Source organism: Oryctolagus cuniculus, chromosome 13 (genome assembly GCF_051225735.1).
Source record: "Oryctolagus cuniculus isolate XC-2025 breed Fujian yellow rabbit chromosome 13, ASM5122573v1, whole genome shotgun sequence".
Classification (NCBI taxonomy): Eukaryota; Metazoa; Chordata; class Mammalia; order Lagomorpha; family Leporidae; genus Oryctolagus; species Oryctolagus cuniculus.
In genome coordinates, this window is record NC_142879.1 from 78,050,828 (window position 1) to 78,186,663 (window position 135,836).

At 45.0% G+C, this 135,836-nt stretch overlaps 2 protein-coding genes across 4 annotated transcripts; one reads left to right on the forward strand and one right to left on the reverse strand.

The window, feature by feature from the left end:
- Positions 1-234: 234 nt before the first annotated feature.
- LOC127487073 (interleukin-2 receptor subunit alpha) lies at positions 235-46,689 on the reverse strand. The gene is made up of 8 exons (XM_070055803.2): positions 46,414-46,689; positions 13,284-13,472; positions 10,796-10,903; positions 8,447-8,662; positions 6,551-6,622; positions 6,091-6,162; positions 4,881-4,947; positions 235-2,094 (listed from the first exon to the last, which is right to left on the reverse strand). The coding sequence occupies exons 1-8, from the start codon at positions 46,475-46,477 to the stop codon at positions 2,070-2,072; spliced, it is 813 nt and encodes a 270-aa protein (XP_069911904.2). The 5' UTR covers positions 46,478-46,689; the 3' UTR covers positions 235-2,069.
- Positions 46,690-71,446: 24,757 nt separating this feature from the next.
- On the forward strand, positions 71,447-108,585 carry LOC103347327 (splicing factor 45). Of its 3 annotated transcripts, none has more exons than XM_070055804.2 (12): positions 71,447-71,589; positions 74,774-79,908; positions 93,313-93,429; positions 94,632-94,798; positions 95,589-95,686; positions 100,516-100,572; positions 101,557-101,698; positions 103,837-104,000; positions 105,398-105,471; positions 105,960-106,058; positions 107,797-107,869; positions 108,014-108,585. In XM_070055804.2, exons 2-12 carry the CDS (start codon positions 79,786-79,788, stop codon positions 108,115-108,117), a joined length of 1,218 nt encoding a protein of 405 aa, XP_069911905.1. In that variant the 5' UTR covers positions 71,447-71,589; positions 74,774-79,785; the 3' UTR covers positions 108,118-108,585. The 3 variants fall into 3 exon arrangements, with proteins under 3 accessions (XP_069911905.1, XP_051690714.1, XP_089168509.1); XM_051834754.3 differs by having other exon boundaries at positions 79,771-79,908; XM_089312383.1 differs by having other exon boundaries at positions 71,447-71,522; positions 79,771-79,908.
- Positions 108,586-135,836: the final 27,251 nt, after the last annotated feature.

Consider the following 135,836-nt stretch of genomic DNA (forward strand, 5'->3'; position numbering starts at 1 on the left):
TTTACACCAATAGGATATTAACTATGCGGTTCCTTCTCTCAGAGACAGCTCAGTGGATACCCCATGGCGTCTCATTGTGCTTTTGATTTGCATCTCTGAAACAGCCAGGGATGTCGATGTGCTTGCTGGCGATTTGTCAGGCTCTTTGTACCTGATTAAAAACCATGAAAACTACTGAGTGCTTTTGTTTATGAAATTTTATATCTAGAAATACAGTACTGAGAAATCAAAATAAGAAATTTTAGAAATATTATTTATTAATTTTTTATAAACAACAGTAATAAACCCATTATATGTCACTGTCAGAAGGTGACATTATCACATATCATGTAGCTTCTGGAAAATTCCACCATATACTTGTTGGAGAAGGAGAATAAAACAAATCAATAGCATCGTAGTATTATCACAAAAACAATTTTTGACATCATGGGTCTCCCTCCCACAAAATGAATAATAATTCAATTCAGTTTTGCTCCAGCCAGATTTGACAACTTTTTTTCTGGTCTGAAATTCCTCTCAACCTAAGTTTACCCAGGAAAGCATATATTTGGGGGAGGGTGGAGTATGGACAAGAAAGGCTGGGTTGTACTTGCTTGGCTGCAGACAGGACAGAAAATGGCCTCTGATCTGTGTCTAAAGCTGCTGAAACCTGCCTATCGTAACACTCTTCTGCCCTTTCAGAAATGAAAATGGTTGATCGTTTAAACGTTGCATTAATCTCCTTAATCACGTGGCATGTTGGACATCTAAGTCAAGTGGTATGAGAGGAGAGCTCTTACTCAAAAGGGCTTTCACTGACGTCTCCGCACCTGGAATTTTCAGTAGTTGAGGGTGGGTGGGTGCACAGAGGCCTAACCTAGTGGTTCTCAAACAGTGGTCCTGGGGCCAGCATCATCAGCATCACCTGGGGGCTTGTAAGAACTGCAAAGTCTTTGGCTCCACCCCAGACCAACTTACTAAGAAGCACCGCCTGTAGGCCCAGCAACCTGTGTTTCAACATTGCCTTCAGTTGACTCTGACTTGCTGAACTGTTTGGTAACCTTTGAGGACCACTGGTGCGTCCTTTTCCAGAGCTGAATTCTGTCAGGATGACTCCCCCTTTTCCTCCCTCTCTATCCCCTTCTTTCCTTCCTTCCTCCCATTAACATTTAATACACTGATCTCTCTTCAATGTTTTTATGACACTTAGTGGGAAACATATACATCTGCACATCGCGTGTCTATCTGTAAACATCAAATTAGTGCAGGCCAAATTCAGAGTACCACTTGTAGAATTCCCAAAAAACTAACCCTTAACGGGATCTATTAGTAATGTACATGTAAAGCATTTTGCTAAGTGTAATTCGTTACCTGCAACCTAGCTTATCCTTCTGCTCCCAACATGAACTCCAGTAAAATTCTTTCAAATATTGAAGCTCTACAATTCCAAGGGCTTGGTTGTCCTTATTTGGTGTTGCCCAAAGATTATTCTGCCATGGTTTCTGTTTTTCAGAAATTCAATAGAAGGTGTTAGCTCAGGATACTGAGCTAAGGACAAAATGATTCTTCTAACCAGTCCAGAGTTCTTTAAAAATGTTCCTTAAGCGATGTGATCTGGAGAATGGGCTAGTCAACCAGAGGCAGGAAAAGAATCTACGTGGAGGATGTCTGATTACGTAGGGTAAAGGGTGTGTGTGTGTGTGTGTTATTTATATTAGTCATTAGTGCTTAGGTTTTACCTAGGATTTCTAAATTGGGAAGTTGGATGAAATTGGCATAAAGCTACTTTTCTTTACATTGTATGTGGCATGGAGAGTTCCATACCATTCAAGCTCTGATAAACACATATTCATGAAAATAAGACAGAGCATTCTGGTTGTTCCTCCTTCTCCTTCAAAGACCTTAGAATTGCTGCTTAGAAGTAGTAGAGCTCACTCTTCGATAGCAGTTGCCCTGTGTCCTTTATGACCTCAGAGCTTTCCAAAATTCAAGGAATCACAGAGATGCCTGTTGGGTGAGTGTTTAACATCTTGGCTTTTGCTTGTGCTTCATAACTTCTTTGACTGTTCTTGTCTTCTTGCCACTCTTTTCTAGATTGTTCTTCTACTCTTCTTCCTGTAGTGATATAATTAAGTCATAGGTGTAATACTGGACCAAGAAAAATGTGGCCTCCACCCTAATCCGATGTTTTTAGGTCATTCAACATAAGTCCCAATTGACCTGCTAACTTTAGATTCTACCCCACATGATAAAGTGTGACCTCAGGCCTCTCTGCCCCTCTGAAGGCCCAGACTGGTGCCCCCTCCTCACCTCTGCTTTATGGTCTTACAGCATGATGATCTCATTCATTGCTCAGTCAGTGGGTATGAAAAAAAGCCCAAGAAAAGCTTCCCAGTTCCCTGTCTACTCCAGGGCTGACTGGTTATGCATGTGGAGACTGAGTGGGTCTGAGGGGACAAACTACAGGGTGGGCTCAGCTTTGTGGCTAATGTCCAAGAAATACATTACTTGGGAGCCTCACTTGAAATTCCATTGCACAGAGTCTCACAATAACACACATTAAACCTGGGCGGGGGAGGGGGCACCTCTAACTCATCCCTCTTCCTTCACCCTCACTTTCACTCAACAACACGTCCTGATAATCTGCCCTCTTTTGTGTTATATTTTGATCCTTTTCCTCCTTTTTAAACTTCTGTCCACTGACCTAGTTCAAGCTGTCATCATCTCCTGTGAGAATCCATCCCATGGTAATGTGATCAGATTGCCACCTGGACTGCCCACCAAAAATCCACTGTAGTCAGACCACTGGTCTCAAGCAAGGCATTCTGTGGTCCTCTGTCGCCTTCAGGATACAGGCCAAGCTCCCTCATCTAGCCATATCCTCCATAAGCTGGTCTCTGTCCATCCCTACCTGTGCTGTTCTGAACTGCTGGCTTCTCCCAAACATATTATCATGCGATTTCACACTTCTTTACTTCTCCTTCTGCCTCTGCTGCGAAGCTCTTTCCTGCCAGCGTTTGCTCAGCCTTGGGCAATTCAGGCACCATCAACCCTGAAAGCCTGTTTGAACTCCCACGTGGGGGCTAAGTGTCTGTTCTCTTTGCCCCTAAGGGAAGCCCTCAACCTTGAGCTTCCACAATTTCTATTTCAAGTCAGTTGTTCTTTTTCTTTCCCCATTTCCACTAATCTGTAAGCTCCTAAGAGCATGTTGCGTTCATCTTTGGGCCCAGTTGCAATGCTTGGCACTTAGCAGGTGTTCTGTAAGCTTCTTCTAACTCTACGAAGGACTAGAGCTGCCGAATGGGAATAGTAACGGCAATGGATGGTGTTGAGTGATTTGCCTGAGCTGAAGACTCCTACTGTCCTGTAGAACTTTGTGGGATCGTGGAAATTTGTGTTGTCTGCTAAGGCAGCCACGGGTAGCTTGTGAACATTTGAAATCTGATTAGTGCACCCATGGAACTAAATTTCTAATGGCATTTAATTTATTTAAGTTTAAGCTTAAGTGTTATCTGTGGCTAGTGTTGCTGTGTTGGCCAGTGTGGCCTTAGAGTCTTCCCAATCCTTTCTTAGCTCACAGAAACATCTGGATACTTCCTACCTTGCTCAGAGCTCCCGTAGAGCCAGGCTCCAAGCAGAGGCGTGCTGGTAATGTTTAGCAGCCAGCTCTCTGCAATCAGCTGCCTATTTTCACTTTATAAATTTATAACAATTTCACTTTATAGATTTATAAATTCTCTACCCATTCCCAGTTTCCAGCTACCAATTTGTAGCTGGACCAGCACAGACTATTTCCATAATATGTGAACACATATCACAGATGTACATAATCCTGAGAACAAAGGTTATAGTAAAATGTGGTGAAATAATTAGGAAGTGATTAGTATTGTGTATCTTTGCCTGTGTTTTAATATAACTTATTTAATTGTAAGTTCATATACTTTTATTGATAACCGTGCTTTAAAACTGGTTAATAATGTTCTTGAAAATTTAGCTGCTATAGCACATCCCTGGCTCCTAGTAACTGCTCAAAATTACAAACAAACAAAAGCAAATTTAAAAAAACCCCAAATCTCTGACTAAGAAATGAACTTTTAGTGATTCAAATGCAGGATTTCTGTTTGGCCAAAAGAGGGCGCAATCAGATGATTCAAAGAGACAAGATTCTAGACAAGCTCCTTGTCGTTTTGAGACTTAAGTTTGAGTGTTCTTGAAGACTGGAATTCTGGAAGACCTTGTGGAACTCCTATACCTTCGGAGAGGTCTTTATTTCCAACATAGATTCTGAGCTATCACCCCTCCAGAAAGCCTTGCTCTCTGTGTCTCACGACAACTGGTCTTTGAGCTACCAAATTAAGGCCCGTCAGCTGTTCAACTTGAACAAAAGAGAAGCTCTAAGAACTTTTGTGTGCCTGTGATAGTATGTTGGGCACTCACAGACTTCATCTCAGGTAATCCTGAAACCACACTTTACATAAGTGGCTGAACTGCCAGCGTTAGGGGTAATCCCTAACACGAAATCCCTGGGGGGGCTCAGGATTTGCATTGCAAGAATTTGTACTTTTCCATTCACATAAGGAAAATCAGGAGTACATTGTGGCCTGATGACCAGAGTCAAGTTGGAAGACATCTCATTTTTCTTCCTCTTTGGCTAGGTAGACTAAAGGAGAAGGGCTTCGGTTTTATGGGGCTGGATCCCTGTCTTCTCAGCATCTGACTGTGGAGGTTAATCCAACCTGGCAGGGATAGGAGATTCCCTGGAGTTAAGAGAGTGATGTAGTGAGTTTCACAATCTACTCTTAAAGGGAGGCAGGAACTGGCCTTTCTCAACAAGAACCTGCCTCTGCTATGAAATGGTTCTACTCTTCCTCCCAGGGCTTCCCTGATCACGTCCGACTCACCATTTCCGCCGCCAGCTGAGCGCGCTCAGAAGGAGGACACTGATGAGCAGGAATACACAGCCGGCCACTGTCGACAGAGAGGGAGTTCAGCAAAGGGGTGCCTGGGCATGGCGGCCACCTGGCGCTGGTCCACAGAGCAGGCGGGGCAAGCCCCCTAGGTGAGCGAGGGCTTCCTGCTGAGGGAGACACTGCAGGCTCTGCAGAGGAGCTATTTGGGAGGCTCAACGAAGCAGGACAGGGCTGAGGGATGTGTGCAAGGCTGGCCTTTGACTAAAGAGAAGAGATATGGGGCTGGTGCCATGGCACAGTAGGCTAATCCTCCGCCTGCGGTGCTGGCATCCTATATGGGCGCTGGTTCTAGTCCCGGCTGCTCCTCTTCCCATCCAGTTCTCTGCTATGGCCTGGGAAATCAGTAGAAGATGGCCCAAGTCCTTGGGCCCCTGCACCTGCATGGGAGACCAGGAAGAAGCACCTGGCTCCTGGTTTTGGATCGGCACAGTTCCAGCCATTGCAGCCATTTGGGGAGTGAACCAACGGAAGGAAGACCTTTCTCTCTGTCTCTCCCTCTCACTGTAACTCTATCTCTCAAATAAATAAATAAAAATCTTTAAAAAAAAAAAAGAGAGAAGAGATAGTGCCTCTCCTCAAGAGGTACTGTTCTTTCTGGGGGAGCAGACTGAGACCAGGAATGCAGGAAGGTGTAGAAGCTAGGGCTCTCCTTGGGGAGGCCTGTGTCTGGTAAAGACATGTGGAAGTATGAAGATGATGCTAAATGCATTCACATCCCTAAATACATTCTTGGTTTCTAAATACTGCCTTGCTGGGGTCCTGGAGTCACTTACTTATTGATTCAGGCAGATGTAGCCTCAAAGCCTGATTCTCCCTCCCCCCAAGGAAACACACAGTGCTGGTGGAGCATGTTTTCTCGCTGGCGGGTTCTACTGCCTCTCCTCTCCACTCCTCCTCCTGCCCGGCCTCACTCCCCTCTCTCAGCCGTAGAATGCTGTCCTTGAAGGTCAGCTCATGGAGGATGGGCTGGGGCTGGTTTGAGACTCAGCTCGCAGCACCCTAGAAGTGATTCATGGCATTTTGATAACGTTGTTCTCTGGATTCATCTTTGCCCCTTCGATAGTATGAGCATTAAGAAGGCAGTCACTGAAGCCCACCTGGCACTTGTCAGTTTGTCCACAAGGCAAGCGAGCCCACTCACCTGCTATCTGATACTCCTCTGTGAATAGGAACGTCTCCACGGTGGTGGCCACTTCTGTATGTTTCTGAAAATCTGTGGCAAAGAGAAGGGCGAGAAATACTCTCAATGTATGCCAAATATGGGACCAGAGGAGGCTGGAGAGAGTGATGCCTTCTCAGCGGATGGGAAACTTGGGGACAGGTGGAAGAGATGTGAGAGGAGAGGGGAACAGGGCCAGTGTTACATTGCTGTGTCAGCAGCGGCCGGTCTTGGCCCTGTGTTTTGTCCTTCGGACTCTGGCTTTGGGGCATGTGGGTTGATGAGTGCCAAGCCCCTGCTCTGGAGGAGAGGGGATGCTGGTGGAGTTGGCTCATCCGCCCTGTACCGCCCATCTGCTGCAGAGGCCTGCAGCCAGACGTGTGCCCTTTCCCGAGGAGGCTTGAATGGCTGCGTGTCTGTCTCCATGGAAACTCTCATGCACCTGTGGTGGTGACAGGGCAGGAAGTCTTGCTCTCAGGAGGGGCATCCATGCTTGCTTGAGGCTCTTCTTCACCTACAAGAGAGTAAGTGATGCTTATGGAGCCAAATGGGGAGACGGGAGTCTCCCTTCTTCCCCAGCCTGTCCTCCACAGACGGCTCCAGGTACACCTGCTGAAGCATCAACCCTAGTTTGGGTATATCTTTGGGAGACCACACCACACATTCTACCTCAGGACCAGTAGGAAGTGGTTGAGTAGCCTCAGCAGAGCAGGTGAGAGGGAATTCTAACCCTGGCCCTGGCTGTTCGTGACACCGAGCAACTCTTTCTTACCCTAGGCATCCTGAACTCAGTCCTGGATCCCATCTGCGACTTGAAAATGGGTCATGATAATGCAAACACTGTGGCTCAGCAGGGTAAGCTGCTGCTTGGGACAGCTGCATCCCATAAGAGTGCGGGCATTGAGTTCTGGCACCTCTGCTTCTGATCCAGTTTCCTACGAATGCCCTTGGGAAGCAGCAGATAATGGCTCAAGTATATGGGTCCCTGCCACCCCTGGGGGAGATGCGGATGGAATACCTAGCACTTGGCTTCAGTCTGGCCCAGCCCTGGCTATTGCAAGTATTTGGGGAGTGAACCAGCAGACAATAGATATCTCTTTCTCACGCTGCATTTTGAGTACATGAAAATAAAGCAAACGATAGCTTTGAACCACCAAATGAAGTAGAAACACACAGAGGGATAGCCTTTTCTGTCTGTGCGGTTCTCCATGCCTCCTGGCTGTGGTTAGTGACCTCAGGGCCCTGCCTTTTCAGCCTCTGACAAACGAAGGGATTGGCACACCTGGACAATCCATGTGGCTCATGGTGGGCCAGCTCTGGGGAAGGAACTACAGCCCAGAGAACCCAAGAGGAACTCACAGGGCATGGGAAATGGAGGGGAGGGCAAGGAAAAAGGGACTTAGGGCTCAGGGTGAGCAACTCTGATTGTAGAAATAAGATTTCAGAATGCTGATAGCAGAAGATAGCCTGGGTGGGTTGCATGGGTGCAAGAGCATGATTGTGTACACATACTTGAGTAGGCTCCTTCCCTGCACATTTTTATGAGTGTACAGGTAGGGAATCATACAAGGGGAAGGAGCATGATAGCCACAGAGCACCATAAAAATGATAGATTTACAACACACACTGGTAGACGGAAGACACAAGTGGGTGGGTGGCTAGACTTCCTCTTTTGGTAGCTTAAGGAAGTAGTGAAATTTCAGGATCAGCAAGGAAAGGGGTAGCGCATTGGTGCTTTGAGGCAGCATCCAGGGTGCTCTGGAGCACTCAAGAGGTCTTTCTTCCTCTTCTGTCTCCTACTGTCCCCCTTGGGTACAGGGGTCCTTAAGTGAAGGGACCTTAGGGTTTATCCACCTTTTTTTGCCTTGCTTTGGTTTTTAGATTTTTTTAAAAAATTTATTTGAAAAGTTGAGTTACAGAGAGAGAGAGAGAGAGAGGAATCTTCCATCTGCTGGTTCATTCCCCACATGGTCGCAGTGGCCGGAGCTGGACCAATCTGAAGCCAGGAGACTAGAGATTTTTCTGGATCTGATGTGGGTGCAGGGGCCCAAGGACTTAGGCCATCTCCCGCTGCTTTCCCAGGCACATTAGCAGGGCCTTGGGTCAGAATTGGAGCAGCTGGTTCTCCATATGGGAGGTCGGTGTCACAGGAAGTGGCTTAAAGCAACTATGCCACAACACTGGTCCCCCATCTGTTTGCTTGTAACAGGAACAAAACTGAGGTCCAGGAGGTCAAGTGGCTTGCCCAAGGTCACATAGCAGGTAGAGTCAGCGAGCCTATCCTGGTCAGCTCCATGGAGAACAACAACATAGTGGACCCAAGAAGGAGCCCACCTACCTGGAAATTGATGGTGCTGGCTTTCCTCTGCACAGGTGAGCAGGGGCAGGGTCCAGCTTGTTTTTTCACAGGCCATTTTGCAGACACTCACAGCAGGATGCCTCTGGAGGGCCCTGAATCCTTGGACGCACTGGTAGTGAACTGTCTGCCCCACGACAAAATGATAAATTCTCTTCTTAGCTTCATGTTCCCAAGGTGGAGGCTCCTTGCAGTGACCTGGGAGGCGGGAAGAGAATTCGGAAGGCCTTGTGAGTGAACCAAGGCAGCTTCTTGCTAGGAATGGTGCATGGTCCATGAGTAAGCTGGGTCCCCAGGAGCCCTGTCAAAACCTCCGAAAATCCCCCATGCCCAGTAATGTTCCACTCCTCCTGACTACAACCCAGGCCCTGACTGATCTTGACCTCAGAGATCATGTTCTGTTCCGACTTACTCTCAATATTCTCTAACCTCTGGCCCTGTCTGCACCTGTGGAACTGCATGTACCCTCCAGGCTCAGGCTGTGAAACTGATTGTGAAATTGTACTTCCAGACTCTCTGCCGCCCTGGGCACCCAGCATGATCTCTACCAGTAACCTGCACGAGCAGGAAGCTGGAGTGCACACGCCGAGCTGTCTTCTGCCATGCAGCACCTTGAGAGAATGAGTGCTCTTGTGTTTTCATCTCACAGTAAAAAGTGTTGTTTTATAGTCACCATCTGTGACTGCCTGAACTGTGTTTGAACTGGATTTGCTTCTTTCACATGAAAGCGTCCAAACTAAGGCAATTGGCGAAATATCCCTCGGCCAGAACTAGCTTTTGATCTCTTGAGTAAGGACAACAAGCTGAGCTCTTCAAAAACCTTTTGGTAATTGTGGGTGGGTTAGCTGGAGGAGACAGCAACACAAACACCATTCCAGGACAACGTTGGAGGGGAAAGCGATAAAAACATGATGATGCAACAATGCCCCTAAATTTTTTTAAATAAAAGAAATTGTAAATGAATGCAAACTATATCAAAATAAGTAATATGTAGAAATATCCCTCATCTAATTCAAGAGGACTGAAGTCTTACTCCAGTCCTATTATGTGTTAGTTTATTTATAGATTTATTTATTAATTTACTTAATTTCCAGGTTTGGGGAGGGGTGATTGAACCAGGACTGAAACCTAGGCACTCAAATATGGGACATGGGCATCCCAAGTGGTGTCTTTTTTTATTTTATTTTTTTTTTTTGACAGGCAGAGTGGACAGTGAGAGAGAGAGACAGAGAGAAAGGTCTTCCTTTGCCGTTGGTTCACCCTCCAATGGCCGCCGAGGCCGGCGCACTGCAGCCGGCGCACTGCGCTGATCCAATGGCAGGAGCCAGGTGCTTCTCCTGGTCTCCCATGGGGTGCAGGGCCCAAGTACTTCGGCCATCCTCCACTGCACTCCCGGGCCACAGCAGAGAGCTGGCCTGGAAGAGGGGCAACCGGGACAGAATCCGGTGCCCCGACCGGGACTAGAACCTGGTGTGCCGGCGCCGCAAGGTGGAGGATTAGCCTAGTGAGCCGCAGCACCGGCCCCAAGTGGTGTCTTAATTGCTAGGCTAAACACCCATCCCCTATTACATGAGTCTTTAAACTTCTCTGTGTCTTGGTTGCTTTAGTGACTTGAACTAATCCTCCCTTCTCCTGACTCATTGGGTTGTGAGGTTCAAATGAAATTATATATGAAATGATAACGCTACTCATAAGATTCTAAAATTAGCAAGGACTATGGGGTTCTTCTAAGGTCATCTGGTTCCTCCAAAAGGTCAGGCTTTCCTAGCAGGCTCTGATACTTCCTAACGTTGTGACTTAACTGTAGCATCTTTCATTTGGACAAGCTGTGGGCAATCATGTACACTCTGTTAACGAGGAGGTGCTTGTCTGGAGTTTGAAGAACCACCAGCCCATTTTACAGCCCCATCCTGTTAAAAAAAAATACTTTATCATACATTGTTTTATTTGTAACTTGTCATCATACTTAGGATGAAAATAGCAAGGATTTCCTTGAGGTTGGGGATGGCTGTCCTGTACATGCTTGCATTTTGGTTGGCAGTGCCTGGCACATAATCCCAACACATGCTTTTGAATTAAATTGAATAGTTGAGTACTATTTAGACAGTTCCCAAAGCAGAGCCCAGGTTGGGTGCTTTAACTGTGGTTTGAGTTTCTGAGCAAACAGCAGTAGTTCTTGTCCACAAGATCTCTGAGAAGAGAAGGAAACGCACATGGCTGTGCATGCGGGGCACAGACTTTTCTCCTTGGGGAGCACCATCATGCAGGTGCAAGGGAAGGGTTGGCTCCCAGGAGTCAGTCAGAGGACAGCTGTTGCAAGTCACCTCTTACCTGGAAGGTCCACGTGGTCCTCAGGCTCCATTTGACTTTGCATTTCTGTGGTTTTTCCTTTTGTCTGTTCTTCAGGTTGAGTTGTAACGTTTTCTGGGTTCCTAAGAGCTGTGTGGGATGAAATAGCTTCACAAACGCTTCAAATAGAAGACACCATTCATTTACTCAGCAAGAAAACCCTTCTAGTGCCTGCCATGTGCCCGGCAATGCCCGGGTGCTAGGGTACAAAGGTAAACTGTGGGTGAGCCCTCCCCTTGGGTGATGCCTACCAGACCTGGCCGGGCAGCCCTGGCCTCTCTGCTTTCATGTGCTCGATGACATGGTCTACTACACATTTCTGAAAGAAATGAACCCATTTTCTGGTGGGAGATCTTTTCTATGTGTGTCTCATCTAAAGGGACTTCTTTCTTGCCCTCAGTTCTGTCAATGTTGTGTGTGCATGTGTGACGGTAGTTAGGAGTTCTGAATCCTGTGCTCTCCTAAAGCAGTTCAGAACTCTCGAAGATAGAAAGAAGCAATCTTAAAGAGAACTTCTGTAACACCTGCCTCTATGGTGGAGTAGATGGATGGCCTGCGTGTGAGCACCCCTGGGGGGTGGGCTCAGAATCCCAGCTTAGAATAAAGGAAGGGCTCCCTGGGGGTGGGGAACAACAGTGAGGTGCTTTAACAGAGCCATGGGGTTCAAACTTTAGTCTCCAGACATAGATTGGGGGAACACATGACACTGAGACATGCCAGCTGACACCATCCGTAGAGTTAAGGGATAAGAAGATGAATGAGGGGGCCGGCCCCATGGCTCACTTGGTTAATCCTCCGCCTGCAGCACCGGCATCCCATATGGGCACCGGGTTCTAGTCCCGGCTGCTCCTCTTCCAGTCCAGCTCTCTGCTGTGGCCCGGGAAGGCAGTGAAGGATGGCCCAAGTGCTTGGGCCCCTGCACCTGCGTGGGAGACCAGGAAGAGGCACCTGGCTCCTGGCTTTGGATCGGCGCAGTGTCGGCCATAGCGTCCATTTTGGGAATGAACTGACGGAGGGAGGAGCTTTCTTTCTGTCTCTCTCTCACTGTCTATAATTCTGTCAAATTAAAAAAAAAAAAAAGATGAATGAGCCCAACACTGTTTGCATTCTAAAATCACAGAGTGGATGGGAAAAGAGCTGTGTAAGGCAGGCTTTGGAGCTAGAGGAACCATGTTCAACAGCAGAAGTCACGTGACCAGATCAACTTAGGCTTAGGGAGCATTCTGCGGGACTTTGACTTCAACTTGCACTTCAGGGAGGCCAGGCTCCAGCAAACGCTCCAGCAATGGCTCTGCCATCTCAGCTTTCTTCACCAGTACCGATGTAGTTTGGGGGACTTAGTCCATATGTGATTTGGGGAGCCACCAGACTCTCTCTCTCTCTCTCTTTTTTTTTTTTTTTTTTTTTTTTTTGACAGGCAGAGTGGACAGTCAGAGAGAGAGAGACAGAGAGAAAGGTCTTCTCTTGCCATTGGTTCACCCTCAGCACTCCGCGCTTATCCAAAGCCAGGAGCCAGGTGCTTCTCCTGGTCTCCCATGCGGGTGTAGGGCCCAAACACGTGGGCCATCCTCCACTGCACTCCCGGGCCACAGCAGACAGCTGGCCTGGAAGAGGGGCAATGGGGACAGAATCTGGCACCCGACCGGGACTAGAACCTGGTGTGCTGGAGCCGCAAGGCGGAGGATTAGCCTATTGAGCCACAGTGCCAGCCAACCACCAGACTCTCAAGCTATGTTTTGATGTCCAGAAATGAAAAGATTCAATGAGAATAACCTTCTCTTTCTCCCTGAGGCTGATTTGTAGTATTACCCAATAACAGTCTGATCTACCTGTGGGCTCCTCATTCTCCTCATCCCTCCACACCCAGTATCCCAGTCTCTTGGGGGACATTCCTGGTGCTCTGGACGCTGGTTCCTGACACTGGACTGGCAATACTTTCCTTGACAATGTTGCCTTCCCTCAACCCAAAATGATGTGTGAGCTTTAGGAATCAGGAAACAAATAAGCCTACAAGAGAGTATGTTCAGCTTTATGGGAAGTGAAGATTCTTCCATGAAGAATATTTCTCATGAAATATTTTTATATAATATGTATAACAAAAAATTTACCATATTAAGTGTACAACTCCATGACATTAAATACATTCATAATATTGTGAGCTAGAGTTGTTTTTAACTGTTCAGTGCAATGTCCATCACCCCCACCCCCAACTATACCCCAAAGGAAATTTAAATTCACTGAGGGCGTGGCTGATTATATCCCCAGTGCCTAGAACCATTGTTAGAACTGGTAGACACTCATTAAATATTTGTTTGATGGGTGAATATTCTAGAAACCACTGAAACCACGTACTCTGTAGACTGAACAGGCTACTATTTGCCTGTAGGACGGAGTGAATGAAAGCTGGACTCTGCCTCCGTCTTCACAGCAGGTTCCCTTTCCTCAGGCCATGACAAAAGGAATGACTTACAATTGCTTGTGCATTGACATTTGTTGTCCCAGAAAGAGTGGCTGGAGTTTCCTGTACAAAGCATGTAGGATGACCCGTATTTAACTCGGCGGAAGCCAGCCTCGCAGTCACAGGTTAGCATGGTGCCGATCTTGTAGGCGAGGGCCCTGAAGGTGGCTTTGCTGAGCTGTGGCGGATCGTCACAGAAGTCTGCGAAGGAAAGAGAGGCATGTCGAGAGTTTGGGAAGTCCCAGTCACACAGGTACGGGTCTCGTCGCGGAGCAACATAATCGCATATGTCTTCATTTCTAAAGTGAATTTGTATACGCGCTACTTTTCCTAGAAAAGAACTGAGTCTGCTAATGGTCTTTCTTTGGAAACCTTTGTGTCAGAGGTGGCTCAAAAGTTTAGTTCAAACCAAGTTCCTCTACCACGTACAGAACAGCTCAAATCAAATGTGTGCACAAAGCAGTGAGCTTTTCTTCTGCGTGTGCTTCCTGTCGCACAAGCATAGGGAGAGATGAGCACCAGGAATCTGAGGGACGCTGTGGAAATTCATGTGAGGGAAGAAAAGTGTGTGTGTAAAATGCTTTTCAGAAATAAGGATTGCCAGGCATTCGCTAACGAATGATTCTGTACCACATTTGAGAAATGTACATAAAGTGCTTTTGCTCAATATCTGAAAGTAGCAAATGTGTGTTTCCCACCCACCTGCTGGCCTCTGAGTCCACCAGCTGCCTTGTCATACCAGGATGACCACAGACGTCAGCTTTTCCCTACTCTAGTGAAATACTCGGGGCAGGCTAACTTGACAAAGGAAAACATTTATTTAGGCACATTATTCTAAGGGTATAAAATCTGGCACCTCATCTGGTGGTGGTCTTCTAGCTGGCAGAGTCCGGGGGGGGGGGCAGTACCTTACCCAGCAAGGGGCTGAGCACATGCATGTCTGTCTATAAATGTCTCTCCCTCCTAATCACATGGATGGGGGAGGCAGGGCAGGAAAAGCTGGGAGAACACAAGCCGCCAGCAGTGAGCATGCCATCCATGGGAACATCTTTTTGTCGGAGGGAAGCTTCTCTGTGCCCTTTGACCCGCCCAGCAGCTTCTCAGCCATGGAGACAACCCATATCGAGCAGCTCAGCACTCTCCTGATTTCCCGCCAAGAACCGAAGGTGGGTAGGACTTGGACAGCTTGGCCCGCTCTAACCAAGAAGGGGCCGAACAAAAGCAATTTGAATGAGTCCAGGGGGCCAGCAATTACAGTAGAACAGGTAACAGGAAGATTCAGTAAATTCTGATAATCATTATAAGGCAGGAAAGGCAGAATGGTGACGAGGGGAGGAAAGATGGGTTTCTAGATTCTTGCTTTATCAGCTTACTAGCTACGAAGCCTTATTGTTTTCACTCCTCCTGGGGGCAGTTTCCTTTTCTGTAAAACGGGTGTAATTATCATAATTTTACAGATTTGATGGTGAGATAGCATACTAGGGTAAGTTGCAGAGTGCCTGGCAAATATAGGTATATAGTAACTGCTGGTTTTTCTGCCTTCATTATTTTTCATTGTCGGAAAAAGAAAATGGAAATTCAGAGAGAGACTAGGCTCAAGTTTACCTTAACATTTAACTCTTGGAAAAGGTCATCATTCTCTCTCTCTCTCTCTCTCTGCCTGCTGCCTGCATTATCAGTACAATTTGCTGCTACTTATATTAACACCAACAAATGTTTTAAGTGCCAGAAGGTTAATCTGTTGCTAAACCAAGATTTGGATAATAATAATAATGAGAAAAACCAATGAGGACTTTTGCTTCTAGCCATGACAGAGTAACTGGGCACAAACTTGTCTGTCTGCTGGAAACACCTCTACCAGACAAAATGTGTGCAGCTATGGAACAACAGGTCAACAAGAGCTACGTCTGGGAGGAGAGAAAGCATGACATGAGCTCACAGTGGTCACGGCTTTCTTCCTAGGGAATTTCCCTCCCGTGCAGCACTGAAGTAAATCCCAAGCAAACTGGTGGTCTACTGACCGGCAAGGACTGACATTTGCAGCGAGGAGCTCTGGAAAGGGGAACATAGCACAAAGCAGGCCCCATAGAGAGCATGGAAGACCAACTCAGGTTCTGTGGCAAGAGCGGGGCTGAACACAAACAGGGCAGGACTCAGTGAGACTGAGCACGGATGGCCCATGGTAGGGGTTGACAGAAAAATAGTCACACCAAACTTCAATTACAGAATGCGCACATGACCTGGGGCACTACAGATTTTCTCATCCCGCTCCAGTGGAAAAGACATTCTTAAGATGAATTTCAGATCCAGAGCAGATCTGCCTGTAGAAAAACAAAACCAAGCCAGACAGACAAAATGATGCACCAGGCATTTAAGTGCCTCCTAAAACAAAATTAAGCCCCTCGAGGGCTGGTGCTGTGGCATAGTGGCTAAAGCTTCCGCCTGCAGTGCCGGCATCCCATACAGGCGCCGGTTTAAGTCCTGGCTACTCCTCTATGGATCCAGCTCTCTGCTAGACACCAGGAATGAAAACTAGAATAACTGACGAAGTGTGGAAATTTATAGATGAGGGATTTACCAACCTTTCCTAGAAGACAAAGAAGTGACTACATTAAGAGCTTGGGGGCCAGTGCTGTAGCGTAGCGGGTAAAGCCCTCACCTGCAGTGCGGGCATCCCATGTGGGCGCCATTTGAGTCCCGGCTGCTCCACTTCTGATCTAGCCCTCTGCTGTGGCCTGGGAAAGCAGTAAAGACGGCCCAAGTGCTTGGGCCCCTGCACTCATGTGGGAAGACCCAGAAGAAGCTCCTGGCTCCTGGCTTTAGATCGGCACCACTCCGGCCATTGCTGCCAACTGGGAAGTGAACCAGCAGATGGAAAACCTTTCTCTCTCTCTCTCTTCCTCTCTCTCTCTCTCTATCTGCCTCTCCTCTCTCTGTGTAAGTCTGACTTTCAAATAAATAAAGAAATCTTTTAAAAACAAAAACAAAGCCCTTGACTCTCAAAGGACACCACAATCCAAATTCTCTGTGACACTCTCTAATGTATAATTCATAATACTGAGCAAGTTATAAAAAATTTCTAGACACATGAAGAAACAGAAAAATACTTCCTACCTAAAAACACAGTCAATATTAACAGACCCAAAAATCCTCCAGGATTCAGAATTACCAAGAAAGGAGTTTAAAGTCGTTGTGCTCAATGATGTAAAACAAGGGGCAGCAAACCAGAGCCTGCAGAGAGGCTGACATTTATTTATATGTTTTTTAAAAATTTTTCATTTGTTTGAAAAGCAGAATTAAAAACTGAGGAAGAGAAAGGACTTCCATCCACTGTTGCACTCCCCAAATGGCCGCAAGGGTGAGGGTTGGGCCAGGCCAAAGCCAGGAGCCTGGAGCTCCAGCTGGGTCTCTCCTCGCACTTGGGTGGCAGGGACTAAGGCACTGGGTCCACCTTCCACTGCTTTCCCAGACACATTAGCAGGGAGATGGATTGGAAGTAGAGCAGCCAGAACTTGAACTGACGCTCATATATAGGATGTTGGCTTCACAGGCGGTAGCTTCATCCACTGCACCACGACTCCAGCCCCAAGCTGCCATTTATTTATTTTTATTTTTATTTTTTTTGGACAGGCAGAGTGACAGTGAGAGAGAGACAGAGAGAAAGGTCTTCCTTTGCCGTTGGTTCACCCTCCAATGGCCACCGCGGCCGGCGCACTGCGGCCGGCGCATCGCGCTGATCTGAAGCCAGGAGCCAGGTGCTTTTCCTCGTTTCCCATGCGGTACAGGGCCCAAGGACTTGGGCCATCCTCCACTGCACTCCCGGGCCATAGCAGAGAGCTGGACTGGAAGAGGGGCAACCGGGACAGAATCCGGTGCCCCGACCAGGACTAGAACCCGGCGTGCTGGCACCGCAAGGTGGAGGATTAGCCTATTGAGCCACGGCGCCGGCCGCCATTTATTCTTTTTTTTTTTTAATATATATATATATTTTTTGACAGGCAGAGTGGACAGTGAGAGAGAGACAGAGAGAGAAAGGTCTTCCTTTGCCGTTGGTTCACCCTCCAATGGCTGCCGCGGCCGGCGCACCGCGCTGATCTGATGGCAGGAGCCAGGTGCTTCTCCTGGTCTCCCGTGGGGTGCAGGGCCCAAGTGCTTGGGCCATCCTCCACTGCACTCCCTGGCCACAGCAGAGAGCTGGCCTGGAAGAGGGGCAACCGGGACAGAACCTGGCGCCCCGACCGGGACTAGAACCCGGAGTGCTGGCACCGAAAAGCGGAGGATTAACCTAGTGAGCCGCAGCGCCGGCCTGCCATTCATTCTTATAAACAAAGTCATGACCATTCGTAGACATTTCTGCTATAATGGCAGAGCTGAGTAGTTGCCACAGAGAATACAGAGCTTCCTCATCTAAAATATTTACTCTGGCCCTTTTAGAAAAAAATGGCTAACAGCTAATCTACAGGGAAAACGGTCATAATGAGTGAACCAATAAGCTCCATAGAGAATTGAAGACTATTAAAATAACCAAATGAAAATTCTAGAACAAAATGTATAGTGTTTAAAAATGAGCTTTAATCCTCCGCCTTTCAGCGCCGGCACACCGGGTTCTAGTCTCGGTCGGGGCGCCGGATTCTGTCCTGGTTGCCCCTCTTCCAGGCCAGCTCTCTGCTGTGGCCAGGGAGTGCAGTGGAGGATGGCCCAAGTCCTTGGGCCCTGCACCCCATGGGAGACCAGGATAAGTACCTGGCTCCTGCCATTGGATCAGCGCGGTGCGCCCGCCGCAGCGCGCCTGCCACCGTGGCCATTGGAGGGTGAACCAACGGCAAAGGAAGACCTTTCTCTCTGTCTCTCTCTCTTTCTCTGTCCACTCTGCCTGTCCAAAAAAAAAAAAAAAATTAGCTTGACTATAGCTTGATGACAAATCTCAGTCGAGCTTATCCAAGCTGATGAATACAGGGAAAAGGTTTTTTTAAAAAGTTGAAAAGATCCTTAGTGGCCCATGGGATAATGTCACATAATAGTCTAATATAAATTTAATAGAAATTCCAAAGGGAGAGGAGAGATATCATGAGAAGAAAAAAACATTTGAAAGAACAAGGCCCCAAATTTCCAAATTCTTAGGACAAACATTGATTTACAGACCCACGATGCTCTGCAAGATAAGTGTAAAGAAAACCACTCCTAGACACCGCATAGCCAAGATTCTGAAAACCAGATCAGAGAGGAAAGTGACACGTGCAAGGGACTATGATGAGTTACAGCCGGCTTCTCAACAGAAGCAAGAGAAACCAGAAAATAATGATACATCATATTCAGAAGGAAAAAGACTTGTGAACCTAGAATCTACACAGAGAAAATATTGTTCAAAAGTGAGAGTGAAAATAATGATTTCAGATAAACGAAATCTGAAAGAATCTGTCACCAGTGAATCTGCGTTTTGTATAGATTAAAAGAAACTCTTAAAGGAAATTCTCCAGGCTAGAGGGAAACCATACAAGCTAGAAACACAGACCTATAGGAAAGGATGAAGAATATTTTTACATATTTACAAAAATGAAAAGACCATATTTTCCTGGAGATCCTGGTTTGAAAGATGATGGTTTAAAATAAATAATATTGTATAATGAGTTATTGCATATGTAAATGTAAAATATATATAACAACTGTTACTCAAGACAGTAAAGTTATATATACTGGAGTGAATGGAATTTTACTGTCTTGAGTTTTTATATCATGAAATGGTACAATTTGACTATAAAGAATATATTCTGAATAGCCTAGAGAAACCACCAAATAGTATTGCAAAATACAGCTAAAAGGGCAATAGAAATAGAGTATTAAGTGAGCATTAAAATAGAGCATTAACTTTTTTTTTTGGTTACTTGAAAGAAAGTAACAAAAATGCAAATGAGAAGAGTAGGAAACAGATAGCAAGATGGTAGAAGGCAACTATACCAGTAGTTACAACTAAACACTAATGGACAAAAAATATAAAGTGAAAGAAACTTCAGATTGGATAAAACAGCAGGCCTCAACTACATTGCTGTCTACAAGAAAGCACACTACAGCCAGCGCCGCAGCTCACTAGGCTAATCCTAGTGCGGCGCTGGCACACCGGGTTCTAATCCCGGTCAGGGCACCAGATTCTGTCCCGGTTGCCCCTCTTCCAGGCCCCTCTTCCAGGCCAGCTCTCTGCTGTGGCCAGGGAGTACAGTGGAGGATGGCACAAGTGCTTGGGCCCTGCACCCCATGGGAGACCAGGGTAAGTACCTGGCTCCTGCCATTGGATCAGCGCGGTGCGCGGGCCGCAGTGCGCTGGCCTCGGCGGCCATTGGAGGGTGAACCAACGGCAAAGGAAGACCTTTCTCTCTGTCTCTCTCTCTCTCACTGTCAACTCTGCCTGTCAAAAAATAAAATAAAATAAAAAAGAAAGCACACTACAAATGCAAAGACAATGATAGGTTAGCAGTAAGAGGATAGAAAAAGATATGTTATGCAAAGATAATCAGTAAAAACTATTGTGAATTACTAATGTCAGAAAGTATCTTTCAAGATAAGGAACATTGTTCAAAGATGGCTGTTTTATATAAAATTACTTCTACAAAATGGCTACTAAAACTTAGTAAGTTTAGTAAGCTCAATCTACAGAAATCACACATAGTTAATTCTGTATACTGGAAGCAGTTACTTAAGCTAGGTCTGGAATCAGGCACTCCAACATGGGGTGCAGGTATCTCAGGTGGTAGCTGAACCTGCTGTCCACAGAGCCTGTCCCTGCTTCTCATTTCTTTGTGAGTGATTGGAGGGAGGCAGGAAGGTGATGACAACATTGCTTAAGTAGGTACACATGTTTACCAAAGTTCATCAGATCCATATATTTCAGTTCCATACATTTTTATAAGTAATTTTTCATCTAGAAAAATCAATGAGAAGTATAATTAACAATTCTCTGGTCACTGGTTATTGGCACAAATAGTCAAGCTTTGACCTCAGATGCATTTGGAAATTGGTCTCTCAACTACTAACCAAGAAAGTTTCTAAGCATACACATTTGAAAAGGGGCAGTTGGGGACAGATGTGGCCCAGTAGATGAAGACATGTCTGCATCCCATATTTGAATGCCTGGGATGGATCAGCTTCTTGCTAGTGTACCTGGGGAAGCAGCAGATGATAGCCTAAGTGCTTGGGGCTAGGGAGGCCTGGATGGAGATCCTGGTTCCTCGCTTTGACCTGGCCCAGCCCTGGCTGTTGCGGGCATTTGGGGCATGAACTACGGGATGGAAAAATCCTGTCTGTCTGTCTGTCTCTCTCTGTCACTCTGCTTTTCAAATAAACAGATAAATCTTTCAAATAATAAAAAGGCAGATGAATTGTCCTTGAGACAAATTTGTGTCCTTAGAAACTCTTCCAGTATATGATGGTGTGTTTCTCTAAATAAGGCCATGGAAATGTACAGAGTCATAAATTATCCTGAGTGTCTGAGGTCATCTGGGGACAAGGGGAAATTTCAGAAAGTTCTACTCCTACAGACTTCCCATGTATAAAAGAATCTTTCCTGAAATCTAGAAACATTGATGCTTCCGGGTCTGGAGCTGAGTAACCTGTAAAGAACTGGCTATACTCCTTTTCCCTGAGAGGCCTCGCCAAGAGTGTTCCAGAGATCGAAAGTGGAAGAATGTGTGGGAAAGGAGGCCCTGCAGCTGTTTCTCTTCAGTCTGATTGGGAGAAAGCTGGGATGTCTTTCAGCCCTTCTCAGCGTAGTGTCATGACATCAACAGCTGTACAAAATCTCCAACCAAAAACATCTTATAAAATCCTCCGTATTTTGCCTTTAAAAAATCTCTTCTTGAGGCCAACACTGTGGCATAGTGGGTTGAGCCACTATCTGCCTTGCCAGCATCCCATATGGGCACCAGTTCGAGTCCTGGCTGCTCCACCTCCCATCCAGATCCCTGCTAATGCATTTGGGAAAGTAGCAGAAGATGGTCCAAGTGCTTGGACCCCCGTGCCCATGTGGGAGACCTGGATGAAGTTCCTGGCTCCTGGCTTCGGCCTGGCTCACCCCTGGCCTTTATGGCCATTTGAGGAGTGAACTAACAATGGAAGATCTCTCTCTCTCTTTCTCTCTCTCTCTGTAATTCAGCCTTCCAAATAAATAAATCTTTTTAAAAAAATTTCCTCTTGCACCGGCGCCGCGGCTCACTAGGCTAGTCCTCCACCTAGCGGCGCCGGCACACCGGGTTCTAGTGCCGGTCGGGGCGCCGGATTCTGTCCCGGTTGCCCCTCTTCCAGGCCAGCCCTCTGCTGTGGCCAGGGAGTGCAGTGGAGGATGGCCCAAGTGCTTGGGCCCTGCACCCCATGGGAGACCAGGATAAGTACCTGGCTCCTGCCATCGGATCAGCGCGATGCACCGGCCACAGCGCGCTGGCTGCGGTGGCCATTGGGGGGTGAACCAATGGCAAAGGAAGACCTTTCTCTCTGTCTCTCTCTCTCACTGTCCACTCTGCCTGTCAAAAAAAAATTTCCTCTTGCCTCCTCCTCCTTGAATATTCTCATAGTTCATGATGCGTAAATATTCCTGTTGCAGTGTTCTTCTATTCACTGTTTAGCTATCATTACTCTTCAGAAAATCTCTGATTGCTTTGTCATTTCCTTTTTTGAGAGTATTGAAGTGTCTGGTGCCTACGGGCTGCAGGAAAGCTTGGCATAACTGACTTGGAGATGAGAGATAGCAGGGTAAATGCTCAGAGCTTCAGTGGTGGGGCCCCCAGCAGGAGAGTCCTACCACAGACAGGCCATTGATGTGGCCTTGCCTTATAGCTTGTGCACCTTTTATGTGGGCAGAGGGAAAAACAGTCAGTCAGCAGTTATTATTAACCCTGAACATGCCAAGGGCCTCTCTGCCTGGGGCTTGCACTAGGAGAGAATTAAACCAAGCTCTTGTCTCACATCTCATGTCCGAGTTTGCCTGTGGTCAGTTGAAAGCCACAGGCAGGATCCCCCGTGTTCCTATCCTTCGCACCCCCCACCTCCATCTCTGTCCCTGAATTGTCATCACAGGTGCCTCTTCCCTTTGGTGAATTTGTAGATTGGTTGCCTCCCAGGAGTTCCCGGTACAGATGAAGGCAAAGCCAATTGGAGCCCAGGTTTAGAGGAGAAAAGGTTAAGACAGAATGAAGCCCTGGTGGCTCATCATCCTCTTTCTGTGTCTGTCCCCTTCTTAAGGACCTGAGAGCACTTTAGTGCATGGGGAACTGGGGCCCTCAGTTACTGCTGAATCTGCACAGCAGAGTGCTTTGTGCCCAGGCACTTGACTCAGTACCTAACAGGGCGCAATGAAACTCTGTTGGCTGGAGGGAAGGTGGGTGGGTGAAAAACGTTTGTGGGCTCCGTGATGATTTTGTTGTTGTTTTTCCTCTGATGTTCAAAACAAGAGAGAACTCATCTGGCCCTTGTTGGCACAGAAAAGGAAGAGGCTTCAAAAGGATGTGGACTGAGCCTGAGCTAAGACTGCTTTGTAAGTGAATCAAGGTCAAGCTGTTTTACCCAGAGCCCAGCCAGCTCTGGGTAAATGGCTTCAGCGTTGTGCCTCTGCTCTTTGCCACTTGGAAAATAGATATCAGGAACAAAAACTAGAATAACTGGCGAAGTGTGGAAATTTCTACATGGGGGATTTACCAACCTAAATTTACTAGAAGACAAAAAAGTGACTACATTAAGAGCTTGGGGGGCCGTCACTGTGGCATAGTGGGTAAAGCTGTCACCTGCAGTGCCGGCATCCCATGTGGGCACCAGTTCGAGTCCTGGCTGCTCCACTTCCCATCCAGCTCTCTTCTATGATCTGGGAAAGCACAAGAAGATGGCCCAAGTGCTTGGGCCTCTGCACCCATGTGGGAAGACCCAGAAGAAGCTCCTGGATCCTGGCTTCTGGTCAGCACAGCTCTGGTCATTGCAGCCATCTAGGGAGTGAACCAGCAGATAGAAGACCTCTCTCTCTCTCTCTAACTCTACCTCTCTGTAACTCTGGCTTTCAAATAAATAAATAAATCTTTTTTTAAAAAAAATAAGAAGAATGACCTTGTCTAAATATAATAAGAGTCGGTGAACTCAAAAGGCTTCCATAGCCTTGGCAACTCATGACAAGAGCCTAAGGAGATTACTGATGCTATAAACAAGAGTGTCAAATTGTTAAGTCAACAACAGGAGTCACTGTGCACTTACTCCTCATGTAGGATCTCTGTCCTTAATGTGCTGTACAGTGTGATTTAATGCTATAACTAGTACTCAAACAGTATTCTTCACTTTGTGTTTCTATGTGGGTGCAAACTGTTGAAATCTTTACTTAATATATGCTAAACTGATCTTCTGTATATAAGAGAAATGAAAATGAATCTTGATGTGAATGGAAGGGGAGAGGGAACGGGAAAGGGGAGGGTTGTGGGTGGGAGGGAAGTTATGGGGGGGGAAGCCATTGTAAACCATAAGCTGTACTTTGGAAATTTATATTCATTAAATAAAAGTTTAAAAAAAAATAAGAAGAGCTTGGTCACCTGGTAAAGACATGAACTCATTTTTACCCTAAAGTCATTTATCTTCTGTGCCAGATCCAATAAGAACTGCCACTACACTGTCAAATGTTGCCTCCTTTGTAAGATGTTATGGTTTGAGTGCAAAGTAACACACCATAGAACACAGTGAATATCCCTTTGAAGAGGCTCACAGGAGCTGAAACTGGAAGAGCATAGAAAAGGGAACAAGCTGTGGTCGTTTCTCACGTTTGCAGCAATCCTGGGATCACAGGCAGGTCCCCTGAGCCCCAGGCCAATGCTTCTCCATCACAGAAAATCACAGCCTCCAGGAAGAGAGTGGGTTTTTCACCCCCTCTGTCCTTGACTGTCTCTCACTTAGTGGTGGAGCCATGTCTAAACTGTCTAGGTGCAGGGGCATGTCTGTGTGATGTGGTGGTTTTGATTCAGAAGGCAGAGGCCCCGGGTTCTCTATCTGGGGTTCTTTGTATAATAATCACTGTGATTGCTCAGCCCTGCTGCTGCATGGTATTTGTTACCCCCAATGATGATATCCACGATTACCCTGGAAGATGGAGGTTGTCATCCCCATTTCCCATCCCAGGAGACTGACGCTCAGAGTGATTGAGTTGCCCACAGCATACGGCTCAGGATGATGGGACTGGAGCCACAGGAAAGTCTTTGATTGTTCACTGTTCTCATTTCTGCCTTGTAAAAACTGTCACTGCTACTTTTAAGAAATTCTTTTAAATAGCAAATACAAAAGGTACCCGGAAGAAGTTGGGACAAAGAAGACAACGTGTGAATCTAAGGATCTTGCAATAAAAAGTTAGAAACAAATACACAGTTCTGTTTCTCTTCCTGTCCCTTTCTCTCGATGACTCTCCTGTTCCTATTGTCAGAGTCACTGAAGCTAGAACCTCCAGCATCCTCATCAATTCCACTTCCCCTTTGGCCTCATGTCCCAGGAGTCATTGCTTCCCTATTGGCAACTCCCTTCAACTCTAATGACTTTATTTTTTTTTTAAGATTTATTTATTTGTTTGAGAGGTAGAGTTACAGAGAGAGGGAGAGACAGGAAGAGGTCTTCCATCAGCTGGTTCACTCCTCAGTTGGCTGCAATAGCTGGAGCTGGAGCTGGGCTGATCTGAAGCCAGGAGGCAGGATCTTTCTCCAGGTCTCCCACGCGGCTGCAGGGTTCCAAGCATTTGGGCCATTTTCTATTGCTTTCCCAGGCCATAGCAGAGAGCTGCATCAGAAGTGGAGCAGCCGGGACTAGAACCAGCACCTATATGGGATGCTGGCACTGCAGGCAGAGGCTTAACCTACTACACCACAGTGCCAGCCCCTCCACTGAATTGCAAGGCATGACTACAGGCATTCTGACTGCTCACCTGCATCTACTTGTCTCCTCACACCCTCCAGCATGCCTTTAAAACACCAACAAATCAACTACGTTAAAACGCAGAATTGGCTGCACCGGTGGCCTACTAACAGCCTACAGGTGAAGTCCAGTAGGCCATCCAACCTTGTGACTTGTCTTTGATTACAAGAAGAAGCAAAAGCCTTGCTCTGCTCTCTCTTGATCCAGGAGGTGGGTTTGTCTACAACATGGATTAAGTTTCTAGTTGGGAAGTATTGACTGCATTTTGTTGCTTTATTTTGGGCATTCAGTTGCCAATCAAATAGCAGATGGCAGGTTCCCTGGAGCCATTAGCCAGCCATGAAGGCCATAGGAGCTTCTCAGACATGCCAAGTCATTGCCTTTTGGAAGGGGAGGCAGGAGAGGCCATCTGGTGCAGGGAATGTGTGAAACAGTGTGCTGTGTTCAGGGGACCACAAAGTGGTTTTGCTGGAATGGGAGTTATAAGAGCATGAATGACAGAAATGTATCAGTTGAAATAATGGAGGGGCTGACATTGTGATGTAATGGGTTAAGAAGCCGCCTGCAAAGATGCCTGCAACGCTGGCATCCCATATTGGCGTCCCAGGTGCTGCACTTCTAATCCAGCTCCCTGCTAATGCACTTGGGAAAGCAGCAGAAGATGGTCCAAGTGCTTGGGCCCCTGTACCAACGTGGGAGACCTGGATGCTAATGGACCTCAAATCCACTAAAATATAACAGTTACCTGGTCACTACTAACCAGATGATATTGGTTGAGTTTGAATACTTCATGTCATCTTTATTTGCTGTTGGCTGCCTACATCATCTACTATTGGTTGAAACTATTGCAGACATGTATAAAGTTTTCTCTGTTTTGCCAGTACTACATTATACCAAATTACTAATATCTGAGCTGTTCACTTTGTCTTTTGTCTCTGTTTTCTTAAATCTACCTCTTGTCCCCCCAACCCCCACCACCAAAGACCTAATGGTATCTGGATTTTTTCATTCCAATAAACTTTAAAAAGGACCTACATTATTGATGATTCTATAAAACTGGCTGCAGAGATAAGTTGTATGACTATTGGAAAAGTGAAAACAGAATAACAATTTTGTCTGAACAATTTAATTGTATACTTAGAAGACCCAGGATGGTTAAGGTACTAGAACTGCTCAGATTTCGGTAAGGTGGAAAGATACAAAATCAGTTTAAAAATTCAGTATTTTCCAGAAATCAGCAACAGCCAATCAGAAAATGATACTTTTCAAAAACCAGCTGTTAATTCTTTGTGGCCAGAAATGTTCTAAGCTCTGAACACAAGAGCTTAAAACTGGAAAACACATTTATTAGTGCAGACTTTTTAAAGTTAAGAATACTTTTGACACAATGAGGGTTGCGGGTGGGAGGGAAGTTATGGGGGGGAAAAGCCACTGTAATCCAAAAGCTATACTTGGGAAATTTATATTATATGTTATATTATATATTAGAATGTATTCCTTGGCCGGCGCCGTGGCTCAATAGGCTAATCCTCCACCTGCGGTGCCGGCACACCAGGTTCTAGTCCCGGTCGGGGCTCTGGATTCTGTCCCGGTTGCCCCTCTTCTAGTCCAGCTCTCTGCTGTGGCCAGGCAGGGCAGTGGAGGATGGGCCAAGTGCTTGGGCCCTGCACCCGCATGGGAGACCAGGAGGAAGCACCTGGATCCTGTCTTTGGATCAGCGCAGTGCAGCCGCAGCGGCCATTGGAGGGTGAACCAACGGTAAAGGAAGACCTTTCTCTCTGTCTCTTCTCCACTCTGCTTTTCAAAAAAAAAAAAAAATGTATTCCATGACAAATGGTTTAACCTTTGAAAATCTCTTGATGTAATTCACTATTTAAAAGGATAAAAAAAAAATTTTTTTTTTGACAGGCAGAGTGGAGAGTGAGAGAGAGAGACAGCGAGAAAAGTCTTCCTTTTGCTGTTGGTTCACCCTCAAATGACTGCCGCAGCTGGTGCCCTGCGGCCGGCGCACCAAACTGATCCGATGGCAGGAGCCAGGTGCTTCTCCTGGTCTCCCATGCGGGTGCAGGGCCCAAGAACTTGGGCCATCCTCCACTGCACTCCCGGGCCACAGCAGAGAGCTGGACTGGAAGAGGGGCAACCGGGACAGAATCTGGCGCCCCAACCGGGACTAGAACCTGCTGTGCCGGCGCCACAAGGCGGAGGATTAGCCTAGTGAGCCACGGCGCCAGCCCTTGACATTTTAATAATTTTAAAGTATTTAGAAAACCAGTGTTTTTTTTTTCCTGCCAAACTGCCTATTCCTGGGATAACTAATTCTTTTCTAAAGTGTCTTCCAAAGGAGGTGACGAGCTCAGGGCCTTTTCCTTTGGTTTGTGGTTGCGGGCATTTATCAGAAGAGAAAAAGCTATGTCCCTACTCAGTGACACACCCAGAGCAGAGAGGTCGGAGTCCCAGGTTTATTTCTCATGTTGACTGTCGTTGTCACCTCTCTCAGTCCTCAGAAGCTGAAATCAACAAAATGACTAAGGCTTTAGCACCTGCCTAGAGGAGTTGGAAAGCAGACTCTTAAGATGGAATGATTCCACCAATCTAGTATTTTCTGTGTGTGCATGGACCAGAACAAAAATGAGCTCGTGCAGAGTGCAAGTGGTGGTATGGGGACTTCACATTGCACCACCTTCCATCACTGTCTTTGGCGAGATCAGTGTCAAGGAAGAGGGCAGAAGCCTTGTTTGGCTTCTTAGCTCCCTCTGAATGGGCTGTGGTAGGCACTGAATGAACACTTGGGCCTTTTAGCATTGACATGGACACTACCCACGAATTTACCCAAACGTCCACCTTTGTTCTTTCATGCTGCAAGCATAAATGTGACAGAAGCAAAGTGCTGTCCTGGGGCTTGAAGAGGGAAGGTATCCTATAGCATCAGAGACAGACGCCTAATTCCCAGGGAGAAGGAGAGGGACGGACACGAGCTCTGAGGAGATCTCCAGGCGCCTGGGCAGGGTTCTCCAGCAATTAGATCAGCCATCTGGGGCCTATTTGCATTTTCTGGCTGGCAGGTTCTGAGGCTTTGCTGTCCCAGGCTGGCTTAAACAGTCCAGAGTTTACACAAGCCAAGGATAAGTGATTCACGGGGTGAGATCCTTTTGGAGAAAAGCTTGTGCCTTAATATGTGTCACCGGAAAAAAAATCAATCCATCAAAATCAGAGTGGGGAGTTAATCTAGTTAATCTCTACTTACTTTAAAAAAGGAAAAATGGTAGAGAACCAAAAATACTCCTCCAACAAACTCTTTCAGTCTGAACTGCCATGTGGGGTTCTGCAACACTTCTGCACAAACTGGTTTCCTCTCCTTGGGAGTCTCCTGAGTCGGTAACAAGGTTCCGTACGTGAAAGAGTTAACCACAAGTTTACCGCAGAATGTCCCCCTGATTAAAATTAAAGGGTTATCAAACGAGAAAGAAGAGGAGGTAGAAATAACTCGTGTTCTTTCTCTGAAATCTAAAAAGCAGTTTTCCCTCCACTCTTCGAAACCGATTTCTTGGGACAGTCATATTTTTAGCAGAAATAGGCTAAATTGGTCAGCCCCGCCCACAGAGAGCCTCTGCGATGAGAGCCTTCTGAGAAATGAGACCCAAGAGTGAGGGGATTCGCAACTGGATCTCAGTGGGATTTCCCCTGCGATTTTAAAGAAAGACCAGATAACTAGCTGTGACGCCAGGTAGAGACTGAAGACCAGAAGAAGGGAACATGAAAATCTTGTGGCTGGAGGGTGGCTTCTTAGGACTGTGGCCCAGCGAGGTAGACATCAGGCCAAGGGCAGTCCTGTTGACTCAAACCGTCACCGTGTCAGGAACGCCAGGTCCCTGTGTCCGGGCCCTGCATGTCCCTCAGACATTCCCAGCCGTTCTCTCGCCCTTTCTCACTGCTTCACTTATCTCCCAGAGTTGCCCCCTGTACCCCTTTTCCTTCCTACTCGCCCAGATTCACAATTTTAGGCAAGACCGCTCGTAGATAACTATGCATTCTAGAAACGGACCAAACCCTTTCATGGTGAATGGCCATCTAGACACGGAAATGTTTGCCACAAACCCTGGGGAGGAAGAAACATTGATGTGGCTTCCAGGGTTCTGGGGGCTTGGGGTACTACCTCGACCTGCTTGTCTGCTTTGATTTTGCTTCAGATGGGTTTGCACAGACAGACAGACATCCAGCAGCAGGCAAGTAATCCTTAAATCTGTGTCGACAGGTGCTACCTCGTTTGGAGAGGAAGGACGATGACGTGTCTGGTGGGTGGCATTTCTGGGATGGGTGACACAGAATTGGGTTATGTTAAGACTGTAGGTTAAGTAGCAACAAAAGCCCCTTCCTGTGCTCGGAAACACCCATGTGACCTAAAGGCTTTTGCTGAGTGCAGTCCATGTGGTCAGCCTGTGTGGGCTGCTCTAACATCTCATCTGTTAACCAGGCCCCTCTCCCGCGGCCAGTGCTGAAAAGAAACACAGACTTAAAGTTTCCCCAGAGATACCCTTAAGGTATTGGCTCTAAACTACTCCAGCCTTCTGTAAATACTTAAGTAACATACAAAATCCTGATCTCTGATGGTTTCGGAGGGTAAGTTCTGTTCTTTTCAATAGGTACCTCAAAGTCCATAGATGTGGGGCTGGTGTTGTGGCGTCAAGGTGCAGTGGGTTAAAGCAACTGCTTTTTATTGTTGTTGTTGTTGTTGTTGTTTTTGACAGGCAAAATTAGTGGGAAAGAGAGAGAGACAGAGAGAAAGGTCTTCCTTTTTCCATTGCTTCACCCCCCAAGTGGCCGCTACTGCTGGTGTGTTGCAGCCGGAGCGCTGTGCCGATCTGAAGCCAGGAGCCAGGTGCTTCCTCCTGGTCTCCCATGTGGGTGCAGGGCCCAAGCACCTGGGCCATCCTCCACTGCCTTCCTGGGCCACAGCGGAGAGCTGGACTGGAACAGGGGCAACCGGGACAGAATCCGGTGCCCCAACCGAGACTAGAACCTGGGGTGCCAGCGCTGTAGGCGGAGGATTAGCCTAGTGAGCCGTGGCGCCGGCCTATGCCACTGCTTGTAACACACGTCATCCCATACGGGAGTGCCAGTTCAAGTCCTGACTGCTCCACTTTCAATTCAGCTTCCTGCTAACAACCCTAGGAAGGCAGCAGGTGAAGGCCAAGTGCTTTGGCCCCTAACACTCTTGCAGGAGACCTGGATGGAGTTCCTGGTTCCTGGCTTTGGCCTGGCCCAGTTCCAGCTATTGTGACCATTTGGGGAGTGATCCAGCAGATGGAAGACCTTTCTCTCTGTCTCTCCCTCTCTCTCTCTCTGACACTCTGCCTCTCAAACGAATAAATGAATAACTCTTTAAAAAAAAAAGTTGGTAGGTGTGACCTCAGGCTGCTCCTGCAGTGGCCGTTAATGTTACCTCATAGAATTTAAATCCCAGGTGGCTAAGGGAACCTAAGATGCAGCCTGCAGCCTTGCTAGGAGGTTCAGTGTCCTCTTCAGCATGGTGTTGTCTTTTACTCAGCCATTGAGTGGGTATGGATGAAACTACAGAATGTGAGGGCTGAAAGAGGCATAAAGACCCTCCGTATCTACCTGTCCACTTGCAGAGAGACAGCACAGCTGTGTCCAAGGTCTCTCAAGTTTCTGGGTGCACTGTGTATGTTTCTGTGTGCTGGAAATCCTGAAAAATGCATGGATGCCCGCACCAGGACCCTCAGTGACCTGCAGGAAGAAACATCTGGCACACAAGTTCAGGGCCGGCTGACAACATCTTCTCCCGACTTCACCATGCCCAGTGGGATTATCCACCAGCACACAGGACAAATGCAAAGGGAAACAAAAGGCTGGCAAAGGCTGGTGTGTCACACACAGGGTGGCAGAAGCCTGAACACCCAAGAAAAGCCCTTGGGTCAACCCTGTTCCCAAGTTGTGCCTGACAATAGCATGCATTCCTGTTCCTCTGGGCCACTGATGCCACCAATCAAGTTTGCTGAGATTCAGCACTGGCATTAACTCTCGCCTTCACAGCCACCTGACAAACAAGGTCATTATGAATATTAACGATAGCTGACGACTACAGTTGTATAAAGCATGCCACCATTTGAAGATAATTAAGACATACCATAAGCATATGCAATAAGGAAAATATATAAATTGCCATAATCAATATAATTATTGATATATAATTATGGTATGTCTACACCATGGATTACTACACAGTGGTAAAAAAAAATTAAATCCTCTCTTTTGCAACAAAATGGATGGAACTGGAAACCATTATACTCAGTGAAATAAGCCAGTCCCAAAAAGACAACTACCATATGTTCTCCCTGATCTGTGATAACAGTGAGTACCCAAAAGGTAATGTATAGGAGTGAACTTGACATTTGAGATTTGGTGATTGTTTACAGCTCTTGTCTCTTCTGTTGAGGAACAGTGTATTTTTCTTCATACTATTTGTTGAACTCTTTACTTAGTGTAGGGTTAATTTTATGAGTATAAAGTTAACTGAAAATAGATCTTCATAAAAATCAAGAATGAAAACAGGAGAAGGAAGAGGAAGAAGGGTGGGAGTGTGGGCGGAAGGCAGGCTAGAGTGGTATCACTATGTTCCGGAACCTGTATGTAGGAAATACATGAAATTCGTATATCTTAAATACAATTTTAAAAAGGAAAATAATTTAAAAAAAGAAGACAATTAAATACATAATATAAACATACATAATAAGAAAAATGTAAGGTCTGGCATTGTAGCATAGTGGGTAAAGCCACTGCCTGTGATGCCAGCAATCCATATGGGCACCAGTTCAAATCTCAGCTGCTCCACTTCCAATCCAGCTCCCTGCTAATGCATCTGGAAAAGCAGCAGAAGATGGCCCAAGTGCTTGGGCCCCTGAACCCACAGGGGAGACTCAGAGGAAGCTCCTGGCTCCTGGCTCCTGGCTTTGGCCTGGCCCGGTTCCAGTCATTGCAGCCATTTAGGTAGTAAACCTGCAGATGGAAGATTGTCTCTTTCTATCTCCCTTTCAAATAAGTAAATAAATCTTTTAAAAAAGGAAAATATACCATATGCCATGATCAATGTCATTATTATTTGAAGAAATGTGTTCTATATTATAATAAGATAATTAAAGGTACAAAATTAACATATAGAATAGTATACATATAATTATTATTTCATCCTATACTATGTATCATAAATATAATTAATGAAAATATACTACATATTAGAGAATATTAATTATTAGAATAGACTTTGAAAGCTGGAATCATCAGAAAATGGGGCTTGACTGGGTGCACAGAAGGAGTGAAAGGGAAGAAACAGGATTCTGCCCGAGCTTCCTGGGGATTGGATGGATGGTAGTTTTTCAATTAGTTGAAATCAGAATGAGAAAGACAGGCATCAGTTCTGAACGTGGTATTTTTTTCCAGCCTGTGAGTATCCACATGGAGACACTGGGGGGACTTTGGCCCTGTGGATGAGAAGTCCAGGGAGCCACTTTTATTGAGCGACTATTATATATACTCTAGGCAGACTCTCTTGTGTAGCTTTACAGCAACCAGTGGGGCACTGCATCACTCCCACTGCCCACTTTATACTAACAGAAACTGTGGCCCACAGAGGTTAAAACTGGCCAACCAGCAGCTCCCACCTAGACCACTCAACATTGTTTTGAGTTCTTATTTTTTAAAAAATGTACTTGAAAGACAGAATTACAGAGGGAGGCAGAAGCAGAGAGGGAGAGAGGTCTTCCATCTGCTGGTTCACTCCCCAGATAGCCACAACAGCCAGAGCTGAGCAGATCTGAAGTCAGGAGCCAGAATCTTCCTCCGGGTCTCCCACGTGGTTACTCGGGTCCAAGCACTTGGGACATCCTCTGCTGCTTCCACAGGCACGTCAGCAGGGAGCTGGATCAAAAGTCGAGCAGCCAGGAGTTGAACCGGTGCCCATATGGGATGCCAACGCTCCATGCTGGGGCTTTAACCTGCTGAGCCACAGCACCGGCTTCCTCACTTATTCTTAAATGCCATCTCTCTAAAGGAAATGCTCATGTGTTCCTTACCCGAGACCACTCTGTGACACTCAGAGCACAGTCAAAATCCCCGCACATGGAAGGCTGCAGGACATAACTCACACTCAGCCCTAAAAAACCTCCACTTCCTACCACACAGAAATGTGCGTTCCAGCCTTGAAGAACCTGTGCACGTGATTTTGCTTTTGACCTTGTTCATTGTCTTAATCAGGGTTCTCAGAGAAATAGAACTAGTGGGATACTTGCATATTGATATTTAAAAAGGAGGGATTTACAATGGGAATTAGTTCATGCAGTTAAGAGGGCCATTTGCAGGCTAGAGACCCAGAGAAGCTGGTGGCACCAATCAGACTGGGGCTGAAAGCCTGAGAATGGGGTGGGGGCTCTGGTGGAAATCCTGGGTCTGGAGGCTGGAGAATCAGAAACTCCCAAGTCCAAGGGCAGGAGAAGATGGCTGTAATCCGGGGAGACAGAGAAAATACACCCTTCCTCCATGTTGGTGTTCTGTTGAGTCCCTCAATGGATGGGATGACCTCCACCCCACACAGGTGAGGGTGATTTTCTTGACTCCATCTACAGTTCAAAGTTCACTCCTGTGTATTCAATTCAAATGCCCGTCTCTTCTGGAGACACTCTCACAGACCAGCTGGGTGTCCCTTGGTGCAGTCCAGTGCGCAGAATTCGCAATCACTTTCCTGCAGTGCCTAACGACTAGTTCCTACCTCCCTAAGCCCTGCTTGCCCTGCAGGGCCTCCTGTTAGGTGTCGTCTTTCTTTAAGAAGCCTCTGCACCCTCCTTCAGCCTTCATCTGCACCCTCAGGTTCTCCTGCCATTTCTTTACACAGTGCTTCCGGCTCCGTAGCCCTCCCATCCCCATGGCCTGGCGACTGCCTGCACCAAGTGACATGCTGAGGTTTTCATAAAGGAAAGTGGGACTTCTCAGGTACTAGCTAGGGTTTGAATTCAAGCCTGTCAGACTCCCAAAGTCATGAGACCTTTCCCCTCTCCCCAAGTGCTTCCTGGTTGGGAGGAATTCCAGTAGGCACACGAGAGGTGACAGATTCTAGGTGTCCTCAGAAACAAGGGACTTGCCCCTAGAAATCAAGCTCTGAAGTCACAAATTAGGATGTTTCATATTAAGGAGAGGAGGAGATATGCTGGTTGGGGGCACTAACTGCCAAGGACACAGAGGGACAGGGCAGCTTGGAAAGAATATGGCATGCCCAGCAGAGGAAATGGGCAGTGGGCAGTGAGTGCAGCTCTTTGGCCAGAGATCTCCCTGAAAGTTGCTTGCAGGAGTGATTGATTTGGGGACGGATCCAAGAGTGACTTAGATCAGGAGACTGAAGACTTGCCCAAGCAGCCCGTGACATAGGTGACACGTTGCTTCCTGTGTACAGAGCGAGAGCAGCCTCAGTTTCCTCATCTGTGAAATGGGAATGGTGATAATGACACTCCCCTCCTGGGGTGGTCGTGAGAGTTCCGTGAGTGAGAGCAGAGCGTGTAGCCCTGGACCTGTGATCGCAGGGCATGAGGATGATGCCAGCTGGATGCCCTAGGGGGCGACCAGGCATGCGGTTCCACTGCACCTGCCATTGCAAATGGAGCCCGAGAAGCGAACTTGAGAAACTCTGGGAGGGAGAAAGTGAAAGTGATGGTCTGGCAGATGAGAGGCAGCGAAAGCCAGAAGTGAAATAAACGCCTTGACAACTGAGCAGCCAGTGCTGCCTGGGTGTCAGCAGGACGTCTAAAGAAACTGCCCTTGTATTCTAAAAAGGCTTTTTTTTTTATAGGGGGGATGGTAATTGTTTGTTTTGCTTTCCACTTAAAATAAGGAGTGTTCACTTCACAAAGGTTCTTTCTGTTCTAAATCAGGTTCTCAACAGAGGTGTTACTACCACAAGGGCCGGAAGCAGATACCACACCGGCGCTCAGCTGGGGCACAGGCTCCTCAGTAGCTGGGGACGCCCGCGACAGCCTACCCACAACTGGCCAAGTGTCACGCACACAGCTTGGGGTCAAGTCACCATCCCCAAAACTCCCGGGAAACTCTCAGAGCCCTGCGGCAGGAAGAGGTTGACGTCAACTTAGTCTGTGGGGAGTTCAAACAAAACTTTGAGAAATGAACACTTAATAACGTGATAAACAGCTCTGTCTTGGAAGAGTGGGCCAGTTCCCTAAAATGGTTCATTTCATGAAAATGCACACACACATTTATTTAAAGAAACACCACTATTTTGCTTTTAAAAGTATAGTAATGTAAACCGGACTTTTTAAAAAAAATATTTTATTTTATTTGAGAGTTAGAGTTACAGACAGTGAGATGGAGAGACAGAAAGAAAGGTCTTCCTTCCGTTGGTTCACTCCCCAAATGACCGCAACAGTCGGAGCTGCCCTGATCCAAAACCAGGAACCAGGCACCTCTTCCTGGACTCCCACGTGGGTGCAGTCCTTGGGCCACCTTCTACTGCTTTCCCAGGCCACAGCAAAGAGCTGGACTGGAAGTGGAGCAGCCGGGACTAGAACTGGCGCCCATACGAGATGCTAGCGCTGCAGGCGGAGGATTAACTTGCTGTGCCATGGCGCCAGCCCCTAAACTGGACTTTTGAGGTTCTGTCATTGGCTTTAGGATCACAGAGTGGGTTGCATGCTGCTGGGCAGTGTAGCAATCGATCAGAGCTGTCTATAAATGATAATTCTAGGTCACTGGGGGGCTGTGGGAGCAATCACAGAGTGTGTTGTTAAAGGAATTTGAATGCTCCCATCTGAAGTGTTCCCATCTCTGTAAAGGAATCTCCAGAGCTAAAACAAAACAGCAATCCCATTTAATTTATTCTAAATTCCAAATCAGTTGGGGCTGTTGCTGTGGCTTAGCCAGTAAAGCTGCAGCCTGCAATGCTGGCATCCCATATGGGCACTAGCTCTAGTCCTGGCTGCTCCACTTCTGATCCAGCTCTCTGCTATGGCCTGAGAAAGCAGTAAAAGATGGCCCAAGTCCTTGGGCCCCTGCACCCACGTAAGAGTCCTGGAATAAGCTCCTGGAGCGAACCAGCTGATGGGAGACTGATCTCTCTCTCTCTCTCTCTCTCTCTCTCTCTCTCTCTCTCTCTCTCTTCCTCTCTATGTACAACTCTGACTTTCAAATAAATGAATAAATCTTTAAAAAAAATCATTGGTGTTTGAGCTTAATAATTTTTCGTATTTAAAAACAATGCCCTCCATGCTCTTCTCTGTTCCGATTGTTAACGCACATAACAGACGGCTACTTAGGAGCTGCAAGGGCTTGCTGGAGGGAACACCTGACTGGCTTCATTGATTTCCTTTAAACCTGAATCTCAGAACCCAGCTGGTACGATGTCGCCATCTGGGGCAATGTGGTTCTCTCCTCCTAGAGGCTGGTTGTGGAGGCCCACGGGCTGGGCTTTATTCATCGCTGCATCTTCAACCCCAGGTCGGGCATCATCCCCCCAGCTGCTCAGTTAGCATTCGCTGAAGGATGAGTGGAAGCAGCAGCCGGCGCAGGACTGGCGTCCTAGCAGAAGCAGGAGCTCGCCCTCAGCGGACTAGCACTTCCTTCTCGTGCCTGCCCCACAGCCCCTGTGTCGCATCTCCTGAGGCAGCGAGGTTTCCACCCTGCAAAGCTTCGCGGAGCAGTAACTCCCACCACCACGCCTCGGAGCACACACCTATCCTTCCTCTGCTCTTCGTCACCAAGAGCGCACAAGGCAGCCGGCTTCTGAAGGAGGATCTATTTTGGTCCCAAACAGAAAAGAGTGGGTGATTCCGCGAGCAGAAATGGCAATTCCTGAACACGGCGTGGTGACTCATGCCCCAGGGGCTCAGAATTTCCTCTGCTTTGTGGGCTGCTGGGCAGACTTCAGTGAGATGCTTTTCTTTGAAGCATAGTCAGTTGCAAGGAAGGCACCCCAAGCTGCTCTTTGTAGGTGGAAGGAGGACTATGGGTGAGGATCACAGTCTTGGGAGCCGAGACTCCAAGGGCCAGCTGGGCCCCTAAGAGATCCCGTGAGAGGCCAGCCGCTCTGTAGTGAGGAGACTGCAGAGCTGCTACCCAGCATCAGACATTCTGGTTCTGGAGCCACAGGAACTCTTAGTTTATGCCGAGCTGCAAGAACAGCAGGACATGTTTCATGGCATATGTATTTCGATTTCTAAAAAAGTAAAAAGAGACTTTTGTTGACATGGAACACCTGTCTTTGACCAGCAGTTTAGAACAGCAGTACAGAGTGCAGGCTTTAGAATTAGGTTTTCTGGCTCACATCCTAGCTCTGTTCTATTTGTGGTACACGGGGCAATCCACTTGACCTTAGTGAACCTCAGTTTGCCATGTGTATGATGGGGTTATAGATAGGACCTACCTCGTTCTCAGAATTCACTAGATTAATGCCATGCTATAATACGCAAGGGTATTTCAAAAAGTCTGTGGAGAATGGAATTAAAGATACATTTTGATGCAGGATAATTTTGACATCTATGCATAAAAGTCTTTAAAACAATCATGAACATGTGTATCATCAAAAAAAGCATGCATACATTTCAAAATCGTTTCATCAAAATAAACTTATCTTCTAATTTCATTTTTCCACAAAGTTTTGAAGTCCCCTTGGCAAAACTTAACAACGGCAGAATATAGCTCAATATAGAACAATTTAGATCAATCTGTTCTTTCTCTCTCACTGTGGCCCTGAGATCTATTTCATTAAGATAAAGGAAGCCATGGCCTCTTTTTAACTTCCTTTTTATTCTTTACAGACACTTTGGCTGTTTCTTCTCTTGGGCAAAGCGACTCCATTGCTGCCAGTCCAGTCGTCCACATTTGTTCTTTCCCTGCATCCATCATGGGGCAGGGGGAGCCTTGGAAAAGGGGAGAAGGCAGGCTAGCCTGGAACATCTGACCACACAGTCTACACAGGGCAGGCCGACTTGGTGCCACAGGATGTGAACACTCGTAATCAGTATCTCGCCTCTTCCCCTGCTTCCATTCATCTTCCTTTCAGCACGATGACCTCCTGGTCAACCCTGGCCCATGCCACCCACACTTCTGCTGCCTGAAATCTTCTGTAGGCAGGATGCCTGGTGCTGGCATAAGCTGCAGGTCAAAAGTCCTATGAATGGGTGTGGTGGGGAAGAGGAGTGTAAAAGTGAGCTGTCAGGACAGGCGGCTTGGGACTCTGGCCTTGTAGAATGCAGGTGGCAGGGGCTGAGTTGGGGAAAAACTTAGATATAGGGGAATAAGACGCAGGACCTCGCTAACTATTCTCCAGGGGACTGGTGGTGCTGATTAGCAACTCATCAAGGCAAAGAAGTCACCAGAGACCAGGGACATCTAGAGGTGAAGAACACTCAGATCCTTTTTGAGTGGAAGTACTCATTCATGTCAGAAAATCACTAGCCACTTTTGAGACCCTTTTTGCTCAACACACACACCAGGAAGATGCATAGACTCACATATAGGAATGCAATCTGACTCATTTATGTAGTTGTCCTGGCAAACTCCTCAGTCTCCAGTTTGCTATCATCCCTGGAAATCCTACCGCATGAATGGATAGATGCAGGAATATCAAGTGCACACTTCTAGTGCAATCATTACAAAATGCCACCCTGCCAACCCCACCCAGATACTCAGAAGCACCATGCAGAGCCAATCCGTCCCAAGGCCACCATCTCTACAAAGCTTCCCCTAACTCTCCAGGCCGCATGCTGCTTCCGTGTGCCAGTTCCTTGGGGGCATTCACTAGCTTTGCTGAATATCTTTTGAAATGTTCGATCAATATTTATCTTAATCATCTTGGTTTTCCTTTTTTTAAAAAAATTTCATTTATTTATTTATTTGAGAGAGCGAATTAAAGACAGAGAGAAGGAGAGACAGAGAGGTAGGTCTTCCAGCCTCTGGTTCACTCCCCAAGTGGCTACAACAGCCGAGCCTGGGCCGATCTGAAGCCAGGAGCTTCTTCCAGGTCTTCCATGTGGGTGCAGGGGCCCAAGCACTTGGGCCATCTTCCACATGTGTATCATCAAAAAAAAAAAATGTGTACATTTCAAAATCTTTTCATCAAAATAAACTTATCTTCTAATTTCATTTTTTCCACGGAGTTTTGAATCCCTTTGGCAAATCTTAACAGCGGCAGAATATAGTTCAATATAGAACAATTTAGATCAATCTGTTCTTTCTCTCTCACTGTGGCCCTGAGATCCATCTATTTCATTAAGATAAAGGAAGCCACAGCCTCTTTTTAACTTTCTTTTTATTTTTTAAAGACACTTTGGCTGTTTCTTCTCTTGGGCAAAGCGACTCCATTGCTGCCAGTCCAGTCGTCCACATTTGTTCTTTCCCTGCATCCCTTCATCCTGGAAATTGTTCAGATAGAGGTTAGATCAGAATTCCCAGGCCTCACCAGAGAGCTGGATCAGAAGAAAAGCAGCTGGCACATGAAATGGCACCCCCATGGGATTCCGGCACCACAAGTGGAGGCTTAACCTACTACACCACAGCACCAGTCCCGCTTTTCCCTTTTTAATTTCGAGTTCTGTGAGGATAGAAGTAACATATATTGGGGCCAGTATTGAAGTACAGTAGGTTAAGCTGCTGTCTGCAATGCCAGCATCCAATATCAGAGCACCAGTTCTAGTCCTGAAGGCTCCACTTCCAACCCAGCTCTCTGTTAATGCCCCTGGGAAGGCAGCAGAAGATGGCCCCAGTGTGTGGGAGACCAGGATGAACTTCCTGGCTCCTGACTTCGGCCTGGCCCAGGCCCAGCCCTTGTGGCCATTTGGGGCATAAACCAGCAGATATAAGATCTCTCTTTCTCTCTCTCCCCTCTCCCCCCTTCTCTCTCTTCTCTTTCTCCCTCTCTCTCCCTCCCCTACTCTCTCCCGCTCTCTGAAACTCTGTCTTTCAAATATATAAATCTTTATAAAAAACAAAAGAAGTAACATATGTTTCTTCTCTCATATGATAGTCTAGCTATTCAGAATGCAATCTGTGCACCAACAACACAGACCCCGTGTTTGAACCAGAATCCCAGATGTCTTGAATCTGAATGTGCTTTATAACAAGACCCACAAGTGATTTGTACATAATTCAAGTTGGAGAAGTGCTTCTCCAGGGAAACTATTCATAGTGCATGGAAATGAAATGATGGAATCAGACAGCAATGGGAATCTATTCTATCTCTAGTGTGATAGACTTTTTTTTTTTGGACAGGCAGAGTAGTGGACAGTGAGAGAGAGAGACAGAGAGAAAGGTCTTCCTTTGCTGTTGGTTCACCCTCCAATGGCCGCTGAGGCCTGCGCGCTGCGGCCGGCGCACCATGCTGATCCGATGGCAGGAGCCAGGTACTTCTCCTGGTCTCCCATGGGGTGCAGGGCCCAAGCACTTGGGCCATCCTCCACTGCACTTCCCTGGCCACAGCAGAGAGCTGGCCTGGAAGAGGGGCAACCGGGACAGAATCCAGTGCCCCGACCGGGACTAGAACCCTGTGTGCTGGCGCCGCAAGGTGGAGGATTAGCCTAGTGAGCCGTGGTGCCAGCCCTAACTGCATCTTAAATCATTTGAGGAACTTAGACAAAATATTGTTGTTATGGCCTGTTCTATTCCCCCAGAGAGGCTAGCTAATTCTTTTTTTTTTTTTTTTTCCAGCAGAGTTAGACAGTAAGAGAGAGAGAGATGGAGAGAAAGGTCTTCCTTCCTTTGGTTCACTCCCCACATGGCCGCTACAGCCGGCGCACTGAGCTGATCCGAAGCCAGGAGCCAGGTGCTTCCTCCTGGTCTCCCATGTGTGTGCAGGGCTCAAGCACTTGGGCCATCCTCCACTGCCTTCCTGGGTCACAGCAGAGAGCAGGACTGGAAGAGGAGCAACCAGGACAGAGTCCGACACCCCAACCAGGACTAGAACCCAGGGTGCCAGCGCCACAGGTGGAGGATTAGCCAAGTGAGCCATGGCGCTGGTTCACTAGCTAATTCTTCATTAGTCTTGACATCATCATTTAATGCATTAATCTTTAGATGTACCTTCTATGTGCAACTGGTGTTGGGAACCATTGTACTAAGACTTTTCCCAGTGTAACTTGTATTCTCTTGATGGAGGCTAATCCCAGGGAAACCTTAAAATCAATCAGCTGGCCAGACACTATCTGAGTAACCTAAGAGTGGAAAATACCCAAAAATCCAAGAGATTATTATATTATTGTTTTCCCCTAAATGAGTGACTTACTTGAAACCATGTTGGGGGACTCATTGATGATGTTGACTCATTGGCAACTACTGTTGGCTTCTCCTTGGCAGTTTGCAAGACAGAAATTGCCTAGCAGATGTTACATCTCTGTTGTTAAATGATGAGTAGTTTGAGAACAAGGATTGTTCATTTTTCATCCCTCTAATACCAGTGCATGAGTGGATAGTTGAAGGTATATCACTGAGCATCACCGTGAAGATGTGTAGGGAATACTGGACTGAAATTTAAGGGTCCTGGATTCTGATCCAGCCTCTATCTGAATGCTTTCTGGGATGAAGGGATAACAGTTTTTTGGAAGCAATTGTTTGAATTTAGATCGTCTTTTGTTTTCTCGCAAGGAATGACCTGGAATAAAGAGAAGAGAAACAGGTCCCTGTGTATGTAAAACCTCTCCTATGAAGAACAAGGACACTGTCAGAAGGCAAAAACTCCCTCTACAAGCAAACAGCAGAAGGCCTCATCACCGATTAGTGGTGCTTTTGCCCTGACACCTACAACCACAGAAATTGCAGAAGCAGTGAGTGGGCCACCCTCAAGTGCAGGGCAGTACCTGTTCAGAGCTGGAAATAACCTACAATGAGATGTCAGCCTTTTGTCTGATGACAGAATTCTCTCAAGCCTGACCCTGATGGGTCTGTCTTCAGTTGGGAAAGTTTTCCAACCCAAAGTACCCCAGTTTGAAGTACCTATGAAGCAGAATTTATTTTATTTCCTTTTCAGATTTCTTGCCATAGAGTGATAGAAATGGGCATTCCAAGACCTCATTTTATGGTCAGAAATTTCAATCTCTTCATTTTGTGGACAGAAGTTTGTCAGACACTGTGTCCTTTTCCATGGTTCCTCTTTGGTTCTCCAACAGTGTCACTAGGAGATACCTTTGTCCACTTTTGGGTTCCTGAAAAGTTCATTTTCTTCCTAATTATATTTCCCACTGAGTGCAGGTGACATGTCCCACTTTCTGTGGGAATTATTTATAAAGTTTCTACTGCACATTGAACAATGAAGGGAGCAGGAAATTAACTCGAATGGCCACTATATTGAAAGATCACCTGCCTTACTGATGTCTATTGCTATGTTACAAGGATTATGGCAACAGGAAATTGCACAGAATTATCCAGAATACCAGAGGCTTTAAGAACAACAACAACAACAAAAAAGTCTGAGAATACTTCTGAGGTGGACGGGGTGGTGGACAGCTGTAGAGCACATTAGCCATTCTTCACCACTGTCAATTCTTTCTGGACAGAATGATAAAGTCAATTCTTTTATCAACTCTAAAATCTGAACTGGAGTATATGTACGGGTGATACATCAGACTAGTAAAAGCACACCATTTTATAGAGAACAGCTGCTGCTTTATACAATATGCCCTTTGCTTACCAAAGCCCTATCTTCCAAAGTCTATCTTAAAGATGCGCAAGGTAAGACTGGTGATACTTCCTAAAGCAAGGCTTTATGTGAAGGCTTTATGTAAAGGCTTAAATGTGAAGAGTTAAACATTTTGTGTTTGAATGATGAAGGTCAAGATGGGAAATTCCAGTGTGAGCAGGAGTCTTACAAAAAGGGATAATTAGACAAACATATCTCTTTCTGCACTTTTTTTTAATGTCTAGGAGATGAAGCTTTGATCACAGAATTCCTAGAATGAAAGAAAGATGGCCAGGGGACATGTTGGTGATCAGAATTTCCACAGTTCTATGAAAGGTGCCTTTAATAACACTCTGTGTTGGCAACATCTGGAGAATTCTCTTTTTAACCACATCCCAGGACCCAGTAATATAGAGACTAAAAACACCCAGATTGACTAATACCTCCCCCATACTCCATCACGATTTGAAATGGTGGCTTTGGAAATTTTCAGAATGAAAATCTCCCTTATGAATCAGCTAGAAATTGCATCTGTTGACAGTCTGCTTGACTTCATTAGAGAGCTCTCACACCTGAGAAATTAAAAGATAAATAGCTTTTAAGACCAGATTCCTATTGGAGGAAAAAGCCTGAGTGAGGTTTTTTTGCCCTAAGCCCCTCTGTTCATTCCAGAAACTCAATCCATTTCATTTGCTTCAGCCTTTGAGTTCTCATTTACCTCTGGATCAAACAATTTCAGAGTCTCATGACCGGTCTCCCTGAACCTGATCACTCTCTAATCTATGCTAGAGTCATCTTCAAAAAGCTCTGACCCTGCAAACTGTTGAAATCTTTACTTAATATATGCTAAACTGATCTTCTGTATATAAAGAGAATTGAAAATGAATCTTGATGTGAATGGAAGGGGGGAGGAAGAGGGAAAGGGGAGGGTTGTGGGTGGGAGGGAAGTTAAGTTATGGGGTGGGGGAAGCCATTGTAATCCATAAGCTGTACTTTGGAAATTTATATTCATTAAATAAAAGTTAAAAAAAAAAAAAAAAGCTCTGACCCTGTTTTCAGTGAAAGGAAAGAGAACAACCTAGGGAAGGCAGTTTGAGACCTGGCACTGCCTCAGCCTCTGAGGTTTTGTGTTTAGGGTATTTCTTTATCTAGGGGCTCATGACATCCACATGCAAAGTGGTTATGAAAATTAAAGTAAGGATTAGGGGTGGCACTGTGGTGCAGTGGGTTAAGCCACAACTTGTGATGGAGGCATTCCATATGAGAGTCCAGTTCAAGTCTCAGCTGCTTTGCTGATCCAGCTCTTTGTTAATGTGCCTGGGAAGGCAGCAGAGGATGGCCCAAGTGCTTGTGCCCCTACCACCCACGTGAGAGACCTGGATGAAGTTCTTGGCTCCTGGCTTCAGCCTGGCCAACACTGGCTGTTGGGGCCATTAACAGAGTGAACCATGAGATGGAAAATCTTCCTCTCTCTTTTTCTCGCCTTCTCTGTCACTCTCCCTTTCAAATAAATAACTAAGTCTTAAAAAAAATAAATGACTTACATGCCTGGCACATAAAAGGTTTTCCATAAAGAGTAATTTAAAAATTTTTCTATTAATTCTTTTTTTTTTTTTTTTTTTTTTTGACAGGCAGAGTGGACAGTGAGAGAGAGAGACAGCAAGAAAGGTCTTCCTTTGCTGTGGTTCACCCTCCAATGGCCGCCGCGGCCGGCGCACCACGCTGATCCGATGGCAGGAGCCAGGTGCTTCTCCTGGTCTCCCATGGGGTGCAGGGCCCAAGCACTTGGGCCATCCTCCACTGCACTCCCTGGCCACAGCAGAGAGCTGGCCTGGAAGAGGGGCAACCGGGACAGAATCCGGCGCTCCGACCGGGACTAGAACCAGGTGTGCCGGCGCCACAAGGCGGAGGATTAGCCTAGTGAGCCGCGGCGCCAGCCTTTTCTATTAATTCTTTATTGGCTATGATGTGAGGTTTAAAAGTCTTGGCCTGCTATCTAAGACCTTGGATCATTCATTCGACCCAGTTCTGCTTTTCCAGTCTTACTTCCCGCTTCTCCACACGCTTGTCCAGTGCAGGGAGCTTATACAGCAGACCACGTGCTGTTCCCTGACACCCTTGTGGACATGCGCCAGCCCCTTCAGGCTCTGTTTGCCTGTCACTTCCATGAAGCCTTCTCTGATAGCCTTCACTCTCCTGTAGATCTTACCACATAGGCCATCAATCTCCTAAGGGCCAGGACTTTGTATTTTCAGCGGTGTTGAAAAGGGGCTTGAGAGGTGGTGGGGGATGGATTTCTAGAGAACTGAGAGAAAGTGTCTGCACGATACTCCACTGGGCTCGCTGCCAATGAGACTGCTCAGATCCTCAGAGGAGTCACCAGTGCTGGTAACAGCGCCAAGACTGCCTGAAATGTGCTTCCCGAAGATAGGGCGAGAGTAATTGTGCAGATTTTGCTGCTGTGGCTTGGATTGATTTGACAACATCCCTACTGAGGCAGAAATTATTCTGTAAACCTTCCTAGAATCATGTCCACTTTAAATCCAAAGCAGAGAAGTTCCTACGCCTGAGGCAACCCACAGCACTCCACAAATTGGCCACTTCACCAAACAAGGAAACAAGCTCTTCCTATGCATGATCATGTTGCACTTCTTGACACATTTTAATATAGTCACTTAGCATTAAATTGATTGAAACTCGTGATATGAAATTATAGACTTTCAGAAAAAAGACCTTATACTTTCATATCTGTCTTTCTGGTTTAGCAAGGGAAGATGTTATTAGAGAATTTACACTCAATTAGGAAAGGTGGTTTGAGGTATGAGTTGGTGGTTTTTTGATTTCTGTTTTACAATAGTCTTTGAGAAAACCCAGGATGAATCAAAATTTGCATATATGTGTATATATATTATATATATATATATGAGCACACATGTACAATGTACATTTTTGTAGGAGCCTAGGAAAAAGTAATGGTCTGGACATAAGTATGTTTATTGTTTAACATTTCTATTAAGTTGCAGTTTTAAGGAGCTTCCTAAGTACAATTTCCAGAAGCAGTCAAAGCACAGTACATGTTCTGGAAGGTAAACTTTTCTGAGCTCTTATATGATCCCAGTGTTCCATATACAAGTTACTTATGCCTCAGGCCAATTGAGATTCCAAATAACTTTTTAGTGTTATCTTACTGCTGGGACTGGGGGGTAGGGACTTGCAGTGGGAAATCAACTTCACTGGAAAATGAAAGAGAACTTCTTAAGGAATCTGTTCATCAGTGGCCTGTTGATTTCCAAACATCATGCCATTCTATATTTCCCAGAATCAGCTGTCAAGGACTGTGAGTGACAGGAGAGCCTAACCCCATCCCAAGCTCTCTTTACAGACTGGTGACCCCTGAGGCATAAAGGAAGGCCCCAGGGAATCATACACAAGCTGTGGAACCCAAGATTCAACCCCTCTGGGAACTTTCTACTTAGGAGTCCCCTCTGGTTCTAAGTCCGGGGAAGGTGATGTCCACTGGCCTTCCCAAGACTCAGAGGGCACCCATGACCTTACCTGTCCTGAAGCCAGGCACCATGATGAACGTGACTAATCCCCAGAGCAGCAAGCGTGGCTCCATCTCCCTGGCGCTGGGAATCAGCTTGAGGCCGTCTCGTTGCAGAATACTGGGTTGTCCGTCAGCCTCTTTACTGCATTACGCTGGGAGGATATGGGATGAAAAGATCAACCCGCCAGGGCTGTCATCTTTGCCGTTCCAACCAGTCTCCGTGACAGGAGTTGTACCCTGTGAGTATTAGACTGGTGTGTTCAGCCAGGAAACTGTGCCTAGCACTCTGGTCTCTGATCTCAAATATAGGAAGTGTATGTGTGTGTGTGTGTGTGTGTGTGAGTGAGTGTGTGTGTGTGTGTTTTGATGACAATATAGTTTGTGGTAATTTTTCAAACGAGTTTTTTTTTTTTTTCAAGTTCAATTGCTGGGAGGTGTGGGCTGGGTTTGGTGAGAAGGATTAAACTTCAGTTATGAATCCTTTCTTCAGCTTCACCCATAAAAGGAAAGGGAGATTCCCCCTGCCGTTGAAGGAGGGGTGAGCAAGCACTTCTTGGCAGTGGGCTCATTTAGCATTTTGTAAATTGCAGCCCCCCAACCACGCCCAGCAGCTTTGCAGCTCCCTGGGGAATCAGCAGAGCCCTCAGGAGCTATAAATGCAAGTTGAGCAGGAGTGTGGAGGGACATCCTTGGCAATTCACCAGCATTTCCTAAAGTTGTCAGACTCTAGATCTGTTTCAATAGTCTAGTGGTTTCAGGGTTAGTTTCCAATATTCAGATTGGTAAGAACGAAGCAACAGACTGAGAGGCCAAGTGGTGAGTGACCTAAGATTCGGAATCAGTTGCTTAACCATGGTGTCCTGGGTTCCTGAAGGGGCCTTGTCATTTTGTAAGCAATATTACCCCCAAGCTTGGCTCTCTCTCACAGGCATGGGGAACCATTTGGGTATTTAGAACATCATTTGCAGGCCTTACAAAACCATCGACTAAAGAGTTAGCCTGCTATACAGTTACTGAATTTTGAGTTCTACCTGTGGTTGCCTTAGCGTGGCCAGAACAAATGATTTCGCAGGCCTTATATGACCCATGAGCCAGATGTTCACCACTCCTGTGACTTAAAGAATGATACTAAAAGTGGCCTTTGGTTTTAAACTTTGGACATTTCAAGTTCTGCTTCAGTAGGCACTCTGCCAGCGGTGTTCTTTCTTGTCAACCTGGTGCTGGTAGAATGCTGCTGCTAATTCTACGAAATCTACAGGTGCATCCTGTTATTGTGGCACTGGGTTGAATTTCTACAGTTTGTAATTTCCATCAGAGTTTACTAGATGAGGCACAGGAGTCCTGTGGAAAGCCAAAATCCACTATGAATCATATAACCCACCCTTGCTCAAATATCTAGGTCCCAAGGGACCATTCGACTTGTGAATTACCCCACTAGTCAAAATACTGGGAGAGAACAGTTGGTTTGTCTGAATCATAAACTGAGACCTCCATCCCTGACAATTTGCAATAGACTTTGCTACCATTTTGTGACTTATGGTGACTGTCGGATTCCTGTCCCCCTTTCCATTTGAGTGCAGGATGTGTTTGCTGGATATATACCATCAACAACTCTTTCACCTCTTCTATGGTAATTCTAGTTCAAGGATGGGCAACAATAAAGCTTATCTCTAACACTGCTACTGCCTACAGCAAAGATTCTTTGGCTCCAGATGAGCTCTGTGGGCTGTGGTCATTCAGAGGGAGGGGAAAGCATAGTAGCATCACTTTTTGTCTAAACATCTACATAGCATTCCGCTTGGCTTCCTTGATTCAAGTGCATCCCCTCACATCATTTTCCTCTGTGACTGATTCGAGAGGAGAGAGAGAAAGAGAATATTTCTCATGTTCTGGCTCACTCTCCAAATGCCCATGAGGGCCGGAGCTGAGCTAAGCAAAAGCCAGGAGCCAAGAATTCATTGCAAGTATGTCACAAGGCCAGCAGGGACCAGATCACTTGAGTCATCACCACTGCTTCCCAGGGTCCACTTTAGCAGGAAACTGAAATCCTGATTTGGAGCCAGGGATCAAACCTGGCACGCTGAGGTCCAGCACAGGCATCCTAACTGGCATCTTAACAAACAGGCTGAGCACTTGACCCATCACCTCCAGTTCAATCCTCCTGAATAACACTATTTTTTCCCTTTTCTAACCCAAACTTAGAGTCTTAGGAATTTCTATAATGTCTTTGAAATTAAGCACAAATTCCTCAACCTAGCATTCAAGATCCTTCGTAATCTGCTGTAGCCTATCTCTTCAACATGAATTCTCCACTATTCTTCATGCTGTCTTTCCTACAAAACTAGCTCAAATACACACACACACACACAAACACACACACACACAACACACAATACAACAAAAATCACCAACTGTTCATCATTCCCCCAACACAACCTTCTCTTTGTTCTCTATGTTGAGTTCATACACTCAAGTCTGATTTACTCTAAGATCCAGCTTGGGCCAGCAAAACCTCTCCCAATCCAGTTCCCTGTTAATGCACCTGGGAAAGAAGCAGAGGATGCCCCCAAATACTTGGGCCCCTGCCACTTGCATGGAAGACCTTTATGGGGTTTTGGCTGCTGGCTTTGGCCTGGCCCAGCCCAAGCCATTGTGGTCATTTGGGGAATGAATCCATGAATGGAAGATCTCTTTCTCTTTCCATCTTTCTGTCTCTTTCTCTCTCAGTCCTGCTTTTCAAATAAATATAAATCTTAAAAAAAAAAAAAAAAAAAACAGCTGAAATACTACCTCCTAAAGGAAGTTGCCTTATCCCTCCAAATGGAAGTCTTTTCTCTCCTTTGAGCTGTTACCTTATCAGCATCTCAATAATACTGAAAATAACCACTAGCATTTATTAAGCACATAGTACATGGCAGGCACTGTGCTGAGCATTTTGTATGTAGTATCTCACTGACTTTTCACATCAGTCCAAGGGAGCAGGTGTACTATCACAATTTCCATTTTACAAATGAAGTAATTGCATCTCCTTGTGGTTGTAAAACACCCACACATAATTCATTAGGACTGGTGTGATGTCTAGGCCTAAATAACCTTTAAACACACCACTGTTCCATCACTCTCAGGGCATTTGTCGATTGATGAATGCGTTTTAGCTCTCTGGAGAAACATTTCCTCATTACAGCTAAGCTTTATGTCTCTTTAAAGAAAGGATATGCCTCTAAGTCACTTTTTTATTCCCAGTGCTAAATGTAACACCCAGCACAAAAGAGATAGTCAGTAAGCATCCATTGAATGAATTGTGTGGAGAATCCTTTCAAGAGTGTGGCTTTGAGATATGTAACTAAAAGGATGTTAGCTTTAACTATATCTCATAAGATTTTTACTTTAAGGGATTAGATTTGAGAAGGAAAGAATCCCATGAATGCTGAATCAAGAGTCCACAATCACATAATAGAACGGGGTTGGTTTCAGCTCTTGCCGGAGGTGCACGTTTGGCAAAGCAGTTAGGAACAGTCTTGGAACACCAGCATCACGTAACAGAACGTCTGGCTCCTTGTTCAAGTTCTGCTTCTGATTCTGGCATCCTTAGGGGAAGAAGGTGGTGAGTCCCTGCCCCTCACATAAAGATTCAGTTCTGTGATCCTGGCTTCAGCCTGGCCCAGCGCCGGTTGTTGTGAGTATCTGGGAAGTGAAGCCTATCTGCTTGCCTTTCAAATAAATTTTAAAATGTTTGAGAAGATCTTCAGGATCAGGAGACAGGGTTGTCAGTAGGCTCAACCATGGACCCAAGGCACTGGATGCTATTGGCCTGCCGATGTACATTTATTTCACTTAGGCACTCAGTATATTCTCTTGCACTCTGCATTTTCCTCTTCTTAAGAGCAGACAGGCCCCAGGAACAGAATGGAGCAGCTTTGTCTCCTGAGCACAAGACACGGGGGCAAGTGAGGAGGTCAAGTATTTAACATCCTCCTTATTTTAGCCTCTGGTAAACTTTTATCCATCCGTAAAAATGCAGCTTTCACCACAAACCTCTAATGTGCTTGATAAAACAAAAACAAAACAGGGACTTTCTGGGTAATGAGGTCAAGAGATTGTTTCGTAACAGGCAAATTTTTTCGCATGACAGCTGGAGGATTAAAATAGAACAAAGGAGCAAGCCACCTGCCAGCAGGCCTAAAGAACCAAGAGTGACATTAGCAAGTGGTTAAATTCATGGAATCCAAGTATTTCATCAGACATGGCCAGATAGATATTAACAATACCTTGAATTGACGGAATTAATTTTTTCTGAGAACTCTGAAAGTTTTTGATTGAGTAACCTCATTTTCCCTTCCCCAGCCTCTCCCCTGTTTCTTGTTAATAGATGAAGAGATTGAGCTGAGACCGGGTTCATCTCATCCATGGTGGAGACAGTACGCATTTCTAGTTGTCTCGTGTCTTGTTGTTCTTCTGAAAAACACTGCTCTCTCCTGTTCTGGCCCATATTTTTGCATGATGATGACCTTCCTGCCGATTTCACACAAATAAGGCAAATCCTCCTTTTCTGCCGCACTGATCATGGGTATTCCATTACCATGACTCTGTGCGAGGTGGCCAGCACTGGTGTTAGTGAGAACAGAACAGACAAACTTTCTGCCATTATTGTGGTCTTTTAGTTGGGACAGACAGACAATAAGTAATGAAACACATGAGTAGGGTAATGTCCAGTGATTATAACTGTTAAAAGGGAAAATAATGCAGGTAAGTAAAAAAATGCCTGGAAGGGACTAGATAGGATGCCCTTTTTGGGTGAAGAAGACTGGAAAATCTCCAAGGAATGTCACTTGGAGAGAGTTCCAGATGAAGTGAGGGACAAATCTGGTCATTATTCGGAAGAAGTGCATTCCTGAGCTGGGGATAAGCTCCAAAGTCTTAGGAAGAGCAAGCAGGCTGATGGGAGTGGATGAGCCAGGGGCCAAATAGGAGACACAGGCTGGAAAATTGAGCAGATCAGAAGTTTGGAATTTTATTCTAAGTTGATGGGAAGCTATGGGAAGGTTGAGAGCAGAGGAATAAAGCACTTGGGTTCTTTCAGTTGTCCAAGCAAGGTGTTGGGCATGTGGTCAGAGACTACAGCCGTGGAAATGATGGGCACTTTGAGATTTGTTTTAAGAGTAGAGCCGAGGGGCCAGCACTGTGGTGTAGTGGGTAAAGCTGCCCCATGTGGAACCAGCATCCCATAGGGGTGCCAGGTCGAGGCCCGGCTGCTCTACTTCCCATCCAGCTCCCTGCTAATGCACCTGGAAAAGCAGAGGAGGATAGCTCAAATCCTTGGGCCCCTGAACCCATGTGGGAGACCCAGAAGAAGCTCTTGGCTCCTGGCTTTGGTCTGGCCCAGCTCTGGCCTTGAGGGCATTTGGGAAGTGAACCAGCAGATGGAAGATCTCTCTCTCTCTCTCTTTAAAAATAAAAAAATAAAAATTATGTATATAAATATATGTATGTATATATAAAGTTAGAGCCCAGAGTACTTGCTTATTTGATTGGATGATGTGTATAAGGAAGAGAGAAGAATCAAGACTGTCTCAGATGTTGGGCTTGACTACTCAGTGAAAGATGTTGCTGGTTACTAAGATAGAGAAGATGAGTAGAAACTTGCTTGAGTGATGAGGTGTAATTAGGAATTGTGTTTTTGGGGCAGATGACATGGTGTAGCGAGTTAAGCCACTACCTGTGATGCTGGCGTCCCATTTAGGTGCCAATTTGAGTCCCAGCTGCTCTACTTCTGATCCAGTTCCCTGCTAATGCCCCTGGGGAAGCAGCAGAAAGTGGCCCAAGCACTTGAGCCCCTGATCCCCCATGGAAGACTCAGATGAATCTCCTGGCTCATGGTTTCACCAAAGCCCAGCTTCGACCGTTGCGGCCAATTGTGGAGTGAGCCAGGGGATGAAAGATCTCCCTCTCTAAGTGTGTATGTTTGTCTCTCCTTCTCTTTAACTCTGCCTTTCAAGCAAATAAGTATTTTTTACGAAAAGAATTGTGTTTTGGCCATGGTAATTGATATATAACTGGAGATATTGTTTAGATGCTAGGTAGATACCTCATTTGAGGAACTATGTTCCTAAGGAGAGCAGGGACTGTACAAACAAGGCAGGAGCTTCAATGAGGAGTTGTGGGCAACCAGTGAAGGTTTTAAAAAACAGATTTCCTTGGGGGTGGGTGCTGTGGTACATGGATTAAACTGCTGCTCGTGACACTGGCATCCCATGTTTGAGTGCTGGCTGCTCCACTTCTGATCCAGCTTCCCGCGAATGTACCCGGGAAAGAAGAGGGAAGATGACCCAAGTACCTGGGCCTCTCCCACTCAAGTGGGAGACCAAGATGGAGTTCCTGGCTTTGGCCTGGCCCAGACCTTGCTGTTGCAGCCATATGGGGAGTGAACCAGTGGGTAGAAGGTGTCCCTGTCTCTTTCCCTCTCTATCACTCTGTCTTTCAAATCAACCAATCAATCTTTACAAAGTAGACTTTCTTTCCAGAGCAGTTTTAGGTGTGTAGTTAACTTGAGTGGAAGGTAGATTTCCCATATCTCTTCTGCCTTCACACATGCATGGCACCAGCATTAACAACACCCACACCATGTTGGTCCATTGCTACAATCCATGAGCCTACATGAACACATCCTCGTCACCCGAAAGTCCATGGCTTACAATAGGGTTCACTTTCAGGGTCACACATTCTATGGGCTTGAACAAATGCACAATGACCTGCATCATCCATCACAGTGTCAGACAGAGCCGTTTCATTGCCCTAAAGTTCTCCCGTGCTCGGCCTTTTCACCCCTTTCCCCTTCCAACCTGCTGGGGAAAAAACACTGAAATTTTTAAGAAACAGCTTGTTTTGATCTTCTGTATACTAAGATAATCGAAAATGAATCTTGATGTGAATGGAAGGGGAGAGGGAGTGGGAAAGGGGAGGGTGGTGGGTGGGAGGGACGGTATGGGGGGGAAAGCCATTGTAACCCATGAGACGTACTTTGGAAATTTATATTCATTAAATAAAAGATAAAAAAAAAAAAAAAAAGAAACAGCTTGTTTTCTATGAAGGGAGTTGTTACCGTGTAGTGGTATGCTGAGGAGAACCACTGAGGAGAGAAGAACTGCAGGAGCAAAACGTTTGAGCTGGAGACTCCAGAGCACTGGTGCATCCTGAAGGAATCAGCCGGAGATCATCCTTCCCCGTAGCTGGTGGAAAGGCACCGTTCTCGCCTGCTAAGGAGGCAGACGTGGGCCAGCTGGCAAATGCGTTGATGTGGGGTGAGGTGGATCTCTTCTGATTTCTTAATTTTCTCAGTAAAATGAGAATCAAGGAGAGGCAAGGGCAAGGGGTGTTAGAGGAGAAGGTCATATTCAGCAAGCTTTATTGAGCAACTATTACGTGCCCAGTCACCATTTTTGGACTCATGGAAATAGCAATGAACAAAATCATGCCCTCACTTTCATGAAATTTGTACATTCTGGTAGATCTAAGGAGGTAGAGAAGTGGTTATTAATTTTGCCGCAGTCATTACTGATTCCAAATCCCAAATGGCTTACAATTTTAAAAAAAGTTATTTCTCACTCCTGCTTCGTGTGAACTGAGAGTGAATAGCTCTGCCCTGAGCCATGGCTCTAATGCAGGTAGAATAAAACTCTCCACCAGCTCAACCATCTTAATTCTCAGGTGGGAAGAAAAACCAGCCCGTCTAGCACATGTCAGTCTTGTGACTCAAAGAACTGAGAACATTCCCCTGAAGCACACAATGCTCTTACTTCTTTTTGGTTTGCTGTATCACCTGCCATTGAGTGAAGCAAGCCCCATGGCACAGGATGCCACCAATAGGGTGGAGAGAAAAACTCTTGCCATGGGAAGTGTTGGGACTCGCCAGGAAAGAGTTGTAATGTACTCCAAGGAGAAGCGTGAATGCTTAGACATGAATACAGATTTATTACAGCGTGAATGAGAGAGTGAGTCTACTGTGAAGATGTAATAGGGTCAGCAGGTAGAGCAGAGGGCCCATTTAAGTCTTGTGGTTAGAAATCTAAAATGAGGGGCCAGTGCTGGGGTGCAGCAGGTTAAGCCACCGCCTTTAACACTAATATCCCACACAGGAGCTGGTTCAAGTCCCAGTTGCTTCACTTTTGATCCAGCTCCTTGCTAAAGCACCCGGGAAGGCAGCACACCCTGCACCCATTTCTAGATCCAGAAGAAATTCCTAACTCCTGGCTTTCAATCGGCCCAGCTCTGGCCATTGTGGCCATTTGAAGAAAGAACCAACAAGTGGAAGATCTCTTTCTCTCTCTCTCCCTCTCTCTCTTGAACTCTGCCTTTCAAAAAAATTAACCAATCTCATAAAAAATGAAATTTAAAACAAAAGCAATCATCATGTGTGGAAGGGAAATGAAAATACAGGTAGATGCCTGAGAACTGCCTAATCAGGATCCTGGAAGGGAAAAATATTGCATAATTGGAGACAAAGACTTTTGAAGTGAAGTGTGGGAGTGGATAAAACGTACGAAGTTTTAGACAACATGAATCAGCCTGCTTTTGTCATCAGCCTCCCTGAAAATGGCACACTGAGTGCGTGAGTGCAATGGCTACATAGGTTCAAGAGCAAGGACTCCACTTGCCAAGGCCAATCTGCCTCCGGCTTTCTCTGAACACTCGGTCTGCCTGCTCCAGAGACCAATGCTGCAGCTCCCCCAGCTAACGGACCACATGTCTCAAGGGCCAGTTTTATTCAGGAAACAGAAAAGGAGTCCTTTCCTTTCATCTGGGGCTATTTTTTATGATTGCTTTGTACAACCCACTTTTCACACCTCGTAAATCCTCCGGCTGCAGTGGGGCCCCTGAGATCTGACACTGTTAAGGATTTGTGTTGTCTTCCTCCTCCTGCTGTCACCCTCACAGAGAGCAGATATGGTGACTGCTCTGCTTTTTAATAACCCCTTTTTGTGTTTATTTGCTTAAAACTGCAACACCCTCAAGACCACAAAAGCTTTTTCTCCTGCTTCCTCCTTTCCATCATTGGCTTTATCCTACCTTGAATCCCCTTGGATCACAATATGCTGCCCCTGCCAGATAAACCCATGTTATTCTGCACTCTTGATTTGGTCGTTTCTGATTCTTGTTCCCTAAGTGTTGCTCACACCACTCTTGCCCTCATCCTGGTCACTACAGACAGCCAGCTTCATGGGCATGCAGCGATGTCATTGCACAAGACCCTGTGATCTGATGGGGCTCTGCAAAGTGGTCTGTGGTGGCCTTCTTAAATTCCTAGTAATCTTGTCTTTGACTTTGTGTTTTGTAAGTGAAAGTCTTAGGAGACAGTGGAGCAAGACCTATGGGCCTGATGCCTCAATTCATATGTGACCCTACTTCCTGCTACAGATTACTGAACTAGTGATGGTGGCCTGGCCATTCTGCCTCCAGTGGGGACCTGGACCCAGTGCAGGGGCTGCAGAGAGGTTGGGCACAGGTGCTCTGTTTGGCGATTCACAACCCTAACCCAGCAAGTGTCTCCTGTGTAAGGAACAAGGCATTAAATAGCAAGCAAAGGCCGGCGCCGCGGCTCACTAGGCTAATCCTCCACCTTGCGGCGTTGGCACACCAGGTTCTAGTCCCGGTCAGGGTGCCGGATTCTGTCCCAGTTGTCCCTCTTCAAGGCCAGCTCTCTGCTGTGGCCCGGAGTGCAGTGGAGGATGGCCCAAGTGCTTGGGCCCTGCACCCCATGAGAGACCAGGAGAAGCACCTGGCTCCTGCCATCGGATCAGCGTTGTGTGCCGGCTGCAGCGCGCCAGCCGCGGCGGCCATTGGAGGGTAAACCAACGGCAAAGGAAGACCTTTCTCTCTGTCTCTCTCTCACACTGTCCACTCTGCCTGTCAAAAAATAAATAAATAAATAAATAAATAGCAAGTAAAAACACTGCAACATGGGTTGGCTGTTCAGCAGGCCTGAGCGTGCCTACAGCGCTAGCATCCCATATGGGCACCAGTTCATGTCCTGGCTGCTCCACTTCTGATGCAGTTCCCTGCTGATAAAGCAGTGGAGATTGCCCAAGTGCTTGGGCCTCTGCACCCACATGGGAGACCTGGAAGAAGTTCCTGGCTCCTGGCTTCAGCCTGGCCCAGCCCCAGCTGTTGTGACCGTTTGTGGAAGATTCATTTTCATTCTCTCTCTCTCTCTCCACCCCCCCTTTCTCATTGTGCCTCTGTCTTTCAAATAAATAAAATAAATCTTAAAAAATAGAGTTCATACATTGAATCAGATTTAAAACAATACAGATTTATGTGCAGCTATCAAGAGCATTGAAAATGGAGATGTTCTTTTTCTCTCACACCCCCTCTGCCTCTCCCTGTCACTCTGTAACTACCTTTCAAGTAAAATGAATAAATCCTGAAAAAAAAGGAGGGGGGGCAGCATTTGTGGCACAGTGGGTTAGGCCTCCACCTGCAACGGCATCATTTCGTATGGGCACTGATTCAAGTCCCGGCTGCTCTACTTCAGATCTAGCTCCTGCTGATGAGACTAGGAAAACAGTGGCGTTATGTCCCCAGTTCTTGGAGCCCTACCACACACATGGGAGACCCAGATGAAGTTCCTGGCTTTTGGTTGGCCCACTTGGTGGCCATTTGGGGACTTAACCAGCAGATGGAAGTTCTTTCTCTTTTTCTCTCCCTCCTCCCCCATCTCTGTAACTGTCTTTTTTTTTTTTTTTTTTTGAAAGGCAAAGTGGACAGTGAGAGAGAGAGACAGAGAGAAAGGTCTTCCTTTGCCGTTGGTTCACCCTCCAATGGCCCCGCGGCCGGCACACTGCAGCTGGCGCACCACGCTGATCCGATGGCAGGAGCCAGGTGCTTCTCCCGGTCTCCCATGGGGTGCAGGGCCCAAGCACTTGGGCCATCCTCCACTGCACTCTGGGCCACAGCAGAGAGCTGGCCTTGAAGAGGGACAACTGGGACAGAATCTGGCACCCCGATTGGGATAGAACCTGGTGTGCTGGCGCTGCAGGCGGAGAATTAGCCTATTGAGCCTCAGTGCCGGCCCTCTGTAACTGTCTTTAAAATAAAATGAATAAATCTTTAAAAAAAAAAAAACTGAAAAAGACCTCATTGAAATTTGAAGATCTCCTGGTAATAGTTAACAGACTTGATAATTGATTAACAAAGGGATACACTACATTGATGTTGTCTTTATTCTGAAGGAAGCAACAATGGTGCTGTAAATCACTTTTCCTATAATGGTCCTAAGATATAAAACTTACTTTCTGTTAACACGCAGTAAGTGTTTCCCTTGACCATGGATGAGGTTCCTTTGTTCACCATGACAGTTGATTGAAGAAGTGACATTAGCTGGGAACCAGCTGAAGGATCCTTCTCAGCATGGACAGAATCCTGACTTAGGCTTCTGCAAGGTTCAAGTCTGCAAATGTAAAAGGAAAAATGGGAATTGAAAAAAAATGAAACAACTAGAATATGTGGCATTATCATCAACTCTTGAGTCTACGTATGATGAATTTTTGACAGTTATTTTATAATCTCACCTTGCAGTCAATTATTTTGAACAAAATTCAAAGTGAGTAGCAAAATAAGAACACAGAGAAGTAAACTTCCACAAAATAATGGATTTAAATATATATTACAACCTCCCCTCCCACACACACACTTTTGCTATGGGGCCCAGAATAGACCAGGAGTTGGGGAAAAATGAGCTGGAAGATTTTCCCACAATTTCTGTCTCTAGGCTTGCACCCTAACTCTACCCCCTTAAATGACAATCCAGTATGCCCACTTTCTCATGGTGCACCTGTGTCCCCTGCCCTGAGAAGGAGACACCATGATGAACATGTGTGAACTCAACTCCACATGGAGATGCCAGGAAGCCCCCAGGAAACCTCACTCACACTAAATCCCACCCAAACTCCACCCCATTTGTATATTCAGTTAGGGTACCACCCCTTAGCCCATAAAGGGAACCACTGAACCCGGAAGCAGCCCTCTCTTCCTTTGCCTAAATTCTCCTCTCTTTATCGCAAGCCTCTGCTTTGAATTCTTGTATCATGTGGGGACAGGAGTCTGGAATAAAAACTGGGAAACACATTGCTATGACACTTTGATGATGCCGTTGGTTTTTGTTTTGTAATACTGTTCCCCTGTTCATTTCCACACACGTCTTCCCCACTTCAACCTGTCGATGTGAAGTACAAGGCTTCAAGCTTTTGTTGAGGAAATGAGATGGTCACACATGTAACCTGTTTGAGACTCACAATCCTGATAAAAGAGAAGTCTGCATACAGAAAATGGGAAACTGGTGAAATCCATATTCACGGACAACAAAGTGAAAACAGGAGTCACCAGATGAAGTCCCAGGGCCTGGAATTAACGTGGAGTCGCTGGTCAGTCAATGTTTGTTGGAATAAACTGAGCTTCCTTGGCTCTTGGACTTGTGGAGTGAGAAGCAGAGGTCCAAAACTGAACCTCTTTATCCATTCTGTCCTGCAATTTTCCAGGAGGGATTTAAAGATCTTTACAAAAAGCGTTTTCCAATAATGCCTTCTCATTGAGAAGCATGCTAACAAAGAGGCAAAGTGTTGCCTTGGACATTTGGTCACTGTCCCATCTTTGGACCAAACCCAAGACTTCCTAGTCAGACTTGTATGCCAATTACTTAACTCGGTGAATGTCAAATATTGTTTAGAGCTTGGAGCTTTTCTTCTCCTTCTTCTATCTTGACTGTTTCCCTTGGCGAAGAATACTGAAGCAGCTGCCTGAAGATCAGTCAGTAAACACTGAATATAACAATCCAGTGTTGAGAGACTACACCTAATCCTAAAAAGCACAAAGGAGCAGAGGGGGCCCGAGCTGCATGAAGAAGACATTATCTGCTTGAAAATGCATCACTCCAGGGACACAAGTAGTCAGGAAAAACCACATTCATAAAATAAATTGCAATACTTAAATGCTATATACATTCTGGATGGAGGAAAACCTTTTAGAAATTTCATTATTCAATTTTTTATAAGATGTGTTTATTGATTTATTTCAAATAGAGAGAGGGAGAGAGAGATAGAGAGGTAGCTTCTATCCACTAATTTACTCCCCAAATGGCTGCAACAGCCAGGGATGGGCCAGACTGAAGCCAGGAGTCAAAAACCGCATGGTGGTCTCCTGCCTGGGTACAGGGTCTCCAACAATTGGGCCATCATCTGCTGTCTTCCTGAGTGCGTTAGCAGGAAACAGGGTCAGAAACAGAGTAGGTGGAACTTCAACACGCATTACTTTATGATATGCTGGTGATGTAAATGGCAGTGTAACCAGCTGTGCCACAATGCCAGCCCACTCATTGCACAATTTTTAAAAAAATGAGATAAATGGCGCAATCATCTACCTCTGTCTTTTATATTTATCCTTTGAAGTTTGGTTTCCAAGCTTTAGAATGTATCAAAATCACCCAGAGGCTAAGTTAAAACATACGCTAATAGGCCCTACGCCCTCGTATTATTTCTCAGCAGGTGCAGCGCTCAGACAGGAAAGAAAGAGGACTGTTCGGTGCCTTAAGAGCTCAATATTGTGGGTGTAATAGGAAAGATTTAAGCATTCTGTAAGGTGATGGCGCTTACAGTTCCTTTCTTTTTTTTTTTTTAAGATTTATTTATTTATTTGAAAGAGTTACAGAGAGACAGAGGCAGAGACAGAGAGAGGTCTGCCATCCGCTGGCTCACTCCCCAGATGGCCACACGGCCAGAGCTGTGCCGATCCAAAGTCAGGAGCCAGGAGCTCCTTCTGGTTCTCCCACAATGGTCAGGGGCCCAAACACTTGGGATATCTTCTACTGCTTTCCCAGGCCATCAGTAAGGAGCTGGAGTAGAATAGGCAGGACTTGAACCGGTACCCATATGGAATGCCAGCACTGCAGGCAGAGGCTTTGTGTGCTACACCAAAGTGTGGACCCCAACAGTTCCTTTCAACCCTAGGCTCATTCTGTTTCATCCCCTTCTGTCCTGAAGAAAGCATAGAATTCAGTCGCCTTTGGCTTTCGAGAGGGGGAAGAACCCAATAGGGATTTGAGGAAGTTGTTTCAGATCTGCTTTGTTTTCTGGGATGACATTCAGGTTCAGAAAAACTACATTCTGTCATTACAGCATGGAATATCAACCATGATAGAAGAGGCAAGCATATGGATAGGAGCAAATTAAATTTGAATTCTCAAACTTTTTCATAATAGATATATGTGTTTTTGCTCAAAGATGTCTTTGATTAAAAAAAACTGGTGGAAAGAAAAGAAGGAAGAAAAATTATCTGTGTGTTGGGGGTAGTAAAAAAATTTCTCTAGCACTTCTTGTTCTGTTTCTCTGAAGGTCACGATCACAGATGTTTTGATAAAGTCATCTTCTCTAGTGCATGTGTCTTTTTGCATAGAGCAGATGCAGTTGGCACTGTTGGTTGCCAGTCTGCTGCTTTACCTTGAGACACTGTGGCAGGTAGGAGATAGGGAAGCAGAAGCAAAGAGTTTTCATTTTCCAGCTGCATGGGAGACCTGGACAGAAGCCAGGCTCCTTGGTTTCAGCCTGGCCCAGCCTGGGATGTTCCAGCATTTGGAGACTAAACCAGCACATGGAAGATCTCTCTGTCTCTGTCTCTCTTTCAGATGAAATGGAAATAAATAAAATGGAGACAATCAGTCCTGTGTCTGACTCAGGAGTCAAATCTGGTCTACTTGCTGTTTTTACAGTCTTTGAGCTAGGAGTAGTTTTCGTATTTTTTAATGGTTGGGGAGACTCAGAATAATAATATTTTGTGATAGGTGAAAAACATATGAGACTCAAATTTCAGTGTCCATAAGTTTCATTCAGACTCAGAAGTGTTCATTCTTTTGCAGATTGTCTACAACTGATCTTTGTGCTTCTACGGCAAAGTTGTAACAAAAATTATGATTCATAAAGCCAAAAAAATTTTTTGAAAGACAGAGTTACAAAGAGAGGTAGAGACAAAGAGAGAGGTCTTTCATCAGCTGGTTTACTCCCCAGATGGCCGCAATGGCCAGAACTATGCCGATCTGAAGCCAGGAGCCAGGAGCTTCTTCTGGGTCTCCCACGTGGGAAAGCCAAAAATCTTAACCAATTCCTCCTTTAGGTCCTTAAACAAGGCACTAATCTTTGTTGTCTTTCTTGGCACCTGAAAGATGATACTATGCTTGATTTTTTACCTTGATTTTGGAGGAGGGAACCCCAGAATCTTCTTTTTAGCTTTCCCCACTGTGATACACTCACCCCAAAGGCCAAGGAATCATGGTGGGGAATGTGTACATTTTCAAAAATGCCAATCCCAATTGTAAATTTAGAAACTGGAAAACTGAACCAAGAGGTGGGTTCATGTAAGTCAGACCCTGGCAAGGACTCCATTTATCATCTGCCTGCGTGTACCTCCACGCTATCTGAGATGACATAGTGACACTTTAGGGCTGAAGATATCAACAACAATAATAATTCCCAGAATGTTTGGTTATTTCTCTTTCACCAATATAGTTGCCCAAGCAATGAACCACAGGCTCCTTGGGTAGATGCCTGAGAAATTGTTCTTGAGTATAATTGCAGTTGTGTTTAGGTTCCTTCTTCCTGGGGAACCAGGACTCTCTTCTGTCAGTGGGTTCTGGGACTGATAACACCCTTAGACTGGTGTTGCTTCCCTCAACCATCTGGCTAACATCTTTCATCTGTACAAGCTAAGAAGGACATTTGTTGGCTGCCCACGTAGATCCACTGGTAACAATGGGGATGATTCTTCCAGAACAGCTCTGACTTACAGGGAGACAGTTTCTCTGAGTAAGAGTCATGGGGGCTTGACCTGCAGAGTTACAGAGATAGATATTTGAATCTCTAGGGGCAAAATCCCTGCCTAGATTATGCTGCTACTCAACCCTAGTTAGAGGTCTACTGGCCCAGGGGGCAGGAGAGAAAAGATTCTGGAGAGCCCCATTGTCCTTTTGGATAAGAGGCTTTTGCAGTGTCTTAAAACAAAGGGCCACACCAGCTGACCATAGTTCCAGCTTTACCCTGCTGCTTGTTTAGTAGATGAAAGCTCTTTTGCAAGCTGTGGGGGAATTCCTCTGGTTCTCACCTTTCAGCTGCCTGCTTTAGACCTGCAGGTTTTTGTCTTGTTGTTGTCGAATGTTGATGGAACCTAGCAGTAGCCACCTGTTGTAGTCTGTCTTCTGTTGCTATAACAGAATACCTAAGACTTGGTAACTTATAAAGAAGAGAGGTTTAGCTTTGGCTCCTGGTTCTGTAAGCTGAGAATTCCAAGATTGTAGGGCCAACATCTTCTTGCCTTCTAGCAAGGGATTGGGTGTGGGAAAGTGGGAGGAGAGGCAAGCACAAGCTGAAGAGAAACACACTTGTGATGGAGTTAGTCAAGCTTGCTCTATGACAACCCACAGTCACGATAATTAACCCACTCTTGGGTACTGAGGGTGGATCCCCTCTAACCTAATTACCTCTTAAAAGTCTTACCACATCTCAACACTGTTACATGAGGAACCAACATGCACTTTGGTGGTGACAACCCACATCTAAGCCACAGTGATACCATCCAGCCTTATTAATAATTTTAGATATTAACAGTCCTGTGGGTTCTTGTCATCTATTTAGATAAGAATTCTGAATATCAGCTCAAAATAGACCAGGCAACGTGGTAAGTTTTTAAGCATTTTATTCAGTGAGGGAAATGCACAGGAAAGTGAGAGCTTTAGTTAGAGGAGAAAGAAGTCTAGAAGCTAAGTTGGGGCCATACCAGGCAGAGAGCAGGCCAGCAGCTACGTGGAGCAAGCATATGATTATGAGCAGCCACAGTTAGCTTAGTGCAGGCAGAAAAGCAAAGGCAGAGAGTGAGCCATGGTCTCATCAAATCTTTTATAAACTTTCCAAACGGGAGCAGTTACGTAGTCTGACAACTGGGTGTCCAGGTGAGCTCAGATAAGGGCATGAGATCATGAAAGGGGGCAGGATGAAGGCATGGCCTGCAGCTTACAAACCTTACAATTTGATCCTATCTGCTTGCCTAGATCAATGGCATCAGCCGTGCTCCTCTCCAAACACCTAATCCCTTATACCAGCTAGTGAGTTCCTTTCCACTGGTTCCTTCTGCTGACTGACCTAGATGTCTTCCAACGTTGTAACTATCGTGTCCATTCAGGCTTGCTCTGTTTTCTCAGTCTTGCCAACCAGGACTTCCTGTGTCTTCAGCTGAGTCTCTTCTCGAAGGTACTGTGTCCACCAGAGCTCTGCTCCACTGTTTGCCCACCTCTCACCTCCTTTTCCTACCATAGCTTCCCTTAAATCTCTACTTTGAATACTCCTTTTAAGTGGCCTTTGCTTTAGAGCTGTGGTGAGTTAAGCTGCTGCTTGCAACATCCACATCTCATACCAGAGCACCAGTTCAAGTCCCGGTGGCTTCGCTTCTGATCCGGCTCCCTGCCGAAGTGCCTGGGGAAGCAGCAGATAACGGCCCGAGTATCTGGGCTCCTGCCACCCATGTGAGAGACCTGGATGGAGTTCCAGGCTCCCAGCTTTTTGTGGCCATTTGAACCAGCAGATGAAAGTTCTCTCTCTTTCTCTGTGTGTGTGTGTGTGTCTTTGTCTCTGGCCCTCTGCTTTTCAAATAAGTGAAAATAATAAAAATAAATATAAAAATCATAACATATACTTGACTAGTTTTCTCTGCTCATCACACACTCTTTTTTTTTTTTTTTTTTTTTTTTGACAGGCAGAGTGGACAGTGAGAGAGAGAGACAGAAAGGTCTTCCTTTGCCGTTGGTTCACCCTCCAATGGCCGCCGTGGCCGGTGCGCTGATCCGATGGCAGGAGCCAGGTACTTCTCCTGGTCTCCCATGGGGTGCAGGGCCCAAGTACTTGGGCCATCCTCCACTGCACTCCCTGGCCACAGCAGAGAGCTGGCCTGGAAGAGGGGCAACCGGGACAGAATCCGGCGCCCCAACCGGGACTAGAACCTGGTATGCTGGCGCCGCAAGGTGGAGGATTAGCCTAGTGAGCCACGGCGCCGGCCCTCAATTTCTATAACATTGTGTAACTGGAATGCTGACCTAGTATGAGCTTCAAAGAAACTTGAACAAGATGGAATTCCATAAACCTAAGGCATTGCCTCAGATGTCTCTGTGAGCCTGTGTTGCATTGATTTGGAGTAAAGAGTCCTAACAGGAAGCACTCTGGAGCCAAGGCGCTCTGCTGAAATAGCTTCTCTCAGCTGCCATTTCTTCCACTGTAGTGAGGTTGATGATAGCTACCTTGGGGAGGAATAAATTAGATAAAATACATAAGCCACTCACCCAGGACCTGGGACATGGAAAAGTATATAAATGTCCTTTTTTTTTTTCAGAGTGGATTAATGGGAGAGTCCCAGTGAGACAATGGAGACCAAACTGTCCAGTGCCAACCCAATCACCTCTGGCAGACTGATCAAGGTTCTCATCACGATTCAGGTGTTTACAAGGTGTGTGACCTGGGCAAATTTCTTACCTTCCCTGAGCCTCATTTCCTGTTTTGAAGAATGGGCATAACAACACCTGCCTCACTGAGTAATTAGGAATGAATGAGATGATTGATGTTAAGGGTTGCTAGCATTCAATTGGCAGTCATTCTCTCTACCATCCTAGGGTCGTTTAACCTCTGTGCGGAATTACTGTCACTGTTCTTCACAAGACTTTAGCTCCATGATAAGAGAGACCCTCAGGTCACAGCAAAAATTATTTCCCAGTGGTGCCGCATAAGCTCACGGTCTGTGTTGACGATCTGCTGTACACAGGGGAGCACAGTGAGGTTGCCCTCAGAGCTGTATTCCTGATCCAAGTGCTGGAGCAAAGCTTGCCTCTCCACATTCTCAGGGGTTGCACCAGAAGACACAGTGGAGAGACAAGAGCCCGCCGGGGAGATATTCAGAATCAAGCTCTTGGTCTCACTACCTGAAGAGTTGGAAAAGGATAATTTTACTCACTACTTTAGGTGTGCATATGTCAACCTGGCGTTTTTTTAAAAAGTCCCAATGAAAGCTGCAAAACATGCACAAAAATTATGTTTTGGAAAAGTGAATTTCCAGGGCTTGTGCTATGGCGTAGGAGGTTAAGCCTCCGCCTGCAGTGTCAGCATCCCATGTGAGCACCAGTTTGAGTCCTGGCTGCCCCACTTCCCATCCAGCTGCCTGCTAATGTGCCTGGGAAAGCAGCAGAAGACAGCCCAAGTGCTTGTGCTTTGCACCCACGTGGGAGATCTGGAAGAAGCTGGTGGCCCTTGGCTTCAGATTGGCACAGCTCTGACTGTTGCAGCCATTTGGGGAGTGAACCAGCAGATGGAAGATCTCTTTCTATCGCTCTATCCCCCCATCTCTCTCTCTCTGTGTAACTCTGCCTTTCAAATAAATAAATGAATCTTTAAATAAAAAAGTAAATTTCCTGTACCCCTTAAGTATGTATAATTACTATGTGCTCATTTAAAATGAAATATACTAATAAAACAAAAAGAATGAAATAAAAATAAATTTCTTATTGAAAAGATTAATTTTCAGCTAATCAGATAATTTTTTTTGACAGGCAGAGTTAGACAGTGAGAGAGAGAGAGAGGCAGAGAAAGGTCTTCCTTTTCCGTTGATTCACCCCCCAAATGGCCACTGTGGCTGGCACACTGTGGCCAGTGTGCTGCGCCAATCTGAAGCCAGGAGCCAGGTGCCTCCTCCTGGTCTCCCACGCAGATGCAGGGCCCAAGCACCTGGGCCATCCTCCACTGCCTTCCCAGGTCACAGCAGAGAGCTGCACTGGAAGAGGGGCAACCGGGACAGAATCCGGCGCCCCAACCGGGACTAGAACCCGGGGTGCTGGTGCCGCAGGCGGAGGATTAGCCAAGTGAGCCACAACGCTGGCCTAATCAATGCAATTTTAAACATTGATGAGAGATTTGTCAAACAAGCAGAAGGAAGACCAATTGGAGGGAGACAAATGAAAACTTTTTTAAAACTTCAGAAGATTCTGCATCCAAGGTTCACGTGAACAGGAAGCTGGAATTGAGAGTGGAGCTGGGACTCAAACCCAGGCACTTCAGAATGGGATGCCACCTCTTAGCAGCCACATCAAAGCCTGGATTTCTGGTCTTTGACTAATTCTACCATCTGCCTCCTGCTGTCCTCCCTCCAGGTTGCTAAGCACTACAGGAGAAAATCCTGACTTGTTTGTCTAGGGGCTGCTATGCACACTTGCTCTTCAGTCCTACTCGGTTCCCTGAACCATTTGGTCTTGTCCCTCTTCCAGACATTTTTGCTTATGCTGCCTAACAGGTGCATGATCTGGGTTAGGTTCCTCCGTTGTACAGAGCCTCAGCTTCTCGATTGGTGAAATAAAGGCGATATTTGCTACTGTCGATAGGAAATGGAGGCAAGAGAAGTACTTCCATGTTCCAGGAGATGAGGGAAGTAAGATTTTTCTCTGGAGAATCCAACCAGAAAGGTTCCCAGACAATGGACATGGCTGCATCTGCGGTCTCTCAGTCAAAATTGTCTGTGAATGTGTAAACTGAATGATTTGGGAATGAATGCACCCAACTCCACCCAAAAGTGGGAGAGAAAAGTGGCAGAAAATGGACTCCGCAGTGGAGACTTGGGAGAGTTAGAGAGAGAGAGAGAGAGAGAGAGAGAGCAGATTCAATGTGGACAGAGACCCTCAGGCTCCGGGCCCCAGAATCAGACCTTCGCACACCCACTTCTGCTTTGATCAGCAGGTGGGACAAGACTCCGTCTAGACACTTTCTATCTTTGCCCTTCATCTTTTTGTGTCTACGCAACACGGTGTTCTGCTTTTTCCTTTATAAATTACTTCCTTCTACTCTGCACAATTTTATTTTCTTCCATTTCTAGCTTCTTGCACAGGTGCCTAGTTCATGTAATCAATTCTTCTTTTTAAAGTAATACAAAAGTGTAAACCTATAAACTCTCCTCTTAAACCTTTTGAGCTAAATTGCATGATTTCTGCTGTGCTTTTCATCCTTTCTGGTATGATGCTATTTTGGTTTAAGTTTCCTTTATTGATCCAAAAGTTGCCTCAACACTTAAAATTTTCCAAGGAGTGGGAATGTTTTATTTTCTGTTTTATTGTTAATCTCCAGTTTTGATTTGTGATCAGATAATATTATCCAGATGGCTCTACTTGTTGAAATATTAAGATTATTCTCATGCATCCCATGAACACTTGAAAAGATGCAATGTTTGTTTCAGGGCACAGAGTTTGATGTATTAGATTTGCCCCATTGATTATATTTTGAAGTCTTTTCAATTCTCATTTGATTTTTTTGTGCCCTTAATCTGGCAAAAGTGGTACCAATTAATTCTGTTCTATTCATTTACTCCTATAGTGTGATTCGGTGCATAGATTTTCCTAATTTTTTTCTTTCTGGTGAATTTGTTTTCATTTTATAAAATGCTCTTTTAAAACTTATTCAAATGTTTTGCCTGGAACTCAACCTTGTTTGCAAGTCCTGATGGCTTGTCGTTTTGGTGTATTTCTGGTTTACCTTTTCCAGTCTTGTGTTTTTGAGCTTTCAGAATCGTTTTATGGGAGCCCTTTCTTTCTTTCTTTTTTTATAGGAAGTTTTTATTTAATAAATATAATTTCATAGATACAACTTTCAGATTATAATGGTTCTTCCCCCCATACCTGCCCTCCCACCCCCAGACCATCCCATCTCCTACTCCCTCTCCCATCCCATTCTTCATTAAGATTCATTTTTAATTATCTTTATATACAGAAGACCAACTCTATACTAAGCAATGATTTCAACAGTTTGCACCCACACAGACACACAAAGTATAAAGTACTGCTTGAAGACTAGTTTTACTGTTAATTCTCATAGTACAACACATTAAGGACAGAGATCCTACATGGGGAACAAGTGCACAGTGAATCCTGTTTTTGATTTAACAATTAACACTCTTATTTATGAGTTCAGTAATCGCCTGAGGCTCTTGTCATGAGCTGCCATGGCTATGGAAACCTTTTGAGTCCACAAACTCTGACCTTATGTAGACAGGGCTATAATCAAAGTGGAAGTTCTCTACTCCCTTCAGAGAAAGGTACCTCCTTCTTTGATGGCCCCTGCTTTCCACCGGGACCTCATTCACAGAGATCTTTCATGTAGGTCATTTTTTGCCACAGTGTTTTGGTTTTCTATGCCTGAAATGGGGAGCACTTTCTTGTATACAATATAGAGTGAATTTGTGGTTTGTGCTCCAATCTGATCATTGTCTTTTTAATAGTGAGTATAGGTCACTTACAAATATTTATTCATGTGAGACATTTGGTCTTAGTTCTTACTTTTTTTTTAACTTTTTCAGATACTTTGTGATGTTACTTCATTTTGCTGTTGTGTGTGTGTGTGCTTCCTGATCATTTGAAAGATGTGCATTTTTGTTCTGAGTGACTATTATAATATAACCACCTGATGCTCTCAATCCTCTATTTCTTTGGGTTGTATATTGCCTCCCCACTGTATTTTTCTTTCCCCATATTATATCCACTTTCTCTCTCTCCTCTCTCTCTCTTTAAGATTTATGTCATTTATTTGAGAGGCAGAGTTACAGAGCAAGAGAGAAAATTGGTTGCAATTGCCAGGGCTGGATTAGGCCAAAGCCAAGAGCCTGGAGCTTTATCCAGATCTCCCATGGATCTGCTGGAGTCCAAGAGCTTGAGCCATCTTCTGCTGCTTTTCCAGGTGCATCAGCAGGAACCTGGGTCAGAAGTGGAGCATCCGGGACTTGAACCGGCACCCCTATGGAATACTGGCATTGCAGACGGCAGCTTAACCTGCTATGCCACAGTGCTGGCCCCACATCCACTTTCTTCATCATGAATTTAAATTGATTTTATGACTGTACATGAATTTCAAAACTTATTTGCATCAAAATAAACTTATCTTTTAGTTCCATTTGCCATGACATTTTCAAAGTACCTTAAAATTATCTTTATTGGTATGATTCTTTGAATTAAGACATCTGCTTAAATTTCTACTACTTGATCATTTAGCAGCAGCCTTTTGACACTCAGTTAAAGATGTGACACTTGGGGCCGGCACTGTGGCAGAGCAGGTAAAGCTGCCACCTGCAGTGCTGCCATCCCATATGGGTGCCGGTTCAAGTGCTGGCTGCGCCACTTCCAATCCAGCTCTGCTATGGCCTGGGAAAGCAGTAGAAGATAACCCAGATGCTAGGGCCCCTGCACCCGCGTGGGAGACTCAGAGGAAGTCCCTGGCTCCGAACTTCGGAACAGCACAGCTCCGGCCATTGTGGCCATCCGGGGAGTGAACCAGCAGATGAAGACCTCTCTCTCTCTCTCTGGCTCTTTATAACTCTGCCTTTAAATAAATATGTCTTTTAAAAAAAAAAAATGTGACAATTATAGTCGTGTGAAGTTCCATTCTCCCTTCCCCTTTCAACTTTTTTTTAAATTTACATTGTTTTTTGTTTTGTTTTTTTGTTTGTTTTTTGACAGGCAGAGTGGACAGTGAGAGAGAGAGACAGAGAGAAAGGTCTTCTTTTTGCTGTTGGTTCACCCTCCAATGGCCGGTGCTCTGCGGCCAGCGCACCGCGCTGATCCAAAGGCAGGAGCCAGGTGCTTCTCCTGGTCTCCCATGCGGGTGCAGGGCCCAAGCACTTGGGCCATCCTCCACTGCACTCCCTGGCCACAGCAGAGAGCTGGACTAGAAGAGGGGCAACCAGGAGAGAATCCGGCGCCCCGACCAGGACTAGAACCTGGAGTGCCAGCGCCGCTAGGTGGAGGATTAGCCTAGTGAGCCGCGGCGCGGGCCTACATTGTTTTTTGTTTTTTGTTTTTTTTTTTTTTTTATAATTTTTTTTTTTTTTTTTTTGACAGGCAGAGTGGACAGTGAGAGAGAGAGACAGAGAGAAAGGTCTTCCTTTGCCGTTGGTTCACCCTCCAATGGCCGCAGCTGCGGCCGGCGCACCGCGCTGATCCGATGGCAGGAGCCAGGAGCCAGGTGCTTTTCCTGGTCTCCCATGGGGTGCAGGGCCCAAGCACCTGGGCCATCCTCCACTGCACTCCCTGGCCACAGCAGAGGGCTGGCCTGGAAGAGGGGCAACCGGGACAGAATCCGGCGCCCCGACCGGGACTAGAACCCGGTGTGCCGGCGCCGCTAGGCGGAGGATTAGCCTAGTGAGCCGCGGCGCCGGCCTTGGCCTACATTGTTTTTAAATTGAGAGGCTTTATAACCTTTACCTTTATTCTATTATAACATATACTATCTATATTGAAAGCAGGGAGTCAGTGGAGAGAGAAAGAGAGAGAGAGAGATTTTCCAACCAGTAATTCATTCCCCCAAATGTCTGCAGCAGTATGAGCCGGGCCAGTCCAAAGCCAGGAGCCAGGAACTTCATCCAGGTCTCCTACGTGAGTGGCAGGGGCCCCAAGTTCTTGAGCCATCCCCTGCTGCCTCCCAAGGTGCACATTAATAGGAAGTTGGAATCACGTGGGAAGTGAGGACTTCGATCCAGGAGCTCCTGTATGGGATGAAGGCATCCCAAACTGCGTGTTAACCGCTGTGCCACCCACCCACCCACACACTGGATCTCGGCATGTTATTGTGGTTTTACACTTAATTCAATGCTGGCTGCCATTCTCTTGTAGTATTTCCCCTACGGAGATTTATTTGCATGCTTTTTTTTTTAACATATAAACTACTGGTTTTAAATGGCTGCGAACCTTGGGTGGGGAGCTTTCTCTTCTCCCCGACGACAGAGCAAAGCGTGGGACCATTTCTCTCCAGCATTTAGGGTCCACGCTCCTCAAACTTGCACTTTGGAAACCTTGCGCCACGGCGCCACCTCTTGGTGGAAGAGATCGCCAGTGGAGGCGACCCTGCTGTGTGGTCCTCCCACCGGCAGGGGGCAGTGAGGCCAGACGCCCGAGGCTCGAGCGCACGCTCAGGCGCGCTTTTCCCGTCGGCCACCGCACTCCCTGCCCCGCGCCGCGGAGCGCCCTGCTTCTTCGGATGCGGGTGGGCTGTCGCTGTGGGCTAGCGTTTGCAGGTTCCCGGTGAGTGCGGCCCGGCCCCGCGCTGCCGCCGCCGTGGCTCATGGGCAAAGTCGGCGCAGCGGGCTGGGTAAGTGGCGCCTTCGCGGCGCGGGCGGGCAGCCTGACAGCGGGGACGCGAGGTGGGCTGCGCTTCCCGGGGGACGCTGGGCGCGAGGCCGCGGCTTTGGGCCGTGCAGCGGGAGGCCGGGGCGTTCCGGCCTGGTCAGCCCGAGCCCCCCGGGGGAGGGGTCTTCCCCTCCACGGCGGGCCCCTCCCGCAGTGCCGCGCCGTCTCCATCCCGCCCTGTGGTCCGTCTTCTCCACGCCTTCCGCTCGCAGACTCTAGCCTTCTCCCGTCGAGTCTGCCTCGGTCTGTTTGGAACTACAAGAGCGTTCCTTTTTCTCTACGGGAGCCGTGTCCTAACGAAGGTGTGCGGTTCCCACACCGCGGCAGGTCGGAGTGTGCCCCTCCCCCGCCTTGGCCTCGCACAGCGACCCCTCTCCCGGGCTCGGGAAATGGAGGGAGAAGAGCCGATGGCTTCCCGGGTCTCAGAACTGAGAGTTGCAGGTGCTGGCATCTCTCAGAGCCAGGAGCTCGCCGGGTTAGGTGAAGGCAGTCGTGATCCCGGCGCTGCCTCGGCTCTTTGTAGTCTTGAGGTTTTGAGCTGCTCCTCTTGCCTGATGAGGATGCGAGGTGAGTGAGGGTATCCGTGCTCTCCAGGAATTTGGTCCCTAGGAAGACAGGCGTGAGAACCCGTACGTGGGTTGAGCTGAGCGGCTAGAGCCGGCGGGGTCTTGGGGAGGCCTCCAAAAGGAGGCGATGCTTATACCGACTCCTGGAGGTGTGGGGTGTGCAAGGTGAGGACTAGGTGCTCTGGACAAGGAATAGGTGCAAAGTGTGCAGAAGTGAAGCACTTGGCGCGTTCCGGACACTGCGGGTGAGGCAGAGAGAAAGGCTTGAGGAGGAGTGGGATCGGATCATGCAGGCAGGTCCTTTGAGAAGTCTGTGAAGGCGCCACTGAAAGTACCCAGTTGCGGGGCTGGCGCTGTGGCGCAGCGGGTGTAAGCCCCGGCCTGTAGCCGGCATCCTTTGTGGGCGCCAATTCCAGTCCCGGCTGTTCCACCCCCGAGGCAGCTCACGACTAATGTGCCTGGGAAAGCAGCAGAGGATGGCCCAAGCCCCTCAACTTGGGCCCCTGCACCTATGTGGGAGACCCGGAAGAAGCTCCTGGCTTCTGGCTTCCAGTTGGCTCAGCTCTGGCTGGCCGTTGTGACTGTTTGGGGAGTAAACCACTGGATGGAAGACCTCTCTCTCTCTATCTTTCAAATAAACTAAATCTCAAAAAAAAAAAAAGTACTTATTGCTAGAACCAGGCATAGGATGGAAAGAGAATATTCTAGGGGCAAAGGCAGGAGTGGTAGATGAAGTCTGTGTTTCTCTTTAACAGTGTTTAAGTTAGGAGGCAACCCAGTTTCCGCCTTCTTCCTGAATATAGGCTGAGTAGAATGACTTTTAGGGAATGTGGGGTAGTAGCCTGCACTGGGAACATTTTATTTTTAGGATTTATTAAGCAGTCTGCTGTACACTGTAGAGTTTTTAGAACGGACAGTTGGGTGTGAGGTAGACAGATGTAAAAGGCATAAAAGAAGTGTTAACAGCCCAGAGCTGTTCTGTTGTGGAGTTCTGTGGATCCGAAGCTCTCCTTTATGGGGGAGTTTGAGAAAATTGTACACTCCCGAGTGTGATTTTACCTAAAGTGGATTTCTTCTTGCCTGGCTTGTTTTAAGTGACCTTTCTGTTCTTCACCAGCCGTGGATTTTTTCAGAGCTTGCCCTATTCCCCGCAGGGAAGAGGTGATCCTGTTCTGGTAAACTGGAGCCTTTCATAGTAACAAAATGGTCAGGAATGCTAAACACCGAAATTCCAGGGGCACTGGCGGACTTTGCAATTCATGGTAAATTCTTCCAGCAGTCAGTAGGTCTAATACATGAGGCAGATGCCCTTTGATAGCTTATGTGTTTGTGGATGTCAGAGCGCGCCACCGCTCAGATTTCCTTTCTGTTTCTGTGTATACTTGCCATATTCTTTAGGCTTCAGGGAGGCAGCTGAAGCCTGCATTTCTATTCCGTGATAGAAAGGTGCTGTGTTAGCCTGCATTTCTATTCCGTGATAGAAAGGTGCTGTGTTAGCCTGCTGCTTTAGGTGCTAGAACTCACACCCTGACTCCTTAGTGATTGTATGGTGGTAGTAGCTTTTCCTCCGATGAATTTTGGTTTGCAGTTTTATTTTGTGATACTTCTCTCAAATTCTGCTTGCCTTGTGTCCTTAAAAAGCAGGTCTGCAGATCTAATTGTTTCGTAATAATGTGATTTGAATAGTGCATACATTTCCACCTACTCAACTGATATTTAAGATTTATTTATTTATTTGAAAGCGTTAGAGATCTTCCATCCCCTGGTTCACTCCCTAAGTGGCCACAATGACCAGGACTGAGCCAGGCCAAAGCCAGGAGCTTTGTCTGGGTCTCCCGCTTGGAAAACAGGGGCCCAAGTACTTGAGCCATCCTCTGCCTCTTTTCACAGGCTGTTAGCAGGGAGCTAAATGGGAAATGAAGCAGCCAGTGTACAAACCAGTGCCTAAATGGGATGCTGGCATTGTGGGTGGTGCCTTTACCTGCTGCACCAAAGCACGGGCCCCTAGCAAATATTTATAGAATGCTTTTTGTGTTCCAAGCATATTGCCAAGCTAGAGATCTAGAGATACTAAAGATGAGGATGAAAACAGCCCATCTTTTTTTTTTGTTTGTTTGTTTGGACAGGCAGAGAGACAGACAGAAAGGTCTTCCTTTTCCGTTGGTTCACTCCCCAAATGGTTGCTATGGCCAGCGCGCTGCGGCCAGCACACCGTGCTGATCCGAAGCCAGAAGCGAGGTGCTTCCTCCTGGTCTCCCATGCGGGTGCAGGGCCCAAGCACTTGTGCCATCCTCCACTGCCCTCCCGGGCCACAGCAGAGAGCTGGACTGGAAGAGGAGCAACTAGGACAGAATCCGGTGCCCCGACCGGGACTAGAACCCGGGTTGCCAGTGCTACAGATGGAGGATTAGCCTAGTGAGCCGCAGCACTGGCCGAAAACAGCCCATCTTTAAGGGATGTTTTTATGTATGGGGGTGGGAGGCGGTGGTGGCTTGGTGTGGTGGGTAAAGCTGCCGTCTGCAGTGCCAGCATCCCATATGGGCACCAGTTCAAGCCCTGGCTGCTCCACTTTCATTCCAGCTCTCTGCTGTGGCCTGGGAAAGCAGTAGAAGATGACCCAAGTCCTTGGGCCCCTGCACCTGTGTGGGAGATCCGGAAGAAGTACCTGGCTCCTGGCTTCAGATCGGCGCAGCTCTGGTGGTTGTAGCCAACTGGGGAGTGCACCAGTGCATGGAAGACCTCTCTCTCTCTGCTTCTCCTCCTCTCTCTCTCTAACTCTGACTTTCAAATAAATAAATCTTAAAAAAAAAAAAAAAAAAAGGCTGGCGCCGCGGCTCACTTGGCTAATCTTCTGCCTGCGGCGCTGGCACCCCGGGTTCTGGTCCCGGTTGGAGCGCCAGTTACTGTCCTGTTTGCTCCTCTTCCAGTCCAGCTCTCTGCTGTGGCCCGGGAAGGCAGTGGAGGATGGCCCAAGTGCTTGGGCCCTGCACCCCCATGGGAGACCAGGAAGAGGCACCTGGCTCCTAGCTTCGGATTGACGCAGCGCGCCTGCCATATGGTCATTGGGGGGGGGGGGGTGTGAACCAAAGGAAGGAAGACCTTTCTCTCCATCTCTCTCTCTCTTACGGTCTAACTCTGCCTGTCAAAAAAAAAAAAAAAAAGGAGTATAAAGCAGTAGACAGCGTAGCATGTAAAACTCTGCTGTGACCCCAGCTGGTTTCGTGGTAGTAATCTGAGAGTAGTTACTGAAAGCTTCTAAGATGCATGTGGGAGAAAAGGGGGTGGGATGCTTCTGAGACTTATACATGCCCTTTTTCATGCCAGTTGTGTGCTGACTTAAAAAACAAATTTCCAGGAGTGGGTATATTTTTTAGCCTAGTGGTTAAGATGCCCGCATCCCACATCGGAGCACCTGAGTTTGTTTCCCTGTTCCAACTCCTGACTCCAGCTTCATTCTGTGGTATATTCATAAATGCTTTAAATAACAGAAATAAAAATTAAATACATCTTTTGAAGAAGAGGTGCGTTTTGACTGTGTAAATACGGGGAGAGCATTTGCTGTAACGGTTAAGACACACCTTAGGATACTCCATCAGTGTCTGAGTTCAAGTCCTGGTTTAGCCCTCAATTCCAGCTTCCTGCTAATGTGCTCCCTGGGAGACGGCAGTTGATGATGGCTTTAACCCTGGATCCCTAATGAGAACCAGATTGAGTTCTGGGCCTCCTAGCTTTGGCCTGGTCCAGCCTGGGCTGCTGTGGACATTTGGGGAGGGAACCAGCAGCTGGGAGATATCTTTCTCTCTCTGCATCTGTCTCACTAGCTTTTAAATAAATCATTTTTAAAAAATTGTGTGAATAAAGTTATACAAAAGGAAAACAACAAGGAAATAACGCAAATGGGATTCAAGGAAAGTCAGATGGATGGGTTGGGGTAGCCCATATAATTGAGTGTGGTTTCTTGTCCAAATCCTGTCTTTTGTTTTGAATGGTGAATTCACAGGTGATTTTTGTATTGAAATAATTAATAAAAGCAAGCCAAACATGCGTGGGTGGGTTGTAACTGTGTTTTTACTATGATTAGTACAGTTTTGTGAACTTCAGTGAAAGTGAGAAAAATGAAAAAAGTTCTGTGTTTACCGTGGTGCAGAGATTCAACTTTCTAAGCTCTGTGTTACAGAAAACTAGCAGATACTGGTGAGGTGACATCAGTTTCTGTTATTTAAAGTATTTTTAAAGGTTTGAGAAAACAAATGAGGAACTTGAAATGCACATAAGATTTTTCCGCATGATGGTTCTAGAACTTTCAGAGCAAAGCAATCAAAAGGAATTTAGAAATGAAACAGAACCAGAGGAGCAGCATCGTCTGATCGAATCTCGTTAATTCAGCTATGAAATGTTGTTACATATGGAAGTGTAGATGTAAGGACTCTGTTGGAGACAGAGATCCTCTGCCCTGCTTGATTTTTAGCCCCGAAATGTCAGGAGACTTACCCATCAGAGTCGACTTTTCTGGGTAGGGAGGTGTACTGGCGTTAATGTTCACTCAGTCCTCTATCCTCAATGCTGCTCCTTTGCTTATTCTTTTCTTTATAAACTTTGTATGTGTATTATGAAATATATTAAACATAAAACTTAAGATTTTAGCTTTCTGTAAGCTTGTGGTGCTGGGGCATTATGTGCACTCACATTGTGCAGCTGTCACCTCTGTTTGCCTTGCACTGGAACCTGTGGACATTGCTCAGTTTCAGTACTGATTTATGTGGTTAATGTAAACTTCTGTTTCATTGTTAGCATTTTAATAAATGCTGTTTAAATATCTACTCTGTACCAGGCATTGGAGATGCAAAAATGAATAAGGTAATCTTCCTCTGTCCCCTAAGTTAAATGGGTATTTGGTTAACCAGTTTCCATTATCACTACCATATTTGTAAAGATCTTTGAAGAAGTTCTCCAGTTTCTTACAAAGTGATACTGAGAGAAATAGACACCTAGAGTTTGACTTGAGTTGCGATGCAATTTTGATGGTTTGTGATTTTCCAGAAAGTGCCATTGTTTATTTGTTTCTCAGATTGTGTTAGTCTTCCCTTGCCATCCTAAGATTAAAGAAAACAAATGATCCTGTGGTTTACTGGGCTTTGATTTGGTGACCAGTTGAATAGGCAGGGCTCAAAAGCTGAAACAGAGTTAGGTGAGAGGTGCCTGGCCGTTTCTGGGTGAAGGCTAGTACATTTCTGAATTAAGTTTGTTTGGAGAATCATGGTGCCAGGATGAACACTCCGTGTTTTTCTTTGCTTCTGCTCTGAGTTTTTCTAGATCAGAGTTCAATGATACGTTTGTGTCTAAGTGAGAAGGTGAGTTTTGAATTCTAGGTAAGCTGCAGGAAAGTGCACAGAAGCCTCAGAAGCCGTGTGTATCACTGCCCAAAAATTTCTGAAGAGACGGATTGGAAGGGCTCTGTGAATTGAGTATTACCTGTGTGTGTGACCCCATTTCCTGTTTGGCTCTGGGTTGGGTATTGATCTGGGGATAGAGCAGTGAACAGGGTAAGCTGGACCTGGCTTTTCATAGCTTAAAGTAGAATGGAGTGAAATAGGTTCAGCAGTGAGTCCCAGGGGGATTCCTTACAAAACTTTGAAGAAATAATCCTATTTGAAACGTCCTTGTTAGGGAATGGAGGTTATTACTTGAATTGGCCTCTGTGCTTCAAGATTCATGTCACAAAGCATTGCTGTTTCTGAATCAATTTGACGTTGGTGCTGAAGGCAGTGGGTCTGCAGTGCTGCCATCAGCGGCATTGGTGAGTTGCCAGGGAGCCATATTTATGGGGAGGAGAAGTCAGCCGCCAATACCCCAGGGCTCTGCTTTTATAAACTCGGGTCCTTCTTGTGGCCTTGGAGGCCTTTTATTTAACATCAGAGTGGAGGAGTGAGGGCACTGAAGGACTGCAGCAGTGTCCCCCAGCACTGACTTCAGGCAGGGAGCGACTGTACTGAGAACTGGAGCAGCTGCTCCAAGGGAATCCATGCTGCTGTCCACTCTCTGCCCCTACCCTGCGTGTGTGCAGCTCAGGTCAGCTAAGGCGTCGGGAGGCAGGGCCCCACGGCCCGCGGTGGGAAGGTGGAGAGGAAAGAATAAACTGAAGAGAAGTATTCGCCCTGAGTCAGACCTGGGTGGGAAATTTAAATATTTTCCTTCCCTCCTTCTGAGTCACAGAGCATGGCTGCAGTAGGGTTTTGTAGAAGGTGGTTTTTAGGGGAAAAAGCTTTCTGGGCTAAGAAGTGGGCCATATTGGTGGGTTTTACAGTGTTGAAGGTTTTTGTTGTTTAAGTTGGCAGTTGGGATTTACTAGCATGATCTCAAGACTGGCTTGAAAGGGGTTTTTCATTGTGCCCTCTTGCAAATTAATCCCCTAGATCCTGGTCGCCACATCTATAATCTGCTGGGTTTTAGTGGTCCCTATCACAGTTAACATTGAGCTTGGCTGGACAAGGTTAGCTCCTGTTAACTGTTACTGTTTTTGTTGTTGTGTATTCAACTATTTTCCAAGGATATTGTGTGTTGCACAGTCACATGTAGATTGTTGATTGTCTTTTTATAATCAGTGTCCTAAAAGATTATAAATTCTACTTGATGGGTTGTGAGGAAGTCAGAGTATTTAAGATATAACCCATCCACTCCCCCCTCAACAGTCATTATTTACAAAATTAAAGCATTTCTGAGATGATGTCTATTTGTTCTTCAAATATTCTTCAAACAATTCTTGAGAATTGTTAATTTGTTGTTGTTGTTACTATAAAAGGATAGCTAATTGTGGTAAACTAAACCTGGCAATTGGTGTTTTTTAAGCATCTACTTTTTGCCATTGAGATAAATGAAATTTTTTAAAAAATCAGATATGTATAGGGCTAGTGTTGTGGTACAGCAGGTTAGGCTACCACCTGTTATGCCTGTATCCTATACGAGCAACAATTCGAGTTCTGGCTGTTCCACTTCTGATCCAGTTTCCTGCTAATGTGCCTGGGAAAACAGCAGAAGATGGCCCAAGGCCTAAGTGGTTGGGCTCTTGTCACCCCATGGGAGACCCAGATAGATTTTGAAGTTCTTGGCATTAGTGTGGGTCAGCCTTGACTGTTGCAGCCATTTGGGGAGTGAACCAGCAGATGGAAGATCTCTATCTCTGTATCTTCCTCCCTTCTCCCCCCGCCCCCCACTGTAATTCTGCCTTCCAAATATTTTTTTAAAAAATCAGATCTATGTAAATAATTATGCCCTAAATCTAGAACTTCTTTCCATCTTAACCTCATTATATACCACAGAACCAAAGGATTTCATTCTTGAATCACTTGAACACATGATCTTATAGGTAGAAAAAGTAATTCTAGAGATCTATTTTTAAAATAATTTATGGTCAAAATTTCATATACCTAGAGTAAGCTCTGCACTGGAGATTTAAGTCTTGGCATCCGTCCTAAAGGGTGCTGGACCTTTTACCTGCAGAATTCCATGATGCTAAGGAAAAACTTTGACATCTTTATTGTATTTTGCACTCGTTAATCCCTGCCCCTCTTGCCTTTCAGCATTAAAATGAAAAGATGTCCTTGTACGACGATCTAGGAGTGGAGACCAGTGACTCAAAAACAGAAGGCTGGTCCAAAAACTTCAAGCTTCTGCAGTCTCAGCTTCAAGTGAAGAAGGCAGCTCTCACTCAAGCAAAGGTAAAGACAAGCTCGGGATGTAAGAGCAGATGTCTGCGGGGTGGGGTCCTCGTAGGACTAGGAGTAATTTGGTCTTTGCTTGCTCTTCTGCCTTTTTATTGGGTGAGTAGTGTTAAACATTTATAGGAGAGGATTGAAGAGTTTAAAATCATCTACTTCTCTTGGTTCTTTGAAATGCAAATATTTCTTGGAATAGGAGTGAAGAAAAGTAGTATTCTCAACTTCCAGCAATGACACTTGTTTTTAAACTTCAGTATGTCTACCATTGACTAGAATGTATTTAAAATGCTGATTCTGTAGCCATATTCCCAATGTTGGTAAATTCTGGTTCTGGGCTGGGGCCTAAAAAGTGTAGTATTATTTTTTTTTTAAGGTAAGTTATGGGGCCAGCATTGTGGCACAGGGGATGCATCTAGTATGTGTGCTGGTTTCGGTTTCAGCTGCTCCATTTACAGTCAAGCTCCCTGCTTATGTGCCTGGGAAAGCAGTGGAAGATGGCCCAAGTGCTTGGACCCCTGTCATCCATGTGGGACCCAAATGAATCTTTTTAAAAAATCATCTAAAGATAAGTTATTATTGTAGGTATGCTTAGTTTTCTTTTCTTTTCTTTCTTTCTTTCTTTCTTTTTTTTTTTTTTAAAGATTTTTTTATTTATTTGAAAGAGTTAGAGAGGAAGCAACAAAGAGAAAGAGGTCTCTGGTTCTCTCCCCAAGTAGCCTTGACTTGGGTGAAGCCAGGAGCCATGGGCTCCATCTGAATCTCCCACATGGCTGGCAGGGGTTGAAGTACTTGGGCTGTCTTCTGTTGCTTTCTCAGGCACATTAGCAGGGAGCTGGATAGGAAGTGAAGTCTCTAGAACTTGGGTCCTGAACCAGTGCTTCAGTACAGAACGCTGTCATCGCAGGTGCCAACTTAACCCACTGTGCCACAATACCAGCCCCAGAAGTGTGCGTTTTTAAGTAGCATTCCTTCTGTATGTTATGGAAGCTTTGAAATCAGCACTTTCAGGTACTCTGTAGCATCATCATAATAATGTGTATACATTTCTGGGGATGCAGATTTGTTTTGAATGTGTCAGGTATATGTCATTTCGGTGGTAATCGGTTTTGGTTTTTTGTACATGCTAAACATTGAAAATATCTTCAAAATAATTCAGTATGTAAAACAGCATGGTTGTCAACTGATTATTTGTTTTTTAAGTGTGTCAAATATTTTTAAGAATGAGAATGGTATTGGACTTTATGTTGTTTTAAGGGTTCTTATGTTTTAGAACATGCATCCTTAATGGAAACTGTATCCTTCCCCACCCCTCAAACTGAGTGAATGTTGATCTTTAAGCGGTGAAAAAAAATCTTGGTCTTTTTATGTATAAAGCACAGATGCATGCATCTGTAGTGTTAACATTTCATGAGTAGAAAAAAAATGTGTAAAAGGACTTCTTGAGAGAAGAAGCAATAATGAGAAACAAGTTGAAAAAAAAATGATTTGAGAGATACATAGTAAAATATTTACTGATAAAATGACTTAATTTCTGAAATTTACTTAAAATAATTTAGTCTCAAATAGGAGAGATAAGTGTATATATTAACATTGCTAATTGTTGGAACTGGATGGTAGAAATTTGAGAATTCAATAATCTTTTTTATTAACATGTAATGCGTGTACATTTTTATGGAGTATAGTGTGGTATGATCAGATCAGATAATTAGCATTTCCATTACTTTATGTTTGGACCCTTTAAGCTCCTTTCTTCTAGTTCTTCCTGAACTGTATGTTATTGTGAACGGTGGTAACCCCACTGCTGTGGAACAGTAGAGCTTATTCCTTCCGTATAGCTGTATTTTGTTGCCATTATCTAATAGCTCTCTCTATCCTTCCCCATCCCCTTAACTACCCCAACCCCTGGGAATCACTGTTCTGTTTTCAGATGGGCATTATTAAGGCTCCATATATGAGAAGGAACATGGTATTTATCATTCTGTGTCTGGCTTATTTCACTTAATGCAATGTCCTCCAGTTCCATCCATTTTACTGCAAGTGACAGGATTTCATTTTTTTACGATTGAATATTTTATTGTATATATACACACACCTTTTCCTTATCCATTGATGGACTTCCTGTTGATCCTATATTTTGGCTTTTTGAGTAGTGCTGCAGTAAACCTGGGAGTGCAGGTATCTCTGACAGTTTAACAATATTAATTCCTCCCATTTTTTTTCCTGTGTGTTCAGAATCCTTGATCAGTGTTTTGTGCTTTGTATTGCAGAGGTCTTTGCCATCCTTGGTTAAGTTTATTCCCAGGCTTTTAATCTTTTTGTAGCTATTGTGAGTGGGCTTGCTTTCATGATTTCTTTGTTAGCAAGTTGGTTATTAATGTATTAAAATGATCTTGTTTTTTCTGTTAATTTTGTATGCTGCAATTTACAGAGTTTTTCAGTTCTACAGTCTTTTGGCAGTCTTTAGGTTTTTCTGTTCAGAGAATCATGTTGTCTGCAAACAAGGATCATTTGACTCCTCTTCCTTTTTGTAGGCTTTTTTTTTTTAAGGTTTATTTATTTGAAAGGTGGAATCTAACAAAGAGACAAAGAAAAATCTTCCACCCGCGGGTTCATTCCCCAGATATCTACAATGATCGGGGCTGGACCAAACCAAAGCCAGGAGTTTCTTCCAGGTGTCTCGCACTGGGGGCAGGAGCCCAAGCACTTGAGCCATCTTCCCCTGCCTTCCCTTGCCATTACCAGGGAGCTGGATCGGAAGTGGAGCAGCTAGGACTTGAACCAGCGCCCATATAGGATCCTGGTGTTTCAGGTGGCACTTTACCTGCTGTACTACAACACCAGTCCCTGTAATGCCTTTTGTATTTTCTCTTGCCTAATGACTATTGCTAAAACTTCCAGTACTGTATGGAATAAAAGTGGTGCAATGGACAACCTTGGCCAGTTAAAAATCTTACAGGAAATGCTTCCAGCTTTTCCCCATTCAGTATGCTATTGACTGTGGGTAGTCTTCATTATTTTGAGATATGTCCCTTTTGTACCAGTTTGTAAGGCTTTTTATTTTTTTTAATCATAAATGGATTTTTATGGAACATTTTTTCTGGGGGAGATGACTATATAATTTGTATCCTTCATTCTGTTGATGTAATGTGTTATGTTTATTGATTTGTGTGTGTTGAATCATCCTTGCATCCCTGGGATAATCCCCCCCGAGTATAGTAAATATTTTTGTGCTGTTGAATTTTGTGTTGGTTGTATTGGGTTGAAAATTTTTATTATCTGTGCTCATCAAGGATATTGGTCTATGGTTTTCTTTTTGTTATATCTTTGATTTTGGCAATGCTCGCCTTGTAGAATGAATTTGAAAGAGTGTTCACCTTGTCAAAATTTTTTTTAATAGTTGGAGAAGAATTAGTGCTATTTTTGTTTCGGTTTTTGCATTTTAAAGGTTTATTGTATTTGGAAGGCATATGATAGTAAGTAGGAGAGACAGAAATCATCCATCTGCTGGTTCAGTCCCCAAATGGCCTCAACAGCTGGGGCTAAGCCATACCAGAGCCAGGAATTCCATCCAAGTCTCCCATTCAGGCAGCAGGAACCCAAGTACCTAGACATCATCCACTGTCCCCCTGATTGTACCAGGAAAAAGCTGGACAGGGGACTGGAGCTGTGGCATAGTGGGTAAAGCTGCGTCTGCAGTGCTGGCATCCCATGTGGGCTCTGGTTCAAGTCCCGGCTGCTCTACTTCGGATCTAGCTCTCTACTATGGCCTGGGAAAGCAGTGGAAGATGGCCCAAGTCCTTGGGCCCCTGCACCTGCATGGGAGACCTGGAAGAAGCCCCTGGCTCCTGGCTTTGGATTGGCATAGCTCTAGCCATTAGGGCCATTTGGGGAGTGAACCAGCAAATGGGAGACACCTCTCTCTCTCTGTGTCTCTCTCTCCCTCTCTCCCCCCGCCTGTTTGTCTGTAACTCTGCTTTCAAATAAATAAATTAAAAAAAAAAAAAAAAAACTGGACAGGAAGCATGGAGTAGCCTGGACGCAAACCAGGCACTCCAGTATGGGATGCAGGTATTCCAAGTAGCTGCTGCTTAACCTGCTACAACACAGTACTGGTGCTAGGAGACTTCAGTTTCAGAAGTTATTGGTTGGTTTGGATTTTCTGAGTCTTCATGATTCAGTTTTCATGGGTTATATATGTCAAGAAATATATTCATTGTTTTCTGGGTTTTCCAGTTTGTTGGCTTATAATGGTTCATAATAGTCCTTAATGCTTTTTTTGTATTTTCTGTGACCTCAATTGTAGTATCTACTTTTTCATCTCTTTTTATTTATTTGAGTGGTATTTTCTTTTTCTTTTGGTTTGCCTTGATTTGTCAATTTTATCTTAAAAAAAATACTCTGAGTTTGGAGTCTGATTTTTGAGGGGGCAGGTAGGGTGTCTGGGTATCTGTTCCATGGTAAAAGTCGAGTGTTGAAGTCTCCTGCTGTAATGTATTGAAGCTTATGTCTCCCTTTATATCTAAAAGTGTTGGCTTTATAAAATCATGTGCTTCAGGGGTTGGTGCTGTGGTATAATGGGTAAAGCTGCCTCCTACACCACCGGCGTCCCATATGGGCACCAGTTTGAATCCCGACTGCTCCACTTCCCATCCAGCACCCTGCTAAGTGCCTGGGAAAACATCAGAAGATGGCCCAAGTCGTTGGGCCCCTTTAGCCATGTGGGAGACCAGGATGAAGCTCCTGGCTTCAGCCTGACCCAGCCCTAGCCATTGTGGCCATTTGGGGGGTGAACCAACAAATGAAGACTGACCTGCTGACCTCTCTCTCTCTCTGTCTCTACGTCTCTACCTCCCTCCCTTCTTCTGTCTTGCCCTCTCTGTAACTCTGACTTTCAAATAAATAAATAAATAAATAAATCTTAAAAAAAAATGTTGTGTGCCCTAGCATTAGGTGCATATACATTTGCAATCATATTTTTTTGTTTGAATTGATCTCTTCATCATATAATGACCTTCTTTTCTACAGTTTTTTGTCTTGAAGTCTGTTTCATCTGAAATAAATACAGCCATTCCTGCTTGCTTTTGGTTTCCATTTGAGGGGAATATCCTTTTCCATCCTTTTATTTTGAGCCTGTGTGTGTGTGTTTATTGGTGAAGAGTTTCTTTGTAGGTGATAGATGGTCAGGATTTGTTTTTGTAGCCATTTAATCAATCTGTCTTTTAATTGGGAGATGTAGATCATTTATACTCGAGATTGTTATTGATGAGTAAGAATTTAGTTCTTGTTTTTTAAAATTTATTCTGTGTTGAATATTCTTTGTCCTTTTCTTCCCCCCCCCTTTTTTTTAAGACTTATTTTATGTATTTGAAAGACAGTGTTACAGAGAGAGAAAGGTCTTCCATTCCGTTGGTTCACTCCCCAAATGACCGCCATGGCCAGAGCTGAGCTGATCCAAGCCAGGAGCCAGGAGCCAGGAGCTTCTTCTGGGTCTCCCATGTGGATACAGGGGCCCAAGAACTTAGGCCATCTTCTACTGCTTTCCCAGGTCATGGCAGAGAGCTGGATCGGAAGAACAGCAGCCAGGACTCAAACCAGCACCCAAATGGAATGCCGGAGCTGCAGGCTGGGGCTTTAACTCACTGCACCACAGCACCGACCCCTCCTTTCTTATATTTCGTCTTTGTGGTTTGCTGGTTCACTCTATCAATGAGATTTTATTCTTTTCTGTTTCTCTTTTATGCCTCTACTCTGCTAGTCAGTTTTCTGTGTTTGATGTGTTTTCATGATGGTAGTTATCTTTCTCTTGCTTCTGATTGTAGGACTTCCTTACACATCTCTTGTAGTGCCAGTCCATTAGTGATGAATTCCCTTAGTTTTTTCATGTTTTGGGAAGTCTGTATTTCTCTTTCATTTCTGGGTTTTGCAGGCTGTGGTAGTATTCTTGACTGACAGGTGTTTTGTTTTTTTCTTTCAGAACTTATAATATGCCATTCCATTCCCCTCTGGCCCAAGAAATCTGCCATTAGTCTAATGAGAGTTCCCTTAATTGTGACTTGATAATCATCTCTTGGCATTTTTTGTAATTCTCTGTGTTGTACCCTTGATAGTTTGGGATGTCATGGTAAGACTCCTTCCTGTTCTTGTCTATTTAGAGCCCAACTGGGGGCCTCCTGTACCTGCATGTCCATTCTTTCCCCAAACTAGGAAAGTTTTCAGCTGTTATTTCTTTTTTTTCTTTTTTTAAGATTTATTTATTTATTTGAAAGAGTTACATAGAGAAGGCGAGGCAGAGAGAGAGAGAGAGAAAGGTCTTCAATCTGCTGGTTCACTCCACAGTTGGCTGCAATGGCCAGAGCTGTGCTGATCAAAGCCAGGAGCCAGGAGCTTCTGGGTCTTTCACGTGGGTGCAGGGGCCAAGGACTTGGGCCGTCTTCAACTGCTTTCCCAGGCCGTAGCAGAGAGCTGGATTGGAAGTGGAGCAGCCAGGGCTTGAACTGGTGCCCATATGGGATGCCGGCACTGCAGGCTGCGGCTTTACCCACTATGCCACAGCACCAGCCGCTTTAGCTGTTATGTCACAGAATAAGTTTTCTATGCCTTTTCCCTTTTCTGTTCATTTTGGAATTTCCAAATTCAAATATTTCTTCACTTAGTTGTATTCCAAAGGTCTTAAAGGCCAACTTCATTCTATATTTTTCTCCTTTTTCTTTTTTTTTTAAGATGTATGTATTTATTTGAAAGAGTTACACAGAGGAGAGGCAGAGAGAAAGAGTGAGGTCTTCCATCTGATGGCTCACTCTCCACCTGGCCACAACGGCCGGAGCTGTGCCGATCCGAAGCCAGGAGCCTGCTATCCCAGGCCACAGCAGAGAGCTGGATCGGAAGTGGAGCGGCCGGGCCTCAAACCAGCACCCATTGAGATGCCGGCACCTCAGGACAGGGTGTTAACCCACTGTGCTACAGCACCGGCCACTCTCCTTTTTATATGACTGGAATATCTGTCTTCTGGTTCAGATATTCTTTCTTCTACTTGATCTTTTTTTGTTTAGGCTTTCAGCTGTATTTTTTATTTGACTTACTGAGTTATTAATTTCCAATATATTTTTTAAGAGTCAGGGTAGTGTTTTTTTTTGTTTTTGTTTTTGGTTTTTTTTTTTTTTTTTCGGTTTTTTTAGGATTTATTTTATTTGAAAAGCAGAGTTACAGAGAGACAGAGGCAGAGAGAGAGAGAAGTCTTTCATCTGGTGGTTTGCTCCCCAAATGGCGTGAGTTGGGCTAACCTAAAGCCAGGAGCCAGGAGCTTCTCTTGAGTCTCCTACACCGCAACAGGGGCCCAAGCACTTGGGCCATCCTCTGCTGCTTTCCCAGGCCATAGCAGAGAGCTGGATCGGAAGTGGAGCCGCCATATGGGATGTCGGTACTGCAGGCTGCGGCTTCACCTGCTACACCACAGCACCGGCCCCTCGGGGTAGGTTTTTTTATTATTATTAATTTTTAATTTTTTTGGAAGGCTTAGAGATACCGCCATTTGCTGATTCACTCTCAAAATGTCCACAAAAACCAGGGCTCACTCAGGCCAAAGCAAAGAGCCTGGAACTCAGTCTGGATCTCTCAGGTGTAGAGGCAGGTACCCAACTACTTGCTGCCTCCCCGGGTGTGCATTAGTAGGAAGCTGGAATCCAGAATGGAGTTAGGACTCAACTCACACACTCTGACATGGGACGCAGGCATCCCAGGTGGCAGCATTGCACTGAACCTGTCCCTATTTCCAATATTTTTTACTCAAGGTGTCTGTCTCCTTACTGAATTTCTCAGTCATATCAGACATTGTTTTCCTAATTTTGTATAATTGTCCGTATTCTTTTGTATCTCATTGAGTTTCCTTATAGTCATTTTCTTAAATTCTTCATCATATATTTTCTTGGTATCTTTTACTTTGGAATTTATTGCTCAAGAGATACAATTCTTCTTTGGGGGCATCATGTAACTTTTTTTCATACTTCTTGTATCCCTGCATTAGTATTTGTGCATCTGGAGTATCAGTTGTCTCCATTTCTTTTAAAAAGGAGGCAGTCATGGCAAAAAGCTCCTTTCTGAAGATGTGTCTTTGAGTGTCAGTTGGATAGGTTACTTTGACCTTAGTTCCGGTAGGATGTTGTATTATAATCTCCCTATAGCTTTTTCCACTGTAACTAGTGGCAGCTGGGTTGCATTGTTCTCAGTCTTGGTAGTATTGCATGGGTTCCAGTGGTGAAGATAAGCCCTCACTTAACTTGGGACATTGTTACATTTTCCTGCTCTCTGTATATGTATTTATCATTTTTTTACAAGATGTACTTTATTTATTTGAAAGACAGAATTACAGAGAGAGAGAGAGAGAGAGAGAGAGACAGAGAGAGAGGTCTTCCATCCTCTGGTTCACTCCCCAGACGGCTGCAATGGCTGGAGCTCTGCCAATCCGAAGCCAGGAGCCTCTTCCGAGTCTTCCATGTGGGTGCAGGGACCCAAGCACTTCGGCCATCTTCTGCTGCTTTCCCAGGCCATAGCAGAGAGCTGGATTGGAAGAGGAGCAGCCAGGACTAGAACCAGCGCCCATATGGGATGCTGGCACTTCAAGCCAGGGCTTTAACCTGCTGTGCCACAGCGCCGACCCTGTCATTCTTAAATCATGTAATGAGCAAGAAGTTATTTTTGTTATTGTATCTGTTATTCAGATATTCTTACTCTAGATATTAGCAAATCTTAATTTCAAGTATTTTTTAAATGGATCAAAGTTAAAAGCTGCTTGTGAAATCATTCTGTTTTCTAACCTTTTTTTTTTTTTTAAGATTTGTTTATTTTTTTTGACAGGCAGAGTGGACAGTGAGAGAGAGAGACAGAGAGAAAGGTCTTCCTTTTTGCCATTGGTTCACCCTCCAATGGCCGCCATGGCCGGCGCGCTACAGCCAGCGCATCGCGCTGATCCGAAGCCAGGAGCCAGGTGCTTCTCTTGGTCTCCCATGGGGTGCAGGGCCCAAGCACTTCGGCCATCCTCCACTGCACTCCCGGGCCACAGCAGAGAGCTGGCCTGAAAGAGGGGCAACCGGGACAGAATCTGGCGCCCTGCCGGGACTAGAACCTGGTGTGCCAGCGCCGCAAGGCAGAGGATTAGCCTAGTGAGCCGCAGCGCCAGCAAGATTTGTTTATTTCAAAGTCAGAGTTATGGAGAGAGAGAGAGAGAAATCTTCGACCTGATGGTTTACTCTCCAGATGACTGCAATAGCCAGTGCTGGACCAGGCCGAAGCCAGGGGTCAGGGGCTTCTTCCAGGTCTCACGTGGGTAGTAGAGGCCCAACCACTTGGGCCATCCTCTGTTGCTTTTCCCAGACCATTAACAGAGAGCTGGATCAGAAGTGAATTAGCTGGAACATGAACTGGTGCCCAGGTGGGATGCCGGTATTGCAGGTGGTAGCTTTACCTGCTAGGCCACAATGCCAGCCCCTGTTTTCTAACATTTTTGAGATTGCTGTCTATGATTAGTACTTTTTCTTAAAGGGAAGTGAAGATGTGTTGTATTCATTTTTTTAAGCTGTTTAAGTACTCAGAGTACAGGACTGACCTCATCAAAATTCTGAAGGTTACTTGGGAGAGAAAATTTTACCTGTAGCTAAGTGACGGAACTATGATTTCATTTGTATCTCTGCTTTTAAACTAGATGTTGGATTGAACACTAGGGACCAGCATTGTAGAACAGCAGATAAAACCGCTTCCTGTGACACCGGCATTCAGTACTGGTGCCAGTTTGAGTCCCTGCTGCTCAACTTCCAATCCAGCTCCCTGCTAATGGCCTGAGAAAAGCAGAGGAAGATGGCCCAAGTATTTGGGCCTCTGCCGCCCATGGAGGAGACCTGGAAGAAGCTCCTGGCTTCGGCCTGGCCCAGCTCTAGCTGTTGCTGTATCTGGGGAATGAACCAACAGATGGACTTTGTCTCTGTCTCTTTCAAATAAATAAATAATTTTTTTTGACAGAGTTATAGAGAGAAAGAGAAAAAGGTCTTCCTTCTGTTGGTTCGCTCCCCATGTGGCCGCTACGGCTGGCGCTGCGCCGATCCGAAGCCAGGAGCCAGGTGCTTCTTCCTGGTCTCCCATGGGGTGCAGGGCCCAGGCACTTGGGCCATCCTCCACTGCCTTCCCAGGCCACAGCAGAGAGCAGGACTGGAAGAAGAGCAGCCGTGACTAGAATCTGGTGCCCAATAAATAATCATTAAAAAAAAAATAGTGGGGCCAGCACTGTGGCGCAGCGGGTTAACACCCTGCCCTGAAGCCCCGGCATCCGATATGAGCGCCTGTTCAAGACCCAGCTGCTCCACTTCCAATCCGGCTCTCTGCTATGGCCTGGGATAGCAGTAGATGGCCCAAGTGCTTGGGCCCTGCACCTGCATGGGAGACCAGGAGGAAGCACCTGGCTCCTGGCTTCGGATCGGCACAGTGCTGTCCATAGTGGCCATTTGGGGGGTGAACCAACGGAAGGAAAACCTTTCTCTCTGCCTGTCTCTCTCACTGTCTATAACTCTACGTGTCAAATTGGAAAAAAAAAAAAAATGAAAGGGCACCATCTCACCTGTGAAGAATTGCCTTAAAGCTTTACCCTGAATTGAATGAAGCCTTTAACTTTTGGTCTTTAGGACATGATAGGCATAAAGGAATGAGTTAAGCTAGATCACCAGTTACTAGACAGATCTAGAGTGTTGGGCATTTTTACAAGACGGTGTCTAGGAAAAAAGGAAGGAGATGAAAATGGTGGTGGTGGTTCATGGAAGAGAGACTTCTAAGTCAAGACACTTAAAAAACAAATGTCTGGGCCGGTGCCGCGGCTCAATAGGCTAATCCTCCACCTGCGGCGCCGGCATACCAGGTTCTAGTTCCACTCAGGGTGCTGGATTCTGTCCCGGTTGCTCCTCTTCTAGTCCAGCTCTCTGCTGTGGCCCGGGAGTGTAGAGGAGAATGGCCCAAGTCTTTGAGCCCTGCACCCGCATGGGAGACCAGGAGAAGCACCTGGCTCCTGGCTTCGGATCAGTGTGGTGCACCAGCTGCAGCGCCCACTGGGGAGTGAACCAATGGAAAAAGGAAGAGCTTTCTCTCTGCCTCTCTCTCTCACTGTCCACTCTGCCTGTCAAAAAAAAAAAAAAAAAAAAAGGGGGGGCCGGCGCTGTGGCATAGAAGATTAAAGCACTGGCCTGAAGTGCCGGCATCCCATATGGGCGCCCGTTCAAGTCCAGGCTGTTCCTCTTTCGATCTGGCTCTCTGCTCTGGCCTGGGAAGGCAGTGGAAGATGGCCCGGGTCCTTGGGTCCCTGTGCCCGCATGGGAGACCTAGAAGAAGCTCCTGGCTCCTGGCTTCAGATCAGCTGAGCTCCAGCCATTGCAGTTATTTGGGGAGTGAACCACCAGATGGAAGACCTCCCTCCCTTGCTTCCTCCCTCCCTCCCTATCTTTCTCTTTCTCTCTCTGTAAAAAAAAAAAAATCTGGGGCCAGCACTTTGGCCTAGCAGGTAAAGCCGCCGCCTCCAGTGCTGGCATCCCATATGGGCGCCAGTTCGAGTCCTGGCTGCTCCACTTCCAATCCAGCTCTCTGCTACGGCCTGGGAAAGCAGTAGAAGATGGCCCAAGTCCTTGGGCCCCTGCACCCACGTGGGAGACTCAGAAGAGGCTCCTGGCTTCGAATCTGCACAGCTCTGGCAGCTACAGCCAACTGGGGAATGAACGAGCAGAGTAAGACCCCTCTCTCTCTCTCTCTCTTTCTCTCTCTCTCTGTCTCTCTACCTCTCTACCTCTCCTATCTGTAACTCTGAGTTTAAGTAAATAAATCTTTAAAAAAAAAAAAAAAAACTAACTTCTAGAACTTTGAGAAAAAAAAATTTAACAAAATGTCTTTCAGAAACTTTGATAGGAACCCGATGTTTTAAAAAAATCAGATGTTTAAAAGATAGTTTGGAGCCAGCACTGTGGCATAGAGGGTAAAGCTACCACCTACAGTGCCAGCATCACATAGGGGCACCGGTTCCAGTCCCGGCTGCTCCATTTCCAATCCAGCTCTCTGCTATGGCTATGGCCTGGGAAAGCAGCAGAGGATGGCCCAAGTACTTGGGCCCCTGCACCTGTGTAGGAGACCCAGAAGAAGTGCCTGGCTCCTGGCTGCAGATCAGCTCAGCTCCGGCCATTGCCACCAATTGGGGAGTGAACCAGTGGATGGAACACTGCCTCTCTCTCTCTCTCTCTGCCTCTCCTCCTCTCTGTGTGTAGCTCTGACTTTCAAATAAATAAATAAATACTAAAAAAAAAATAAAAACTACTTAGGACAGATTAAGAATTACTGAATTATTGATTTTGTTATGTGTGGTAATATAATAATGTGAGAAAGTGTCCTTAGTTTTAGGGAATTAGGTATAAATGTCCTAATGTCACCAACTTTCAAAAGATTCAGAAAAAAAAGTACTCGTATATGGTAAAGAAAATATGATAAAACATAAGCAATGGTAGAATGTATATGAATGACATTTTTTTAAAATTTTTTCTATAAGTTCATAATAAAAAAGGGCAGAATTGTATGTCCTAGGAAGAGGGAAAATGTCACTTATCCTCAAGTGTCTTTTTTGCCCAGGATATAAAACCATACCCATTCCTTGTGAAAGATACATACAACTTAAATTGTAATGTGCTGGAGCCGGTGCTGTGGTGCAGCGGGTTAACGCCCTGGCCTGCAGTGCCGGCATCCCATATAGGTGCCGGTTCAAGATCCGGCTGCTCTACTTCCAATCCAGCTCTCCAATCCCACCTATGGCCTGCGATAGCAGTAGAAGATAGCCCAAATCCTCGGGACCCTGCACCCATGTGGGAGACTTGGAAGAAGCTCCTGGCTCCTGGCTCCTGGCTCCTGGCTCCTGGCTCCTGGCTCCTGGCTCCTGGCTTCGGATTGGTGCAGCTCTGGCCGTTGCAGCCAACTGGGGAATGAACCAGTGGATGGAAGACCTCTCTCTCTCTCTCTCTCTGCCTCTCATCTCTCTGTGTAACTCTGACTTTCAAATAAATAAATAAATAAATTTTAAAAAATTGTAATGTGCTACAGATTTACTCTCCTGTGGTCTAAGGGAAAATCCAATGTAGAACTATTTTTTGCATGTTAATTTTACATAGAAGTTTAAATTTTACTGTAAGCCTCCCCCCAAAAATGGAAATCTGGTGGTTTTTTAAAAGCCCTAATAAAATCGTATATGATTGTAGTAATTTAATTAAAAGGTGATTATTTTAAGGTTATTGTTTTCTCATGCCTCAAAGGTTTATTAGATCAGAAAAAAAATTTTGCGACAAAGAATATGAATTTTAATTTGAAACTTCAGTGTACTTCTCTTGTTTCTGATTATTTTAGAGCCAAAGAACAAAACAAAGTACAGTGCTTGCCCCAGTCATTGACCTGAAGCGAGGTGGCTCCTCAGATGATCGTCAAATTGTGGACACACCACCACATGTAGCAGCTGGGTTAAAGGTAAGCCCACACCTGATCTGTGACTTTGATACATACACGCACACATACCTGTTCTTAGAGGACCTTCAGTTATGATGTTAAGCTGAGATGCAGCCTACCTGGGGAGAGATGTGTGTCCAGAGGATTTAAGAAGACCAGGAAAATGCTTCTGAAACCATAATATGTTGTTTTTCACAATGTGATCAGAAATGTAATCAGAATCTAAAGTTACTCTCAGTGATGACTACAAAAATGATTATGCTGTCCATGGCTTGTTTGGTTCTTTTAAGTTTTCTTTATGTTGTTTCTTTTAAGCTTTCCCAGAGGTATAGAAAAATTGAAATATTTGTTGTTGTTACTGTAAATAATCAAGAATTTTGCTTCAGAGTAGTAGTGTCTTAAATTTTGTTTGGTGGTGGCTTATTGAAGAATAAATGCTCTTGGGTATTAGGATAATATAGTGCTAAACTAAAAGTTAAAAGTCATGATTCTGGGCCGGTGCCGCAGCTCACTAGGCTAATCGTCCGCCTTGCGGCGCCGACACACCAGGTTCTAGTCCCGGTCGGGGCGCCGGATTCTGTCCTGGTTGCCCCTCTTCCAGGCCAGCTCTCTGCTGTGGCCAGGGAGTGCAGTGGAGGATGGCCCAAGTACTTGGGCCCTGCACCCCACGGGAGACCAGGAGAAGCACCTGGCTCCTGCCATCGGATCAGTGCGGTGCGCCGGCCGCAGCGCGCCAGCTGCGGCGGCCATTGGAGAGTGAACCAACGGCAAAGGAAGACCTTTCTCTCTGTCTCTCTCTCTCACTGTCCACTCTGCCTGTCCAAAAAAAAAAATTAAAAAAAAAGTCATGATAATAGCCAGCGCCACGGCACACCGGGTTCTAGTCCCAGTCAGGGCACCGGATTCTGTCCCAGTTGCTCCTCTTCTGGTCCAGCTCTCTGCTGTGGCCTGGGAGTGCAGTGGAGGATGGCCCAAGTGCTTGGGCCCTGTACCCGCATGGGAGACCAGGAGGAGCACCTGACTACTGGCTTTGGATCAGCACGGTGCGCTGGCCACAGTGGCCATTTGGGGGTGAACCAACGGAAAAGGAAGACCTTTCTGTCTCTCTCTCTCACTGTCCACTCTGCCTGTCCAAAAAAAAAAAAGTCATGATTCTGCTGCTACCTGACTGAGTCATCCTGGAAGATATGGAGATAATATTTTGATGTTTTTATCTTTCTCAGGACCCTGTTCCCAGTGGATTTTCTGCAGGAGAAGTTCTGATTCCCTTAGCTGATGAATATGATCCCATGTTTCCTAATGATTATGAGAAAGTAGTGAAGCGCCAAAGAGAGGAACGACAGAGACAGCGGGAGCTGGAAAGGCAAAAGGAAATAGAGGAAAGGGAAAAGTAAGGCTTTGTTTGGATTGGGGCTCTTTTGCAGTTGAATTATTTATTAAAATATTAGAGAATGAACTTCAGTGCTTAAGACTGAAATTGTCATGATTGGTCTGAGCAGTCAACAGAAGGAATCAAATTTTTTTTTCCGAGTTTGTAGTTGTGATGTCTCGGCATGTGGGCAGACTGAGTAAATTTCATTATAGACTCTGAAAACCTGAAGTACCGATTTTGAGTGATTTATTAGAAAAATAATTTTGAGATCTGATGTTGAAGGCATTTTTCCTGTGTGATGACTACTAGAAGTACCATGGTTTAAATGTTTCTAACTTCACTATTTTGGAGCAAGATGGAATTTCTTTAAACTTACATGTATCTTTTTATTTTTAAAAAGTATGGGTGGCAGGATTTATTTTTAAGTTTTTATGTTATTAAATTGTTTGTTAAATATTGCATTGTTACTCATTTATTGAACCATTTCTAGAGAATTGAAACTATTAAATTATTACTATGTTGATAGGCTTTATGGTAAATGTCAAGGAAACTTTTCTTGCTAACTGTACTCTTGTACCTATTCATTTTTATCTTTTGAGGTTTTCTCACTTTTCATGCTTTGCTAAATTTAATCTTCAAACAGTTGTGTCCTTGTGTCCTTCTGTGCCTTCCCCTTCCCCAATTCGTAATAATTTATTTAAGAGGATTTGAATATTTTCTGGCCAGGAGGAAAGGCAAGATGATATCACAGGTTCTATCTCTAGTGTGACTCAACTGTGATGAATATTTACTTCTTTTGTTCTCACAGGAGGCGTAAAGATAGACATGAAGCTAGTGGGTTTTCAAGGCGACCTGACCCAGATTCTGATGAAGATGAAGATTATGAGCGGGAGAGGAGGAAAAGAAGTAAGGCACTGATAGAAATATTATGTTTCAAGCGTGGTGTAGTCCCACTATTTGCTTTTTATACTCAAGTTAATAAGTAGCTTATTTGACATTGGTTTAGGTGGCTTTTCTTTCTGGAATCCCAGCAATCCATTTGCTGCACAACAATTTAAGTTTCTACTGTGATCTATATATAGATCTTTTGAGCTTCTGAGTACAGTTGTATTTCTGGTCATCATTCCTGGAAGTAGAGTCAAGCACACCAATGCATGTGAGTTACACGCGTGGATTTAAGGAAGCTACTTAGCTTTCTGGGTGTTGATTGCTTTCAACTGTCAGTGAGAAAGTGGGACGACAGGAGTTGGAGCTAGGTGCTTGAAGAGTCATTCCATCTCTATACTTTTATGAGCAAAATTGTAATTGTTTTTGAGATAAATCCTTCAAAAACCAAAATTATTTGAGAAAAAGATCCAATGTATTGATTTACTTTCCAGATGCCCCAAGGGCCAAGGGCCTGGAATCAGGGCCAAAGATAAGAGCCAGAAACTCAATCCTGGGTCTTCAGTGTGGGTGGCAGGAGCCCAGTCAGTTGAGTCATCACTGTTGCCTCCCTGAGTGTGCATTAGCAGGAATCTGGAGTCAAATGGGAGCCAGGGATCAAACCCAGATAAATTCCTCAAGATGAATTTTTTTTTTTTTTGAGAGGCAGAATTACAGACAGAGGGTGAGACACAAGAGAAAATTTTCCATCTCCTGGTTCACTCCCCAAATGGTGAGAGCTGGGCCAATCCAAAGCCAGGAGCTTCTTCCTGATCCTTTATGTGGGTGCAGGGGCCTAAACCCTTGGGCCATCTTCCACTGCTTTCTCAGGCTATAAGTGGAGAGCCGGATCAGAAGAAGAGCAGCCAGGACTTGAACCAGCACCCATATGGGATGCTGGTGCTGCAAGTGAAGGCTTAACCTACACCACCACAGTGCCGGCCCCCTCAACATGAATTCTTAATAATTATTAGCAGTGTTCTAATGGGAATTGTGAGAATGGGGCATGCTTTATTATTATTACTATTATTATCATTATTTGTTTTTGTGAAAGATTTAATTTATTTTGAGAGGTAAAGTTACAAACAGAGAAGGAGAGACAGAGAGTAAGGTCTTCTATCCACTTGTTCAGTTCCCAGATGGCGGCAGTGGCCAGAGCTGGGCTGATCTGGAGCCAGGAACAGGAGCTTCTTTTGGGTCTCCTATGCAGATGCAGGGACCCAAGCACTTGGGCCATCTTCCACTGCTTTCCTAGGCCATAAGCAGAGAGCTGGATCTGAAGAGCAGCAACCAAGACATGAATTCATATGGGATGCTGGCACCAAAACAGAGGCTTAGCCTACTGTGCCAAAGCACCATGGACCACTTTTGTTTTTTATAGGTTTATTTTCTTTATTTGAAAGGCAGAATGAAAGAGAGAGAGAGAGATCTTCGTATCCGCTGGTTCACTCCGCAAAATGACCACAATGGCCTGTGCTGGGCTGGGCCAAAGGCAGGAGCCAGAAGCTTGATCCAGGAGCAGCTAGGTCTCAAACCAGCACCCTTGTTACCAGCACTGCAGGCAGTAGCTTTACCCGCTGCACCACAATGCTGGCCACTTGTGTTGTATTTCATATCCATTATCTCTGTTGAGCAACTGGTGTTTCATTTCTGTTAGCATTTTTTATTGGTTAAATGTTTATACAGCTCATCTTTCCAGTTTATAAGTTGACTATCCTTTTTTTAAGAACATTATTAAAAACTTTTATTTTTTTCTTAAACGTTATTAGGAACTATAATGCCTCTTATAAAAAGAGCTTCTAGGCTGGCGCCACGGCTTACTAGGCTAATCCTCCGCCTGTGGCACCAGCACCCCGGGTTCTAGTCCCAATCAGGGTGCCAGATTCTGTCCCGGTTGCTCTTCTTCCAGTCCAGCTCTCCACTGTGGCCCAGGAAGGCAGCGGAGGATGGCCCAAGTGCTTGGGCCCTGCATCCGCATGGGAGACCAGGAGGAAGCACCTGGCTTTCGAATCAGTGCAGCGGCCATTTTGGGGGTGAACCAACGGAAAGAAGACCTTTCTCTCTGTCTGTCTCTCCCTCACTGTCTAACTCTGCCTGTCAAAAAAAAAAAAAACAAAAAAAACTTTTATTGACCTTGTAGCCAATATTATATCCATGGATATGCTAGTGTCCCCGTTACCTGCAGTTTTGCTTTCTGAGGTATCAGTTGCACATGGTAAACCACAGACTAAAGATATTTTGTGTATATATGTATATATATATGTATATACACACAAAATATATACAAATATATTGTATAGTACAATAAGATATTTTGTGAAAGGGAGAAAAACCATATTATATATAACTTGTTATAGTATATGATTGTAATTGTCCTGTTGCATTATTAGTTATTGTTGCTAATCTCTTAAACTTTATCATAGGAGTACATATATTATAGGAAAAAAGATATATAGTGTTTGATCTCTTTTTTTTTTTTTTGAAGGCAGAGTTAGAGAGACAGAGAGAGAGGTCTTCCATCTGCTGGTTCACTCCCCAGTTGGCCACAACAGCCAGAGCTGAGCTGATCAAAGCCAGGAGCCAGGAGCTTCTTCCAGGTCTCCCACATGGGTAAAGGGGCCCAAGGCCTTGGGCCATCTTTTCTGCTGCTCTCCCAGGCGATAGCAGACAGCTGGATCAGAAGTGGTGCAGCTGGATAGCAGAGAGCTGGATCAGAAGTGGTGCAGCTGGGACTCGAACCAGCAGCCATATAGTGTTTGATTCTATGTGCAGTGTTTCAGGTGTCTGGGAAATGTCTTGGGTGCATATTCCCTGTGGATAAAGAGGGTCTACTGTACTGCTATTAACAGATAGGGCATGCTCATATTTTAACTTGGTTAGTAGCAGATTTGTAGTAGTCAACCTGAATTTTTTATGCTGACCTTATTAGTCTGCTTTTCACAGAGTCCCATCAATAATCACCTCAGGTCTTAGTGACAAGATTAAAAAACTACCACAGGAGTAATTCAAAAGGAATATATATGGGGGCCGGTGCTGTGGCGCAGTAGGCTAATTCTCTGCCTGTGGCGCCAGCATCCCATGTGGGTGCCAGTTCGAGTCCTGGCCGCCCCTCTTCCAATCCAGCTCTCTGCTATGGCCTGGGAAAGTAGTCAAGGATGGCCCAAGTCCTTGGCCCCTGCACCCACATGGGAGACTCGGAAAGCATTTTCCTGGCTCCTGGCTTCAGAGCAGTGCAGTTCCCGGCCGTTACAACCATTTGGGGAGTGAATCAGCAGAAGGAAAACCTTTCTCTCTGCCTCCCCCTTTCTCTGTCTGTAACTACCTTTCAAATAAACAAATAAAATCTTTAAAAAAAATACATATGGAGACTTTCTGTGGATTTATATTTATCCTCAGTAATTTGTAACAGCCAGTCTGATTAATCACAATGCATCCATACTGAATTTAAAGTAATTACTATTGTGAAATATTTTAAATTGATGCAGCATAATTTATAAACAACTTTTAAAATTTCCATTTTACTCTATACTAATATGGTAGGATATACATGTAATGAAAATTCCTTATTGCTTCTGCCTTCAATTGTTGGATAGAAAATGGGAAAAAAAAACCTTACCTTTTTGGTTGATTTGTATCCCCCATTTTCCATGCAATAACATAAACAGGAAGGAATACTGGCAGCACCTGCCAGGTTCTTCAGGAGCCAGAAGGACTCACACTTCCAAATTGGTGTTCAGTTCCAGGACTAACCATGCTGTGTCGTGGGGGAAAGCTTTGGTGTGATAGGGAACTGAGTTTATTTCTTTTCTGCCAGTTTATTCATTTCTGACCATTTTCTCATCTGTAAACTGGAAATAGTAACCTACTTCAAAGGTTTATGAAGCCCAGAGGAGGTCATGTATAAGTCTGAAATGCATAATTTTTCCTTGAAAATCACTTGGTAACTACATTCTAGGTTTTGTTGTTGTTGTTAAGATTTATTTACTTGAAGGGCACAGTTAGAGCTTCCATCCTCTGGTTCACTCCCCACGTGGCTGCAAGGACTGGGCCAAACTGAAGCCAGGACCCAGGAGCTTCATCTGGTTCTCCCATGTGGGTCCAGGGGCCTAAGCACTTGTTCCATCTGCTGCTGCTTTCCCAGGCATATTAGCAGGGAGCTGGATTGGAAATGGAACAGCCAGGACTCAAACCAGTACTCACATGCGATGCGGTCATTGCAGTTGGTAGCTTTAATGTCATAGTGCCAACCCCAATTCTGGGGTTCCTGAATGCCTTTTACAAAGGAACAGTTTTGTCTGTCTGGATGTTACCCGTTCTCTTCATTTCTTTTTTTAAATTTATTTTTTTGAGAGACAGAGCTCCCAGACATTGGCCTGCTCCCCAAATGCCCACAACAACCTGAATTCTGGGCTGAAGCCTGGAGCCAGGATCTCAGTCCGAGTCTCCCATGTGGTGGCAGGAACCCAACTACTTGAGCCATCGCTGCTGCTTTCCGCATCGATAGGAAGCTGGACTCAGGAGCTGAGGTTTAAACCTAGGGACTCTGACATGGAATGTGGGCATCCTAACCAGTATTGTAACTACTGTGCTAAACACCTGACTCGATTTCTACATTTGTAATCCTAACTTCAGATACTCAGTTATTTAGGGATTAGCAGAAATATGGAAGTACCAGGTCTTCGTCTTTTTTCTTTTTTTCCCTCCCCTTAAGGATATGTTGATAGAAAGAACAGAGCCTGTTAAAGTCCTTGGGAGTCAGGCATCGGAAACATTTTTCTTCCCTCCTTTCATCTGTGTATTTGTTTTTGCAGGTATGGGCGGTGCTGCCATTGCCCCACCTACTTCTCTTGTAGAGAAAGACAAAGAATGTACGTAGAACCATTTCTTCCCCTTTTATTCTGCTATAAATCGTTAACCTAATTATGGGGATTCATAGGTTGGATCACTGTTTCCTGGGTTTAGAAGGAAGCAGCCTGACCCTTAAGGCTGAAGGTGAGCCAGAGCTGCTGCTGTCTTCCACCCCTGCTACTTTTAGACCTTTTTAAACTGATAGCTGTTTTATTTATGACCTTCCACAAAGGGCAGTACTTTCTTTGGTTAATTTGTTCCCAATAGGTTGTTTCAGAGTGAGTGTGTGTGCCTGTGTAAGTATGGTGCCCACACACTGTTTCTTCTCCCAGTGGGGATTGGGACTGAACTTTTCTGTATCATCTAGATCATTTCCCATTGCTCTGGACTGGATCATAACTAAACTGCCCCAAGAAAATGTAGCTTTCTCTAAACTGCTCATACCTGTCACACTATTTATGTTACTATTTAAAGAAGGTGATTTTTAATATATCTGTTGTCTATTAAAAACATATGACAATATGTTACAGTTGAAACCAATCTCCAGGAATGGGGTCCAAGCATCTGCATAGCTTTAAAGCTTCCATTGGTTCTAAAGTGTAGTTAGAGTTGAAATGTGGTCCCTGATATTAAAGACCTTTGTGGTCTGTAAGACTAAGAAAATGGAAAGGTTAGATAGTATCCATAGATACTCTGAGAGTTAGGAGAGAGTTATATTTATTTCCTTGAAACATACAGAAAATCTTATGAATTCAAGCTAGAATTGTCAGTTTTAAAAGGTGAATGAAATTTCAGTAAGGTGTAAAAAGGACGTTTGATGAGATACGGACAGTAGAAGTGGTGTTAAAATTAGGAATCAGTGTTCTACATTTGTGATTTGATCACTTCTTGTGGTAAACCAGAAATGTAGTTTGAATTAATTCAAGATAAGTAATTGATACAGGTGCAATTTCAAAACTTTGTCTATGGTGTCTTGGTGAAGCTGGTTTGCTTTTCTCCACCAGTACCCCGAGATTTTCCTTATGAAGAAGACTCCAGACCTCGATCCCAGTCTTCCAAAGCTGCCATTCCTCCCCCAGTGTATGAAGAACAGGACAGACCGAGATCTCCAACTGGGCCTAGCAACTCTTTCCTTGCTAACATGGGGTAATGATTTTAAGTGTTACTATCTAAGCAAATGTAAAAATGCCTTGAGAAACAGTTTGAGGTATGGGCAGTCCCTTTGCGTAGATTCAGCTTGTTTGAAAATGGGGACATTGAGGACTACAGGGAGACACTTGGTGAGTTCAGTCGCCCAGTGCCCTTCTCAAGGGATTTGTGCTCAAGGTGATACTGGTTTGTACACAACAAGTTTTGAATGGTTTAGATGTTGAGTATTATTTCTCTGGATAGGAAGTTTCTGATAACTACATTTATTTATATTAATTTTAATAACATTTGCACAAATAAAATAGCATATGAATTAGCGTTAACTTGGGTTATCTCCAAAGGGTAAGTAACTTTTTTTCCTTCTAATAAAAAGGTCATTTGCTTTAAGGTCATGTTTCTATACCTTTAGTCTAAAAACTGTTAGTCATTCTCACTATAATTCGGTATTTGTTTGCCAGCAAACAAAGATCAATTTAAAGGTTGACATTCAAGTGGGGCTCGTGGATTTCTTTTTCCCACCTGGCTGGATTTGGTGTATTTAGTGTGCTTTTTGGTTAAGGGAATGTTTTTCTGGTCTGCTCTGATTGTGTGAAAGAACTATCAAATGAAGCAGCATCACACTGAGGTCTTTGTTCTGTGTTGCTTGCCAGGATGCTGCCTTTCATAGAAATGCTGCCAGTGAGGCACTTGAGCCGCCACGCCTTTTTGGGTCTGGGGTTCCTGCACACCAGGAATGTTTTGAGTTTCTAATTCTTGGTGTCCGTCTCCTATCCTGCATGACGCTTTATGGTAGCTATGGGCCACAGGTGCATGTGAAAGTCTAGTTTCTCTGTCACCCTAGTGAAGTGTCAAGTACTCTCAGTAACCAGATGCAGCTGATGCTGACCGTATTTGACAGTGTAGATCTAGAGCTTTTCCATCATTGCTGTAAATCTTATTGGACAGGGTTTCCATAGAATATGTGCTGGAGACTTCAGCTTTTTTTTTTTGCTTGATGGTAAAAATTGACATTTTGCTGACTTCCCTTTTAAACAGGAATTATACCTTTAACTTAAGAAAGATGTAATGTGGTGTAATTGAAAAGATTTTAGTCTTTTTACTCCTAGATTAGCTTATTCAAATGAAAACTCTTAAATACATGAAATTCGGAAACAGATCTGGTGGAAGCAGGGTTTTGTGGGTCATTTTGAGCAGCAGTGGTCACTGGGGGGCGCCCTTGAGACTCATGTGGCGCCTCAAGTGTGAAAGCTGTGATGCTATTGTAAAAACAGTGGACTAAGAAGCAAATGCTTCGTTAGTTCCACTTCTGCCATTAATACCCACAGAAATAATTTCCTTTTCTCAAGATTTATTTATTGGAAAGGGTTACAAAGGGGGGGGGAGGGGAGAGCTTCCATCTACTGGTTTACTCTCTAAATGGCCCTAACAGAGGTGGGCCAGGCTGGAGCCAGGAGCCTCATCCAGGTTGCTCATGTGGGTGGCAGGAGCCCAAGCACTTGGGCCATATTCCACAGCTTTTCCCAGGCCATTAGCAGGAAGCGGGATGGAAAGTGCAGCAGCTGGGACTCAAACAGGCACCCATATGGGATCCCGGCATTGGAGGCAGCAGATTAACCCATTACACCAGCCCCAGAAATACTTTCTGAATATCATGTCTTGCTTTACTTCTGGTCAACCATAAGGTCATCATCTGGTTCTGTTTCCTGTTTGTTAAGTAGGTGATTTCTAAGTGTTTATTGATTCAAAAGTCTTCCATTGGAATTCTGTGCTATATCTTTATTGTCTGAAATTTGATACTTACTTTTTGACAGGCTGCTCTTTTCACTAAACTGCGGTCATAAACTATGTAACTGCAGTTCTGGGAGGACTCAAGAAGTCTGGTGTTTTCCACAGAGGTATTGGGAAGATTCTATAAGAACTAGAGATTACAGAATATTCTGGATTGCAGTCATTAGCTTAGGATATCTGGAACATCTCCAGTTTCCCTCTAAAGACTCACTGTTAATTATCTGTGATTTCATTGAAGCCCTTGTGGAATTTATACTCTCTTTCTCTAGAAGGAGATCATAGTGATATAAAATCCAACTTATAGTTGATGATGTCAAGTGAAGGAACATTTTCCGTTCTCCTCCTAGTGGCACGGTAGCACATAAGATCATGCAGAAGTACGGCTTCCGGGAAGGCCAGGGTCTGGGAAAACATGAGCAGGGACTGAGCACTGCGTTGTCAGTGGAGAAGACCAGCAAGCGGGGCGGCAAAATAATTGTGGGTGACGCGATGGAGAAGGGTGAATCTCAGGGTAAGTCTACAAAGAGGCGGCGCTCCCTCAGCCCAGCTGGAAAGGCCAGCGGGCTGTGATACGGTAATTCTAAATTTATGATGCATTTCTACTTGTGTTTTGTGAAATGCAGAGGCCTCAGGCTCATCTTTATATTTTCAGAACACGGCTAATAGAAAGATGAAATCCTCTGGGAGGAAAACAACAATGGGAATTAGGCAGGAAATGAACAGTCCTGAGGAAAGTTATTTCATACCTACTTTGGGCAAAGAATCTTGTTTTCTTGATAAAATAATTATGTTTTTGTGGCATGAAGGACAGAGCTATGTGTAGTCTATTGTTATTTTATCTGTTATATCTTTCTGTTCAGTGAATCATTTCTCCTTTTCCCCCTTTCTCTAGCCTTTCATTATAGATGTGGTTGATTGCTTGCTCTGTGAGATGTAAAGTTTTACAGTCTGTTGATAGATGATTTTATTTTGATTTTTACAATCTGCACTGAGAGCATATAGGAATGTGACAAATGCATAGTAGCATTTTAAGCAGGCAAATTGAGTTAATTTTAAGTCATCTTAGCTGAGTTCCCTTTCTTTTTTTTTTTTTTTTTTTTTTTTTTTTTTGACAGGCAGAGTGGACAGTGAGAGAGAGAGACAGAGAGAAAGGTCTTCCTTTGCCGTTGGTTCACCCTCCAATGGCCGCCGCGGTCGGCGCGCTGCGGCGGGCGCACCTTGCTGATCCGATGGCAGGAGTCAGGAGCCAGGTGCTTTTCCTGGTCTCCCATGGGGTGCAGGGCCCAAGCACCTGGGCCATCCTCCACTGCACTCCCTGGCCACAGCAGAGGGCTGGCCTGGAAGAGGGGCAACCGGGACAGAATCCGGCGCCCCGACCGGGACTAGAACCCGGTGTGCCGGCGCCGCAAGGCAGAGGATTAGCCTAGTGAGCCGCGGCGCCGGCCTTGAGTTCCCTTTCTTAAAATAAGGAAACTTTTCGGGCAGCCCTGTTGATGTGCAGCTCAGGAAGCAGCAAGTCAGCCTGAATATAGCAAAAAAACAGTGGTTATGCCAATTTGTGTCAGCCATAATTAACTGCTTGTTATGCTGGGCTAATGACTTTGGACTGTTACTCGCCAGTTCTTACAATCACCTGTCATTGTGACCCATATGTGTTGTCAGCCCTTTAGAAAGTGAAAGTGAAATGAGCAGGTTGCAGGTAATAGTGGAAGCTAAAAATTTTCAGTAATTATTATACAAACATAAAACAAATGCCTTCATTGCAAGTAAGGCTACATTTTTTGCTCAGAAATTATATAGATGCTTATTAATGATTCTAGAACATAGTGAACATTGCTCTTGAAGTTAAATTGGTCATTGTAAGTAGGCCTCACTTCTGTGACATGTCTGTAATATGTTTTTACACAGATGCATCTAAGAAGTCGGATTCAAATCCATTGACTGAAATACTTAAGTGTCCCACTAAAGTCGTCCTACTAAGGGTAAGAAGCAAAAGAAAAAAACCTGGCTGCCTGCCTTAATTTTTGTGTTCCCTCATCCTAGACCCTGACCAACATTGCTTTCACCCCGCCCCCATACCATTTACAGTTAAAGAAGTCTAAAAATAATACTTTGGCAAATAATATCTTTGGGTAGACCCTATTTAAGGCTGGTTTCAGATTCCCTTTTTACTAATGTTTATGTTTCTTTGCTAAAAACAGTGTTTGAGAGTACATTGAGTGATTACTTTGAAATTGCTAGGACTTAAGCTGAGTTTATGCATTTTGGTGCTTTATAGATGCTCTTAAAACTTTTAAAAACAACGTATTGTTTTGGTGTTTTAAGAAATACCAACCTTTGAGTGTTTCAGGGACAGTATTTTTCGTTGTGTCTTTGGAGATTGAAAACATTTGCTGTTATGAATAAAATTCATTTATTTGTTATGTATTTGTAAATTATACTGAGCTTAAATTATTTTGTTTGCTTATAGAACATGGTTGGTGCAGGAGAGGTAGATGAAGACTTGGAAGTTGAAACCAAGGAAGAATGTGAAAAATATGGCAAAGTTGGAAAATGTGTGATATTTGAAGTAAGCGAGTTTTCTTTTGCTACTTATAACCCAAGTTGTAATGGGCAGTTTACAAAACATTTTCTACAAGTACAGGGGATATTGCTGTAAGTAACATATTGTCTTACTGCCACAGACAACAGACAGTAATTAACACTTTTCTTATTGTGACAGTTTTAAATATAAAAACAAGAATGACATCAAATGTGATTTGGTGAAGAAATAAATTTTTTTTAGGTTTATTTATTTATTTGAAAAGTAGAATTAAGGAGACAGAAATATCTTTCATCGTCTGGTTCACTCCGCAAAATGGCCGCAATCACTGTGCCAGGCTGAAGCCAGAAGCCAGGAGCCATCCCAAGTAGGTGCCAGGGTCCCACACACTTGGGCTATCTTCTGCTACTTTCCTAGGCACATTAGCAGGGAACTGGATCAGAAGTGCAGCAGCCAGGATTCAAACTGGCACTCAGATGGGATGCCAGCTTTGCAGGTGGTAGCTTTACCCAATGTGCTACAATGCCGGCCCTCAGAAATGTTTCATTTTATGACTGAGGATCAATGTAGTGATTAAATACCTCTATTGTAGTGTGCTCGAGTAGTTTAGCTATTTAATCATGCCTTTGATTTCAGTCATTTAGCAAGTATTTATGTAGTGACTCATATGCTCTGTACTATATTGAGAGTATTTGGGATGCAGGAAACATTATATACTCTCTGATCTGTGCAATTGAAGAAATATAAACACAGGTAAAACAGCTAGGGAACATTCAATTTCTGAACTTGGTTGTATTGACTTTAAGTATAGGAGCTGAAAAAGAGAAGTAAGTCAGCAAAAAATAGAGGTGGCTGTGTGAACAGTGTCAGCAGATATGAGCTGAGTTTTGAAATGACTAGGTCAGTTTTGTGGGCAGGACCAGGGAAGGGAATTCAGATTGGGGAAGAAGCTTCTTGGAAGTAATGTAGATGGAATGGGTGGATGTGAGGATTAGGAGGCGACGTGTTTACATAGATGGAAGAGCCATATTACAGAGGACTTAGAAAGCTAGTCAGTCAAAATTGAGATCTAAAGTGAAAAGTGTTGAGAGCACAAATCTAAAATTTCTGCTCCCATTTCTTCCTTTTTCCTTACTATATTGCTGTTTGTAGGCCACATAAGTATTTGCTTGTCCATCAGTTGGTGTAGAACCTCTAAGAGTCAAAAACCACCTTGCTTAGCTGTGTGTTCCCAGCACCCAACTACAAAACAGGCATTCGGCATAATCCTTGATGACAATTTAAACTTGTTTGGTTTTGGACTACTGTTGTCCATGTATGCTAATGAGTAGAATGTTTACTCCGATGCAGATCATGTAAAGGAGAAAAGTCATAGTGCTAATCTCAAATTATTCCTTTTACTCTTTGTGTGTGTGTGTGTGTGTGTGTGTGTGTGTGTGTGACAGGTAGAGTTATAGACAGAGAGACAGAAAGAAAGGTCTTCCGTCGGTTCACTCCCTAAATGGCCACAGCAGCCAGCGCTGTGCCAATCCGAAGCCAGGAGCCAGGTGCTTCCTGGTCTCCCGTGCGGGTGCAGGGGCTCAAGCACTTGGGCCATCCTCCACTGCCCTCCCGGGCCACAGCAGAGAGCTGGGCTGGAAAAAGGGCGGCCGGGACTAGAACCCGGCGCTCATACAGGATGCCAGCGCTGCACACAGAGGATTAACCAAGCGAGCCATGGCACCAGCCCTGATTCCTTTTACTCTTACTGTCATTTCTCTTTCAGATTCCTGGTGCCCCTGATGATGAAGCAGTACGAATATTTTTAGAATTTGAGAGAGTTGAGTCAGCAATCAAAGGTAGGTTGTACAGCTAAAATAAACAAACAAAAGTTGAATTTGTGACCTTAACTCTTATAAATGAAGTTACTGTTAAAGTTAATGCTGTCATGATGTCTTACAAGATACCTTTATTAACCGCCTGTCTTTTTGTTTGCCTTTTAGCTGTTGTTGATCTGAATGGGAGGTATTTTGGTGGACGTGTGGTAAAAGCATGTTTCTACAATTTGGATAAATTTAGGGTTTTGGATTTGGCAGAGCAGGTTTGATTTTAAGAACTAGAGTGCAAGTCATCTCCAGTGATCCTTAAATTAACTGCAGACTGAGCAGAGGAGAAGGAATGGTAAAAGCCTTCGTGACTGTTGATACTGAGACTCTTGGAAGGACTTCTAAGATATATGTTGGTTTATCCCTTTTTTATCTTGTGGCTTTTTAATATAGCATAAAAATCCTTTTAAAAAAACAACAATTGTGTGCCTCTCTGATTGTTCCTCTTTTTTATTACTACTTCTGAGTTCATTACTCTTGCTAGAATTTCATGGTAATTTTCAAGTGCTTTGATGATGCAGCATATCTTGCACTAAAAAAACTGGGGAGTTTTGGGACATGGGGTTGTATTAAATTATCCTTTGTTTTTCTTTCTCCCCTTTCCCTTTTTAATAAAGCCTAGAAGTTATTAAACTAGTTCATAAATTCTGTAATAAAGTAGCATCTTGGCAGTCTGCCAGAGATGAAAATGTCTGCTTTCTCTAACAGAGAAATTCTTTTCAGTGACTCCAGTCATAGAAAAAACTCTGCAGCCTGAGCTAAGAATAGTGAGCCAGCCATGACCTATTTGGATGAATAATTTGTCATTCAGCTAAGTCAGACTGTAGGGTTTGTAGTGGATTTATGGAACGTGTGGGTATAGAAATCATGAATCACTTGTTTTCAGAGATTCAAGCTTAGTCTTTAGGGTAGATCAGAAATGACAAATTAATTCAGAACCTAGCTGTTAAGTTGAAAATATGTACCCAATTATGTTTGGGTAATGGCAATTCTATGGGGTCTTGTTTCTATTGGCCAAAATCCAGCAATGTTAATTCTATTATATGTAATTTTAAAATTTATAAAACTCAACCCTTTCATCTACTTTAGAATTGTACTGCAAATTAATATGGTTTCTGGAAATGTGAAAAGTTGTACCACTGAAGTGCATTGATAAATGGGGCTAAAAATTTAGCAGGGCAACACAAAAAAATATTCATTGCTGAAGTTCATTGCCAGAGCAATGGATGTTTCCAAAAAATATTCAAGCTTATGATCTGTTCCTTGCTTTTCCCAAATATTGCATGTGACTTTCTTTGAAGTGGCAACTGAGGGACCTGAACCTCTGTTGTCTCTGTAGATTATTATGACATGAACGTGCACTGTGACCCTTGGGGGGAAAGCTCAACATTGTTTGCATCCATGGACTTGGTTTGGAGACAGGAATATTTTGACCCTTTTTACAAAAGGATTTTCTCATGTTTTTATTTAACATAAGTAAAGAAATAACATTTTATCTTTGGTGGTATTATTTTAAATAAAATTAGGACTGGAGTTCTGTGATAAAAGTGCTGTTAAATAAGGTAAGTTGAGTTAGAGAATATAAGATACAAAGAACTGCATAAGTGGATGTTTAACAGGACCATAAGAATTCAAAGCAGTCATGAAACTCTGCCCTGTTCTACCTGTGGGGTTAGGTGGATGAATATAAAGACCATGTTTGAACTTACAGGTATCTAAATGCCATTTATTATGATATAGTTTAATTTGTATATCTTTCTGCCCAGTCTCTTTAATTACTACTTTATAAATTATCCACATCTACCTTAGTCATTTAGTACATTATATGTCATGAGTTTCTGGCATAGGGATCCAACTTCTACATCTGCAAATGAACCTTGAGAAATTTGAAATTTTCAGTGGTAACTAAAATTCAAATTAATTTCAACACAACAGTTTTAATATAAGCTACCACATAACTAGCCGAGTTCACTGTGGTAGGCATTTGTCATTCTTTGTGCCCCATCAGTGAATTTTTAATATTTATTTGAAAGGCAGAATTAGAGAAGAGGCAGAGATCTTCTGTCTGCTAATTCACTCACCAAATGGCTGCAACAGCCAGGGCTGGGCCAGGCTGAAGCCAGGAGCCTGGAACTCCATCCAGATCTCCCACGTGGGTGGCAGGGGCCCAAGTACTTTAGTTATATTCCACTGCTTTCCCAGGAACATTAGAAGGGAGCTGGATCAGAAGTGGAGCAGCTGAGATTCAAACATGAGATGCTGGTGTTGCAAGCAGCAGCTTAACTTTCTGCACCACAATGCTAGCCCATCCCCATAACTTTTTTTGTTTGTTTGTTTAATATTTATTTGACAGGCAGAGTTAGAGGTCTTCTATCCACTGGTTCATTCCCCAGGTGGCCACAATGGCCAAAGCTGTGCCTATCCAAGGCCAGGAGCTTCTTCTGGGTCTCCCACACGAGTGCAGGGGTCAAGGGACTTGGGCCATCATCTTCTGCTTTCTCAGGCCATAGCAGAGAGCTGGATTCCAAGTGGAGTAGCCAGGACTTGAACCCGTGCCCATATGGGATGCCAGCACTGCAGTCGACAGCTTAACCGGCTATGCCACAGCACTGTCCCCCCCCATAATATTTTTAAAGCATCAATGATTTTATCATTCCCCACCCAAACTCCAGTATAAGTTTGATATTTATTAAATTTTAGAAAATTTGATTCTCTGATATTCTGTTCAACCTGATGTTAGTGCCTCAAACCATATCGTATTTGGATATGTTGTAACAAGTTAGCATAAATTTATTTTGGTGCAATAATTTTGAGATCCGTGTAAATATTTTTATAATCATACATTTTTCAAGCTTTTGAAGATTCCTCCTAACTGGGCAATGAGAATGCTAAGAACTGCTGGTTATTCCTTAGGCACCTGTAGTGTTGAATCCAGACGAAACAGTTCAGATCTTAGTTTACCACTTAACTGTGTGCCCAATTACCTCACTTGAAAATTCAAATCATGCCTACTTGGGATTGTTAGGATTAAATGAATCATATGTTGTCTGCCATAAACTCTTTCAGCTGCTATAGCAAAACGCCATAAACTCAGTCTCTTACAAATAAGAAACATTAGGCCGGCGCCGCGGCTCACTAGGCTAATCCTCCGCCTAGCGGCACCGGCACACTGGGTTCTAGTCCCGGTCGGGGCGCCGGATTCTGTCCCGGTTGCCCCTCTTCCAGGCCAGCCCTCTGCTGTGGCCAGGGAGTGCAGTGGAGGATGGCCCAGGTGCTTGGGCCCTGCACCCCATGGGAGACCAGGAAAAGCACCTGGCTCCTGGCTCCTGCCATCGGATCAGCGCGGCGGCCATTGGAGGGTGAACCAACGGCAAAAAGGAAGACCTTTCTCTCTGTCTCTCTCTCTCACTGTCCACTCTGCCTGTCAAAAAAAAAAAAAAAAAAAAAAAAAACCATAAGATATGTTAAAAAAAACAAAACAAAAAAAAAAAAACAAATAAGAAACATTTATTTCTTTGAGTTCCAGAACATGAGAAGTATAAGATCAAGGCAAGAGCAGTGTCAGTTTTATCTGGTTCATAGATGACCATCTTCTCCTTAAGTTTGTAATATATTTACTTGTGTTTGTCACATTCTTCATTGCATCAGGATCCTGCAGCCTCCTAAATGATTTTTTAATTTATCTATATGAAGGTTATTTTGGGTGTACTGCAAACTTTTAAAGAGTTTTGGCATGTTGAACATCTGTGTTCACTATTACAATATCATACAGAATAGTTTCACTCCCCTTAAAATAACAGTCCTCTGTGCTTTACCTATGTATTCAATTCTCACCCCACCTCCATCCCTGGCAACTACTTTTCCAGAATCTCATACTACTGGAGCCATGCTATATGCAGTTTGTTGTTTTTTTACAGTGGCTTTTTTTCACCTAGTAATGGTGCATTTAATTAAAATTCATCCATATCTTTTTGTGGCTCGGTAGCTAGCTCAGTTTTTTTTTTTTTAATCAGTGAATAATGCTTTATTGTGTCGATGTACCAGTTTGTTCATTCATCTATTGAAGAACATTGTGGTTACTTCTAGGCTGTGGCAGTTATGAATAAAACTGCTATAAACATCCATGTGGAGGTTTTTTGTGGACATTAGTTGTGTAAACATGAACGAGTGTGGTCGCTGGCTTGCATGGAAACCCTTGTCTTTTCCATATTTGCAGACTCTCCCTGTACTGGCATGTAATAAACATGCTCAAATTTCTCCCTCTTTAGAGAAGAAAAAAAAAGGTCAAGCCCTTGAATATTTAGGTCACCTGCTACTCCCCCATGTCTATTTTCATAGCCAGGCTTCCTACCACCATGCTCAGATTAGCTCTTGCATTCAGCCTGCACTCGCGGAGTGAAGAGTATATTTGATCACAAATTAGACCTCTCCTTCCACTAGGCCCTGTTAATTGCAGTTGGAGATCAATGTGGCCCATATATAATGGACCCTCGTTACTTTGTTCTTCTCAGCTGTTTATGGTGTTTGACACTAAGCCACTGCCTCCTTGAGGACTGAGAGAGATCACTGTTCCCTCTGGTGTTTCCCTTTATTATTGCTCACTCTTCCTCACTCTCCAGCTGTTTACCCTGACCTTAAGCTTCCTCTCTGACCAATACAGCTCTTGATCTTGCCGGTCTTCATTAGGAAACTTGGAATCTATAACCAACTGCCTACTAGGTAGATACCATCACTGAGTTGAAACACGTGTTCCAAACTTAATTATTTTTCCCTTTGAAACCCCCTGCTACTAAATTTCTAGTTTGGAGAGAAGCATTACCTATTAATGCATCCAAGTCAGAAACTAGGAACTGTTCCTCCCTTTTGTATTCCAACCCATTTCTTTTCCATCTTATGTATTAGCCCAATGGGATTCCATTATTTCCCGTCCTCTTTATAGACCCATGGCTCCAGCTGAACTCTGTTGTTGCACTCTCATTCCTCTGGTCTGCCAAGACAACACCCTAGCTGTTCAGGCTACTGTCTTATATAAAAATCTTTGCATCTCCACAGCAGGTCTAGATTCGTGCTGGTAAGCTGAAGACTTCTTGGCCACTCTTGTGCACGTTCTTACTGCATCACCTTATGTTCCAGCAGGGGAGTCCCTGGCATTCATTTTTGCTCATGTTCTCTCTGGAGAATTGTCTCAGCCCTCCACTCGTCCAGCAGTTAACCTTGTGCCTAGTAAGTGGCTCTTCAAGCTAGATGTATTAGCACCACAAGCCTTTGCATGAAAAATAGCAGTCTTCCAGTCTATGTCCCCTGTGGTAACTACATGTTAACTTTTTTACTTGGATTCCTTCTCAACTCCACCTCTTTTTCTAAAGACATCTTTTTTAAAGATTTTATTTATTCATTTCAGAGGCAGATCTGTGCCTCTTGTTCACTTGTTCACTTCCCAAATGCCCACAACAGCCAGGGTTGGGCCAGACCAAAACCAGGATCCCAGAACTCATTCTCCTGTGGGTTGCAGGGATTCAACTACTTGAGCCAATGCCTGCTGCCTCCCAAGGTGCACATTAGCAAGAAGCTGGAATCAAGCTTGGCTAGGACTTGAACCCAGGCACTCCAATATGAAATGTGGGCATTCCAAGTGGTGGCTTAACAGCTCTGCCAGATACCCATACATCTTTACAAAGCTGCTTTTCTTCCTAGGTAGATGTGTCAGAATGGTCTGTACTAGTCCCTAAATTTCCATCCAGTACTCAACCCACTGTAACTCAGGGAGTAAATAAAGAAGATAACATTGGCTCAAGGAAACAGAAGTCAATGTAGGAGAGAAGGAAAGTAATTCTCAAGATGATAAATCAAGGAAGTCTTGGTCTGGTACTGTGCAGAGGCCTAGAGAACCCTCAGTGCAGATGAGAACAGGAAGGTGGGACTTCGGGTATTCCATACTCTGACTCAATTCAGGGAAAATGTTAAGTTGTATAATAATGAGAATTATGGTATACAATTAGCTTGGCTGAAAGTAACATGTACAGTGTCATAAAAGACTAATTGCAAGCTTGTTTATGAATGTTGCTTTATGACTGGAGAGAACTAAGGGAGGTGTTGGAAGTCTAAAGTCTTCATTCTGTGCGTTTAGGATGGACTCTTTCCATCCATCCTTCATATCCTTTGATTCTGGAAGCTGTTCTTTATTTCCTTGATAATTTCCTCCCCTTTATTGTATTTCTATTTCTGGAATTTTTGTTAGTCAATTTATTTCTGGATTAGTCTTGTTCTCTCTTATTGTCTGATCCTCAGAGGTACTAAGATATGGAAGTGACTGAACCCTACACCAGAGCCTTATGAGTCTGGATTATGTAAATGATGCTGTGTGTAGTGGTAGTAAAGTTTAAACATTTAAAATCTGTTGAACAAGAATGAATTTAATATAAATGCATGTATTGACAATATGAGAAAATCAATGATTTCTTTCTAAAGTATATTCCTCTTAGTACTAAGTATTCGAAAATTTTAAAGGTTGTTTTAGTATGTAATATTTGTACATTTTTATGGGGTGCAGTGTAATTTTTTTTTAAAGTCATGGTTAAGGGCATGGATTTGGTGTCTCAGAGAGCTGTGTTCCACTCCTGACTCTCCATGTTTTTGTTTGTTTTTAAAATATTTATTTGAAAGAGTTACATAGAGAGATCTTCCATCCATTGGTTCACTCTCCAGATGGCTGCAATGGCCAGTGCTGGGCCAAACAGAAGCAGGGAGCTTCTTCCAGGTCTCCCATGTGGGTGACAGGGGCTCAAGCACTTAGGTCGTCTTCTGCTTTCCTAGGCCCTTAGCAGGGGTACTGATCAGAAGTGGAACAGCCAGGACATGAACCAGCGCCCATATGGGATGCCAGCATTGAGGCTTTCTTTACCCTTTGTTCCACACCAGCCTCCAGTGTAATATCTCAACACACAGAAACAGCATGAAATGATCAAGTTGGGTTACTCGCACTTCCATTTCCTTAGCAATATTCGTTTGGAACCTTCTAGGTTCTCCTAATAAAAATATGTTGCTGTGAGCTATAGTCACTCTCCTGTGCTGTGGAACATTAGAACTTACTCCTTCTGTCTGTTTTGTTAGCCCATTATCTAGCTCCCTCCCTCCCCCGCTCCCTGCCCCCAAGCTCTGGTAATCATTCTACATTCAGATCAACTTTGTTTAACTTCCATATATGACAGAGAACATGTGATATTTGGCTTTCTGTGACTGACCAGTTTCATCCATTTTGCAGAAAGTGATAGGATTTTGTTTTTTCCGTGGCTAAATATTTCATTATGTATGTAGACCATCTGTATTCACCCACTGGTGGACATCGTTGATTCTGTATCATTGCTGTTGTGAGTAGAGCTGTGATAAACATGGAGGTACAGGTGTCCTCTTTGATAGGCTGATTTCATTTCCTTCAGATACCTACCCAGAAGTGGGATTAGCTGGGCCACATAGGTGAGCTACTGTTAGATTTTTGAGGAAGCTGCCTGCTGTTCTCCATGGTGGTTGAATTAATTTGCATTTCAGTCAACAGTGTGTGTAAGGGTTTCCTTTTCTCTGCATCCTTGCCAGTGTTGTGGATTTGTTTTTTTTTGTTTGTTTGTTTTTTGTCTTTTTGGTAATAACTACTGGAGTACTATGATACCTCATTGTGATTTTAGTTTGCACTTCTCTAATTATTGGTGATATTGAACATTTTCTCGTATATTTTTTGGCCATTTGTAGTTCTTTTTAGTCAGTACTCAATTATTATGCTAGAGCTGTTATTTGCTAAATGAAGAGCAACACATAGCCACTGTTCCATGAAATACTAAGCTCCCTTTGTTTTGGTTATCAGACATTCACAAAATAGAAACCATGTTTTTAAAAAAAGTAACCTAAAACTGTTCTTTTTTAATCGTGAGAAGGGAAGGGATTGGAGAAATATTTTTTGTGTAGAATGCCTTGGGTTCGTGAAACAATAAGTGAGACCGTGTTATGTTAGTGTCCCTTTAAAAGATACACAATCTGCTGATATTATAAAATATTCTCAGGGTACCAACGACTTCCTGGTTTGGTAACAACTGGGTCTTTTTCTTTAGTAACCACCTTTACTCCCCTCCTCTGTGCTTTCACATGATATTAAAAGTGCTTCTTATTAAATCTCTATCATCCTCTCTTCCTGTTGTGTTTGACCCCACACGTCCTCCTGTCTGAGCTGAAGTTTTCAGTTTCTGAAAAGCTAAGGTAGCATCTGCTGTCCACCCATGGATAAGGTCTGTGACAAACCCAAGCGTGTGCCTGGCTTGCTGAAACCAGATCTTACAGAAGGGAAGGAAATGAGTTCATAAGAATGGCATTGCTAAGGGGACTTGATTACTGATTTCTCATAGAAAAACAAAAGGGACAAGTGAAATCCAGTTCTAATAATTTGGCCAAAACAAATAAATGAAGACTTGCTTTGCAGATACTTTGCAAGTAGTGTACTTAGGACAAGATTAGGAACTGAAAAAAAAAAAAAATCACACTGATGTTGAGTTGTTTCTGATGTGAACTGATTGTGGGTCAACAAATCACCCTAGATGAAAGTTTGTATGAATATTTCATGAAGGTCCAACTGCATTAAGTTATTCAAGCAATTTTGCCTAATTATCAAAACTTGGGTTGGAAAGCTCAGGGTGGTGGTGGTTGGAATTTTCAGCTTTTGATCAACTTTATATCTGTATGTAATTATAAAATCAACCAAGTACTGAAAGATTTGTAGTAAATTGGAATAGTGTTCTGCCACCATCATTCCTGTTCCCCAGGTAAAACTGTCTTTTTTATTTACTTCCCTATTTTAACTCACTTGCTTATAATGCCATTTCTTGATTTATTATTTTTTTGACATTTTTCTAATGATTTTCTGTTAGGGGAGAGGAAGATTTAGTTCTCTTAAGCAAGTGCATTCCCCTTTTTTCTTCCTCTATTCTAATATATTTACATCAATATTTTTTATTAAAGACATTGTCTCTGCTAACACTATTGCATAAATATTGTTTCACTTATGAGCCAATACTATGTTTTAAAGGTTTGTTTATTTATTTATTTGAAAGGCAGAGGCAGAGAGAGAGAGAGAGAGAGAGAGAGGTCTTCCATCCACTGGTTCACTCCCTGGATGGCTGCAACGACCAGAGCTGGGCCGATCCGAAGCCAGGAGCCAGGAGCTTCCTTCAAGTCTCCCATGTATTTGCAGGGCCCCAAGGACTTCAGCCATCTTCTACTGCTTTCCCAGGCCATAGCAGAGAGCTGGATCAGAAGTGGAGCAGCGGGACTCAAACTGGCACCCATATGGGATGCCAGCATGCAGCACTATGCCATAGCGCTGTCACCTATTTTCTTATATAACTGGATTTTCCTAGAGTAGCTGTAACTGCCCAGTGCTTTAAATATTGTTTAGTTTATGTATTTATCTTACATTTTAAAAAGATTTATTTGAGAGGCAGAATGACAAAGGGAGAGACAGATCTTCATCTGCTGGTTCACTGCCCTAACTGGCTGCCATAGCCAGCTTTGGGCTATCCTCCGCTGCCTTCCCAGGCACGTTAGCAGGAAGCTAGATGGGAAGTGAAGCAGCCAGGACTCGAACCAGTACTCCATTGTGGGATGCTGGCATTGCGAACAGCAATTTAAACCCACTGTGCCACAATGCTAGCTCCTTAAATTTTTTTCTAATTGTGTTTGATTTTATCTGCCATTATTTTTCTTTTCGGAAGACCAGGTATGTTAGTTAATCTTTTAGCTTTGTATTTTTCCTCGAGACCTCTCTAGAGTCTGCAGGCCTGCTTCCCCAGTCTGGATGGATCTTTTGCTCAGTTTGCTACCTTTTGCTATCTTGAGTCTTCCTTTGGATGTGTATCTGGAACCCTTATTTTTAGAATCTTCCATGGTCCCTGTGCTTGGCCCCTGTTCTTCCTTTAACAGACTCCTCCCAGGAATTCCATTAGGCTGCTTTTAGTTTTTGCATGTCTGAAAATGCCATTATTCTGTCCCCACTGTTGAATTTTATCCCATGATATGTATGACTGGGTTTCAGTTGCATTCCATCAGACTTCTCAGCTATTACTCCATTTCACTTTACTTCCAGCAGTTGATGTTGAGGAGTCTAGTGCCATCCTAATTTTTCTTTAACATGTCTCTTTCTCTCTGGAAACTTTGAAGGGAAAAAAATCATCTCCAGTGTTCAGAAATGTAGTGATCTGGTTGGCTCTTTCAGAATAGTGACTTGTGTGTCAGACTGGGAAATCAACCTTCTCTTACGTGTTATGATGATTATAAGCCTTGTTTGACTTTCCTATGATCTTTTTCTGGAACTTCAGTTAGATACCGCCTCTTACAAATTGATCTTTCCCTATCCTTAGTTCTCCCCCTATTTTATACTTCTTGGTTTTCCTTTTCTTAAACCTTTGTTGGAATCTTTTTCTGATATACTCTTTTTTTTTTTAATTTGTTTTTATTTGAGAGGCAGAGACAGAACTCCCATGCCTGGTTTCATGAGTCATATGCCCACAATGCACCCCAATAGGGCCAGAAACAGGAACCAGGAGCACAATGCAGATTTCCCATATGGGTGGCAGGAACCCAATTACTTAGCCATCACCACTGCCTCCCACGATCTGCATTAGCAGGAATGCTGGAGTCAGGAGTTGGAGGTAGTCCCAGGCACCCTGATGTGGGACACAGGGTCCTTACCAAAGTCTTAACTGCTAGACCAAATGCCTGCCCCTTTTTTTTTTTTTTTTTTTGACAGACAGAAAAGTCCCTTTTCCGTTGGTTCACCCCCCAATGGCTGCTGCAGCTGGCATATGGTGCTGATCCGATGGCAGGAGCCAGGTGCTTCTCCTGGTCTCCCATGCGGGTACAGGGCCCAAGCACTTGGGCCATCCTCCACTGCACTCCCGGGCCACAGCAGAGAGCTAGACAGGAGGAGGAGCAACCGGGACAGAATCTGGTGTCCTGACTGGGACTAGAAACGGGTGTGCCAGCGCCGCAGGCGGAGGATTAACCTATTGAGCCGTAGCGCTGGCCCTCTTTTTTTCTTTTCTTTTTTTTTTTTTAACATGGCATTGGATCTCTTTCTTCTGTACTTTATCTCTTTGAAGATATTAATGAAGTTAATTTGGTTTATTATTTCCAATAAATATTTATTGTGCAGCTACCATGCACCAGAGAGTGGTCTGAGATACCCCAGTGACCAAGATAAACAAAAGGCAGACCACCCCAACTGAACAGTTATCAGTTGCCTGTCCTGGCACACTTTCACCTCCTTTTCCGTAGAAATAGACCATCAAGTTTCAGCTGGACACAAAGCTGTCTGTAAAAAGGACTACATCTGGGCTGGCATTGTGTCATAGCAGTTAAAGTGGCCTCTGTGATGTTCACATCCCATATAGGCACGAATTTGTGTCCTGACTACTACACTTTGGTCCAGCTTCCTGCTAATGGCCTGGGAAAAGCAGCAGAAGATGGTTCAAGTGCTTGGGCGCCTCCCACCTATCTGGGAAACCTGGATTAATCTCCTGGCTTCATCCTGGCCCAACACTGGCCGTTACAACTATCTGGGAAGTGGACCAATGGATGGAGGATCTCTCCCTCCAATGGCCGCCGTGGCTTTTTTTTTTTTTTTTTAATTTTTTGACAGGCAGAGTGGACAGTGAGAGAGACAGAGAGAAAGGTCTTCCTTTTTGCTATTGGTTCACCCTCCAATGGCCACCGCGGCTGGCGCACTGTGGCCGGCACACCGCGCTGATCCGATGGCAGGAGCCAAGTACTTATCCTGGTCTCCCATGGGGTGCAGGGCCCAAGCACTTGGGCCATCCTCCACTGCACTCCCTGGCCACAGCAGAGAGCTGGCCTGGAAGAGGGGCAACCAGGACAGAATCCGGCGCCCCAAAGATCTCTCCCTCTCTCTAACTCTGACTTTTGAAATAAGTAAATAAATCTTTAAAGAAAAAAAAAATGCTCATTCCCCAATTAGTCTGCTGAGTGGTTAGCTGGACTCCCTCATTTAACTCAGCAAGCTTTTCTTTTGGAATTTGTTGATTTCAGCCTGAGGTCTAGACTTCCCTCTCAGTTGGGTCTTGAGTTCTCAAACCCAGGGCTGCCCTAGTTTTCCTCCCTACGCTCTACAAGTACTCTGTGATCTGATACCTTATTTCCTTCGTCCTCATCTCACCACCGCCCCTCCCCTATTCCTTAGTAAATTGAGAACTTTTTCGCTTGCAGGAGGGGCTTTTCTTTGGCGTAGCTGAATTGCAAGCACCACCACTCCTGCACTCTGGCCCTGTTATTAAGTAAAGGTTACTTGAACACAAGCACTGTGACATCATGGCACATAAATGATAAATGAGGTGCCTACTAAGTGAGTAGCAGGAGGATAGCACATAGTGCATGGATCTGCCGCACCAAAGGATGACTCATCCCAGGGACAGCGTGGGTCACTGAGATTTCTTCATGCTGCTCTGAACAGATGCAATTTAAAACTTGGGAATTATGTCTGGAATTTTCTGTTTAATATTTCTGGATCGTGGTTGACTACAGGTCAGAAATTGAAACTGTGGCTAGGGCGACTACTGTGTTATTAATCTCTTCTTGTATTGAATTTATTTATAAGTTAATTTCTAGCATAGGTATTTATGGATAGGAAATAACATAGTATATATAGGGCTTGGTATTACCTGTGGTTTCAGGCCTCCACTGGGGACTCTTGGAACGTATCTCCTACAGATGAAGGGAGGATTACTGTATTTCAGTACACATGTATATCTAAAACTTAGCGCGGGACAGGTGTTGTGGCACAGCAGGTTAAACCACGGCTTGGGACACCAACATCCCATGTCAGAGTGCCTGGGGTTAAGTCCCACCTCTGCTTCCTGTTGAGCTTCCTGCCAGTGCACCTGGGAGGCAACAATTGATGGCCCAAGTACTTGGGGCCTTACCACCCATGTGTGGTAAACCCAGTTGGAGTTCCTAGCTCCTGGCTTCAGCCTGGCCCAGTCCTGGCTGTTGTGGGCATTTCGGGAGTAAATCAGCGAGTAGAAGATCTCTCATTCTGCATTTCAATTAATTAAAAATGAATAAACATTAAAAAATAATGCCATGTAGAAAGTCTGGTTACCAAAGCTATTTTGAACTGGTCTGAAATATGTTCTTGGGGCCAGTGTTGTGGTTCAGCGGGTTAAGCTGCTGCCTGTGATGCTGACATCCCATGTGAGCACCAGTTCAATTCCTGGCTGCTCTGCTTCCTATCCAGCTTCCTGCTAATACTCCTGGGAAAGCAGCAGAAGATGGCTCAAGTACTTGGGCCCCCGCCATCCACGTGGGAGACCCAAATGGAGTTCCTGGCTCCTGGCCCAGACCTGACCATTGGGGCCATCTGGGGAATGAATCAGCAGATGGAAAATCTCTCTCTCTTACCCTCCCTCTCTCTGTGTCACTCTGTCTTTCCAAGGAATAAATCTTTTAAAAATATATATATTTTTTTTAGTGATATAAATACTTAAGTGACCTACCTTGAGAGCCAAATGTCTCAAATGAGAATACTGAAATCATTATATTTTTCTCTGTACTTTTTTATGAATTTAGTTTTCCACTGCATTGTAAAAATGGGAAGTTAAAAAAATATTGTTAGTGGATTTTGTCAGTGTTTAAAGCACCTATGTTCATCTTTGTATTCATATACATAATTTAAATTTTGTGACATAAGCCTATGAAACAAGTAGTTTTAAAATTTAAAATAAAATTGCAATGTTTTCTTCCCTTGTATTTTCTTAAACTGTGTAGATAACAGTTATCGAAAGGGAGTAAAGGGGGAAGAAAAACTCCTGAAATTCTTAATTCCCTGATTCATAAAATTTTATATACTTATGTATATTATAATTTATATATATAATTATATGTATATATGTTTCATGAAAATATAGTCTAAACTTTCCAAATAAAGGTTTTTAAAAATTAAAAATATATATATATATATACTCTCATAATTAGTACTTTGAGATTTGCTGTTGGGATGATCAGAAATTACTTAACAGAAAGAATGGGTCTGGGGTAGATGGGGTTGTGGGTGGGGGTTGAGGAGAGAAGACAGAACAGGAATAAAAACCTAGGTATTAGGAAGTAAGCCCTGGGTAATCCAATGAAGAGGTTGATCCACCCACTCTGCTGACCTTATGTTACATTTTTATCACCTTGTGAAGAAAGGAGACACTGTTGGGCCCCCAGGGGCGGGTTCTGGGCAGAGTTAGGTGGGGCTGGTGGTGAGCTTGGCTTTATCTCCTAGGAATTAAGAGCCAGATGGAATAAGCAGTGTGTTCTGCATGATTAGTATACAAGGGTGAGGCTTCCTATCACAAAGATAAGACGGAACAGCAGCAATCTTCTGCTGTTTTATTTTGAATCTCTCAAAGCATTGTTTGCTAAATGATTTTTCTAAATACCTTGACATTTTCTCTAAAAAAGGGGGGGGGGGTGGAATCTATGTTTGTAGGAAAAAGAGACGGTTGAAGAACTCTTGAAGTGGGGCAGACACTTGGTCTAGCAATTGGGAGGCCACATCCATATTAGCAGTGCCTGGGTTCCAGTTCTGGCTTCAGTGCAGATTCCAGTGTCATCGTAACCTGAGAGGCAGCCAGTGATGGCTCCTGGATGAGTTCCTGCCACCCATGTGGGAGTCCAGGGTTGCCTTCCCCATGCCTGGTTTTGCACCCTGGCCAAGCCCCAGGCATCTGGGGAGTGAACTTGTGAATGGGATAGATGGAAATGGACTCATTTGCATTCTTTCTCTCTTCTCCTCCTCTTCCTTCCTTTTCTCTCTCTCAAGTAAATGAATGAAAGGATGAATAAATAAATAAAAATTTTAAAAATGAACTCCTGACCTGACTTTTCTTTATATATCTGAAAGACAAAGAGAGAGAGACAGAGATCTTCGATCCTCTGATTCACTTCCCAAATGCCCACAACTGCCAGAGCTGAGCCAGGCAAAAGCCTGGAGCCAAGAGCTCACACCCAGTATCCCACGTGGGTGACAGGAACCCAAGGACGAGCACCATCGCCTGCTTCCTCCCAGGGTGTCCTTTAGCAGGAAGCTGGAGTCAGAAGCAGAGCCTGGACTGGAACCCAGGCCCTCTGAAATGGGATGTGGATGTCCCAAGTAACACTTTACTGCCAACATCTGCCCCTGAACAGATGTTTCTAAAAACAAAAAGCGGAAGTATGTATTCCTTTAGCAGCTCTAAGCAAGTTCTTTTTTTTTTTTTTTTAAATTTATGTATTTATTTGAAAGGCAGGGTTACAGAGAGGTAGAGGCAGAGAAAGAGAGGGAGAGAGGTCTTCCATTTGCTGGTTCACTCCCTAGATGGCCACAATGGCTGGAGATGCACCAATCTGAAGCCAGGAGCCAGGAGCTTCTGGGTCTCCCACTTGGGTGCTGGGGCCCAAGCACTTGGGCCATCCTTTACTGCTTTCCTAGGCCATAGCAGAGAGCTAGATTGGAAGAGGAACAGCCGGGACTTGAACAAGTTCTAGGTATGTTCTGATGCTTAACTCTTCCTGTTTCCAAGCATAGCTATGTAACTAAGTCTCGAGCTCCCAGATCCTGGATCCTAGGACCCAGTCCCCACCCACCCACTTTGGTGCATATGGGTGTGGCAGTCTCCCTGGAGTGGCTCTGCTACCAAATGCATTCTCTTTCCTGGCCACCTGCAGGTGTTTGCTAAACACTCAAAGCTGTGCTGAGGTGGACTTTCTGTAACAATCTACTAAGCCCAGGGGCTGGTGCTGTGGTGCAGCGGGTTAAAGCCCTGGCCTGAAGCACCGGCATCCCATATGGACACCAGTTCCAGTCCCAGCTGCTCTTCTTCCTGTCCAGCTCTCTCCTATGGCCTGGGAAAGCAGTAGAAGATGGCCCAACTCCTGGGGCCCCTGCACCCACGTGGGAGACCAGAGGAAGCTCCTGGATCCTGGCTTCAGATAACACAGCTCCAGCCATTGTGGCCATCTGGGGAGTGAGCCAGCGGATGGGGAAGACCTCTCTGTCTCTACCTCTCTCTGTAACTCTATCTTTCATATAAATAAAATATCACTTGCCTATCTCTTCACATCCTCCTGGTCCACTGAGTCATCATTCACGGAAACTCATGTTCGTTGACTCACTTTGCTCATTTCTCTGTTGAACGGATCCTACCGCCCCTGCTGAACTGAATGTGCCAGCTATAAAGAGTGTGTTCTGAAGCTCTCCTGCACACTTCTGCCTCATGTTATGAACGCTGTCACTGCCAGGCTGACTGGTGTGTCTCTACGTGACTTTCCTGTAGAAGAGGCTTGGTCATTTCTCAGCTCCACTTCTGGATTCAGGGTGTGGGGATGTGGGGGACTGGAACTGGGGTGAGCAGGTACAAACCACACAGGGGACAGGCAGACGCCAGCACCATTCTGCTCCTCTGCCTTGCTCTCTTCTGTGTTCTTACCTTAGAATACAACACACTCTATTGGCAGGTGCAAATGGACTGCTGTGTATGACAGCTTCTAGCCAAGGAATATCACCTGCAGAAATGAAAGACTTTCCACTTTAATAGAGAGTCTGATTCCCTATAGACCTCCTTGTGGACAGTTGCTTATAAAACTCATGATGGGTGCTGGCATCATGGCCCAGCAGGTTTGCATTGCCAGCATCCCACATTGGAGTGCCGATTTGAATCCAGTCTGCTCTGCTTCTGATCCAGCTCCCTGCTAACGCTCCTGGGAAGGCAGCAGAAGATGGCCTAAATGCTTGGGACCCTCCTGTGGGAGACCCTGGTGGAGTTTTTGTCTCTTGGCTTCGGCCTGGCTGTTGCAGCCCTCTGGGGAGTGAATCAGTGGATGGAAGATTTCTTTCTCTCTCTCCCTCCCTCTCTGTCACTCTGCCTTTCAAATAAATAAAATAAATCTTAAAAAAAAAAATCTTCATGTAAACATTTACTCCAGAAGAAAGGAGGTATAGAATTTCCACATTTTGCTGCATCTCACCAATTGTATTACTTTTATAACAATGACTATGCAGGAATAAAGGCAGCAGCACTTTTTCCTCCAAGTGTTTGTCAAAGTATATTTCCTGCCAAAAATAAATCTTCGCCCTCACATGTCCTCTCAGGCTTCCCACCAGTCACCTACACAGCCTGTCGCTCTAAACGAGTACCCTCCTACTAATGGCAACCTTTTGGGCAAACCCAGAAGTTGTTTCCAAAGACAGAAATATCATTTCCAACTAGCTGATGCACCATGTCTGCTGTAGTAGTATTTGATGGCCAGGAATGAGCTTGTTTGTGTTGAAACAATCGTCTTCCCAGGGTGTAGAGGGCAAGAAGCAGCCCGAGTAAGTGTTTGGAAATATTGAGCAACAGGAGATGAGTGATGTTAACTACCCCTCCCAGTGTTGGAGATACTACCTCGCAGAGTAAGAACTACTCAGAGAAATGAGGGGCCAGAGCTGTGGCACACACAGCGAGTTAAGCTGCTGTCTACAAAGCCAGTTCAAGTCCTGGCTGCTCTACTTCTGATCCAGCTCCCTGATAATGTGCCTGGGAAAGCAGTGGAGTTTGGCTCAAGTTCTTAGGATTCTGCACCCATCTGGGAGACCCAGATGAAGCTCCTGGCTTCTGGCTTCAGCCTGGTCCAGCTCAGCCATTGCGGCCATTTAGGGAGTGAACCAGCTGATGGAAGACCTCTCTCTTTCTCTTCCCATCTCTTTAAACTCTGCCTTTCTGATAAATAAAGTAAACCTTTTAAAAAGATAAAGATACATTCAGGAAAATGATATATTTTTGTGCCAGTTAACCGCTGAAGAAATAAACTTATGAAATGTTTAGTGTTAGGCACTGTGGTAATTTTAAGACTATTGCATAAACTGTTGAAATCTTTACTTAATATACACTAAATTGATCTTCTGTATATAAAGAGAATTGAAAATGAATCTTGATGTGAATGGAATGGGAGAGGGAGCGGGAGATGGGAGGGTCGTGGGTGGGAGGGAAGTTATGGGGGGGAAAAGCCATTGTAATCCATAAACTGTACTTTGGAAATGTACATTTATTAAGTGAAAGTTTAAAAAAAGACTATTGCATAAAGGACTTGAACAGGCATTGTTTTAAGAGAGGAAATTCAAATGGCCTACACACACATAAAAAAATGCTCAGGTTTATTACCCATCAGGGAAATGCAAATCAAAGCCACAATGAGGTTTCATCTCACCCCAGTTAGAATGGCCGTCATACAGAAATCAACAAACAACAAATGCTGGTATGTGGGGAAAAGGTACCGTAATCTACTGTTGGAGGGAATGCAAACTAGTAAAGCCACTGTGGAAGGCAGTATGGAGGTACTTCAGAAATCTGAATATAGACCTACCATATGACCCAGCCATCCCACTCCTGAGAATTTACCCAAACCAAAAGAAATCAACATATGAAAGAGTGATCTGTACCCCCATGTTCCTTGCAGCTCATTGCACAAAGCCAAGATATGGAATCAACCCAGATGTCCATCAACTGATGACTAGATAAAGAAATTATGGTATATATGCACTATGGAGTACTACTGAGCTGTAAAAAAAAATGAAATCCTGTTTTTGGCAACAAAATGGATGCAACTAGAAACCATTATACTTAGTGAATAAGCCAGTCCCATATGTTTTCCCTGATCTGAGGTAACCAATAGAGTACCTACAATGTGACACGTTGGAGTGAAATGCACATGTTGAGATTTGATGATTGTTTACGGCCCTTGCCGCTTCTGCTGAGGAACAGTGTTTTTTCCTTCATACTCTTTGTTGAACTCTTTACTTAATGTAGGGTTAACCTTATGATCATTAAGTAAACTGGAAGTCGATCTTTGTAAAGATGAAGAGTAGGAATAGAAGAGGAAGAAGGGTTGGAGCAAGGGCGGTGGGAATGTAGGGTGGGAAGCATCACTGTGTTCCTAAATCTGTATGTATAAAATACATGACACTTGTGTAACTTAAATAAAATAATAAAAAAAAAAACTATTGCAAACCCAAAGTCGTGTGCAAAAGAATACAAATAAGTTCCAAAAATCTGTAAACGGGCAGGCGTTTGGGCTTGGCAGTGGCTGCTGCTTGGGATCCTTGTGTTCAGTATCAGAGTGCCTGGTTTGAGGACTGTTTCCCCAGTTCTTAACTTCCCGCTAGGACGGCAGCAGGGGATGGCTCAAGTACTTGGTCCCTGGCACCCATGTGGGAGAAGTTCTAGGTTCCTGGTTTCAGCCTGATCCAGATCCGGCTGTTACGGGCATTTGGATAGCAGCAGGTAGGAGTCTCTGTCTCCCTGTTTCTGTTTCTCTGCCTTTCAAATAAGTAAGATAAATGGATAAATAACAATTTTAAATAAAAATATATAAACCAGAAAAATAAATTTAAAAATTTTTCACAGAATGAACCCTTTATTGAAGTCATTGAACACTTTCTTCTGCACCAAAACTTCAAACGTGTCACTGGATCACTGAGTTGTCTCGTCCTTGAAATGCAGATAGATAAATCCTATCCAGAGATGGGTGACACTTTCAGTTCCGAGTCCCTCAGCTTCCACTTCTCAGTGCAGCCAGCCAGAGAGAAGTCTTAAAGCATCCTCAGTCAGGCGGCAAAGTCATGACCTTGCACTGATCTTACAAGACAGCCTGTCAACTCTGAACTAAAAATTAATTTTTGTGATCTAAAATGGTTCGTGGTCTCGAATTCTTAGTCAAAGATCAGTGCTTGTTTAAAACTCATTATTTGAGTATTTCTTAAGGGCTGGACAATGAAGCACATTAAATATTCCAATTTGGGGTCGTTGTGAACAGGCTCTAGAAGGCCACCAGAACCCCTTCCTCCCCCCTCACACAGGAGTGCCGTGGCTATCCTGAGCTGCGCACATGCCAGAGCCAGCCCTTCCTTGTATATAGCCCTCCTCTAGGAAATACCAATTTCCCACTTCCTCAGCACCGACAGTGTTATAATTCTGTCTGGTGGGATGGATGGAGAATTCTTGTCTTCTGGTTATGGGAAAAGACACAGCTGGTGCTAGTCCTTTGTCCTCAGCTTTAACCTTGAGTGGGTGGATTGACAACTGAAGACACGGCAGGGGTCTGAGATCGTGAGCCACGTGGTGGTTCACCACAGCTGATGGAACAAGACTCCATGCAGCCATTACCGCAGTCCTGGACTGCTGACCTCTGGACTTCTTACACAGATAAAGAAACTCTTTTTGTTAAGTCACAGTCAATTGTGGTTTCTGTCAATTATGTACGGACGTATCCCTAACTAATATGCAATTTGGTATCTGAAAATCAGTGGCTCCAGGAAACAAAAACTGAAATATTGAATGGACCAAGTGGAGGAGGCAGGCTGGTAGGCAGTGAGGTTCAGCTGTTTCAGACTGGAAGAAAAATCACAGACCCTTGAGATTTGATAGGAAATAATCAGTTCCATTGTCACCTACAAGATCAAGATTAAAGCTGTAGTGAAAGGGAAATGGGAACAGGCTGCATTGCTCATTTATTTATGAAGTGTAGTCTCTGCTGCAATCTAAATGGATCGAGGGGTGAAGACAGCTACTTAATGGATCCAACTGAGCAGACGCAGTGAAAAGCCACCTAAACAGGACATACAATCAGCAGCCAAGGTGGTAATGATTCATTATTTTCTTACCTCGTTATCACTGTTTTGACTTGTGTCAAGGTAATAGTCATTAGGCTAAGTAAGAATTCATTTCTGGGGCCAGTGCCGTGGCTCGCTTGGTTAATCCTCCACCTGCGGCGCCAGCATCCCATATGGGCACCAGGTTCTAGTCCCGGCTGCTCCTCTTCCAGTCCAGCTCTCTGCTGTGGCCCAGGAAGGCAGTGGAGGATGGCCCAGGTGCTTGGGCCCCTGCATCCGCATGGGAGACGAGGAGGAAGCACCTGGCTCCTGGCTTTGGATTAGTGCAGCACCAGCCGTGCCAGCCATTTGGAGAGTGAACCAATGGAAGGAAGTCCTTTCTGTCTATCTCTCACTTTCTGTAACTCTACCTCGCAAAAAAAAAAAAAAAAAAAAAAAGCCAGTTTCTAAGAGACAAAAGTTGTTAATCTGGGGGGAGCGGGGAGCTTAGCCTAGCAGTGAAGCTGCTCAAGTCCCATATCAGAGTACCTGGGTTCAAATCCTGACACTAGGGCACTAGGGGCCGGTGCTATGGCGTAGCAGATAAAGCTGCCGCCTACAGCGCTGGCATCCCATATGGGTGCTGGTTTGTATCCCAGCTGCTCCACTTCCAATCCAGCTCTCTGCTATGGCTATGGCCTGGGAAAGCAGTAGAGGATGGCCCAAGTGCTTGGGCCCCTGCACCTGCATGGGAGACCCAGAAGAAGCTCCTAGCTCCTGGCTTTGGATCGGCACAGCTCCAGCCGTTACGGCCAACTGGGGAGTGAACAAGTGGATGGAAGACCTCTCCCTCTCTCTCTCTCTCTCTCTCTCTCTCTCTCTCTCTCTGCCTCTCCTTCTCTCTCTGTGTAACTCTTTAAAATAAATAAATACATAAATCTTTAAAAACAAAACCAAATACAGGCCGGCATCGCGGCTCACTAAGCTAATCCTCCACCTTGCAGTGCCGGCACACCGGGTTCTAGTCCCGGTCAGGGTGCCGGTTGCCCCTCTTCCAGGCCAGCTCTCTGCTATGGCCCAGGAGTGCAGTGGAGGATGGCCCAAGTGCTTGGGCCCTGCACCCCATGGGAGACCAGGAGAAGCACCTGGCTCCTGGCTTCGGATCAGCGCGGTGCGCCGGCCGCAGCGCACCGGCCGTGGCGCACCGGCCGTGGCGGACATTGGAGGGTGAACCAACGGCAAAGGAAGACCTTTCTCTCTGTCTCTCTCTCTCACTGTCCACTCTGCCTGTCAAAAAATAAAAATAAAAAAATTTTAAAAAAAATACAAATCCTGACACCAGCTTGTGTTCCTGACTTCAGCCTCCTGCTAATGTGGAATCGGGATGGCTCAGGTATTTGGGCCCCTGCCATCCATGTGAACTTCAAGCCCCAGCCCAACCTCATCCATTGTGGGCATTTGGGGAGTGAACCAGTGGATGCAATCATTCTCTCTCTCTTTTTCTCTCTGCTTCTTAGGGGGGAAAAATTCTCAGGCAATATGACTACATTGGGAGGAAGTCTTTGCTGTTTCCTGGAGCATTCACCCCGCGTAGACCATAAGAGGTGACAAGATTATTGAAGTGATTATGTTCAACCCCTGCATTGGTTCCCAGAAGGATATTCTGTCCCAGTACTCCCCTCTGATGAGGCCTTGGAGGCTCCTGCCCCTCCGCTGGGGTAGTAAATGGGGGGGGGGGGTCTCCTAGAGAGCAGAAATGAAGCAGGAGGCAGACTAATCAAGGAGCCTGTTTGGTCACCAGGCCCTGGGGAGGCCTCGCTACTCCTGCCCAGCTGATTTGGACCATGACTTTTGTCTTCCTAACCTCTCAGTCTCTGAAAGGGAATTTGATTGCAATTGCTCTGCTCCTTTTTGGTGTTTAGGGACAGACACAACCACAACCCGGATCTCCATCTCGACCTTGCATGCACTCCCTTAGCAGGACTTTGGCATGGCAGTCTTAACCCCAAGGAGGACAGCGTGCTCTACAAAGAAGTGGACTTGGGCCAGCTTGTGAAAAGTCCAATCAATATGCATTCTCAATCCCTTTTTTGTATTTTACTTTTTAAGAGATATTAAGCATTCTCCTTCCCAGCCTCCCTAACAGCCAACCAATAAGGCATAAGCAGAAATATACTGGGGAAAGGTATGGGGCTCTGGGAGTACTTAGCTCTTCAGATAAAAGACACAAACATCTGCTGCCCAACTCCCAGATACACACATGATGTCTGGCGCTGCAGCCACCAAACTGTGACCTTGAGGAAAAGGGCAAGTGAATCAGAGAGATTGCCCTTGATGTATTGAGTCTCCGATGCAAGATTAATTACTGCTGCCTCCAAACTTTCTGGTTCTGTGAGAGACCTAAGCACCAACCTACATAAGCCTCTATTTAGTCAGGCTTTCATTTACACGCAACCCAAAGCCTTTCTAAAGGATACAAGCGCACGCAAGAGGCAAGCTTCCACCTTGCTGGCAGCAAAGGTGAGGCTGATGCACCTTCCTCAGGCAATGCTGGCTTCATGGGGTGACTTAGTTGTTCTTATGGGGTGAGATTTGGGATAAACTGCAGAGGCTTCCTCCCCAAAATGTTTCCCTCAATCCTATTGTTGATGCCTATACTTCTTTATTTTTTTAGAAGATTTATTTATCTATTTGAAAGGCAGAGTTCCAGGAGGCAGAGGCAGAGAGAGAGGTCTTCCATCCGCTGGTTCACTCCCCAAATGGCTGCAATGGCCAGAGCTGCGCAGATCCAAAGCCAGGAGCCGGGAGCTTCTTCCAGGTCTCCCACACAGGTGCAGGGGCCCAAGGACTTGGACCATCTTCTACTGCTTTCCCAGGCCATAGCAAAAGAGCTGGATTGGAAGTGGAGCAGCCAGGAATCGAACTGGCATCCATATGGGTGCTGGCACTGCAGGTAGTGGCTTTACCTGCTATGCCATAGTGCTGGCTCCAACACAATCTTTATCTATTTCTAATAGAACTCACTTTAAGAAAATTCTTTCGAATAATCTCAACCTTTAGTTTTATTAGTAGAAACTTAGCTCTTCTTTCAACACTCCATTTCTGGTGACTTTTTGAAAACATGTTTCTTCTCTTCATATGATTTGCAAGTCACTCCATCCCAGGTCTGGCCTCCCCTACCCCTGCCCCCACTTCTCCACCCTTTCATGACTGGAATCCTCCTTCCGTGTTGCAGAAAGTGAGGCTCCAGCTTCCTGAAGCTGTTCATTCCCTGATCTGCCTGTACCCTGTCCATCACAGCGAGAGCAGCCTATATGTGATGATGCAGGTAGCACCAGCAGTGTTCTAGTATGGGGCACTAGGAAGCCGGGGCCGCAGGCACAGCAGCTGCGGGCAGGGAGTAGAAGACCCAGTACTCGACAGATCATGTTTTACTGGGAGCGGCTCGTGTTTCTGGACCACTTTGCTTTGCATGGGTTGAATCTATGTTTGTTTCTGGAGCAGGGAGTAGAGCATGTGATGTAAAGATCACGGGTAAGTGAGGGGCATCCCTGGAGTCCCCTGTGTCCTCTCCTCCATCATCATCTCCTTTCACTGTAATCAGCAGAGTCACACGGGAAGAGTGTTTTCCTAATTTCCCACTAAATGAGGAGAAAAAGTCTGCTATATATACCTCAGTTTCGCTGGAATGATAGTAATGACTTATTTGCATAGCAGAAATAACAAAGCTATTTAGCTGCTTCTCTTCCGTGAGGAGAGCAAGTTGTTTTGGGCAGTTACATGCCAATTCTTTTCTTAAAATTTTACCTATTTGCTTAATTTGAAAGGCAGGGAGAGATAGAGATATAGAGACAGAGATGAGAGATAGAGATTAGAGCTAGAGATGGGGGGAGAGAGCAAGAGCGAGAGCGAGAGAGCTAGAGAGAGAGAAACAGATCTCCCAACCACTGCTTCACTCCCCAAATGCCTGCAACAGTAAGGGCTGGGTCAGGCTGAAGCCAAATGCTGGGAACTAAATCTCCCCACGAGTAGCGGGAAACCAAGTCCTTGAGCCATCCCCCATAGCCTCCTAGGCTCTGCGTTTGCAGGAACTTGGGATTGGAAGCAGTGACGGGACTCAAACACAGGCTCTACGATATGGGATGCTAGGATCCCAAGTGGAGTATTAACCACTACTCAGTGTTAATTATTTGTACTAACAGGAGAGGGCACCGCTGACAGTTCCATTGCTAATAGCCTGAGTTGACCCGTGAGTGGGGTGCCAGTGCTGACCTCAGCCAGCTAGCGCAGGCACCTGGAGAGGTGAGTTCTTTCCCCACTTGAACCACTGGGGGCTGTGCTGAAGTCAATGGATCTGGAAGCAACAGTGTTTGGCGTTTCCTCCTTATGGAGTGGCAGGAGTTTGTTAGCACAGCTCCAATTCTGATCTATAAGTAACCTCAGTTTCTTGGGACAAGACCCTGGACTTGCTGGTAACGACATCACTGTGTCTTTTTTAGATATATTTCTTTTAATCGTGGAAAAATTTTTGTCTAAATAAATTAAACTCATTTAATATTTTGATGTTTTTGTGTTTAAGTTCAGATGATCTGGCTGTATTTCATATTTTTTAAAAATATATATATATTTATTTATTTATTTGGAAGGCAGAGTTACAGAGAGGCAGAGAGAGAGAGAGAGAGAAGTCTTCCATCCACTGGTTCACTCTGCAGATGGACACATCAGCCGGAACTGCGCGGATACAAAGCCAGGAGCCTCTTCCAGGTCTCCTATGTGGGTGCAGGGGCCCAAGGACTTGGGCCATCTTCTGCTGCTTTCCCAGGCCACAGCAGAGAGCTGTATCAGAAATAGAGCAGCTGGGACTCAAACCGGTGCCCATATAGGATGCCGGCACTGCAAGCGGCGGCTCTACCTACTGGGCCACAGCGCTGGCCCCTGTATTTGGATTTTACAAACTTGTAGTTTTAAAAAAAAATGTGGTATATTGCAGCATGAGGTGGACTGGCTTTGTGATTCCAATTTCAAATATGTAATTAGGTAATTGGCAGAGACTTAGGATTTAAACTAAAAGATTCAATACAATTCTATTAAGACTGTAAGCACTATGGGAAGTTAAGATTAAGCACTGAGTATGGGAACAAACAAATACTTAGAAATATAAATTTTACAAATACAGTTTAAAAATTTTAAGGTAGCCCACATAACTAAATTTTTGAATGACATCAATCATCAAAGTCTCCCTTCTCAGTGGCTCAGATGTTTTCTGTATTAGAAATACAGGTACACATAGAATCAAGGGGTTGCAAGTTAAACCTAAAAGTTTAAGGAAACGTAAAATTTTCAATTTGAATGGGACAAATACTAGCCAAAAATGAAAATAATTCTCAGAAGTCTTTTGTAGATGTGAAAACCACTTTCTAAGACAGTAAGAATATAAAATTTGACCTTTTTTTTCCCCAAAACTTCAGTCACTTGCTGCTTCTATTGGGTCAGTGACATTTGCCCAAACAAAAGCCCTTCCTGGGCGTGGCCAGGCATCCCTCAGCTCACATTTCCTCTCCTGCAGCCTGGCTCCTGTCCATTGGAGTTTGGTCTTTCAAGTGTGAAGAGAAATTCTAACAAAGAATTCCATTTTTTTCTTTTCCTTTTTTCTTTAGAAGTGACCTTGTGACTGATCTGAAGTCACCATGACTCTGTTTTGCTTCTCAGAAGTCAGCATCCTAATTCTAGGAACTTCAGGAGATGGAAAGTGATCGCTTGGCTCCAGGGACTTTGACTTGCGGGAGAGAAAAAGGCAGCCGGGCTCCTCTGCAGTAAATAGCTTATTAAGCCTTCACACACCGCGACTGAAGGCCCTTGGGTCCCAGCTAAGCTCATCTCTAGGGACGAGCATCCTGACCTTGGGAGACAGCTGGAGGAGGGAACACAGCTCCCCATAGAACAGCCGTGTGCTGTGGTGAGAAACACAGCCCCAGACCAGAGACCCAGGCAGGGAGGGCTGTGCCCTGCCCTCATCTGGCTGCATCACCACTTAGGCAGCCACTCCTTAGCGCAGGCCTGCATGGTCCTCAACGAAGTGAGGGTGGGGGCAGGGTGGGGGGTGCTTCCCTCTGCATGCATCAGAAGTTTGCCAGGAAGCAGATGTCTGCTTCCGTATTGGGCACAGCCCGGGAGGGGCTGCCTCAGCAGGTTTTCAAAGGCTCCCGCACTCAGTGCAATGCCATCCTATGGCTCAGAGAACTTAAAGGCCTGAGCAGTAAACCCCAGGGACAGCCAGCCTTGCAGGAGCCTGTCGCTCACTCTGAGGGCCTTTCTGTGCTCTTTCCTTTGGCAGGGAGGGGTCATTTTCCCTGGGACAAATACTCCCAGGGACTGCGGCTGTGACCGTGGCGCACCTGAGAAGTAGCAAGCCGGACCATAATGACAACAGAACTCCTTGTCCACTGGGGGACGTTCATCACATGCTGGCAAGGAACCTGGTTCTGGAGACCAAATCCTGACTTCTGCTAGCTAACAGGAGAAGAAATGGTAATTAATTACATTTCACGAGTGTCAGGCTGTGTGTAGGCGGAGCCTGGGGATGGGGGGGGTGCTATTTAGGAGAGAAAGGGTGCACTCTGTGCAGTATGCTTGGTTGGTCCAGGTCATGCTGACCTGGGGACATGTGAGAACCCACACCCTCCCAGAGCCTATTCCCCCAGTCATAAACCTGTTGCCAATTAATTGCTGTTTATTTGGTGTAAGAATTTACATCTTGTGGTGGGCAGAATGGGGTCCCCAGCTCCGCAGGTCCTCATGTACACACTTTCCCCCACTCAGTCTAATACTCACCTAGGTGCTGTCCCGAAGGGATTTGCAGATGTAACTAAGGGAGGTTGTCAGGGAGCCACAATCCTTTAAGGGAAAAGCTTTCTCCTGCAGTATCCAGAGGAACTGGGAACAATCCAGCCTCATCCCCTGGCCATCATGAAGATGGAGGGGCCACACGGTAAGGAATGCAGGTGACTTCTAGGTGTGGCTCCAGCTGACAGCCTGCAAGGAAATGGGGACCTTATTCCTGCAACCACAGTGACTGACTTCTGCCAACAAGACTGAGTTTTGAGCTGGGTTTTTCTGCAGAGGTGGCTCCAGGTGAGAACTCAGCCCACTGGATACTTCTGATCTCTGCTCTCGCCTGCTGAGGGCTAATCAGAGCCCAAGTCATATTCTGTGACTTCTGACCTATGGAACCATGAGCTAACAAAGGAGCAGTGTTTTTAACCATTACAGTTTCCTCCTCTTCTGGTCTTTTGCAATAAT

What these genes read in the sequence shown, in the direction of transcription:
- LOC127487073 (XM_070055803.2), bottom strand. Translation starts at nt 46,477, where the DNA reads ATGGAGCCACGCTTGCTGCTCTGGGGATTAGTCACGTTCATCATGGTG. An exon ending in GGACCACGTGGACCTTCCAG is followed by an intron (nt 8,663 to 10,795) that starts GTAAGAGGTGAC and finishes CCCGCCTCCCAG; the next exon opens with GTCACTGCAAGGAGCCTCCA. An exon ending in CCAGCACCATCAATTTCCAG is followed by an intron (nt 6,623 to 8,446) that starts GTAGGTGGGCTC and finishes ACTCTCTTGTAG; the next exon opens with GTGAAGAAGAGCCTCAAGCA.
- LOC103347327 (XM_070055804.2), top strand. Translation starts at nt 79,786, where the DNA reads ATGTCCTTGTACGACGATCTAGGAGTGGAGACCAGTGACTCAAAAACA. An exon ending in GAAATAGAGGAAAGGGAAAA is followed by an intron (nt 94,799 to 95,588) that starts GTAAGGCTTTGT and finishes TTGTTCTCACAG; the next exon opens with GAGGCGTAAAGATAGACATG. An exon ending in GAAAATGTGTGATATTTGAA is followed by an intron (nt 106,059 to 107,796) that starts GTAAGCGAGTTT and finishes TTTCTCTTTCAG; the next exon opens with ATTCCTGGTGCCCCTGATGA.